We start from the raw sequence: 126,286 nt of genomic DNA on the forward strand, positions 1-126,286 counted from the left end.
AGTAGAAAACCATTTAAGATCTCTCTCCCCCTCTCCAGGATTAGGTAATTGGCAATGTCAAGGTTCCTTCCCCACTCTGAACTCTAGGGTACAGATGTGGGGACCTGCATGAAAGACCCCCTAAGCTTATTCTTACCAGCTTAGGTTAAAAGCTGCCACCACCAAAGTGTTACACAAAGAACAGGGGAAGTGCCCACTTGGAAACGTCTCCCCCCCAAAATATCCCTCCAAGCACTACACCCCCTTTCCTGGGGTAGGCTTGATAAAAATCCTCACCAATTTGCATAGGTGAACACAGACCCAAACCCTTGGATCTTAAGAATAATGAAAAACCAATCAGGTTCTTAAAAGAGAATTTTAATTAAAGAAAAAGTAAAAGAATCACCTCTGTAAAATTAGGATGGTAAATAGCTTACAGGGTAATCAGATTCAAAACATAGAGAATCCCTCGAGGCTAAACCTTAAGTTACAAAAAGACACAAAAACAGGAATATACATTCCATTCAGCACAACTTATTTTATCAGCCATTTAAACAAAACAGAATCTAACACATATCTAACTAGATTACTTACTAACTCTTTAGTTCTTTTAGTTCTGAATTCTGACCTGCATTCCTGCTCTGGTCCCGGCAAAAGCATCACACAGACAGAGAGAACCCTTTGTTTCCCCCCACTCCAGCTTTGAAAGTATCTTGTCTCCTCATTGGTCATCTTGGTCAGGTGCCAGCGAGGTTATCTTAGCTTCTTAACCCTTTACAGGTGAAAGGGTTTTCCCTCTGGCCAGGAGGGATTTAAAGGTGTTTACCCTTCTCTTTATATTTACGACAGGCAGCATGATCTTTTCAACCACTTCCATCTGCCCCTGCAGCATCTCTCTTTGGGCATGCCTCTGCCTTTCCACTCAACATGGTAGATCAGTCCCACAAACACCAGGCTAAATGATGCAGGTAGCTCCTCAGAGGGCTAGTTACGCTATTCCTGTTCACACACAGCTGACCCTCGCACTGCCATGGCACAGGACTCAAAGTTGGATCAGCATGTCATGGCATCCCCTCCCTCGGGAACCACATCTCCAACTCAGAAAAGCCTGTTCAGCAGCTTCTGAGCATGGCATGGAGAATGCCATTCAGGCACAACGGCAAACTCTCTTGATGCGAAGGAAAGATAGGAAAAATAGTATAATACCAATATGGCTCCATCAGAAGCTTTTTATGACCTGAAAATAAAAAAGGCATCCTACAAAAAGTGGAAATATCAACAGATTGCCAAGGAGGTGTACCAAAGAATAGCACAAGTGTGTAGGGACAATATCAGAAAGGCTAAGAGGCAAAATGAGCTATACCTAGCAAGGGACATGAAAAAACAATAAGGAGCAGTTCTTTAAATACATTGAGCAAGAGAAAGACAAAGGGAAATGTAAGTCCTCTGTTTAGTGGGGAGGGAGAGCTAACAGTTGATGTCATCAAGAAGGCTGAGATGTTTAGTGCCTATCTTGTTTCAGGCTTCAGTCCCAGAGGACTGGAAAAGGGCACACATAGTACCTATCGGTAAAAAGAGGAACAAAGAGGACCGGCAGCTTAACTCTGATACCTGGAAAGACACTGGAACAAATTATTAAACAATTAAATTGTAAGCACCTTGAGGATAATAGGGTTAAAAGGAATATAATGAATTTGTCAAGAATAAATCATGCAAAACCAACCCAATTTCCTTCTTTGACACGGTTACTGGTAAATGTGATAGACCTTGGTTTTAGTAAGGCTTTTGACACAGTCCCACATGATGTTTTCAGAAGAACACTAGGGAAATACAGTCTAGATGAAATTATTAGAAAGTGGCTGCACAACTAGTTGAAAGATGTACTGAGAGTCGTCATCAGTGGTTCACTGTCAAACTCGGTGGGTGTATCTAGTGGGGTTCTGCAGGGGTCAGTCACTGGTCCAGTACTATTGAACATTTTCATTAATGACTTGGATAGTGGAGTAAAGAGTATGCTTATAAAATTTGCAGATGATACCAAACTGGGAGGGCCTGCAAGCACTTTGGAAGACAGACGGGCTTAGAATTCAAAGCAAACTTGACAAACTGGAGAACTTGTCTGAATTCAGCAAAATGAAATTCAGTAAAAACAAGGAAGGAAAGGAGGACTGTTCAGAGAGGAGCCATGAGAATGATTAAAGGATTAGAAAACATACCTTATAGTGATAGACTCAAAGAGTTCAATTTATTTAGCTTAACAAAGACCCTACCCTAACCACAGTCACACAAGGACTCCTGCAAAGTGGGTGAAAAGAGCCAAAAAAAATCAGGAAATACAAAAAGATTGGTCTTAAGACTTAGACTCTAGTGAGGAGAGAGATCTTTCTCATTTGGGCTCAGAGCAGGATAAACAGCAGGAAAAACAGGAAATGTCCTCTTCTCCCTCCCTCAACCCTAAATTTGTCCTTATGTGCAGGAAAATGGCATCCTCTATCCAGATTCATCCTGACAATGCGGCTTTAAATGAGAAGCCTCTGGGCAAATCTCAGCCTGAGAAAGCAATCCCCCCTTCACCCTTCCTTTGAAAGGTAATCAGGGGAAAATGGTAATGCCCTGACAAGGGGAAGTGTATAAATGGGCACAGATTTTATAAGCTGCAAGAACCAACCCTTTTAGAGCAGAGGACCTCACCAATATTAAAGATAGATGCTGCTGTGGCATCACTAGCAAAAGATATGTTAATTATCCAAGGATATGACAGACGAGAAGGTGGAAGCCACCCTCAGTAGGGATTTTGAGGCTTCCATAGCCGTTCTCAGAGTGTCCCTGGTCACTGTCTGCTTTTGATAGAGTAACCATATCCTGGCTTGACCTAAAGGCCCTCGACCAGAGGTTCTCAAACTGTGGTCCGAGAACTCCATTCAGGTGGTCTGTGGATAATTCCCTCTAAGATGTGCGCATGAAAAAATGAAGGGCCACCCACCTAATTAGTGGAGCTGCGCAGGTGTGGTTTCACTAATTAGGTGCCTGGACCATGGAAAAGAAGCACATGTAAGGTGAGGTGGTGGCCTTGGGAGAGAATGGGGGTAGGCGGAAGGTGGAAAAAGGGGTGAGAAGAGGGGGTGGGGGGAATTTTGGATGTGCAGGGCTGCGGCGGCCAGAGAATGAGGCAACTTTCCCCACATCCAGAGCTGCAGCTGCTGGGGAGAGATTACCCTCCTTCCCAACCTCAGCTCTGTGGCAGGGGAGAGACACCCCCCGCTTCTTTCCAGCCCCAGCTCGGGGTCTGCCGCGGCAGGGGAGAGAGGGAGAGACCCCCCCCCCCTCCTTCCCAGCCCCAGCTCGGGGGCTGCCGTGGCAGGGGAGAGAGGGAGAGACCCCGCTCCTTCCCAGCCCCAGCTCAGAGGCTGCTGCAGCGGGGGAGAAAGGGAGAGACCCCCCCCTCCTTCCCAGCCCCAGCTCGGAGGCTGCTGTGGCGGGGGAGAGAGGGAGAGACCCCCCCTCCTTCCCAGCCCCAGCTCGGGGGCTGCCGTGGCAGGGGAGAGAGGGAGAGACCCCGCTCCTTCCCAGCCCCAGCTCAGAGGCTGCTGTGGCGGGGGAGAGAGGGCACATCCATCGCATTAGAAAGGTAAGACTACTGATATTAAAATATGAGTTGTGTGCTTTTATTTGTAGAACAAAAAATGTTTATTATTAATTTTTTTTAAATAGCACTTTTATCCAAAGTGCTTTACAGTAGTTAGTTAACGGTACAAACAACATTTGGAAAGATCATTGAGTGGTCTGCCAAGACTCTCAGCAATTTGCAAGTGGTCCACGAAAAAAAGTTTGAGAAGTGCTGCCCTAGACAACAAGGACCAGCTAGACTTACAGGTATATTCTTAAAAAAACAATCCTGGCAACAGCTTTTGTTGCAGATGCTTCAATGGGCGTGATGCAGTTTTCAGCCAAGACAATGTTATCCAGCTCAGTAGTCAAACACCATGTCTGTTTACATCCCTGAATGGAGGATGGCCACTCCACACAATTTTATGCACCATCAAAAATACATTGGATGAGATAGTGGCAGACCTCCAAAGTGAAGCAGTCCCCTCCCATCTTCATCCAGTGCTTCAAGAAAGGATTAGAAGGTCAACAGCAGAGAAATAATCCTGGTCATCCATTCTCTTCGCAGAAGTACCAAAGGAAGTATAGTAGATATGTCAGAGGAAAACCCTGAACACTCTGCATCTGGCAGCAAAACCAGAGGTGGTAGAAATACCTCTCAGAGCTAAGTATGACAACAAAAGACTGTCACTGGTCCAATCTGAGTCTGGGAAGCAGAATGGCTTCTCTTGACCACAGACACGTGGCTGCAAGAGGTAATGAGCCTTGGCTACTCTTTTGAATGAAGGTTTCCACCCTATACCGTCTTCATCCAATCACCCTTCTCTAGAAATCCTACCAAACACAAGTTTATATTGAAAGAGATCTCACACCTTCTGGCAATAGATTATAGATTCTGAGGCCAGAAGGGACCATTGTGCTCTGACCATTGTCTGTCCTCCAGTATTATACAGGCCATAGAGCTTCCCCAAAATAGTTCCTGGAGTGTATCCTTTAGGGAAAAAAATCTAATCTTGCTTTAAAAATTGTGGAGAATCCACCTCAAACCTTGGTAAATTGTTCCAATGGTTAATTACTGTCATTGTTAAAAATGTGTGAACGGAAACAGTTCCCTAAAAAGAAACATTCTTAGTAGAGCTTGTCAACAATCAGAATTTCCATTCGCTGGGAAATTCCAAGTTATTGAAATTTCCTTTTGTCCCAAATGAAAGTGAAAAGTCAAGATTTCAAAATCTCCCATGAAACCAAATTTCCCCCCAAAATTGGTTTAGAAATATCAAAATGACCATATTGAAGCACTATGGTTAACTTTATCATTTTGACTTTTATATTATAACATTAGTAAAAATGCTAAAATTGAAATGAAGTTCTTCAACTTTATTGAAACAAAGCACTTCAGTGCTATTTTGCTGAAACTTTCAATAAAGTTAATACATGCTTGCAAAACATTTTGTTTTATTCAAATCAGCATTTTCCAATTGAAAACTCTTCTGTTGGAATTTTTTTTGACCAGCTCTACTTCTTTGGTCTATTCTCCCTATTTTTCATCTTGCAGGAGTACTACTCAGGGGATGGTTTGGAGGTGAGTGGCTGGAGCGAGGGGATCAGAGTCATCCTGGACCTCAAATGGTTCGACAAATGAAAGAAGAAAATGAGATTTCAGGTGGAAACGCTAGCCTGAACAAGTAGCATTTCTTTAGCAGGCGCATATGTACACATTCCCATTTGACCACATCACCATCATCTCTTAAGATTTGTGTGTCTGTAGAAAACACTACTATTGAGCCTCTCATTGATGCCACCCCCTCCCCCGAGTCTTCACCACGATGATGATGGTGATTGCAATAGCCAGTCTCAGAGCTCTGACTAAAGTGTCATCCAGAGAACCGTACAAGGTGAGTGCCCTGAGCACAGTGTTCCTTCGCAGTTCTGTTCTCCCTGATATGTCTTCAGTAATAGCCAAGGGGAACTTATTTTTATCTTTGAGCTTTTGGGCTAATCATATATTGTGAGTTTCCACACCGTTTTGGAATTAATCTTCTGGTGGGCAGCAAGAAGGGGCCTGGATTGGCACCATGGCCATGCTGCAAAGCTGAACTGCCTCTGGAAATTGCAGAGAGGAAGGAAGAGCCCTGTTTTATGCTTATAAGAAGCATACAGAATCTTTTTAACGGGGATAAGGCAATACGCCGCATTTATTAAGAGTACAATTTGAGCATTAAAATCAGCATATGCTTCCATTCTCTCTCCCTCGCACACGCACGCACGCACACGCACGCACAGACGCACACCCCCGAAAAGGTTCCACAGCTGAATCTTAGTTACCAGTCCTTAGTGTTGCTTCGTCAATTCCAGTGGCCAGCTGAAACTGCACACGAGGGAGGGGAGCTGGGCCTCTGTCGAACGCGTTTGAAGCTCTGATGTTGATGCAGAACGAACCCAAAGTCCCATGGCAATACACCCTGCTTTTATAGTAATAAGTTCCCATACAAGTCTATGGCACACCGGAGCTGTTAGTCAAGGTTGCTCCCAATCAGGTGGTTACTGGGAGTATCCACAGCTGTTTCTTTTGTCGTTCTTCTGGCTCCCCTCTTTATCTTGTCCTTGGGGCGTATGCCTTTGCTTTAGGGTCATCAATCTGCCATCCGGGTGATTCCTCTTGATTTCTCCACTCCCCTCCCCACCATCCGGCCCATCAGGACTGGTCTCTGTTAGCATGTCATACATCTTCACTCACACACAAAACAGTAAATAATTTCAAAAGCAAGAATTGCAGCCCTAACACTTCTTTCCTTCTAAAAACAATCGATAACACTTAAAGCAAAGAATAAAAGCAAAACAATTTCTTCTTAGTAATTCAAAGTTAACAAAATAAGCAAAATGGAGTACAATTTACTTGAAACAGTTTCTCACCATTAGGCTTTTGGCCTACATTGTCCCCCTTTTGACTCTTTAATATCAATATATTAATTGTTTTAAGGCAATGTAATGCAAAGCAAATTGGGCTTTGTGGTTTTAGTCTGAGGTACATTCTCTTCCGTCCAACAGCACATAAAACACATTATGACAAACATTATTCCAATTAGTACAAAGAAAACAATTATGGGATGAATTATAATATTTAAAACTGATATCCTTGAGGAGGATCAGCCTCTAAAAATGTCATACCAATGGTGCACACATCATTTGTTGAGCTTGTGTGGATACTTTCAGCATTTCAGTTCCTTGGTGCAAAATAGCCAGACTTCATGTTAGTATTTTTGTCTGGGTTGCTGCAGTTAATTGACTAATTTGCTTATTCCCTGCTAGCCTTGGTATAAGGTGGTCCAATTAACCCCCAAAGGGAAATTAAAACTCAAGGAATTATTGGTATCTAATAGATTAATATCCTTATCTTCCTGAACCGGAAAATATTAAGTCATGGTGGGAGTTCGTAATATTGTCACATTGCACATACACTGTTGTAGAGGTGGCCTTTGAGTGTATTTTTCCTGCCACATAATTTTTTCCAATCCAATAATACAAACACAATTTTTCCCATCATAGTATACTTTGGTGGTGCTATTATCCAATTCCTTCCAGAAGCATGTTGTTAAATTTTTGTTTTACACAGAGCAAGGCTCCTCTAAAATCAGCAAGGTGGGGCATACCCACTGTTGGGTAGTCCATTTTTCACACCCATGGTGATCACTGATGTCACCTTTCTCATTTAAATACATTCCTACCAACCATGGGGCCCAAATATGCCTTCCCTGTAGAGTTGGGAGTGCTAGGAAAGACCGTAGTTGTTCAGATACCTGGTAGGGTGAACCCATATAACCTGGATAGTGATGTATCCTGTTAGGGTGTTTGTGTATACATATGATTCCATAGGCTTATACCATTCTGGAACATAAGGGAGGAAAATATTATTTCTATGTCTGCTGAGAAGAGGGGGTTAAGGCAGACATATCCTTGGCTCGAATCCAATCCATCTCTCTTTCTGTTAAAACAATGGCTAACAGCTGTTGCTCAGAACACCATAAGGCTATAGGTGTTTTGTCAGCTATGTCTTGCATAGTGGCATAGTAAGCCCAAAATGTATGATTGATGTGGTTCCTGGAGGGAAAGGTGTGAGAACCAGGTTCACTGGATTCACAAAAAGGATTAAAATCCATGATTAGCTCCATAGGGGTTGTCACCTCAATCACACAGTCACGATCCTCATTGGTTATATTGACCCAGGCTTGCAACGTAATTTGTGTGAAGGGCCCATGCACAGTATTGTTATGCATGGGTATTTCCTGAGCCCTATTCCACTCTCTCCAGTTAAACCACTGTGGCCCCCAATGTGTGTATGTTATCCCTGACCCCGAAAAGCTTATGAAAATAAAATAACATCTTGCCCTTAGCAGGTTTCTGGCTTCTGGACTCCCTTATGATCCAGTAGTGTGCGAGGGAATTTCTATCGGGAGGAATTCACGTGATTATTGGCAGGTATATAATTCTAGTCCATATTCAATACCTGTAATAATTAAACACAAATAAATTAGGAAAACAATGTTATCTGTGACACATGAACCCATTTAAGTTTGCCATCTTTTTCAATATAGTACACTAGTGGGCTAAGACAGTCAACTGTGGAATAGGGACCTGTCCACTTAGAATCCAGCATGTGATCCTTTTTCCCTAGCTTTCAGTACATTACTTGGTCATCAGCTTCCCATAGATCAGAATTGGTGGCTTTTCGCTTGTACAATTTTGTATTCATTTGTTCAATGGCTTGATTCACCCTATACTGTAAGGTAGTTTTGTCTTCTTGCAATTGTTTAAGCCACTGAAAGTAGTCATGCTGGGTTGCTATAGGGTGTTCTTCAGTGAGGCATTCAGGATTAATCATTAACCGCATTGGCTGCCCAAACAGGTACGGCTGGATTTTTGTCCTCAGCCTGTTACTGCTGATTAAGGGCTCGGATTAAGGGCACCTTTTCAGGCCAGTTCTTACCGGTGCGATCCACCATCTTTCGCAGTGCCTTTTTAATAGTGCGATTCATTCTTTCCATCTGTCCTGAGGATTGGGGTCAGTATGTGATATGAAACTTTTGTTTAATTCCTGGAGCATGCATCATCATTGTAAAGATTTCCCCACAAATGCACCCCCATTGGTCTGCATCTATAACCTCAGGGGTCCCATACCTACATACCACGTCTGTATCCTTTCCATCAGCTGCTTTCCACCCATACATCCAATATGGTATCCCTTTCACACAAAAATCACTATCGGCATAGATATACACAGGGGAGCCTTCATACTTTTTTAAAACTTGGTATGTCAGCATGCTGTGCAGACATGTGGTCCTAATGTCCCTGAATAACCTCCTTCTCTAGGTTGATAGCATATTTAACCCATCTTTCCCCTTTAATCACCATTGAACTCCCATCAGTAAACCAAACATATCCTTCCTGGCCTACAGTATCCAATTCCTCAAGAGGGGGTGCTTGCACTAAAGCAATCCTCTGTTCCACAGTGATCTCTGGGCACTTGTGTTTATTTCCTTTTTCAATTAAAGCATGCATCAGCATGTCTGGTTTGGACACTGTTTCAGTAGTGACTCCTCTGTTAACTAGAATGAGTGTCCACTGGGCCATGTGAGTATTAGAGACCTTACTTCCATCAGTTTGCCCAACAAAATATATTTAAGGGGCGTGTGGGTACTTTGAATAGTAATGGGAGCTGTGCCTGTGAGTGATTCAAAGGACTGTACTGCCCGGCAGCTGCTAGGCATTCACGTTCACAAGGATCAAAATTTAATTCTGTGCCTTGTAAATCCTTGATTCGTAGGGTACTGGCACTAGCTTTCCTTCTTTATTATTTTGCAGTAGAGTAGCTGCTAGTGCTACTTCTTTAGCAGCCAGACAGATAACAAATGGCCTTGACTTGTCTGGAAAGTGTAAAGCTGGAGCTCCGGCTGCTTTTTGTTTTAAAGTACTTAGGGTGAAATCCTGTTCCGGCCTCCTATTCCCATTGAGTCTTTTTCTTTAACAGTTTCCATAAAGGAAGTGTAATCTCAGCATACTTGTAAATGTGTGGCTGCAGGAAATTGAATCCACCCAACAAGACTCGTAAGGAGAGTACATCTGTGGGGGCTGGCATTTCTAGCAGTGCCTTTTCACTGGTCTACTTGCCTGCCCTCTGATTACCTGATTACTATACCCAGGTACACTTAGCTGGGCTTGGAGGCTGGAAGTTGATTAAGATGATTATTACAATTATTACTGTGTTCCCCCCCCTCCCCCAGTAACCAATGTTTTCACATACCCTTCTTTTCCTTGGTAATTTTATTTTGTGCTTAAAATTTATGTTCATCATTTTTTTTCCCGAATGCAGTATTCTCTCTCTCTCTCTCTCTCTCTCTCTCTCTCTCTCTTTAAAAAAACACAATACACAACAATGCTAGCAAAAAGACAAACAACATAAAACATAATTTTTGTTGCCACAGTAAATCCATGGTATTCTGAGTTGCTCCTCAGCTGGTACCATTTTTTTCCTGAAGTTCTGAAAGACAAGAAAAACATTTTTTCTACCCACTTGGGGGTGTGTGTGTGTGGCAGTTTATTGCTTAAAAACACTTCTTTCTTTCTTTCTTTCTTTCTTAACACATTTCCTTGCTGATTTGTGCAAAAAACACAGGAATTACCCCCATACTTTCCTGTGTTTTTCTTCTATGGGTAGGCCATGTTTCAATGGCTTCCACCTTTTAAGGGTTTAGGGTGAATTATCCCACTGTGCAGTTATTAAATTTAGGAGGTGATGTACCTCAGCTTTCCTTTTTATACAGCAGACCAGATTTGTAATAGTCTTTCTGCTAGGCTAAGCTTTAAGTTTACAGGTAATAGTTGAGAAGCATTATTACTCTAATGCCTTTTTGTGTGTGTGTGCTCACAGAGTTTTCATATACTTTTATTAAAGTGACAGTGACAATCTGATTACTAAGAGCCACCTTAAGGCTCAGTGTTTCTAACCTTGATTCTTTGTGCACCTTACACCTGCTGTTGCTTCAGAAGGCACTGTCTTTTTACTATTTTTTTTTAAATTTTTACTGCAGCCCTTGGCTGCCCCTTATTATATCCATGACTTTGGTCTTTATTTAAAAACATATTAAACTTTATAAAGCACTTTGGTACCTTAAGGGTTAAATGCTGAATACCAAAGCCAAACAACACTAATTACCTGTGTGTTGCAAAAAGTGTCTGTCAGTTTTGCAACTTTGAATGAAAGATTCAAATGGATTTTTAGTGGCACTATTTAAAAACAAAACCAAACCAATTCATCTTAAACCTGCAAAACAGGGTTTTACAAACCAGGAGTGTTGGTTTAGGTTCTTAAAAATTTACATTTTTTTTAACATCCCTTGCACTGTTTTAATTATTTTACACAGCTGTACATAAATTACATTCCCTCTTATATGTTTGGGGGCAGTTAAATTCCAATACCTCCCCCCCCCATGTTCTTTAGTAAATTTGATTAAATTGTTCATAGTCAAATGATTTAAATCAGATTATTTCTCTGCCTCTAACATTTTTACAACATTCAACTGCTTAATTCCTTTCAGCCTTTACAGAGTTAACTTCTCACTCTCTTACTTAAATCACTTGCTTATCTCCCAAAATGACAGCCCAGATATCACCATTTCAAGTATTGTACCAGGGATTTGAATTCCCCCTGCCTGTACTCACTACTTCCCTTACTCCTTGCCACTATGCCCCTCAGGGCTCCCATCAAGTTTTCCAATCTCTTTATCGGTTGCCTGCCAGCTTGTCTGGGCCTGATCCTGCTTTCCTTGCTGAACCGTCCCTTTTCATGGACACAGGCTTTGTTCCACTACCAATTTAGAAAGGAGCCCCCACACCTCCTAGTCCCTTTTCTTAAACATTTCTTCCCTCAAAATTGTGAAATCACAACAATATCGCTCAAAAAAAATACTACATTGTCCAAACTCCTATATCCTTCAGAGTTTGGTTTAACACAGAAAATACTGCCTAAAACTCTTGTAGCCTTCAGAGTTTATTCCAGTTCAACAGAGAGCAAGAAACTCCAAGTTCTCTGACACAAAATAGTATTTGCCCAAAACTCCTATATCCTTCAGAGTTGGGTCTCACATAGAAAATACTGCCTGAAGTTCCCCTATCCTTCAGAGTTTACTCCGGTGCTCAGGTTAGAGCGAGAATCTCTAAGTTCTTCTCTTCTTTTACTCGGCTCGCTACGACCAAGGGTGTGCACACCAAATTCTATAATGATTGATCAGTTTATTTTATGCAAACCCTTATACTTCTACCACAAGCACGGCATCTCTCCTTGTTCCCCACACTACAATTCTCCACCAAAAATGTTATGCTTATAAGAAGCACGCGGAATCTTTTTCAAGGGGATAAGGCAATACACCGGGTTTATTAAGAGTACAATTTAAGCATTAAAATCAGCATATGCTTCCATTCTTACCCATACCCACACACCCCAAAAGGTTCTGCAGCTGGATCTTATAGTTACCAGTCCTTAGTGTTGCTCGGTCAGTTCCAGTGGCCAGCTGAAACTGCACACGAGGGAGGGAAGCTGGGTCTCTGTCGAACACATTCAAAGCTCCGATGTTGATGCAGAACGAACCCAAAGTCCCATGGCAATACACCCTGCTTTTATAGTAATAAGTTCCCATACAAGTCTATGGCACACCGGAGCTATTAGTCAAGGTTGCTCCCAATCAGGGGGTTACTGGGAGTATTCACAGCTGTTTCTTATGTCATTCCTCTGGCTCCGCTCTTTATCTTGTTCTTGAGGCATATGCCTTTGCTTTAGGGTCATCAATCTGCCATCCGGGTGATTCCTCTCGATTTCTCCGCTCCCCTCCTGACTATCTGGCCCATCAGTACTGGTCTCTGTTAGAACGTCATACATCTTCACTCACACACAAAACAGTAAATAATTTCAAAAGCAAGAATTGTAGCCATAACACTTCTATCCTTCTAAAAACAATCAATAACATGTAAAGCAAAGAATAAAACCAAAATAATTTCTTCTTATTAATTCAAGACTAACAAAATAAGCAAAATGGAGTACAATTTACTAGAGACAATTTCTCCCTATTAGGCTTTTGGCCTACACCTGTGCATCACAGGACTGTGCAAAACACAGCCAGCAGAAAATAAATTGTTGGGTAAAAAATTTTCCATTCTCTTACCACATACATTGTCACTGCGAGCTCAACATGAGACTAGCAATGGGATTTCTCAAAATGATCTCTAATAATAATAAATAATGATAACACTTTGCCCTTACTAGCTCCTAATGAAGTCGGGGAAAGACTTGCATTGACTTCAGTGGGAGTTGAAAAACAGAAGGAAGGATGGGGCCTGAAGGCCTTCCATAATGAAGAAGACGAAGGGACTATGCAAGTTAAGTGTTTGAAGAGGAAGGGAAGGGAGATGATGGGCTTCTTCAAAATGATGGCCCTTCTGTTAAAAATCATTGCTCCTAGATATGCACAGATGCTTGATATACAAGGGGATGAACCAGCAGTTCTCAGGAAATCAAAGTCCATTTTACAGTTAATGAAATAGGTTGCAAATTCTTTTGAAGAAATTATTACACATGATACACAAATAAATCTGATCCTGAATGAGTTCAGAATTATGAAATATTCTGTAGCATTAAGATATTGTCCTTGTATCTAATAATTGTCCCCTCTTAAGCAATGTTTTCAATGAGAATCTTTTAAAAGGTACGTGCCAACAATTCAAACAGAATTCTAAACTATATTGCAAGTAATATAATTCTGAACCCTTAGAGGTTCCATTCTGCAGTTTACAATATCACTGCATTTATACTTGGCTAACTGATAGTCAATAAAAAGTCAGTATTTTTTATTGAATCTGTTGACATTATTTGAGATGAAATGCAGGAAGTAAGTCTGGATTATGAGAAATTTCTTTAAAGAAAACACAAATATCAAACCTCCTGTGAATTGTTGGAGTTGGCAAACTATTCTACAGGAAAATGGTATTTATACCAACAACAGCTATAAGTTTGTGAAAGAAAAATATCATTGTTACTATTTTACTCTAGTATGCTAAAATAATTCTCTTTTTTTAAATCTGAACTCTCCTGATTAATTTGTGTGGAAAGCTTGGTTTCCTAATGACCTCATGAGGTCTATAAATGTAGGACTTCAAATTTCTGATAAAACTACTCAGTAAGTGTGGGTGGGCCACCAGACATTCCTCTGCAGCCAAAACAAAACAAAGAACCTTTCCTACACTGAGAGTCCTTGTTGGTAACTTTAAGTATTGCCAAAACAAAGGATATTGGACTTATCAGAACATAAGAACTGCCATACTGGCTCAGACCAAGGGTCCAGCTAGCCCAGTACCCTGTCTTCTGACAGTGGTCAATTGTGGGTGCTTCAGAGGGAATGAACAAAGCAGGTAATCATCGAATGATCCATCCCCTGTTGTCCACTCCCAGTATCTGGCACGAAGAGGCTAGGAATACTCAGAGGGGTATTGCATCCCTGACCATCTTGGCTAACAGCCATTGCTGGATCTATCCTGCATGAACTTATCTAGTTCTTTTTTGAACCCAGTTATAGTTTTGGCCTTCACAACATCCTCTGGTAATGAATTCCACAGGTTGACTGTGCGTTGTGTGAAGAAATACTTTCTTTTGTTTGTCTTAAACCTGCTGCCTATTAATTTCATTGGGTGACCCCCTGGTTCTTGTGTTTTATGAAGGAGTATATAACACTTCCTTATGCACTTTCTCCAGATCAGTCATGATTTTATAGACCTCTATCATACCCCCTCTTAGCTGTCTCTTTTCCAAGTTGAAAAGTCCCAGTCTTTTTAATCTCTCCTTGTATGGAAGCTATTCTGTACCTTTAATGGTTTTTGTTGTCTCTCTCTGCACCTTTTCCAATTCTAGACTCAGATGATCTGCCTACTGCTTCTGAGATGGCTACTTGGGTACAAACTCAGTAAACGCCAATAACGCCATATACAATGTAGGACCTGATTCCCAGGTCTCCCTAAGTAGATTTTTCAAGATAGGTTCTTTTTGGCAGCCCTCTTTGACCTCAGTCAAACTGCCATGGAAAGATTATAATTCACTTAAGTGGGAATTGGATCACACGTTGAGTCCTTCCATTAGGAACTTGGGATGGGCTGCATAAGGATAATGAGTAAGGCCCCAAGAAAATGGCAGATATCTTTTAGAAATTCACAGCAGTGCCACAGATAAAGTAACAAGTTTCACAGGATATGCATGGAGCAAAAGCTCACTGCAGACTCAGCAGATGGATTTTATAGAGGCAACACCACAGCCATGTGGAATATGAGCAGTCGTGGCCTCACCGGGGAGGTGGAATGGCACAGCTGCTGAGTCCTTCACAAACTGCTGCAAATTTTCCAGCAGCAAGGAGGAGGAAGCAGGCAGCCATGTGCATCTGATCTTGTGCTCAGTGAGCCTCTTAACGTGTGGCAGTATCACGTTGAAGCAGCAGTTTGCGGGGACTCAGCAACCAGTTTTATGTGAGGCAGCACCAGCACTGCTTGGAACTGCTGCTCTGACGTGATGTTGCTGCGCCCTACAAACTGCATCGAGCAGGGGCCCAGCATGCGTGGATGCCAACTTCCATCTCCCTTCTGTTGGAAAAATCACAATATTGGGCTGATTTCTGTGAAATTGTGTTTTTCTCAGGGCCTCAATCACGAGGGCCCTTTGAGGCACACAGTGTTACAGCAAATCTTTAAAAACAGTGCAACTCAATATTTCATTTAAAGAGTAGTTATCTCCATTGCTTAAAAAGCAAATAAAACTATAGAATACAATAATAATGGTCCAAAAAACGAGTAGAGTGTATTACTACAATGTTTGGGACTATGACTGTTAAGAAAATTTTAAAAAAAGTCGCTAACATATTAGTTTTACACTTTAGTGAGTCCAGAGGTGCTTGTATGACAGCAGAGGTTGGGACCACAGAGAAGTCTTATAATTGCGGTACTGCTGTCATGGCTTGCATTCCCTGCATGTGCTCATTTGTAGCACCATGTAAGATCCAGTTCAGGGGCTGTTGAGTTTCTGAGCTGATTGCATTAATCTCTGCATTTCGTACCATTATTCAGATCCCTCCCGCACTTCTGCTTGCTGTCCACACTTTTGTGTTTCAAACAAGTTGGCCTTTCGGGGGATGCACTACTTGGTATTATGGGTAGCATTATGGTGGTAATTATGTAATACTTGGGATTATGATAGTTTATTCAACATATCAGGTAAAGAGGAAGGTTATAAGGGAGTGATGGTTCAGATTTTATCGCACAGATTAATGATTGTGCAGTAATTTAAGCAGGGTGGTATAGTTAAGGCACCAGTCTGGGAATCAGGCAGTCTGGGTTCAGTTTCAGGCTCTGCCATACGTTTCCTTTAAGCTAGTCATATACCTACCTCCTTTTTGTCAAAGGGGGAAAATAATATTTGCTTACATGTCTGACATGAGTGGTTTAAGTTCTTTGTTATCCTCTGAGGAAAGACAAGCTAAATAAGTGCAAAGCAGAAATATTTTATTTTTATTCTCTAGGAACCTTACCATGCCGATAGATACAGTACTGAAACCATTGCAAGCTTTGGAACTTTAAAAGCAGCACTTGAGGTAGGAAATGCATGTTGTTTTTTATTAATCAGTGTTTGGGTCATTTACAAAAGGGAGGCGGGAGATAAAGGCCAAGGTAAAAAGGTCCTGAGAGATGTCCCAGGAAATATTAATGTGAATATATTATAAATTGGAAACTATAATGTGTTGGAATTATTCTTTTATAGCCTAGAATGGAATTTGCTCCTTAATCATCACCTAAGTTAAACTTTGATTATATTTTTTAAAAAGGATAGCCTCATATTGTCCTTTTTCACAAAAAATGGCTTTCCTGCCTGTGGAAAAAATACTTACAAAATTCCAAATGCAGGGTTACCCCAGAAAGCTGCACCCTTATGAAAACAGGGTCTGGAGGCTCCCTTCATAGTGGAACCATTGCTACTGAGCCATGTCAGTGGGGTGGGGAAGAGCTTAGGGGGCATGCAAAGCTACTCACCTCCACGGGGTATGTCTGTGTCCAGGTTTGCAGCGGGCTGGCCCCAGGAGGTGGTGCCAGAGGATACCCTGCTATGTGGATACTCCTGCAGCACTCTGTGTTCTGGAAGGAATAACTCCTCCCTCTCCTGCTGTGGAACAGGACGGCGCTCAGGTTGCGTTCTGCTGCCCAGTATTTGGGCCTTCATGAGGTTTCCAGCATTTCTAATTTGGATATGCCCCCTCTGCCCCCTTCAGGGTTTGATAAGCCTTGATCTGGTTTTCAGCAAGAACTACACATGAAGCTCTCATCACAGTTCTTTGCATGTGAGTTTCTATAATTAGGAGTATTTCATAAGTGCTATAAATGAATCACCATGGTCCGTACAAATATCAGTTACCCCAAATAATACCCTTCTGCGTGTTTGTTACATTGGTAAACTGAGGCACAAAGAGATTGTGATTTGCCCCAGGACATTCAATAAATTAGTGACAGAGGCAAGAGTAAATCCTAAGAGTCCTGAATTCCAGCCCTATGTGCACACATTGGACCACGCTTCTTCCCAGCAAGTGCTTGTTGCATAAATGCTTTTGAAATCTCTTGGCTTAGATCCTAGGCATCTAAACTATTTTCTTTTCAGATTTTATGCATGTTCTGAATGTTACCTTTATAAATATTCCCAAGAAAATTCCTGTTGTGTCTGTTACATAGTGGTACTAGTTCTGTTTTGACATCTTGCTTTTAAAAAATGTTTTTTAAGTATTACAGTTTAGTTCTAGTGATGGAAAAATAGCTGAACAAATAGCAATGATGAGAGCTATGTTCTTCTTATGCACAGATCAGATACAGCCTGGACTGGGACTGTATCCATTTCACTACCCCCATGAAAGTGCCAATACCCTAAAGTGGTTCAGTCTTTGTTTATTCAAGCCATGGCATTTCAATTGAAACTGTAAACCAGACAGACATGCCAAACCCGCAAAAAAACCGCAGAAGTTGGGCTTGTTTTTGTCTTAATTGGCTTGTGAGTTGCTTGTTGTCTAGTTTTTGCCTTGTAGCTTGTTGCTTGTTGTAGCTTATTGCTTCTTTTCTTTTGATCGGCTCCCAGCAAGCAGGGGCGAGGGGGGGGAGAGAGTCAGAGGTGCGCAGCGGGCCTACCACAGTCCCAGACTGCCTGCCGGGGGTATCTAGTCACACAGCGTGTTGGGGTTCTTAGGGATTGGCTTGTTATCACCTTGTTTTGAAATGGGATTCGCTTGATTTTTGGCCTATTGTGAAAGTTGGGGTGCTTATTTACCATGTGAAAGTTGGCAACTGTGAAACCAGAGAGTCATTTGTGGTGATGGCTTCTGTGAGGTGGGCATCTGGCCTGCGGTCACAATCCATTTCTCGCAGGGCACTGACAAGCTGTGAGACGGCAGGTTACTTGGGCAACATAGAGGTGGTTTTGTATTTAATGTGTTCCCACATTTCTTACTAATTTTTGCTCTTTCTGCCAATTTTTGTAAATTTCTGGAAAAGGATGGTGAATTTCCCAGAACAGTTGATTAACGGACTCTGGCCCAATCCAAAAAGACTGTGCAGGAGCCAGGGCAGGTGAGTGAAGGAGCAACTCACTGCTGCATCTGCCATCCCCCCTCCTGCCCACCCCCTCATCCTCATTTCTCTCTGGCTCGGAGTGTTGGGGGCAGGGGAGCAAGTTCAAGGGACTGTGAAGATGGGTTTGCAGCCTCTTGGAGCAGTGCTGTCCTGAAGCTGAGTTGTGGGCAGGTGGAGAAGGAAAGAATAAGCCCACCACTCTTACCTCACCTTACCAGAAGCCTCCCTCACTCCCGGTCCACCACGTCCTCATCCAGCCCAGGGCCACACACAAAAGCACCCCTCGCTCCAGCAGCTTCCTTCATCCTACCAGGCCCAGCCTCCCACCCGAAGTCTACCCTTCTCACACCAGAAACCAACATCACCCAAGTCTTTGCTCTACCCCAACCCCAGGAGCACCAACCCCCCAGCCCACAAACCACCCTAATTCATGTACATTTTTTCAGTTTGTAAGCCATAAAATTGGCTTCTGATCCTCATTCCACAATTATCTTTACTTGCAAAAGAGGGTTGGTTGCGGTGGGTCGTCGAATGGGTTTTCAGCCATGTTGTGGGTCACAGACTTAAAAGGATTGAGAAAAACTTTATCAGCAGGAAAATGTGATGTATTTTTTTGTCCAAACTGACATTTTCTGGGGCAAACTGTTGACTTACTTTTTTTGTTTTGGTTTGTTTAAATATTTCAGTTTGGAGATTAGAAAATTCAAAATAAAGTTTTTGTTTAGAGTTGACATTTCAAAATGAAAACAGATTGTATTTCAATTTAAAATATCACTTTGTTTTAGGGTTTTGGAAGTAAAATTGTATTTTTTCATTTTTGGTTTTAGGATTTGGGGGTTTCCCCTTTCTCTCACCCTTTTTACTTTCTGCCCCCAGCCACCTTTTTTCCTCTGGAAGAAGAGAAGGGGGGAGGTAAAGTGTGAAGTTGGGTCTGTGCAGGGGGGAAGAACACTTTTCATCTTTACTTACTGCTTTTCACCTGGAAAGAGCTGGAAAACAGTAAGAAAGTGGGGAAACCAGAATTTTGAGTCTATAAAATAATGTATTCTTTCTTAAAGTTTTTTAAACTATTTTTTCAATGTTTCTATTTTTTTCATGTAACAGGACCCAGTGATTAATAGCTAAATAATATCTTCACTAATCTTTCAGGCTTTTTAATTTAATAGTTGATATCACTGAAAAACTTGGTAAATTTTCTCTGAAAGAAAGGCTCAAGACTCGAGTAAGATTCTAATTTCTACAAAACTGTAAACCAATATGTACACTTACATTAGAAATCATGCTTATTATGAAGTGTTGAGACTTTTTATTGGTCTTAAAAAGAAACACATACAGTAAAATATTATTTCCAAATATTTACACATGCTAGTGAAATTACAAGGATAATTAATATATACATAGAAACTAATAAGTATGATGAACGGCAATATATAGCCTTAATATATAATTACACACAAAAATATTAGAAGAACATTATTGAGGTTTCAAAGTCAAGCCCTCAAAAGTTAGGAAGTGCCAGAATTAAGGTTGCCTATGCAACCGTAGTTCCCTCCCATTGTGCATATGTGTTAGGACATGGTCTTTAATTACATGATCACATATAATTTTTGCCATAGGACCCCTTTGCACAATATGGACAGTGCTCATTTGATGTGTAGGTGTTCAATATTTTGCATTCTCCTCATTGTTCAATGTGTGGCCCCAGGCCTTATTTACTGCACACTATTCAGACACTACTCGGGAGATAGAATTATTAATTTCCTCACAGGCTTTTGTATGGTGCCCATTGCTGTAGTATCTGAGTGCTTCACAAACATTAATAAAATAATTTTCATAACATCTTGAAAACTTGCAGTTTGCACATGCTCAGTAGAGACTTGCTAGAGATTCGCAGCTAAATTCCCTGAAGAATTCTGTCCAAACTGTTTGTAAATCTGCATTTTTCTCCAAAAAATCATCTCAGGGAAAAAATGTCACTTACTGTAATAATGATATCCAGTGTTGGATATGCTGGAGACTGCCATATTGTGGATCTTTCATGTATTTTAAAGGATATAGATTAGAGAGAAGCAGAGGCAGAGATAGAGTTGATTGAAACTCAGAATTTCTGTTCTGCAGGAAATTCCAACATTTTGAATTTTTGTTCTTGTTTCAAATTGGAATGAAAATTTGAAAATTCAAAAATTCCTGTGAAATTAAATTTCACAAACATTTTGTTTTGGAAATACTGAAATGACCTTATTGAAATGAAACATTCCATTACTATTTAGCTGACAAAAATTTGTCAGTCAATTCATTCCTGCGTTTAATCAAATCCATGTTTTTCAAGTGAAAAATGTCAGAAAATTTCCGGCCAGCTCTGAGCAGAGGGAGTTCAAGAGTTCTCTGAGTAAAACACTTAATCTGGCATTGTCCATTAAATTGATGTAACTGCAATTGTAAATACATTCTACTGAAACCCGAGACAGCTTTTTCCTCAAAAATGTTACACATTGTCTATACTTCAAATACTGAAATATGTTAGCATCGCTTGTATTTAGTTTAAATTCCTATAATAAGGGCAAGCTCTTTCTCTTTTTAATTTTTTTCCTTATTGTTTAATATAATAATCCCTTTGAGATGAAACTGAGATCTGTTTCTTTACCCAAATAAATGCCATCTGTCAGATGTGCACAATGGATTGTTAAACAGTTGCTGGTCATGAGAGTGAAGTCGCTGGCATAGATTTTTATTTTACATATGAAAAGGACATTGCAATGTTCTTGCTGTTCATGCATAGCCAATAGGATATGACTTTTTGACTCGTACATTTCTCAGGCATTTTCTTGTCACACAGGAGCATACAAATTGCTATACAGGAGCAGATCTGTTGTCTAGTTAGTCTGGTATCCTATCTGTGATGTTAGCCAGTACCAGATGCTTCCGAGGAATGTGGGAGAAAAAAAACCTGTAACTGACCATTATGGGAAAACCTGCTCATGGGGAAACTTCTTCTTTAATCGACTCAGTTAGAGGTTGGCTTTATATCCTGAAGGATGAGGGGAGTCCACCCTTTACACATTTTCTTATCCTATTTGGTGTAATTGTGGATGGTCTCATTCATATAGCTGTTTGTTCTTTGCTTGAGTTCTAAACACCCTTGGCCTCTGATACCTTGTGGCAATGGGATCCATGGATTATGCTCCAAGTTAAAACTGATGAAGGAAATATATTTTAATTTTGCTGCCTTTAAATTTCTTCGGTAGTCATCTTGTTCCTGTATTATGAGAGGGTAAATAGGAGTGCCTGACTAACCTACTCTATACCATTTACTACTTTTTGTCCATCTATCATGTCCCCTCTTTCCCATCTCCTCTTTAAACTGCCTTTTCATTCTCTTCTAATATGGAAATATCTTCATGCATTTATTCATTTGTCTCATCTTTGAACTGCTTGTATTGCCGCTTTATCTTTTTTTCATATGGGTGACCAGAAGTGAGCAAAATATTCAAGACGAGGGAGCGTTGTTGATGTATATAATGATGTTACATTAATTTCAGTGTTGTTGTCTTTCTATTTCTATTGCATCCTCATATTCACTGACTTTTGATATTTGAAACTCCTGTTGATGTTATGTGTAAGGTAATCTTACAGACACCATTGCTACACTGATAAAACTGTACTGCAGTTTATTATTGATGACTAAACATATAAACACAGTTCATATAAGGTTGTAACTTCGCAAATTATGGACTATTTACTAGGCCACTGACACATTTACTGTGTGAAGTAAATCTAGTAACTCTGGGCTCTACTGGAAGGGTACACAAATCCCAGGAAGGGTACAAAAACTGAGCACAGCAGTGAAGAAACCAGAAGTGCAAGAGGGCTATGGAGAGGGAACCCTTGTTTGTTCGTTCTTACTTTCATAGGCCAGCTACAACCTGAATCTGAGAAATTAGAAACTAGAACTAGATTGTAGAAGCATTTCACAGTCTTTGATGTATTTATGTAGTGTTTAAAACAAACAAAAATGCAAAAGTCTCGCTCTCCTCTTTGCAGCAAGGGGATGATGTTGGAAACTACTTTTTTTTTTTTTTTTCAGATCAGGCATAGTGGATAAAATGGGTTGAATTAGTTCAGTCCAGAATGGCTATCTCTGCCCAATGGGATGTTAATGGAGCTCATGACAGCTCAGATATCGCTGGTAGTGGAAACCAGTGCTTTGATTGTCTTTTTCACTCACAGAAATATTTCCCTCAAAATTCTTCTTAGAATGAATGATGTCCCCCATTCAGTAAAAAATGATTTGCCAAAATAAGCCCCAAAATAACATTCAGATAAACTAATAATCCTCCTATCTGGCTTGTACAGGACAGTTAACTTTGGCAGTTCCTGATTCTTCAATTTTAATTTACTTTTAACATAGGGTTATTTTTTATTTGAATTATGTATATAATATACAGACGTGACTAATGCATTTTTCTGTTGACTGTATGTTCCACTATAATGTGAAAGCAAAGTGATTAAGAGCAAATCATCAATGTAGTCCTCTTAGAGGTATAGGCTTAGGCCTGGCATCAAAACATGTATCTGGATATTCACCTGGGAGACTTGGGAAATAATTATGTTCACACTGAAGCAGAATGGACATTAGGCTTTAGGTCTGGGTATGATTTTAATTATACAGATCTTTCCATTTTCCTGTTGACTGTCAAAAGTCAAGAGCCACTTTGACTTCAGTAACACCTTTCAGCATACTTTGCCAGGGACACTGTCATTCATTGTAAATACAGGCTGTTCCAGAATTAGAGATGGGCTGACCTGCTTCAGAAAAACGTAGGCCCTTCCAGTCCAAACATGATCTGGAAGAGGCGGCTTCCTATGCCCAGAGAGAGCTGAAAAGTTTATATCTATCTAGAGTATGTGACAAATGCTGTCCCGTCATTACCTGTTTATTATACCAGACTTCAGGTGTGTTGGTGCCTCCATTTTACTAAAACCTGAGACTCAGTTGGACCCCTTGGTCCTTAGGTAGCTCTCCCAGGACAGCTAAAAAGCCACTTTTGAGCTATATGAATTCAGAATAAACAAGCATGCAGTAGAAGTTGCTCTTTCTTTATCTTGTATTGTCCATCTGTAGGCTTCACACGTATGCCAGTCTACTACAGCTTCTTCATATCCCCTCAGAGTATGAGTTACTCTTCTCCACAAACCCACTGAATGCCATATAAGTGTAAGTTACTTCATCACTTACTTTCATTTCCTCCCCATGTATGTGTTGCGTACATGTGGCTAAGTCATGTGTAGCTAGCCTCACTAATTAAATCACCCAGATCTGACCAAGACACTTTCATGGGAATTATACATATTTACACCAAGGTTGAATATAGTACAAAGTGCCCACCCCTCCAATGATCTATAGCCAAACAAATAGCAAGAGTCTCCAGGCTTGAAGGTCGGGTCTCACAAATGTGTACGGCTAGGACAGCTGCATTAGACACTCCTCCGCATTAGGAATGCTCAGAATAGCTTGTTCTAGCAAAAGCTGAATTTTCTTGGACTGCTAGCAGTTGGTAAAAAATGGCAGGATAGTTTAGGAAAATAATTTCCCTCCTCTTTCAAAGAGTCTGTGAATACTTTTCATATGAAATCTGAATGCACGGGCTTTTCCAGTGTGGTGGATTATGTGGGAAGTGCTCATGTCTGTACTGTACGGTCTGTATTTGAGTTAGAGGATAGACTCTTAAGGGCATGGCTACACTTGCAGATGTAAAGTGCTTTGAGTTAAATCCGCCTTCAGAGAGCGCAGTAGGGAAAGCTCTCTAGTCTCTCCACACTGACAGGAACAAACGCGCTGGCGTGGCCACATTTGCGGCACTTGCAGTGGCATTGGGAGCGGTGCATTATGGGCAGCTATCCCACAGAGCGCCTATTTCCATTCTGGCGCTGTGGCTTGTGGGAAGGGGGCGGGAGGTGTGGGGCATTCTGGGTCCAGTCCCAACGCCCCATGATGCATCAGTTCGCATCCCAGCAATCCCTGTGCTTCCGTCCACATTTGGCGCCATCTTTCAAAGTTTTTTGTACTGCGCGCTCTGTCTTCCCTTTTGGTCTGTGGGAATGGAGCCTGAACTGCTGAGGAGTATGCCGATGAGTCTCGCCAGCACATCACGTTTGGCAGTCGAGTTATTCCTTATGATCCAAAGTGACAGTGTGTGCTCCGGTGATTATATCGACTCGAGTAACGCATATGACACGACATGAGTTTGCTTATGGCATTCACAACGCCGCTTTTGGGCTCGGGAAACAAGCACTGAGTGGTGGGATCACATCGTCATGCAAGTCTGGGATGACGAGCAGTGGCTGCAGCACTTTTGGATGAGAAAAGCCCCTTTCATGGGACTGTGTGATGAGCTTGCCCCCCACCCTGTGGTGCAAGGATACCGAGACTGAGAGCTGCCCTGACCGTGGAGAAGTGGGTGGCTATTGCAATCTGGATGCTGGCAATGCCAGACAGCTACTGATCGGTCCCTAACCAGTTTGGAGTGGGGAAGTCAACCGTTGGAATCGTGTTGATGCAAGTTTGCAGGGCTGTTAATCACATCCTGCTCAGAAGAACTGTGACTCCGGGTAACGTGCATGACATTGTGGCTGGCTTGCACAAATGAGTTTCCCTAGCTGCGGAGGGGCGATAGATGGGACACATATTCCAATTCTGGCACCAGCCCACCTAACCTCCGAGTATGTTAATCGGAAGGGCTATTTCTCTTTGGTTCTCCAGGTGCTTGTGGATCACTGTGGGTGTTTCATTGACCTTAACGCAGGCTCGCCCGGAAAGGTGCATGACGCACGCATCTTTTGTAACACTGGCCTGTTCAGGAAGCTGCAAGCCGAGACTTTTTTCCCAGACCAGAAGATCACCATAGGGGAAGTCGAAATGCCCATTGTGATCCTTGGAGACTTCGCTTATCCTTTAATGCTGTGGCTCATGAAACCCTACACAGGGAGCCTTAACAGCAGCAAGGAGCGGTTCAACAACAGGCTGAGCCAGTGCAGAATGACTGTGGAGTGTGCTTTTAGCCATTTAAAGGGTCGCTGGTGCTCTCTGTATGGGAAGCTGGATCTGGCTGATGACAGTATCCCCGTGGTTATATCCGCGTTCTGTACCCTGACTTGCAGTGCCTGTTTCTTTCCTGGGCTAAGGTATCTTTTATTTTATGCAGTAATAAAGAATGTTTTCAAAGCCAAAAAATCCATTTATTGGAAAGAAAATTCATTTATTGAAAAGAAACACAACTTCTTGGGAAACAGAAAGGGCAAGGGAGTGGGATGGAGAACAGTACAATCACAGATTTGCATATGTCTGTTATCATACTGAGCCTTCCTGTCTGGAGTGCTGTGCAATGCGTGCTGCACTTCAGGATGGCTATCCTGCATGGTGATGGGGGTTGAGTGCAGTGGGTAAGGGTTGTAGTTTTCAGGGCTGGATGGTGAAGCTACAGGTGTTGGAGGCAGCTGGTGGTGGTAAGAACCTGAATGTTGGGGAAAGTGGGTTGGAGGTGACAGGGGGGCACAAGGGAAAGAGTTTTGGGACAAGAATTGGAGGGGGGGGATCGGGCACGATAGTGCTCCACTGCATGGCTACAAGCACTTGGATCGAGTCCGCTTGGTTCTCCGTTATGCTTACCAGCCGATCCGTGCTTTGCTGCCGGAGCACCATGCTTTTGTGCTGGCAGTCCTCGTTCTGCTGGTGGATCCTACTTGCACTGTCCCACCACTCCTGCACTTTTTGATTTTCATTACTTGAATGCTGCATTACTTCATGCAACATGTTTTCCTTGCTTCTACGTGGCCTCTTTCTGATTCTTTGGAGTCTTTCGGTCGGTGATAACACGGACGGCTGAGATCTCAAGGTTGCATCTGTAAAGGCAAAATGCAACACTTAACAGAGGCAGCATTGTTCACACCAGACAGAGCAATGATTCTGCCGTACTTAAGGGCAAGCACAGTCTACACAATAGCATAATTTGCCCATCCCAAAGTGAGCGCACATAACTCATGGGAGCCCCAAAATGGTGAGTAAGCACAGGGTCAAGCGTGACTGATTGTTTCACGGGTGTATTATCCTCTGGGTTTCTGTGCCTTGGGGAGAGCCAACAGTGGCAGGGGGCCCCTATACTGAACACTGTCCCCACATTTTCCACAGGAGTTCATCCTGGAAGATATCTCGCTGCTGAGGGTGACCTGGGAAGCAAGGGAGGATCTTCTACTGCAATGCAGCTTCTGCCCTGGCCCATATGCAGCTTGCCTGTGTGCAGCAATGGTCCCCCGCCCCTCGCAGCACAGTGGCGTGGGCAAATTAGCCTAACTGGGACAAGGACCACAGTGGCTCTCCCGAGAAACCTGCGCAAGCTCATTGCCCAAGTTCTGGATGAGGCCTTTGAAGAGATCACTGAGGCCGATTACCGCGATGTGAGAGAGCACATCAATGCCCTACTCTGCATCTAGGCATGCATGCAGCCCTTACCCTCCTCACCCCAAGAGCCCGCACTGAATAGCTTCCTTCCCAAAATAAAAGCCGCTTACTGGGAACCTCCTCTGGTGTTTGTCCTTCCCCAAGCACTGGCAGCCATGACTGGCTACCTTCCTCCTGGCTTGAGAACAGCTCCTGGCTGCATGCATCTAGGGATTCCGGGGTATCTTCCTCCACCTCAGCACCCTCGCTCCCGCCTTGCTGCTCCTCCTCCCGCCTTGTTGAACTGGGCTCTGAAGTGTCCATGGTGGTACACGGAGTGGAGGTGGGGTTGCCTCCAAGTATCGCATCCAGCTCTTTGTAAAAATGGCAGGTCTCAGGGGCAGCACTGGAGCGGGTGTTTGCCTCGCGGGCTTTGCGGCAGGCATTCCGCAGCTCCTTCACTTTAACCCTGCATTGCAGTGCATCCTGGTCATGGCCCCTTTCCATCATGTCCCTTGATATCTGCCCGAAGTATCGTAATTCTTATGGCTGGAGCACAGCTGGGACTGGACAGCTTCCTCCCCCCAAACACTGATGAGGTCCAGCACCTCGCCATTGCTCCATACTGGGGATCGCCTGGCGCTTGGAGGCGTGGTCACCTGGAAAGATTCGCTGAGAGCACTCCACACCTGGCTGAGCAAACAGGAAGGGGATTTTCAAAATTCCCAGAGAATTTAAAGGGCGGGTCTGACGGTTGGTCACCTGAGGGCAGAGCAGTAGAGTTCAAATTGATGACCAGAGTGGCTAGCACAGGCATAGTGGGACACTTCTGGAGGCCGATCAGAGCACACTAACAGACCAGGACATCCACACTGGCGCCATGGCGCTCCAGCGGGGGTGCATCAAACGTTATTCCACTCACCGAGGTGGAGTACCAGGAGCGCTCTAGCTGCGGAGTCAGAGTGCTCTACGTGCCTTGCCAGTGTGGACGGGTAGTGAGCTAGTGCAGCCGGGACTCCTTTAATGTGCTCTAACTCACAAGTGAGTACTGCATCTTCCTGTATCTCTGTACAGTGTTGAGCCCACGATGGGCATTCAGTGCACAATAAATAACTGATGCCTAGTGCGTAGCCAGAAAGGGAAACTGTACAAATCCAAATAGTTCTTCAAGATGCAGTTTCCCAACTGACAATTAATATACACTATAATCTGGATTTTCAACTATGTGTATTTGACTATTGTCAGTAAAAATATGCCTTGCCAGATGGCCAGAAATACCTGCTTTTCAGGAAGGGAGTATTGTCAGATTTCTTTATGGTGAGAGTTAGTACCCCTGCTTAAGATGCCTAGAATGACCTCCTGCCTATCTCTTTCACACTCGTTTCTCTCTCTCTCTGGGCCAAAGTGTGCCTGATCATTTTGTGGGTGCATAAATGTGAGTGAGATCACAAGGAGGCCTCGCCTCATCCTCCTTGCATGGCCTGTATAAGGGCCAAGCATAATTAAAGTCCCTGAGTGAAATCCTGGCCCCACTGAAGTCAGAGTCTATGTCTACACAGCAGCCAGACACCCACAGTTGCCCCATGCCAGCCGATTGGGGCTCCTGGGGCTGGGGCTTCGGGGCTGTTTCACTGCTGTGTAGACATCTGGGCTCAGGCTGGAGCCCGGTTTTAGGACCCTGCGGCATGGGAGGGTGCCCAGGCTTGGGCTGCAGCCCATGCCAAGAAATCTAGCTGCAATGAAACAGCCCCAAGTCCTGCAAGGCTGAGTCAGCTGGCATGGGCAAGCCCTGGGTTTTTCTTTGCTGTGTAAAAATATCCTGAGAATGTTGTCATTGACGTTGATGGAGCCAGGAGTTCACTCTCTGTGTTCTAGGAAGCACGGGGTGGCCCCTCTATTATCCCCCTGTAGTGCCCTCAAGGGAACAGGGAGGAGATCATCTTTTTGCTTCCCTCCTCCATTCCAGTGCATACAGTGAGACCAGCTTGTAGGGGTCTACAGTGTGCTGTTCACCCTGTGTGCGCTGGGGAAGTCTGCTTCCCAGTCCTCCCGCACAGAGCTGGGGCTCTCCCCTCTCCCCAATGCAGGCTGTGTTCTACAGGCACAGCTAAGCTCTCTTCCAGTGATGTTGCCTGAATTCCTTGCAGATCACTGAGCCTGGCTGAGTTTACAAAAACCCACCCACCCGGCAAGCAAGCTTGTGGGTGTTTTTTAAACTGTGATGCATTAGTCAGATTAAAATTTCTGTTAACTCTAGAAATAGTCACAGATATAAAAAGAGAAAAATATGTCTTCCTTTGATTTATCAAGGAGAGGTCAGGAGGCTTTGCTGAAATGTTCAAAAGAATAGGTGCGCTCCTTGAACACTGAAAATTCCTGTTAACTTCATAAGGGGACACAAGGAAAAGAGGATCAGGCCCTCAGTAGTTAGCATTCTGACAAGTGCTTTACAAAAACAACAATAATCAGCAACTATTTTAATACAGTCTGTAAGATCATGCTATGGTGGCCAGTATTTAAACATGTAATGCCACTGCATAAATCAGTCAATTGACATACCAAAAGCCTGCACATTCATATACTGAATGTCATTTCATTCAAGCACAATGTAATCTACGTTGTATCTTGAAAATTAATATTGCCGACTTGTAGACGGTTAGGGCTAGATTCATCAAGGGACGTAGGTGGTGTGATACTCAGCGTCACATAACCCCTAACTTTTAGGTGCCTAGGAAATCACTGGAATTCACAGAGCCTGAGTTTGGTGCTCCAGCTTCTTATACAATGAATCAAGGGAGACAGGAGATAGGTGCCTAAGACTGAGATACTCAAAAGCCAGCTTCCTGCTTAAGACAGCCAATGGGAGATGCCAAGGGCAGAGATGTTTCCCAAGCCCTGGCCCTCTGAGGGAATTTGATGCCTAAATTCAGTCTGGAGGAGGCAACTATTTGTACCAGGGATTCTCAGCTGGGAACCCTCTGTTGGGGCCAGGCACCTAAAGTGTATCTTGTAAGAAGCAGGCAGTAGAGGACTTTCTTTTTAACTTCCAGCCCAATGCTTAGAGTACTCACTGGTTCGGGTCCACCCTCCCCCTGAGCAGGAAGAAGGAATTTGAACAAGAATCTCCCAAGTCTCAGATGAGTGCCCCAGCCACTGAACTATGGGATATTCTGATACCCCCAATCTCTCCTGTTGAAGCTGTTCCACTTTGGATAAATAATTAGTCATTGGGTCAGAGAGAGAACAAGCAGAGAATGACTCTCTGGTCTGGTGGTTAGAGCACTAATCCAGCCTGTAGGAAACTCAGGATCCTGTCCCCCTGCTCCAACGCCTATTTATTCTCTCCCAAAATGGCATTCCATTTTGAATTACCTCTTTTCTTTTCCAAATGTGTTTTGTTTTTTTCCTTTTGTCCCTCACTTTCCTCTTAAATCCCTTCATTAGCTAGATGCTACTGGCTATTGCCCCCAACAAAGCAAAGAAATGTCAACTTTTATCAGGGTTGCTAAGAGAATTGCTGGGACAAGGGGAGTGTAGACACCCCAGAGCCTTTTGTACCATCTCTACATTCCCCTCCCTACTGCTTCCCAATGTCCTGCCTATTTATGCTTCAGTATCACCCCATAAATGCTGTGGTACACACTCTTCACTTTTGCTGAGTGAACCTCTCAATTTTTTTTTTTAAACGTTTCAATTTTCAGCTGTGTTATAATCCTCCTGTGCTACAAGGAAACATGCAATTTAGAAGAAAATCTTTTCACACTCCAAGTCTATATATATACTATTAAAGGAAAGGAAGAGATATTTGATGCTCTAATGTCTAAAAATCCCATATTACAACCATTTCTATATTCAGGAGTAACGAGATTACAAGTCAGCATAGTGAGTATGTATTTGAAGTTTAAGGTTTAGCTGTGAAGGCAGGGGGGAAAATCTGCTCTTTCACTACTGGTTGGACACTTCATGCTCACCAGTGTCCTCTTTTGAGGGCTGATTTCCTTGGAAAATCACTAACAAAGTCCCTGAAAAACTGCCCTCATCTGTCATCACTTTATCACCTGCCTTTCTGTTGGAGACTCTTCCCTCAGCAGAGAAATTAGCTTAGGAAAGCAAAGTTTGAACTGTGAATTCCTGTTATTTCAAAACACCCCATGTGACAGGATATTTCCTTATCATTTAGAGCACAGAGATTTCCCCTGATCCATCAGCCCTTCACAAGTGCTGAGGACCTGCTACCTGGCTCGCTTCAGAAATATCCTCATGATAGAAACTGATTACAGTTCTTCACCTTTTATTTTTGTGGTGGGGAAGAAAATAATCAAACATTTGTGATGACTCTCTCCCTGCTCCTGGTTTTTCTCTCTCTCATTCAGAGTGCCTTTCAGCTGCTTGGTAAGTCTCTGCTCTGTCTGTGCTGTGACTGTGGATGTTGGTGTGAAAGTGCATCTGTTCTCATGCTTTAAGACACACTTTGTGTTGCAGAGTCTGATCATTCTCTATTTGTTATCAGCCTTGATGTACACATTTTAAACTAATGTGGTGGAAATGTTTGCCCCTCTCGCTGTGATCTGTGGAATCCTCTGTCAGGTGAAGGGGAGGATTTACACGCACAGCAGTGATGAGCGGGAGCAGAGCTGGGGGGAGGGGCAGAGACAGAGACTCTTGAAAAGGCTCCTTCTGGGGGAACAGTTAGAAGCAGTTGTGACCCTGTCAGAGTGTGGACTGTATAATATGCCGCTTCCTATTCAGAGGAGCCATGAGTTGCAAGTCATGTACACAGCTCTGCTGCCACTGCTTTGCTACTTCTAAAGCAATAAAACAAGATCTTATTTTGGAGTTCTGGAGACCCCTCTTCTATGCCCTTCTCCATTATCTCGCCCCCCCCCCAAGTTCTGCTGTCTCTACAAGCTCCTCCCTCAGCTGCTTCTTCTGTTCTCCCTCTTGACCATCTGCCCCCCTTCTCCTTTCTCTCTTGGAGCTCTAGCTGCACTCCCTTACCTTTCCCCACAGCACTGAGGGACCAAGGAGGAAATGGATTTCTGATTTCTGGATTTCTGAGAGGTTTGAGCCTAGTATCTTGTAACTTTTAGCCCAGCAGATAGAGTCACAACTTCAAGGCACCTATTTCCTCTGTTCTCTGACCTGTTCTTCACTGAAGAAGCTCCTCTCTCACACCCTATGCATTGGCTGAAATGTTTCCTTTATCATCCTACCGCTAGAGTTGTTCTTTCTATCCCATTCTCTCAGTGGTACAGAAGCAGAGTCCCTTCTTTTCCAGTCTGTGCCAAGCTAAGAATTTGAATGGCTTCAGATAGACCAAGCAGCTACGTGTCTGTCGGAGCCTCTCACCAGCAAAGCACAATTCTGATTTCCACTAACAAGCCGCCACTTTGACTAGATCTGTGACCTCTGTGGGATGTGACACTAAACGCTGTGGGCCTAATTCTGATATCCGTTACACTGGTTTTATACTGGTGTAACTTTACTGAAGTCTGTGGTGTTACTGCTGATTTATACTGGATCAAAAAGGTCAGAATCGGGCTCTAAGTGCCCCAAGTTGCTTATCTGACTTTGTCCAGTGGTAGAATCTAGACTAATCCCTGAATCACACCACAGAGGGGATTCGTGCCTAAATAATGTGTTGTAGGGATATGTGGTGATCTCTTACTTAGCTGGCTGGATATTTTTCAGCAGCTGGATTGGGGGGGTGGAGTTTGGTGCTGTTTTTGTTTTTTTAAACCTATTTCTATAAATATCTGGCAGGTTTATTAGCAGCACAACTCAAAACACATGCACAAAGGGGATGCAGAGGTAACAACAGAGTACCAGAGGTCCTCCAACTTTCAAAAGCTGAGGAACCCTATTTTGTGTAAGCCTCCCACTACTCTGTGAATGATCACAGTTTTGTGTAAATTTGTGGTTAGATGCTGATAGATGTTTGGCTGCATATGTTTGTTCCCCCTGTGTGCTGGCCCAGCCCTGCGCAGACAGCTGGCATGGCAGACCTTGAGCGAACCGCCCAATGACCACACAATCTGTTAAGGGATGAAGGCACCCAGCCAGGTTTATTGTCGACAAAGCACGGTACTAGTATTCTGCAGACTCTACCTGACCACTAATACATGTAAGCCAGTAACAATGGACCAGCTCAGTGAACGGTGTGACTTTCCGTTCCTCGCTAGGCCAGACAAAGATATTCCCTCTGAGATACATCTTTATACCCTGATAAAAACAAGTTAGTTACTGCCCCCTGACATGGCTAGTTATCACCCATCACCTCATACATGTTGGTTCGATCAAAACATCTCTATTGTGTACTGTCATTCTGACCTTATCTTTTAGGAGGGGTCCTTGTGTTCCTGTTATCCTTGGGGAATGTTTTTATACCATCCTTGATACTGGGATGTTTTGGTACCACTTGATATCGGGATGTGTTTGCATGAGTACTCTGTTACTAGCACTCCTTAGGAATGTGTATTTCTGCAATATCTGTTCTTGCCAGATTCTGTGAGCAGGTCCTGCCTCATATCAGGCCTCTGATACAAAGGCTTATGTCTTAGGCTCTCTTCCTATTACAATCTTTAACATTGAAAATCTAGGCAAGTTGCATCCACTCCCTTAACTCCCCTACAAAGTCTTCACTGACCCACTGGCTGCTTGGGCCTGTCCAGTTTGAGAACTACTATAGTACAGCCTTATTTAAATAGTAGATTAAAAAAATTAATCACGATTAATCACACTGTTAAACAATAATAGAATATCATTTATTTAAATATTTTTGGATGTTTTCTACATTTTCAAATATATTGATTTCAATTACAACACAGAATACAAAGTGTACGGTGCTCACTTTATATTTATTTTGATTACAAGTATTTGCACTGTAAAAAAAACAAAAGAAATAGTATTTTTCAGTTCACCTAATACAAGTACTAAAGTGCAATCTCTTTATCATGAAAGTTGAACTTACAAATGTGGAATTATGTACCAAAAAACCTGCATTCAAAAATAAAACAATGTAAAATTTTAGAGCCTGCATGTTCACTCAATCCTACTTTAGCCAGTCGCTCAGACGTACAAGTTTGGTTACAATTTGCAGGAGATAATGCTGCCCACTTCTTGTTTACAATGTCCCCTGAAAGTGAGAACAGGCGTTCACATGGCACTGTTGTAGCCGGCATTGCAAGATATTTACGTGACAGATGTGCTAAAGATTCATATGTCCCTTCATGTTTCAAACACCATTCCAGAGGAATGACTAGTGACTTCAAATAAGGATTCAGGAAAAGAAAAGGGGTGTTTCAATTGTAAACATTGCATATACCAGTTTACAGTACTTTGGGTTGACTGCTAGTACAAAAGCATAATAAAAAAATGTATCACTAGTGATGATACTTATACATTTCCTTGTATTGTCTGCAAGTATAACGAATTGGCAAAAGGCAGCAGTTTGTCTCCAGTGCTCATCAGTTTTATGCGGCTTCCTAATGAGTTGGAAGCCAGAGGACAAGAGAAGGAAACCAAAGAATGGATGAGATAAGTCCAGGTCAGCTTTTTATTGAAACAGCAGGTTATTCATCTCCGGGTTATCCTTCCTCCGAAGAGTATAATTACTTACACCTTGGAGTCTCAACAAAAAATACAATACAATATATTTTGGAGCTAACCTGGCACCCCCCAAAGTATTCGCAACTTATGTAATTAATTTTATTTACAATTATTTTATTCAATAATTACCAATTATTCTGAATGCCTTAAGCCATAAAAAATAATGAGTCTTTCTTACTGCATATCTGAAAGGGCATTTTAAGTACTGTACCAGCTTTGAATTATGTCATTAACCATCAGACTGAACTGTTAAACAGGGCAATACCAATTTTAAAATTCATGTTAAATGGATCACGGGTGACAAACTCTTGAGCTGTGGGCCAGATCTGCCCAGCTGGATGTAGTCTACGGATCTCCATGATAGATTTAGATGTAACGTAAAGCACGGGGTGGGAGAGGAAAGGAGAAGGAAATCTCTAACTGTTATGGTTGTGGAGGAAACCTTGAAAATGCGAACTGACTGTGAACCTATGCATAAGGCCCTTTGTTTTCTGTTTTTACTGCTTTCTACTGAAAATTTCCCAGGTTTTACAAAAGCCGTTATTTGTTATTTTAACCAATCTTCACCCAAATTTTGGAAGTGCTGGAACTCGCTGGACCCAGCTCCCTATCTGGTAACTGCCATCTCTCCTTCTGGAGCAGGGAGCCAGCTCAGAAGTAGAAGAGGGGCAGGAGGCGAGGGTGCCATCTCCTCACACTGTTTCCTCCTCTTTTTCCACCTTCAGGCCCACTCTGGAAGAGTGGTAGCAGCTCAGTTACCTGCATGGCCCAGGTTACCAAGCGGCCATCTCTCCTTCAGGAACAGGTCAGAAGTACACAACAAGTCGAGTGCTGCTGCTGTCAATCTCATGCCCACCACGTACACATGACTGGCTTTCTAGCTAGCTAGTTATCATCATTCAACGCAAATAGAAGTCCTTTAACTACTTTTTGAGCTACAATGGGTTGAAAATGAAAAATTGTATCTATGTTTCAGAATATAAGGGATTTTTTTGAACGTTGAAGAAAAACAGAAGAGTGATATTACCCAGAAAACTGTGAAGTTAACATTTTTTCACCAATTTCCAGCCATTTTTTTTTAAATTGTAAGAAATTCTGGAACAATAGTTCAGGAGGTGTTAATGACAGTACTCTGTGGTGATAGTTAAAACGCTATCTTAGTTAAAACACTGTTAGCTATTTCATTCCGTGTGAAAGCATGTGGGAAAGGAGGGTGTGGGGATCACAGATCTGCACAATTTACTTGAGTGATATATCATTTGGGCACCATGAGTGGCTGATATTTGGCAGGTACAACCACTCCCATTAAAGAAGGAAGCCCAGGGACCTTAGCATAGATTGTCAGAGCATCAGACTCCCCCCCCACCCCTGAGGGGGGATTTGATAGCTGCTTTCAACTACCTGAAAGGGGGTTCCAAAGAGGATGGATCTAGACTGTTCTCAGTGGTAGCTGATGACAGAACAAGGAGTAATGGTCTCAAGTTGCAGTGGGGGAGGTTTAGGTTGGATATTAGGAAAAACTTTTTCACTAGGAGGGTGGTGAAACACTGGAATGCGTTACCTAGGGAGGTGGTGGAATCTCCTTCCTTAGATATTTTTAAGGTCAGGCTTGAGAAAGCCCTGGCTGGGATGATTTAGTTGGGGATTGGTCCTGCTTTGAGCAGGGCTTTGGACTAGATGACCTCCTGAGGTCCCTTCCAACCCTGATATTCTATGATTCTAAGGGGAAGCCAGGGCCAAGGAGTCCATGAGTACTTTCAAACCCCACTGAATGGGAGCAATCTCAGGGAGCCCAGAGATTGCGCACAATCATATTTTGAAGAGCTGCACAATCTATGGTGCATGGTGAATTGCTTTTAATGACTCCTGTGGTCACAGCTTTTTTTTTTTTTTTCTTTTTTTTCCTGCCCTTCCAGTTTGACTGCTGATTTAGGTCTCAGGGTCTGACTCTCCACTGCCTTCCACCTTTTATATTGTTATTTACACATAGGCAAAATGTTTAAAATCAGAATTAGTAGCATTTTGCGCACACGTTGAATAGGGGAAATGATTACTTAAGGAGCAGGGCAGTAGAGAATCATTCCTAGTTTAACTGAACAGTAGATAGGTCTTAACCCAAAGTCAAGCATCAAAAGGCCCTTGCTTGAGTCAAAAAACCTTTACGTCTACCTAAAATCATCCCCATGCAATATTATTGTTGTGGTTTTTTTTGTTTTACAGATACCAAACTGTTTTTAATATATAATGAAGACCACAAGCGCTGTGTACAAGTTCTGAGTTCTAGTTCAGTTACAACTGCGAATTGCAACCAGGACAATGAGTCTCAAAAATTCAGGTGGGTCTCTGATCACCAGCTGATGAGCGTAGCACTGAAGTTATGCTTAGGAGTGCCGTCAAAGAAAGACTGGGTTCCAATCACTTTGTATCCGTGTGATAAGGCAAGTGAACTCCAAAAATGGGAATGCAGAAATGAGACCCTTTTTGCAATCCAAGGTGAAGATTTATTTTTCAACTATGGCAACAAACAGGAAAAGAATATTATGCTCTACAAGGGATCAGGACTATGGAGTAAGTGGAAGATCTATGGAACCACAGATGATTTGTGCTCCCGATTCTATGAAGGTAATGTTCTGAAAATTAATCTCTTCATTCTGAACTAATTTCTTAGTGTACTTATTAGAGCATTTTGATGCCTATTAATTTTCTTAGTCTTGTAACTGTTCAGTGAGCAGAACTCCCAATGAAATCAACTGGAGTTTTGAGATGGGTCATTTATTACAGAATAGGGCTCTATTGGTGAACTCACGTTCTAAAAAGCAATTCTGCCAAATAGTAGCACTAATTACACAAGACAAGAATATAACTTTACAAATATAGTATTTAATGCTGCTGTTGTTTGTACGTGTGTAGGAGCGTGTACAGAAACTCTGAGAATGCAAACTCAATCACTGTTATGTAGGCATTCCCTCTTTGGGAATAAATATAGACATATACTGTGTTTATCTTGGAGTTTGTGTAACTGTTCATCTGTTTAGCTACCGGACACTGAAAATTACTGGCTCATTACTTGAGGCAGTTCCCAGAGCGGACATTTGTGGAATATGTAAATAAACTGGCTATTTTAATGAATTTAATTGTACAATGTTTTGTTGATATAAATATATAAAATAATTGTGGCTGCTTCTTTAGGATTTTTTTTAACACATGAATGATTATGGGTCAGACTCTGATCAATTTCAGATGAACACACAGGAAGGAGGCATGTAAGATTAGCTGCCCTTTCACAGTTTGTCCCAGGGCTGGCTAATCACAGTAGCACTCCCTAGCCCAGGGGCAGAATTAAAGCCCAAGGGAGCATGTTGCTTGAAAGCAGGCAGGAAGGAGCTGGGGTCATGGCCCCACCATCCCTGTGCACTTGACCATTGGTATCTCAAGTGTATACCAGGATGCTCTGGGACAGATTATACTTCCTGAGAAACAGTCTCTCCCAGTACTCCCCCATGGATAATGCTGCTCTGTACCTCCCCCAACACAGGGCTGCGTGCAAATCACACACCCACCAGCCCTATGTTGTTCATTTAGTTTAGTAAGCCAAATCCTGCAGTCCTTACCAGGCAAAACTCCTTTAGAAATGAATGGGAATTTTATCTAAGGATAACAGAATTTGGGCCATTGTTATGTATAGGCCCTTCCAATTTATCATTACATGTATTCTCCCCAACTACTGTAGTCAATAACTGAATTGGTTCATAGAACAAATGTACTTTGTGTTACAGAAGTACAGTAATGATATTCTTAACCGGTAGTAATACCTCAGCCCTACTGAGTTTTTGTATACTTATTAATACTGTACTCTGAAATTTTAAGATAGGAATTCTTGGTTAATTCTGTTCAATGAAAATTTTTAGTTTTTTACTGACACTGAGAACTCGTTGAACTGAATTTCATCATAGAAAAGGAGACAGGAAGTTTGAGAATAAGGAAATAGAATGTGGTATTATTGGCAACGCATTGCTTGCACGGATTACATCCTGTGGCACGATGTTCTGTCTACCATATTATAACCACAAACTTGGGCAGACATAGGTTCCATATTTCATATTTTTTTTATTATTCGATCTCCTTAGGTATGTTTACCTTGCTAGGAAATGCCAATGGAGCACCCTGCGTATTCCCATTCAAGTTTGATAGAAAATGGTATGCTGAGTGTACAGATGCTGGCAGGTCAGATGGCTGGCTCTGGTGTGGGACAACTGACAACTTTGATGCAGACAAAAAATATGGATTTTGTCCGCTGAAATGTAAGTTTTGTATGTTTTTTAAGACTTTCTGACATCGCATATTATTTAGCAAACTAATAGTGCCGATGTGTCCCTCATTTTCATCTCTTTACTGTACAATAAAAAATTTGAATTTTGTACGTTTTTCACGGCCTTGATGTTCTTTCTAGGGAAGCTTATTAAATACTACATATATGTAGCTAGGACCCAGTTGTAAAAAGTACAGCCTCCAACTGCACCCATGCAAAATTATGAAAGCATGTATTTGAGCCTGTAGTTATCAGATTTGCTCATGTAATAGGGCAATTAAAAACAGATCCTGTACTCAAGCATGCAAAAAGTGGGTGAAATTCTGTGGCCTGTGTTGTGCAGGAGGTCAGACTAGATGATCATAATGGTCCCTTCTGACCTAAATATCTATGAATCTATGAAAAAGGTATCTGCATAATTTTGTGCAGTAGAACTAGAAGCTAGGGTGTTGTCTTGTTGAAAATGTGACCCTATGTTGTAGACAAAGATGCAATTTAAACATAAAATGGTGCACACAGTTTTGAAGAAAACTTCTATTCAGTGTATTATACTGAAGTCTATTACTACTCAAATACAATAATATGTCAGATTGCCTGGTGTTTTGTGATCCTGTAAGGAAAAAGCCAACTGCAATGTATAGTCACAGTTAAAATAAGGAAGCTTCACTCTAAATTTCCTGACTTTAGTGCAAGTTAAAAACCTTAGTTTTTTATTTAAAATAAAAAGTACAAGATAAAATGTATTTATTTAATCATCGCAATGCACTTACATTGAATGACTGTCTTTTTTTAAAAAAAGGCTGAAGCTTCTTCAAACATTTAAAGAGCTCACCTCTGTGCTGAGAAAATTTCTCATTTTTATTACCTCAAATGTTAATTGGTAATTGTTTCAAAAGAGTCGCTGAAAAGAGGAGTTGAAAAGGAAATGCCCTTTCATTTTTAACTATGATAAAAACAAGTAATGAATAAGTGAGTACATTTTAAAAAAATAATTCCAAATTGCCAAGCTAGATTTCAGAAGTGGATCATTTGGAGAGATAACCAAGTGAGGAACATTATATCTTCTATAGATTTCTATAGGATGATTCAAAAACCCTTTAGAGGGATGATATGCTTTACAGGATTCTGGAGGAATTTCCATAGATCCCTATTTAGTTGTTATTGAACACTACGGATTTCAAACTTGGTAATTTCTACAGGACTTGTCCAAAAGGTCCCAAGTCTTTAGAAGGCCTTTATAAACTTGAGAGACCCTGAAAGATCACTAGGTACAAGCTACTCCCACTCGTGAAATCAGCTAGATTTACGGAGCCCTTGCTCCTCTGGCCTGCCTTCTTTCCACTGTGAGGGTGCTCTTCCTTTTTTGGCCCAGTGCTGAGGGCCCTTTTTCCTTGTTGTGTTCTATCAGTATCACGTCAGCTGACTGTAGCCAGAGCCAAGAGAAACACCACTTTGTGGTGCTGGGAAAACTGTGGGCTGTGTTTATTCTGCCTTGATGACAGAATACAACTAGAATCATTTCAGACAGGTTAGGATGTAGGGGTTTAGAACGAAAGCCTCATCTCAGCCTCATTTGTAGCATCATGACAGTGTTACCATAATAAAGCTAAGACTCTTTGAGAAAACCACAGCAGTTATAGGTAACCATGCCTTCATTCTTTAAAGCACACAGTGCCAATTCTTGTCTGCCTTGCATAATTTCCTCACGTTGCCTTTCAGAAGAAATAATATTTGAAATTCTTTCTTTCCTCCATGTCAGTAGCAGCTCTCTTAAATTCAGTACCAATAACATTGCAAACGTTAATCCCATAAAGACGTCACACTAAACAGGACTCACTTTATGTGTTAATTGCCTAGGACAGGGGTGGGCAAACTTTTTGGCCCGAGGGCCACATCGGGTTTGCGAAACAGTATGGAGGGCTGCGTAGGGAAGGCTGTGCCTCTGCAAACAGCCTGGCCCCCATCCCCTATCCGCCCCTTCCCACTTCCCATCCCCCTCAGAACCCCCAACCCATCCAACCCCCCCCCCCGGCTCCTTGTCCCCTGACCGCCTCCTCCCAGGACCCCTGCCCCTAACTGCCCACCCAGGACCCCACCCCCTATCCAACCCTCCCTTCTCCCTGTCCCCTGACTGCTCTGACCCCTATCCACACCCCCGTCCCCTGACAGGCCCCCCGACCCATCCAACCCCTTACCCCACTCCTTGTCCCCTGACCGCCCCCTCCCGGGACCCCCATCCCTAACTGCCCCCCCAGGACCCCACCCCAATCCAACCCCCCCTGCTCCCTGTCCCCCCCCAAGGGACCCCCAGACCCCTTGGGACCCCACCCCCCATCCAACACCCCCCCCGCTCCCTGTTTCCTGACTGCCCCCGCCCCAAACTTCCGACCCATCCAACCGCCCCCTGACTCCCCCCCAGGACCTCCTGCCCCTTATCTAACCCCCCACCCCCGCCCCCTTACCATGCTGCTCAGAGCAGCAGGACAGGCTTATTGGAAAGCCTGAGAGGTGGGCGGCAGAAGCCATGTGGCTGAAGGGAGGAGGGACAGTGTGGGAGGGGCCGGGGTCTAGTCTCCCTGTCTGGGAGCTCAGGGTCCAGGCAGGACGGTCCTGCGGGCCGTAGTTTGCCCACCTCTGGTCTAGGATGCTCTAAATAAAACAGATGAGGCAGCATCTTGAAATTGTTAAAACGGTATTTGGTTCTTTGACATAATTCGCGAAAATTCATTCAGATGATTGTTTTTGCAAAGAACTGCATTATGTTGATTGCCTTCATGTTTGCTTCCTGGTTCTTCAGTACTAGAATTAAATACGATGTTTATTTGTGTGGTACATTTTAATTAAAGACAGGCCTGAGCTGCAGAATTCATATTCAGATCCAGTTTTGAACTCACCATGTTATTGCATAGTGTTTGCATCTAGGATTTACATCTGAGCCTATTTCAATCCTATGGGTGGGAATGCTCTGGCCTAACAACTTTTTTGAACTGTATTAACTCCTTTGTAACAAAACAATTGATTTGATTTTTTTTCATCCAAAATAGGCTTTCTTGCAAGTCTTGACAGATTTTTTCTAAAATGCCCCAAAGCCATAGTGGACTGTAAATTGATGTTCTTGGGTATCAAAAAAGGTGGTATTCATGGCAGGCTTAGTTATATCTAAAAGCTAAAGAATAATAGTATCACAACAGAGCTTTTTAATCATGGGACAATGTACTCAAATAAGAAAGGGCTATTACTCTGTATTAAACTGCCCTGAGCAGCTATATAAATTGAATGTATTCAGTGCAAGCAACTAAACTATTACGTTTTTTCCATGTAAATTTAGTGCTCATAAAAAAGATGCTGGCTTGACAGCAATGGAGACGACAACTTTGTTCACAGAACAGGCGGGAACGAGGCAAGCTTGTTGCTATTTGTGTGTGTGTGTGAGAGAGAGAGAGAGAGAGAGACAGACATTTTACAGATAAATAAGACACAATCCCTGCCCCAAGGAACTTACAATTGAGGTTAGATGAGACATTATGTGGGAGAGCCAGAGAGCACCTCAGGCAATGGGGCTTGGGAAGGAGTCTTGTTATATAGTGTAAGGTCATGAGTGGAGCTGGCTGAACAATTAACCATAAGCAATTAATTCTGTGAAATTGGATATCTCTGGATCCACTCACAAATTGTCTGTGAAATACCTACCACTATTACAGAATTTTTCACTGTTGGCAGTTGTTCAGCTGTTTACTGCAAACAGATGTTTAGCCTATGGATTGCTCATGAACAGTTCATTGCAAGTGTATTTGTGATTTGAAACTTGTGCTGTATAACTGGCCACTCAAGTCATATCCTATTGTTTCTTTTCATTCATGTGGATGACCTAACATTTATAAACAGTCAGAGGGACCTGATAAATTTATCTGAGTCTTGGATTCTGTCAGCGAGAGGAAGGGGAAGAGCACTTCAACGGAAGAGAGCTAGGAGATAAGCAGAAGGCAGATTTTGGGACACTTCAGACATTTTTTTGTTTTCTTTTCTACCTGAGACAGCACTGTGTTTAGCCACATATGTGGAGTCCATATATAAAAATAGCTGGGTTCCTTCCTGACTATGGGAGAGATATAGATATAAGCCAAATTTATTGGCTGTGTAGCAGAATTGTCTCTCGATTTCCTCTTGTAATGATGCTGCCCATGGTGTGACTCTATTAAGCATGCTAACAAAAGTGTCAGTTGTCGAGCTTGTTTTGAGAGTGGTAGCATCTGTATACTGGGAAGTGGACTGAGACCACTGGCTTCCTCTCCGTAGACCACTGAGCTGCTGGTAGATGGTAAAAATGTTACTACTATTACTGATACGGGCTGGAGTTGAACTTGCAATCTTGTGGTGACAGTTTGTGCTATTGATAAGTCCTCCAGGAAAAGTAGAGAGGACACGCTTCCTGTACTCTCTAAATGCAGTCTTTGGTTTCCCATGACACTGTTCCTGCTCAGAGCAGAAACAAAGAAAGTAGCTACACAGAGCAGCAGAAAGTTTGTGACCTGATTTCTGTACATATTTTCTGTTCCTAATAAAGGGTTTATCTTGAGACTGGTCTGCTCATCGCTAAGATGCAACGAAATGTTAACATCCCTTGATGTTATATCTACTATATAATTGTGGGGTGCTTGTTCTGACCTGTAAAAGTTCATGTTGCATTAGCTTCCATCAGAGCTCTAACTATAACAATAAATATTTGTGCTCACTAATAACTTTTGGAAACAGGGTCTTTAGGGCTGAAATTTTCCATGCTTGGTCTCTGCCCAAAGGTTTTTTTTTTTTTTTTTTTTTTAAATTGAGTATTTTTGAGGATAAGGAAAATGTGACCTTATGACTTTTTTGGTAATATATCTCTGAGGCCCTCAAAGACAAGTACTGCATGGACTTGCTCTGGAGGAAATGGCCAGGTTTCAGTGAATTAGAGGTGTTTGAAAATTGCCCGCTGAATGTATGCAGCAGAGTTGTGTTTGTTTATTAAGTGGCACCTTAAGAAAAATGTGTTGTACACGCATGTGTAATTAAATTAGGTTAAACATTAAATCTGCATCATTCCCAGAAATCGTAATCTTCCCCTTCTTTCTGAAGTTCTGGTACTCTGGGTAGCTCCAATTCTAAAAGATTGCTGAGAAGGCTTTTGAGATTCAGTCCTGTGGAGGCTGGAAACCTTGTAATTGAGTTGTTCTAAGGATATATCTACAATTGGGAGGTGTCACTGTAGCCTGTTCAGGTTTAACTAGATAAAATCTAGCTTGAGTAACAATGGCATTGAAGCCTGGGCAGCTTCCCTCAGTCCCAGGGTTCAGAACTGAAGTTTTGGTTCTGTGACGCTCCTAAGCTCTGCAAGACAAGAGCTTTTGGAAGATTTTAACCATAAAAAAAAAATTCCTTTGATTTTCAAATGCATTTTCTTTCCTATCCCCCTGTAGTAATTGTCTTGTAGAAAAGTAGCTGCCAACAGGCCAGAGCATATTAATGCACCTAAATTTTTTTAAAAACACTTCTTATCGGGTCAAACATATTTTTTGGAAAAAAATAAGTAGTAACATCCGGTATGATTTAATTTTCTCCCTGTTACCTCAAGTCAATACTCGCTGTGCCCCAGTTCAGGGTGCTTCTTTAAAAAGAACATATTATACTAAAAAGATTATTCTTTCCTGTATTCATAAAACATCTTGGACACGGTCTTGTTTTAGATACTGATATTAAAATTTGTCAATTTCCAGGAAAATGTATATTGCAACATATATTTTTGTTTCTAGTGTGTCAGGCTAATTTGAAATGAAGCATTTTGTATTATCTGCAGGCTACCAGCTCCAATTCAGGAAAAAGTGGAACTGGCTACTGACCTACTGACACTTAACATATACTCTCCTTTGTCTTGAGTGTTGTTTATTGTAATACTTTTCTCTGATTCGCACACTAAAGTTTTCTGAGCTCTTCTGAGATAGGAAAAGGAAAAGACCCCTTTCTCTCAACTGTTTCACAGCTTACAAATGGAGAGCCTCTGATTTATGCTGCAGGAATTTCAGCTCTTTTCCCATGATCAGCAAACATACAAGTTTCAACTCTTTGAGGAAGAATTTTAGCACAGTCTAAGGCTCATATTTTATTACTGAAAAGAAGATTCAGAGTGAGAAAATTAGAAGAAGTTAGGTGATGTAGGCCATTAGGCTCTGTTCTGTCTCGTCATCCAGAGGCTTTGTCTTGACTTGGAAAAGTGGTTGAGTTGATTCTCACTTTGCTAACCCGTTCTGGTTAAGCCCTACCTAAGCCCAACCTTTTCCCTCATGTAGATGCAAGCTAACTCCTCAGCATGTTTTTAGCTGGTCATGTTCAAGCCTAGACAGGGGCTTTACACTGCCTGAGTAATTGGCTAAGAGTCTGGCCTATTATATGTAATGAGTAGTTCAGTCAATTCTACTGTCCTGGCTTAGCTATGGACTATATATATTAATACACCTGTGATCCTCAGATCATTTTAGATCTGCCCAGTACTACAACAGTGGTGTTTGTACACTTAGTCTCCATAATTTATTCGATGTTTCATTTGGGTCACTCATAGAAACCAACAATAACATACCTATCTTATCTCTACAGTTAAAGGCATTGACACACTGTGGTATACAGATCCATTGACAGGAGTCTACTACCAGATAAACTCCCAATCAGCCCTAATGTGGCACCAGGCAAGGAAAAGCTGTCAGCAACAGAATGCAGAATTATTAAGTATCACAGAGTTGCATGAGCAAACATACCTGGCAGGTAGACTAATAAAATTATTACTACTGCAAATGCAGCAGTTTTTTTTTATTCTGTACTTTTAACTATTACACTTATATCGCACATTATATCTTTAAAGTACTTTATGCATGTTAATTCATCCTCATCATACTGTGAGGTAAGTAAGAAAATATTCTGAGCATGGTACAATAGCCAGATGACAAACTTGCCTGGGCTGTAAGTGTCTTCCATTTTTTAAGCTTAGAAAAAGGATTATTTTTTCTAATAACTGTATCTAATAATATTTATAGCATATTTTCCGTTAAGTTTTTATTTTTGAGTTAAAAATCCTGTCGAACACAGAAATCATGGCATAGGTAGGACCTCCATGGTTTCCTGACACATTAAGTTCTTGATTTATTGAACCTCGTCAGATTTCTTTTAGATTACCAGAATATGAACAAAAACAACAGGGAATCCGGTGGCACTTTAAAGACTAACAGATTTATTTGGGCATAAGCTTATGTTGATAAAAAACCCACTTCTTCAGATGCATGGAGTGAAAATTACAGAAGCAGGCATTATTATACTGACACATGAAGAGAAGGGAGTTACCTCACAAGTGGAGAACCAGTGATGACAGGGCCAATTCGATCAGGGTGGATGTAGTCCACTTCCAATAATTGATGAGGTGTCAGTTCCAGGAGAGGCAAAGCTGCTTTTGAAGTGAGCCAGCCACTACCAGTCCCTGTTCAAGCCCAAATGTTTTTTATCCACAAAAGCTTATGTCCAAATAAATCTTTTAGTCTTTAAGGTGCCACCGGACTCCCTGTTGTGGTCGTGGATGCAGACTAACATGGCTACCCCCTCTTAGTTGAGAATATGAATAGTCTTGCATCGTACCATCTAGCACAGGGGTTCTCAAACTTAATTGCTCTGCAACCCTCTTCTGACAACAAAAATGACTACCCAACCCCAGGAGGAGGGAACAAAGCCTGAGCCCACCCAAACCCTGCTGCCCTGGGTCGGGGGGCCAAAGTCGAAGTCCAAGGGCTTCAGCCCAGGGTTGGGGGCTTGTAACCTGAGCTTCAGCCCTAGGCTGTGGAGCTCGGGCATTGGCTTCAGCCTCAGGCCCCAGCAAGTCTAATGCCAACCCTGGCAACCCCATTAGAACAGGGTCGCTACCCATTTTGGGGTCCCGACCCACAGTTTGAGAACTGCTGATCTAGCACATATTTAAATTGCATGATTGAGAGCATCAAAGGCATTTTGTTCTAGATATTCTATCACCATGATCCTATACTGTTAGTAAAGCAGAAATAAGTGACCCATATCAGTGCAATGTTTTTTCTGAGACCAATGAAGCCCTATGCTAAAATTTGACATTCAGTAATCAGTCAAGTAACCTTCCAAAGCCTCAGAGTAAGAGGTAAACTATAGAATAATAGGCTCTAAACTTGCTAATGCTTACACATGTGAGTAGTCCCATTGACTTCAATGGGACTACTTGTACTGGAAGTTACTTATGTGTATAAGTGTTTCCAGGATTGTGACCATAATCTGGAAATTGATTATGGTGATACTGACTTGATTAGTAGCAGGAAAATGTTTGTAGACTTGAAAGCAGGTGAAACAGAAGAAGGTGCAAGTCTAACTAAAAGAAAAAGACACAGGGATTATTTTTAATGTCTCTTGATAAAATATGAATAGTATTTTTGCATGCTACAATATCTTGTACATTTTAAGCTCTTTAAATATTTATAGTAATTTATTACTGTTTTTCAATGATGCAGGTTGTGCAAGTGGATGAGTTAATATTTGGTGGTGGAATATTCACTTTTGCATTTCTGACCTATTGTGATTTAAACCATGCAACCCTAATGGAATATTAACATAAATTTTGCATTTTATAGTGTCAAGAGTAAAGTGGTTAGTCTTATCTTCTTGTGCATGTGTTTCTAGTAGGCACACTTAAAAAGGTCATTCAGTTTTAGATGCATTACTCATTCTCGCAAAATTCCCGGTACTTAAAATTGGGCATACTGCTGGAACCAGTAATACCTTTACTACTAAAATGAACTGTAAGTGTCTCCACTGCTTAAACTTCCCATACTGCCAAATAATTTGAAATAAAACTCACTTAATCTGTACAAATTCTGAGTACTCATGCTTTGTGCAGGGTGCTAAGTGATGAATGAGAGTGGATGGTGTTCAAGTCCTCAAGAGACAGGGTGGCTTGAAGCTGCAACAGAGCCCCTCTGCAGCCACTACCCAGTAGACTGGAATAGCATCTGCCATTGTTTTGCACCCCCATGGTGATCTTTTCTGTCTTTCTCTTGGTTATCTAGGATTAACTAGGACTTTGAGTTCTTCTCTCTGGTTTGGTCTTAACAGTTTGAATTTCAACAGTGGATGGCAATGGAGTGGTGGTAGCCCTTTCAGATACTTAAACTGGGTTCCAGGTAAGTATAAATAGGTCTGGTAATCAATTTTAGAGGCAAAATTTTGCTCTTAGATCAATGTAGTGGATTTCAGCTCCAGTATTCTACTCTTCCTATGTACATGGAACTTGTTTAACTTGTGTTAAAAGGAGATGAATGAGGACATACAACAGAACTCATCTCGTGTTTCTCAAGAACAGAATTCTGCACTTAATAATTCAAAAATAAAAACCAGAAATCATAGCTTCTAAACCCAGAAAAATGTTTGAAAGCTCTATGGTATTTATATTTTGTTCACATTGCATCTAAATTTCCCATATGTCATATCTTATTTCTTGCCTTAGATATAATTAGCAAACTGCTGGTTCTTCATAGAAAACTTTGAACTGTGTTCTTGTTAGAGATGATGTTACTTGTACATTTGCCCTTCTTTTTAAAATATTTGGGACATTTCCATGACCATAGGACTTTCTTTTTTAAGCATAAATATGTTCCAGTGCAGTTAAATACACGAATCAATAGGATATGAATCACTTTATTTTAAGCAGCACAAAAATATTAAGTTCACTGGGTGAAATTCTATAGCATGTGTTATGCAGGAGGTCAGATATGTACAATAGTGGAGAAAGGAATAAATACTACCAGCCGGTGCAAGAACCTCCCTGCTAGTTATATCTAGTACAGGGGCTACACAGGGTGCAATGTACTGAGTGCACCACAGAAAGAATCTACATGCCAGCCCCACATAGGTTGGTGGAAGGCTTTCATTGCTTGAGATGGAGGTGTACCAGCGAAGGGGACTGCTCAGGGTCGTAAGACTTACATCCACTATATGTGTTTGTAGGATCAGTAGCAGCCTGGCCAAAATAAAATAAAATTACATAATGAAAAAAACTCAGACTTATGTGGTAAGATGCCAACACATGGAGCTAGCCTGTGCCATTCACAGGAATATGCAGGGTAAGAACCAGTTTTCAGCTGAATTTTCTCATTTATTAAATCAACTTGCTGATTTTTATTTTATTTTTTATTTCTGATAATGACACCCACATCCTAGGGGAATGTGCATCATATAAATGAAAATACTACTAATAAAGTAATTACTGTGATAATAAAATAGCAGCAATAACATAAAACAATTTCAGTTGAGCATTCTCGCACATTAAAAAGTATTGCTTTGCTGTGATATATGAATTATATTCGTATCTACTTGTGTAGATCCTATACCTTTGGTGTTCAAAGGCTGAAGAGAAAAACAGGATTAGTGTAATAATATTAAAGCGGATTCAGGAAAACTTCTAATTTACTGTAGTGATTTAATCATTATACAGTAGTTTACTACTTTTCTCCTATAGGGTCCCCCCCGCCCCCTCCCCTTCCTGGAAGTTCCTTGTCAGCTTCTAGCACAAATATCCTGTTATTGTCATTTGTTTGGACAAGCTGGCAAGCAACTTTTCAGATTGTCATCAGTTTTTGCAGTCAGCTAATTAATTACCTACCAAGTCTTTAATGTGAAAGTCAAACCATGGACTTGGCCAGTCCACTGCATCTCATTGAACTGGTCCTTTTCCTGGGCCTGGTAGACTGCCTCTTGTGCTCCAGAGTCTATGCATTCTTCTTTTGAAAAGGAAAAAAACAAGCGCCTAACCCTTGCAGTTGTAAAGAAAATCTTCAGAATCTAAACTGGTTAATAATTGGAGTGTGTAGACACCCTGGAAGAATAGCTCTGAGAGGTGTGAACAACCCCATTCATCTCAATCAACTGTTTACTCTGAATTCTAATTATTATCTAAATGTCTGCATTGCTAATTATTTCATTGCTGATCAAAGCAGACGAGAAAAAGTTGTTGGCATGATGGGGAAATGATTCCACATGTGTGTTTTTTAGTCTGACCCCTGCGGATTCATGTTGGTAAAACAGTATGGGAATGAAATGACAAAAAATTACACAGTAAGGGCCACAAAAATGTTTTCTTTAGATAGTGATGTGCTTATATGAAAGTTCTCTGGTTTTGTATCTATTTCTCATCAAAGGAAGTCCTGCCCCAGAGCCTGGGAAAATCTGTGCAGCTTTGAATCCTGGAAAAGGTGCTAAATGGGAAAACCGGGAATGTGATCAGAAACTTGGCTACATTTGTAAAAGAGGAAATGCCACTTTAGAGTCTTTCATTATTCCTTCAGGTAGGCTGGTTGATAAAATAAATCAATAATGGCAATTATTTTAAATGTGATGTAATTAGAGTCTGAAAAGATGAGGAAAGAGTAAGAGTGGCCTCAGGACTCTGCAGCTGACGGTGTAAAGGAAGATCTCACCTTTGAGTGAGTGGGATTCCACCCCTCCTCCCACGGCAGTCCTGTCCCACCCACTCCCCACAGAATTTGCCTTCTCCTTTGGCCTAAATCCCTGGACTAGCAGAAAGTGGCTGAGTTCCCTTTTCCAAGTGCAAACAGAAGGGCCCCTCTGTGCACCGTTCCTGGGGGAATGATGTGGCCCAGAGATGTCGTTGTCAGTACCTGAAACAGGTTAAAGTATTTATTTTGAAAAAGGACAAAATGGAATTGTCTAAAACCTCACATTTTCATTTGCTGAAGAGAATCTGTTGCTACTTGTTATCACATTTGATACCTTGTAAAATAAAACTAAATACACTTAAAATGCTACAGCAACACAACTGCCGTGCCTGCAGCTGCACCTCGGTAGTGCAAAAATACTATCTATGCCTATGAGAGGGGGTTCTATCATCACTGTAATTAATCCACCTCCCCAAGAGGCGGTAGCTAGGTTGACGCTGTACACTGGGGCTAGGTCAGCCTAGCTATGTGTCTCAGGGGTATGGATTTTTCAAACCCCTTTGAGACGTGGCTATGTCAATGTAGGTTCCCAGTGTAGACCAGCCCTAACTTGCCAAGGCATTTTGGTATCAGGTGGCAATGGAATTTTTTAGAGAGAGTATTTTAAGAAGTATTTGTTTCTTAGAAAGAAGCATGCATATAGATCTAGAACCAGTTGAATGTATGTAGTGAAAACACAAGGCAGCACTGGGCAGGAAAATACCACTTAGCTTTAAAATCTCTCTTTGTGCCATCTCCATATTTTGTCACTGTTTCTGTTCCCCCCAGTATCCCCCCTCTCTTTCCAGAAAAATGCCTAGATGTCTCCTTAAATCCATATGGTTTTGTTTTCAGTGGCCTTTACTGCTAACCTTTTGACCAAAATGGTCTGCCTGAATTTCCAAACGTTTAATAGGTTCCAGTCCTGCAATCTACATATACAAAACAATATGCCTGCATACGCAGGGGCGGTAGGTTTGTAGAATTTTTGGTGGTGTCCAGAACAGGTCCGGGTCCAGGTCCTGCCCACCCCCAACACCTGCCTAAGGCTCTGGGAGGGAGTTTGGGTGTGAGAGGGGGTTTGGGATGCAGGCTCTAGGAGGAAGTTGGAATGCAGGCTCTGGGACGGTGCTTGGGTGCTAGGTGCAGGCTCTGTGCTGGGGCAGGGGGTTTGGGTGCAGGCTCTGGGAAGGAGTTTGGGTGCAGGAGGGGTACGGGCTCTGGGAGAGAGTTTGGGTGCTGGATGTGGGCTCTGGTCTGGGACGGGGTTGGGGTGCAGGAGTGGGTGTGGGGCATGGGGCATGTGCCTCCTCCCTGCCTCCCTCCGCAGGTGCAACAGCTGCCTCAGCCTGCCCCCAACTCCGCTCCCTTGTAGCCAGCAGTGGCTGGCAAGGGAGTGCAGTGCGGAGCTGCAGGGGCAGGCAGGGACGTTCGGGGGAGGCGTGCGGGGGCAGCAGGCGAGGCCGGGGGACGCTCCGGGGGAGGTGCGTGGGGGCGGCAGGCAGGGCTGGGGGAGGTGTGCAGGGGAGAGACTGGGCCCCTGGGCCCTGAATTTGCTGGAGCCCGTGCACCACCGGCCCATATAACTTGCTGCCCCTGTGCCTACGAACAACAGACATCAGGCCCTCAGCTTCCAAATCTTTTGACGATCTAACCTTTTTTTTTTAGTCCCTCTCCCACTTCGCCAATGTGTGGTCAGTGTATATTTGTATAGAACACTGAACAATTCTTTAATGCTGGCTTTAATTAAATTATGCCTTCTAAAAGGCTCCATCCCTAAGGTTATATCTACACTACAAGCATGGTGGCAGCACAACTGCAGCTAGGCCACTGTAGTGTAGACACTACAGCAACAAAAGGGTTTCCCCCTCATTATAGTATGTCCACCCCCTCGGAGGAGGTAGCTTGGTTGACAGAAGAATTCTTCTGTTGACTTAATGGTGTCTACACTGGGGTTTAGGTCGGCGTAACGACATCTCTCAGGGATGTCTCTTGAGCCTTGAGAAATGTAGCGAGGTTGATAAAGTATTTGGTGCAGACAAGGCCTAAAGCACTTAAGAATGTACTTAAATTACATGGAAATTAGTGGGACTTAAACACATGTTTAAAGTTGCTTTCCTGCAACTATTGCTTTCCTGACTTAGTGTTACTATCACTCCACTGCCTAGTTTAACTTGTATTCTTTTTTTTAATAATGGTGACATATCTGCTAGTGATCAGTCTTGAGAAAACAAAGAACTTCTGAAAGTATAATACTAACTGATCATCAGAAATAAACTGCCCATGAAATACTGACTCGCACTGCATCTATTTTCCTGGTGAAGGAGCTGCCACTTCATTTCTTATGCTTCAGATTTAGCATCACCGTCTCAGCGTAGCAGTAATGTGGAGGAGTAAAAGAAGGGAGACAAAAGTTCCTGACCACAAAGGAATCCCTGAGTAAATGCGATGACAGCAGCAATATGGTGCTGGCAGAGATGCACACAGTAAAGCAATTTACTAAATGTCCATTGGGAGTAAGAATCATGGAAGGAAGCAGGGTGTGATCTTCCAAAGCACTGTGTATCCTCAACTCCTTTTGATGTAAAGGGTAGTTGGTGGCACTCGGTGCCTTCCAGGACCCGGTCCCCCGAGAAGGAAGGAAAAAAGTGGCCTAGGTCCCAGTCCAACGGTGCACTTAAGCACATATTTGACATTAAGCTTGTTGGTTAAAGTCAGTGCTAGAGATTATGAGTTGCATCTAGCCAAGCTGTGTATATGGGTTATGGGAGAGCAGAGTGCTCATTACATGACAGTCTATAACTAAGTGCTATCCAAATGATAGTACTGCAAACTGCCCAAACTATTTGTAGTACCTGTGTAGCCCTTTACTTTTGTAGAGGAAGAGGATTTTCATGAACTCAAGGAATATGCTGGTCTAATGCTGCAAAAATCTGTTTTTCCACTAGAGGACCACAGCAATCTACAACAATAAATAAATAAATAAAAATTGGTGTGGCAAAGTCTGAGGGCTTCAAAGCATTTGGGATGACAGACTTTGCATCCTGACACTGATACGTGGATCAGCAGGAGACTATTAATTCCATGTTTATGTAATTTTCCTCTCCCTTTTTTTGTACTGTTCTGAAATCTTTCATTGTCATTTTTCCTTCAGAGACTAATGTGCCTATTAAATGCCCTGCTCAGTGGATGGCATATGCAGGTCATTGTTACATAATTCAAAGAGACACCAAAATATGGAAAGATGCCTTAACTTCGTGTAGAAAGGAGGATGGTGATCTGGCTAGTATCCACAATGTTGAAGAGTACAGCTTTATTGTCTCGCAGCTTGGGTACAGTGAGTATTTCTACAGGGCCCTGCCAATATGTATATTGAAAAATGAACAATCTTCTAGTAATGCCCCAAGTACACTAGGTGCACTTCAGAAGTTCCAAAAGCTTGAAAGAATCAACTTGTACCGGAGAGATTCCTTATCTTTAAAAGGGGGAAATCTAACAAAACCAGTAGAATCTTTCAGAACGGTAGAACTTTCCATATGTGTCTGTTGCTGTGTTGCCGAAGAATGACGGCACTGCACCTTATGTGGGGTGGGGAGGACATTGTCTGGCTTGCTGGGGGAGAGGGAATAGCGCTTTAGGGGTGGGAAAGAGGCTCAGAGGCTGCTGCAAAACGGGAGGGGTCAGCGTGGTGACGCTGACTCATCCCCCAGCAACCCGAAGGCCTGGGGAGTTGAAAAGGGACTAGCCCAGTGGGAGAAGCCCCTTTTCCCTGCACCAAGGAGAGCACCACCCACCCTTCCTCCCCTTGTAGGTGGCAAAATACCAGGTTTGGTCGGGACTTACTGTGGGTGCCTGTGTGCAATATCCTTTCATGGGCGCTGGGAAGAAATTTTTCTCTCACCACCAGTTTGGCCTAGGTGGAGTGGGGTTTTGTTCGCCTTCCCCAAAGCGGGTTCAGGGAGGGCTTTGTTATGGTGAGCAGTGATGAGAGTTGCAACTGATTATGTAAGTTTGTGTTGGGGTGTCCAGTGCAGGTAATCCATAGGGAAGGGATACAGTGACCCATAGGTGATGGGCATAAGAGGCCATGGGAGGCTAAGCCTCCCCAGACAGCTGGCCTGTCGCCTCTGGAGTGCGCCGTCACTGAAAGGGTGCCCTGGCTGGGGCCCCACTGGCGCTCCGCCCCAAGGCCCTGCCTTCCCTCCGCCTCTTCCCATCCCTGCTCTGCCCACAGGGAGGCCTCTGGGAGGGGGCGAAGAGGCACGAACGGTGGGTTGGGAGGGCTTGGGGTTAGGGGGCTGAGCGGGGCCACAGGTGGAGTGTGGGCACGACTTTGGGGGAAGGAGGCTGAGCAGCAGTGGGCCTCAAGGCAGGGCCACGGTCCGGGCGCACCCAGCCCCCTCAGATGGAGGAGTCATGCACCACCCATGCAATGACCAGATAAATGGTTTGGTAAAGGACTTAGGTGTTGGTTATAGGAGCAAAAGGCGGGGTGGTGTTCAGGGCTCCTATGACTGGCACAGCAGGGAGCCAACTCCCTTTCCATATAGCCCACCTTAACCCTCCTTTGAGACGGGGGTGATGGTAAGGTCCCAGCTGGGGCACTTGGATGCAAAAAAGTTCAGATTCTGTTCTCATTTATTTGCAAGGTGTAATTCAGGGAAACTGTGAAGTCAGTAGGGGTATTCCAGATTTAGGCTGGTGTTAGTGAGAGCAGAATTTTTGTCCCAAAATTTTGCTTTTACCTGTTGTTTAAAGGAAGAGAATGTGTTTCAGAAATTTATCCTGTACAAAAATGGGTGAAAAGTTGTTTAAGTTAAATCTCCGAATGTTGGAAGCAAAATATAAAAGTATAATTATTATAGATAACAAAATTTTAGTTCAGAAGCTGTGACAAAGTGTTTGCAGTGTGTAGTTGTTAACTACATCAGACTCAACATCTTATTCCCCAGTCCCTTCCTGCCCTCTTCCCTCCACCCAGAGTTGATGCAAATAACTGCCATCTTTGTAGAGACTGAGATCTTTACTATCAATGTATAGGAGTAGGTGAGAGGAAGCAATGTCTGTTGATTAATGTGGACAGGACTGGAAGTCAGAAGATCTGGGGTCTGCTACCAGATCTGCCATGTGTTCACTGTGCATCTTGGGGAAAGTTATTTAATTTTTGTCTGCCTCCATTTTCTCATTTGTAATATAGGGATGTTTTATCGATCTGTCTATGCATGGCACTCCAAATGCACCTGTCACAATAGTATTTCGACAACTACCATGGGATTCTAAGCAGAATCATTTGTTTTTGGTTCATGAATAGATGTTTGATTTTTCTCCTCTCACTCCTGGGCGATGTTCTTCTGAAATGTGACAGGTGTTCAGTCTTCTTTTTAAGAGTGTGTGTGTGTGTGTGTGTGTGTCTTCCCTCCTGCTGGGGAATTAGATCTTCTCAAGGAAGTATGACTTGCATTTAGATCTAAAGGAAGATAGAAAAGAGGCTCATTTTCATCTTGATGGGGACAAAATTGATATATTCCTGACAAACATTTAGATTTAGTTAAATAAGCATTTTCCAACAGAAAACTGTTCCACTGGAAAATTTTAGCCTGGGATCAAAAATCTATGCTGCCCTCTGTTACTACCTTAATAGTTTTTTCTTTTGGCAGTAATGTCACTAGGGGTATGTCTACACTAGCAAGTTTCTGCGCAACAAGTTATACCACTTCTATTAAAGCGCTGGAATTAAACCGCTGTTGCGTGTCCACACTGTGCTTCTTGTGACAGTGGAGTGCATCTACATTAGCAGCTCTTGCAAAGGCAAAGAGAGAAGTGCACTGTGGTATCTATCCCACTGTGCAAGGGGCTGCAGGGTGTTTTGGGAAAGTGTTTGTGCCTCATGGGGCAGGCACAAAGTCACATGATGCAGGTTTCCCAATCCTATTGTTCCATGGGCATCCTACTACATTGCCGCTTTTCAATTGAAGGCGGGGGGGCAGACTGTGTGACTTGGAGTGACTTTGTGTGTGTATGGAGTTGGGGAGAGATGGTGTGTTTTGGGGGACAGAGAGTGTGTCAGCATGATGTCTTGTAAGTTCAGACAGTGGCAGGAAGCACCCAGTCCAAAGGCAGGGGGAGGGGGAAACTCAGACATCAGCCCCTGCCTCCGTCCCCAGCTCTTTGCACAGCAATCTCTCTCTCTCTCTCTCTCTCTCTCACACACACACCTGCCTCTGTGTTCAACAGCACAAGCATTCCACATGAATGGTTTGTTTTGTGTCCCAGAGCAGATTAGCACAGCATGCAAGGGCTATCAGAAATGGAGCTTGGAAAGGGGAGGAGCACATGTCTCCAGGGCAGCCGAGTTCAAAACAGTGAGCAGAGCAACCACTTGAGGGATTATGGGACACTTCCGGAGACCAATTAATTGCTTTCTGTGCTGTAATGTGTTTACACTGCCAATTCAGCGCTGGAGCCTGTGCGCTTTAAGGCTTATGACTCTCATCGAGGTGGTTTTTTTGTCTCTACGAGAGTCATGAGCCTTAAAGCACAGTCTATGTATATGACAGGTCACAACAAGTGGATACAACAGACGGGGAGCACAAGGTAACAGTGAGAAATTTATGATTCGCGTACTAAGCAGTGATCACACAGCACATCAGACATCTAACCATGGTCATGTATTTTGTAGGCATCATAGTTGAGTTGAGTTATAGGAGAGATCTGAAGGAGAATAATGTGGTGGCTTTGTGGATTTTTATAGCTACTCCCCACACATAAACGGGAGCATGGGGAAAAGTATTAAGGTGTTTGTGGGAAAAATGGACTGATAGGTGACAGACTGGCATGATTGTTGGAGTGAAGACGGGTCAATGGCTCTATACCACACAAGAGACGATAGATAGGGTCTGGATAAGATGTAAATGACTTAAGAAATGAAGACAAATAGTTTTGCTTGGTGTGGAGGCATGTGAAGAGGGGGAAATCTAAGAAGCTCCTACTGCACATTTTAGTTGGGAGAGGAATAAAGTATTCTCAAGAACAGGAACGACCTGCAGTATGTTGGGAAACGTGACAAGTATTTAGATTGTCAACATTACAAGATAATGTATAATTTTTTTTTAAACAATGAGAATGAGGACAATTCTGCTTTGCTCATTGTTTGTACTGAAGAGTAGCAACATAAGGAAAGTACGTACCTTGTTTTAAAAAGGGCCATTTTTAGAAATTCATGAAAGGCTATTTAGGTCACAGCAATTTACAAGAAATCTGAACCTGGAAAGCTGAGCTAAAAATAATTAGGAGTCCGGTGGCACCTTAAAGACTAACAGATTTATTTGAGCATAAACTTTTATGGATTAAATAAATCTGTTCGTCTTTAAGGTGCCATCGGAGTCCTCGTTGTTTTTGTGGATACAGACTAACATGGCTACCCCCGATACTAAAAATAATTGTTTTAATAATAATACAGTTTAGATAAATTAGCATTTTGGAGGAAATCTGAGACCCAGCTGTTGTAGTCAGGTTATCTCCCCACTTTGGGGGATGACCCTTCCTGATAACAAAAGTAGACATGTGAGGAACAGCCAGCATGGTTTCTAAAGCAGAGACTTACTTCCAGAAGCTGTTTCTTAACCTTCCTGACTGTAAGCGGGGGAATAGTCCTGCTATTGTGGGGAACTTTCCTGGCTTCTGCACTACCTCGGTGAAGTGGGCTAGCGAAAGGATCCGAGTCCTCGCTCCCACTTCCTTTACCCAGTGGCCTCCCCGCCCTTGAGGACTCCCCTTCCACTCTCCTGTCTGGCAGAGTCCTCGTAACCCCAACAAGGCTGGGCCCAGGATTCCTGGGGGGGCTCGACCCCCAACCCTGTTGTGGTCACCTAGGACAGGGGGTAGGGTGTCCCCACTCTGGGGTACTCTCTCTGCCCTGGGCACTTCTCTGACCCACTGACCATTACATACAAATTAAAGCAAATGCTTTATTTAATCAACAATTAATTTTAAAAAGAATAAGGAAACATGGGAAAGGTTAAAGGAAACACATCACCCCGCTCTGTGGCAGGGAACATCACAAACAGTGTCTCTGGAATGTCAGGGCAGTTCACAGTCTGTTCCTTGTAAGTCCCAGGCCTCCTTCTCAGGCCCTGGCTGTGCTGCAGGGATGCTGTGGGTTGGACACTTGCTCTGGTGGTGGCCAGACGCTCTCAGGCTCTAAGTGGTAGGACCCTTCTTCCCAGTGTCGCCCCCGCCCTGTCGGGGTTACGATCCAAGCCTGGCCTGCAGAGCCCCTTGGCTGAGGCGTCTCCCTGTGCTGGGCCCGCTGCCCAGGGTCCCCCTCCCTCTCCCCAGCTGCTCACCGCACCCAGCTCCAGACTGCTCCAGCCCCAGCTGCACCACTCTGTCTCTGCACTGCTGCTCTGCCTCCAGCTCCCTGGGCTGCTTCTTTGGCCCCTCCGGCTCTGGTTGCTGCAGCTCTGCTCCCAGGACAGGTCTGCTCTGAAGGCTGCTTCTGTGACTCTGCTCCCAGCACTGACCTGCTTCCTGGGCTGTTTTTCTGCCCCCTCTGGCTCTGGTTGCTGCAGCTCTGTTCCCAGGGCAAGTCTGCTCTCTCTGGGCTGTGCCTCTGGCTTTGGGGCTGCAGCTCTGCTCCCAGGACAGCGTCTGCTCTCTCTGGGCTGCTTTTCTGGTCCCTCTGGATCTGGCACAGCTCTGCCCCCGAGTTTAGCTTGGGCCCCTGCTTTCTCCTTAGCTTAGCCCCACTCTGTCTGACCCAGGCAAATCCAGCTCACACGGAGGATGGGATCTCCCTGTCCTCCTGACTCCCTGATTAGTCCACTGGCCCTGTCATTCAGGCTGACCTGGAGCATTGACCTCTCCCCATTGTTCCTGGGGGCTGTCAGTCTCAGGGTCCTGATTCCCCATCGACCCTTCCCCCTTTTTAGTACTGGGAGCTAGCAACTAAAACACCCCCACTGAATGTTAGTAAGGGGGCAACAGCCCCCTTACATGGGCATAAATTCCTCACTCCAGAATGGAACTGAAAGTTCATACTGTATAGAATGATTATTAGCAAATCTCCTAATTTGATTTTTAGAGCCAGCGGATGAGCTGTGGATTGGACTGAATGATCGTAAAGTTCAGATGTATTTTGAATGGAGTGATGGGACTCCTGTGACATACACCAAGTGGCTACGTGGCGAACCAACCCATGCGAACAACAGGCAAGAAGATTGTGTTGTCATGAAAGGACAGGTAGAGTAATCCAGTTATCTGTTTCATGTCAGCTTGTTTTTCTTTTGATCCATTTTTCTGTCCAAGAGCATGGGAATTGGGGGTAATATTATATGAACTAACTTTTGTTGTTCCAAAGGTTTTTAGAGTTACTTTTAGAGGAATCTAGTCAGTGTTTAAATGTGCTATGAAGTTGTTTTCATTAGTTTCATAATAAATGGGCAAGACAGGCCATACAATGACTTTTCGCAAAGGTTAACTCCTTGTGTTGCTATGGTATTCTGAATCCACTACTCTGAAGGTCTCCTGTGAATTTGGGCTTCAGAAGAATACACCTACCTATTCCATGAGACACATGAACATGTGTGACTGTGGCTTCCAGGAGAATGGGGGTGTGGGGGTGGGGAATTAGTTTAAGACTTGGGAATTTTTCTGCTTTGACTGGGCAGAGGCTGTATAACTTAACAAATTGCACAGATTTATGAACTTCACTAAGAAAAGGAGTACTTGTGGCACCTTAGAGACTAACCAGTTTATTTGATATTAAGGAGAAATCCTGTTAATAAAAGAGCCCAGATTTTCTGGAAAAAACATTTGGATCCCAGACCTTGGGTTTATGTGGGCTAGATATTTTGCATGAATTTATTATAAATTCTCTGTTGGGTGTGCCCTGTTCATTATATATGCAAGAAAAGGGATTATTCAGTGTATTAAGACAAACTGTTGCAGAGAAATCATGTAACTACTATTGTCAGGCTGCTTTGATTAGGGCTACTTGTTAGCACTACTCCCAGAAAAATGAGGTACAGTGACAAATATGATAGGCAAATAGAAGGAGCTTAGATAAAAGAGATAGTCATGCAGGGCACAGCTATATGACACCAGCAAAAAAAATTTTTTTTGCCAGATCTGTGATGGTGTGAAATACTTGTACTTACCACCCACTGCAGGTTCACCTATTTATCAAGGCAAAAATAGTTTTCAATAGCAAAACCTGCTTTTCATTTAGCAAAATATCTCACCATTGGTGAGGGAGCTAAAGGTGAAAGAGGAGAAATAAATATACAATACAAATCATCTTTTCAGCTGTCCTGAAAGCCACACAAGGCTTATATATGGCAGACCACTTAGGCCTAGAGCTAAAGAAATATGAAGGAAACCTCAGCGCTTGCTTCTAGTCTTGACAGGTTTTGAGCTAGAGGATCTTAATACTGGAATACATTTATACATTTAAAAATCTCTTAGGTCATTTTTTGTAGGTTTTTAAGTCTGTCTCTGGGGAAACAAACAAGTGAAATTTTGTATGTATTTTCATATATGCTTTCGACAGCATTGTCAAAGGAATACTATACTTTTTTTTTTAACCTCTCACGCCAGTCTACATCCTGAAAACAGATACAGTTTAGTGAGACAAACACATTTCATGGCAGAGATCCAACATTTCAATAGGAGCATACCTAAGCACTGTCATCCTGGCAGCAGTATGATCACCTCTGTTGCTTAGGGAATTAATATTTCGACATTTGCTTATGAAGCCCCTAAATTTAAAAAGGCTATGATGGTAAAACCCAACTCTAAAGTTCATAAATTAGCAAAAAGGATTTTGTTTATTCAATTTATATTTGGTCAACACTATCACTGATAGATGTTTCTAAATGAGACTGTGGTGTGTAGTGGGTGTGTGTGTAAATATGTATGCAGTGGGTACATCTCATCCAAAGTATTTAACACAAATGAAATAAATATATATAGAATATCATTTGAATGACTACTTTTATTTCTTACTTGTCATATTATATGTATATACACTCACCAAAAAAGGACCATGTTAAAAAGGGTTGGTCATGTAATTACTTACATTAAATTCAGTAGTCAAAACCGGCTACCCAAGATTCATTTACTCATACTGTAGATGGAATAACTTAAAATAAATCACAGATCTAAGTTTTCCCCTTTCATAACGCTACAAAAATAAATATCCATGAACGTTGTTAATATTAAAGAACTAATGAAAATTTTTTTTGAAAGAGTATAAGGCCCACTTGATGGATAAGTTTCTCTCCTTATGCCATTTTCAGGATGGATACTGGGCAGATCATGCTTGTGAAAAGAAACTTGCATACATCTGTAAAAGGAAACCTTTGGCAGAAGCTAGTGGGGAAGAGGAGATCATTGATCCAGGCTGTCAAAGAGTAAGTGCAAAATTAGTTGTGTGAATTGAATAAGCATGGAACAATCGAGACATTAAATACCAAACCAGATTACTGTGAGGATAAGGGTGGACAGCCAAAAATTGGTCTGTGTTGGCTTTACTGGTGCATGTGGCCTCCACAGTCTTCATAATGTGTAGGACATATGGCATACGTGGAAGAGTAAATAGATCTAGCTTCCAGCTGCCCTTTAGCCCATGCTTCACAATTCTGTTTTAAGTACCCCAAACCTATAGTTCCTGAAGAAGATTATCACTTTCCTGCCCTGGAATCAAGTTCTCCTTGCAGGATTATTGAGGTGAAGTAATGCTACCCTGAGGCTGGGGAGAAGGCGTGAACACAGGCATATCAGAAGCATTTTTAAAAACTCATTTTATGTGACATTTTGTTTCATGAAACACTATGTTATAAAGGGATGTTGTTCCTAGTTAATAATAGATATAAAAGATTTATCAACAATTTTGTGGAGCCTACACGTGACTCAGAGATTAAAGTATCTGGCTTTTTTATAGTCAAAGTAGCTTTATGAGTCTACCATTTTTCATTAATGTGTATCTTATAGTTGATACTTTTATATATGTGTATTATACATTTAACATCCAAGTCCTTCTGGGTCTTGTGTGCTACTGAAGACCCACAATGCTTTTGCATTGAACTAGATCCAAATTTCTGATAGAATATTCCACTTTGCTTCTCCAGTCTGTACATATAACTGAGGCAGTTTTACTGTTGGATAAGCAGACAAAGAAAAGATAACCCGAAGCTCTGCACTGGCTCAGTTTTTATTTATTTATTTTTTTAAATGTCCTTTAGGAAAGAGATATCGCTACAGGAAAACTGAGTCAGCACCTCACTGCTGAATAAACACTTCCATGTTCTACTTATTTCAAGGAAATATTTTGCTAACTTATTTTCTATCTCCGCTTGTTGTTCACATTATGACCCCTTCATTCTTATTGTTTGTTAGTTGCCCCATGGTCTAACAGTAACTTTGTGTTCTAAAAACAGAGACTAGAAATGAGTTTTACATCACACTTTGCCAACAAGCTTGTGTGATTGCCTCATATTTATTTTGACAGGGATGGAAAAGACATGGCTTTCATTGTTACATGATTGCAAGTACGTTTGCATCATTTTATGAAGCAAATCAAACGTGTGGAAGGAACCAGGCTTACCTAGCTACTGTTGAAAACAGGTATGGTAAAGGCCGCTGTTCTGGCGGCTTACAGAACCTTAGGAGTCTCAAAATCCTAAAATAGTCTAGATCATCAGAATAAAATTCCCAATGTTGAGCAAAGTCAGAGACGGGCTTGAGGCAGAAAATTAGAATGGGATATTGAACCTCTCAAAACCTGTGTGTAGGTGGGTGGGTGCCCAAATCCAAGGGTGTGGATCAGCACACTGTAGAGATGGGTGACTGCCATGAAATTTGAATTCACCATTATATTGGCCCTGGAGAGCAAATTAATTGCTCATTTACATCTGTGCAAACCTATTCCTGTCAGTGAGGTTGCCACAGGTGTGAGTGACTGGAAATTAGTAAACAATTCTGTTGCTGATGTGCACACACAAAAATAGAACTACATTTGCTCTGTCTGAGTCGTGTTGGCTCTGCAGAGCTTACAAGACTAAAAAGCTGAAAAAACCCTATTTTTGTTGCCAAATGAATAGCTAGGGCCCTGAATCCCACACAGGAAGCAGATCTTCTGAGTGAGAAGGGGCTATTTTTATCTAGTTACTTCTTCTGGAGTAGAGCTGCTCTTTTAAAAAAAGTCATATGAGCATTTTCTGGCTATGGCCGAAAGGACAGGAGACATTTGATATGGTTTTAATTAGGCCACAACTTTATTGTTAGATGTTTGTGGCTACCTGGCAGATAAGTGTATAGGGCAGGTAACTCCATGTTCATTCAGGAATTATCCAGGGGGCTCCCCCTCTTTTTCCATCCAGGTCACCCAGCCAATTCATTGCCAGGACCTTACCATCCACCCCCTGCCTTGTAGAAGGATTAAGGTGGGCTATAAGAAATGGGGGTTGGCTCCCTGCCATACCAGACATAGGAGCCCCAACAACCCTTTCCCCCTTCCCATTTCATTCCTTTAATGAACACCTCATTTTTAAGCCCTTTTCCAAACCATTTATCTGGTCACTCTATACTTTCTGCCACAAGGCGGTGCCAGCAATTAGCTTGGCTGCTTTCCCCCCAAACCCAGTTGGGTTCCCAGACATCTCCTAATACCCCCTTTTATATCGGCCAGAACAAATCTGCAGCAAAGCCTGGTAGGGGAACGCCACCCTCCCTGAATAATTCTGGAGCCCCAGGTTGTGAAATTGCCAAGCTTCTTATGACCCCAAGGAATTTGGCCATCACCCTGTTCACGTCCTCCTTGCCTTGTCCACCTAGATGGTGTTCCATGACTCTCTGCCAGACCCTGTGTTAATGCATGTCCAACCATACATTTTTTATATTCTCCTGGAGAAACTGAAGGATCAGCCTCAAGTCCCTTTTTGGGCATCAATTCAAACCATTTCCACATCCCAAATAGTGGCATCCAAGGCGTGCCACTGTTATATCGGTGACCGCTGATGGGTCCCCACAGCGTTCAGCAGTGGCATCAGCTGGTCCAATAACATGCTCCTCCTCCTATGCCAACTCAGGCTCGCCCCGTCACTGGGATCCAGTTGCGAACTCTCAGGGCTACTAGGATGTCTGCTTATGCATATAGAAAACAATCCTGTGTCCATCTGGAATGAAATTACAACACATTAATATTGACTCACCACCTGAGGTCGCACACATGTTTTGTACGCTTCCGAATGCCAGTGCTCAATTGTCCAAATTGCCTCTTCCCCCATACACAGCTGTATTGCTGCTGTTGTGGCCCTGATTCTGGATGAGTGGGAACCAAATTCCATGGGGCAGAACCAGGCTTACTGGCTTCCCAGACAATAACAGATTCTCCCCAGCCTCCTTGATCAGAAGTTGACTGTTGCAAGTTTAATACACTGGCAGGGACAAGCAGGGATATGTCACACGGTTCCAAGTTCCCTCCTGCAGAGCCCATACAGAACCCAGGAACTAGCTCGCTGATCCCGAAAGCACCAAAAGTTGCTATCGAGAATGCTTCTCTGAACAAGACTGCCTAGAGCCGTGAGAATGTTAACTGTGGCAGAACGATGGGACTTCTCCCGGGCCATTGGAATGTGACCACTGCACCAGAAACCTTTGAGTTAAAACCGCTACATGGATATGGATAACCATTTAGTCCACTGACGAACGTAACAGCTGGGAGGCTATTCAAGATTGTTGAGGACACTGGTTGACAGGTTGCCAGCGACACCATGTACCGCAGCACCTGCTCCTCTGTAATGGGCCATTTGTTGACTGGCTTCCCCACCCCTGTAATTGCAGGAATTCATTAAAACTTGTCTCATAGCTCTGCCATATGAGTGCAGCCAGCTAATCTCCACACTACTCTGATAACCATCCTACCCCAAGGTTCCATAGCGTTAGCAGCATCCACTCAGGTTCCTGGCTGGCTCCTGGTGCCAGCTCCCGCAACCGGAGCATCTGAAAATAAGGCAGAGTGTCTCCTATGTGAGTATCAACCCCAGAAATGGTGATAATGTAATCAGTATTCTCCTGGAGCATATTTGAGGACCATCAATTCAACCCATTCCCCCCGGGGGAAAAACCTGCAAGGGCTATACAGGCCGTTGCGTGAATGGCCCTGCCACGCTGCCCTCAATTCGTTCCTCTGGAGTCATTTTCTTTACAACATAGCCGATCCACGCCCATTACTTCAAAAAACATTTTTTTGTTTGTTTGATATCAAATTGCTCCTAGTCTCCATAAAGAGGATCCTAAAACATGAGCAAACTAACCACATGTAGAGTTCATTTCTATCTGAAAGTCATAGAATCATAGAATATCAGGGTTCGAAGGGACCTCAGGAGGTCATCTAGTCCAACCCTCTGCTCAAAGGAGGACCCAATCCCCAACTAAATCATCACAGCCAGGGCTTTGTCAAGCCTGACCTTAAAAACCTCAAAGGAAGGAGATTTCACCACCTCCCCAGGTAACGCATTCCAGTGCTTCACTACCCTCCTAGCGAAAAAGTTTTTCCTAATATCCAACCTAAAACTCCCACAGCAACTTGAGACCATTACTCCTTGTTCTGTCATCTGCTACCACTGAGAACAGTCTAGATCCATCCTCTTTGGAACCCCCTTTCAGGATGTTGAAAGCAGCTATCAAATCCCCCCTCATTCTTCTCTTCTGCAGACTAAAGAATCCCAGTTCCCTCAGCCTCTCCTCATTCATCCAGCCCATACTTCTTTAACTTGCTGGCAAGAATACTGTGAGAGACTGTATCAAAAGCTTTGCTAAAGTCAAGGAATAACACGTCCACTGTTTTCCCCTCATCCACAGAGCCAGAATCATAGAAGGCATTAGATTAGTCAGGCATGACTTGCCCTTGGTGAATCCATGCTGACTGTTCTTGATCACTTTCCTGTCCTCTAAGTGTTTCAGAATTGATTCCTTGAGGACCTGCTCCATGATTTTTCCAGGGACTGAGGTGAGGCTGACTGGCCTGTAGTTCCCCAGAACCTCATTCTTCCCTTTTTTAAAGATGGACACTACATTAGCCTTTTTCCAGTCTTCCAGGACCTCCCCCAATTGCCATGAGTTTTCAAAGATAATGGCCAAATGTCTCTGCAATCACATCTGCCAACTCCTTTAGCACTCTCGGATGCAGCGCATCCGGCCCCATGGACTTGTGCTTGTCCAGCTTTTCTGTCCTTCACGTTCAACCAAATACAATGTATTTTACATGAGGAGATAATGCACAATATCCAGTATTACATGTTGGAGGAACGCAGAGGGGGAGTCAGAACTTACTTATATTTGGTCTGCGGGTCCTTTAGAATTTCTCATATTTGTTTCTGTAGTGTCTTAGTAGATCTGTATGCAAATTCTACGTGGCATAGATTGTATTTTCCTAGATATGTGTACAAGTGCATAGCACATTTCTGGTACAACTGTAATACAAATAATTAACAGCAAATTCATCTGGTCTTGGAATTAATAACAATAACAAATATGCAAACTTTTTTTAGATGTTTTGATTTTGCGAGACTCTCATCTCTATTGTATTTCCAATGAGCCTTCTATGTATTGCTGACTTTTATTTCTACATCTTCCCAGCCCCATAAGCACACATTGTTTATGTGAGGTTATTAGTTGGCAGATTTGATTTTCATGATTCTCAGTTGAAGTAGTGAATTTTAGTTTTGGTCAATACCACCCTAGACTGCATACTTTTGTTTACTTCTTCTGTAGTATGGCAAACCCTTAATTTGGAGTAGATACTTGTGGTTATTTTAACACCAAACTGCTGTCTTTCATATAGCACCAAATATTTAAAATATAGAACTACTGTAAATTCTCTAGAATTAAGATTATATTCCAAGATCACACCAGGTGCCTTTCTTCCCCTTCACTTATTCACATTACTTCAGTCCTCCGGCATATAATTTTGTTTACTCTACAGAAGGAAAGGGGTGAGAGACATTACAAATTCAAAATATGCCAAATATGTCCTTTGTGAATGATTCCACTTTATTCAGCTCTGCTGTACAAATAAATATGCCTAAACCACTCATTTAATATCTCTTATACTATAAACGATAATGACATGCAATGTACAAATATTGGTTTAACACCAATTTGACTATTGTCTTCTTTTCATACAGATATGAACAAGCTTTTCTAACTAGTCTGACAGGGCTGAGGCCTGAAAAATATTTTTGGATCGGTCTTTCAAATATACAAGAAAAGGGGACTTTCAAGTGGACCAATGATGAAGCAGTCTTATTCACACACTGGAATTCAGAAATGCCAGGTATATATAGCACTACAACGTTGGTTGGGGGGAGTACAGGGCCCACACTGCAATACTCAGTGTTTAGACTATATATATATGTATTTGTAATTCCCTTAACAATTCATTCTGTATCCTCTGCTGGATTGTACATTGGCTGGCAGTTTTCAGATGCTTCTTTGGTGAAGGGTATCATCGTCAGGAATTTTGGTTTGCTACTTTGGTGTGAATGGTGTAAGTGATCTGCACACCTGCATTATGTTTGCCTGCTGATTAGTGTTGACATGTGATTGTAGACAAGCTTGGAAAAGGCTCAAATTGAAATCAGGGTTCTGATTTGCCATTGTAATGGGAAGGACTGAGTTAGTGTTGGGGCTGAGGTGACATGGAATACGTAGTGTGTGGTGGCTTAGAGAGAATGCAAGATAGGAAATAGGGAGTAGGGTGTCTTGTGATGTACTTGACCCCATCATAATAAGTATGTTACCAGAGGGAATATGGCTAAACAGTTATATAGTTAGTTTGGGGTAACCTAGCACTGAATGAGTGGGGCCAAAAAAATAGAATTGAAAATTAGCCTTGTGAATATTAGCTAAGATATCCTAAGTGTTCATCCTAAAAACCTGTTTTTTAATTTGAAAATATCATGCCATTCTGCTAACAAGCTGTCCCTAGGACATCTTGTTCTGTTAAACCCCAGATTTGTTTAGATCACTTTGTTTTCTGAGGATATTTCAATGGATTCAATTCCATCTGAGTGGTTGTAATTCACCCCTTTGCAGAAGGCCAGCCCAATGGCTTGTGCAGCCCTTAAGTTCTGAAAGTAGGGTTTAAGTAGGACTTAGGGTGCTGCTAGACACAATGCTGACCGTTTGCTATGCCCATAGTGAACAAAATTCTGCATTACTTAACATAAGACCCTGTGGTTAGCCTTTATGTTCAAATGCTTTTGATGCATATTGGCTTTGGTAAATCATACAAGGTATGTGTAAAAGAACTATGGGCCAAATAGATACAGACACTGCAGTCATCAAAAGGGACCAAAACCGGGATCAGTTAAAACTGAGAACAAAGCACCAAAACCATAGGCCTCTACCACTTGAGTTCAGAGGAAAACTGTAGTTGTTAGAGAATAGAAGGTTATGAAGCTGCTTGGGCCAGCCACTAAAAGGTAACAGGATGATATGTACTGACGAAGTATACTAGACATGTATGTACCTCAAATTCACTGAATGACCTTTGTGAGTTGAAAATTATCCATTTGAACATGTGCAGAAATATAACTCGTTTATATTAGGCCAGAACTCAAAGTTCATGACGTTCGAGGTGATACACCGTTTGGCTTTCACTTCTTTTTATATGTATAAAGGACGAAAGTCAGGCTGTGTTGCCATGAGGACTGGACTTGCCGGGGGATTATGGGATGTTGTGAAATGTGAGGAAAAGGCAAAATTTCTCTGCAAACAGTGGGCTGAGGGAGTTACACGTCCACCTATTCCAACAACGACTCCTGCCCCCACATGCCCGGAAGGATGGGATTCAAACAATCGTATTAGTTTCTGCTTCAAAGTAAGTACAGCAAATAATTCTGCATTAATATAGACTCTGTACATGTTTGAAACATAGAAATGCAAAGAACTTAAACAATAATGACTTCCACGCAGACTAGACGTCTACATTTTCTCTCCATCCTGATAGGATCTCTGAGAGTTTTGTAAATAGGATTTACAAGATATAGGTAGGGGTCACCTCACCCATCACTGAAATGCAGACACCGTGACACCAGTAGATATTTAATAATACACAACAATAGGCAAGAGAGGCTCGCAGCTGCTCCCCTCACTTCTCACCTCTGGTGTTCAAACCCGACTTTTCTTCTCCCACATCTCTAAGTCTTATTAAATTTTAGACTGTTTTTTCCTCATTGTTTGTATTATAGTAGAGGTTGGTCTCACCAGTGCCCTCTGCTAGCTGTGGCTCAAATGTCTGCATGTCAGATTCTGTGTACAAGGCATTCTGTAATCTGTATAACACATTTTAAATTTTATACCGTCTGCTTTTTGATTTGTTAGATTGACATCAAATCCATAGGGGAAATAGCTCATGTTTTTGATTCTATGATGCATACAGTATTTTAAAATATACTCTCATTAGCCTTTTTCAAGAGAACAAAAGAAAACATGGTTGGAATCTCAAGATTTTTGTAGAGCTGTAGGAGGAGATCTGGCCACCATTAATGGTAAAGAAGAACAATATGTTATTTGGCGTTCTGTAGTGTGAGTATCTATCTACATTATGGTTATTTTTTCACTTTATCCATTAAATGAGAAAAAAATGCCTTTTGATCCTTCCTGCAATAGCTGGTTTCAGCTAAATATTCATACTTTTGTACAATATTTGTCATCCAATTTAAAATATTTTAGAATTGTAATATTTACAATTAGTTAGGGATTCCAAAAGTGTAATGAATTAATGAATTGGTGTACTTTTGTCTGCATATTATTTGGGGATTTATAAAATTGCCACAGAGGTAATTTGGTACAACATATGAAAATTTATGAAGAAGGAGGAAAATGTTCACATAAAACTGGTCAAGATTTTTATTGTTCCCTAGCTCTAACTAACCAGGTAGCTGAAACAATTTCAAAAAGTTTTGCTCCTGTGCAGTGAATGTGAGTGCAATTACTTGGTCTGTATTAAGGGAACTCGTAACATAGGGTAATACATTATCAATGTGATCAAATGTATTTTTTAAGTAAAGCAGCGTGCACATCACAAAACAGGGTTTTCTACTAATAGCTTCTGGAAACAATCCCCTTGTATTCCAAAACACCTAAATCAAGTATTATTGGCCAAATTTTCAAAGAGGCCTTAAATTATGCTTGTAAATTTTGTATGTGCAGGTTAGAGCTCTGGACCTGATTCAAAGGCCATTGAAGTCAAAGTCTTATCATTGATGTCAGCAGGCTTTAGAATACTTTGTGAATGCAGATAGGATAGTTACTCAGTTTTCTACTTTACTGCATGTGGAAATGCAAGCTGTGTGTGCAACTTCCAGAGGCAATTTTAGAGACCATCTTAACTTTCCATTATTGAGACACTGTTTTACCACCGTTATTTTCATTGATGATCACTATGTATAATATACTGAGCAATAAACAACTTTGAGGTTTTCAATAATTTTACATGCATAAAAATACTGCATTTTTACCTGATTAAAATAAAAAGTTCCCCTTTTCTGCTTCTGTTCTGTTGTTGGCCTTATTGGGCAGGACAGTTTGTATGCAATTTGATTCCTTTGAAATAAATAAATAGCAATAAAATCCCAAGCATATATTTACATTATAAATGCTGATATACAAACTGCATATCTTCTGGTATATGGGAATACAAGTATATTTGATGTATGTACTCCTGTGCTTAAGGAGGGAGATGTTGTTTTGGGTGCCTCACCCCATCCCCATCTTCATTAAAGGAAAAACCAACAGAGTGTGGGCAGCTGCGAGCTAAGTCCATGCCTGGGATATGTGGATTTTATTGTAGTCTTGATCTGATTCATTATGTGACTGTCAAAGATCCTGAATGGATGGGTTGGCTCCATCCATTCAGGACCTTTGACCGTCACACAAGTGCTCCAGTCAATAAGGTTAAAGTACTTTATTGATTCGGCCCCTCCCCAACTTGGGGGAAAAAAGGCCAGAACAACAAAAAAACAAACAGTCAAAAACTCCCCAGTGGGGAAGTTGTCAACATTTACAGTTTGACTAGATAAATTTCAGACAATGAGGCCATTTTTTGTAATGGTATTTAGCTGCCTAAAGATGCAGGTAGGGACCTAATACGATTTTCAAAAGTGCATAACTTTTATTGCAAGTCTAACTCATTTAGACACTTCTGAAAATCCCACTAGACACCTATGTGCATCATTAAACGCCTAAAAACCTTTGTTAATCTGCCCAAATACCTACTGGCCAGCCCTAGCCCCACTTTGTTCTTGACTCTTTGTTCTCCTCTTTATACCATTTGTACAATTTCTTGCTGCAGCGAAGTCACAGTAAAATCACACCTGAAGTTAAACCGGTGAGACTTTATCATGTAGATAAGTCTTCACACTCATTGTTTCAATCAGAATGTTTCATTGGGCCAGTATATGGTAACTCAGCATTTGGGACCTCTCCTATTCAGAAATGTGACTTGGTATTTCAGTGCTATCTACCAGTCCACAGATGATCCTAGCAGTTGTAAATAGTTAATTTTAAATGATCAAGTGACAGATTCTCAATATTCAGGTACTTTTCCAACAGATTTTAGGAGTAATTTTCACAGAAAGTTTATGAAACTTCTTGATGTGATTTACATTTTTGAATCTTATTTCATATAAAAATGTTTCTCTTGTTTCTCTTTAATCTGTCTATATATCTTGTGTTTTAGGAAAAATGGATACTATCATCAGAAATTCTGGATAGGTTTATACTATTTGAATCCTGATGATGGATTTGCTTGGAGTGATGGGTCTCCAGTGAGTGATTTAGTTATTCTCCAATTGTCCGCCCCCCCCCCGACTCTGTAATTCTCATGCTTTTTAAAATAATTTTATTCCTGATCATATTCCTGAACCCCTATTAAGCTGTCATGTGCAAGGCTGATAAATAGCTATCCTATAGCCAGATTTTGTGTACAAGACACTATTTTTTTTGGCAAAATGTGTTTAAAATAAAAAATGAAGAATAAAAGTGACTAATATGACCATAAGGATAGTCTGTGTACACAGAGGTATAGTCACAGAAGAGAAATTGCTCTGACTTCCCTACAGGAAGGAGATTTTTTTAATGTCTGTTTTTTGCCTGTCCATTTTTGGTGATGAAGGCTTGGTGAAATTGGTGTAATTGTAAAATATAATAATGGTAGTTTAAAATATTGTCTGTAACACCTAGAGCCATGGATTGCTGCCCCTTTACCCTTCTGTTTTGTAAAAATTAAAAGGAATAAAACATAAGAGGAAATAGCTTACGTCTTGTAAATTTACCCTTTTCCAGAGCTAATTTAGTACCTGATCCTGCAGAGTGCTGCACTTGATAGGTCATATTACTTGTATTCCAGTGTAACTCTGTTGAAGCCAAGGTGTAAAACTGAAGTAACTGTAGTGAATTTGGTTTTGTGTGTGTTTATTTTCCAGTAGAACTGATTAAAAAAAAATAAAAAGGAAATTCAACAGAACATTTTTCATTTGGAAAATATGATTTTGTTGAAATTTAAATATTTTGTGGGAATATGTTGATTTCAATGCAATTTTAGCTGGAAAAAATGTTGAAAAGAATCTGAAGAAGAGCTCTGGGTAAGCTCTAAAGCTTCTCTCTCTCACCAACAGAAGTTGGGCCAATAAAAGATATCACCTCACCCACCTTGTTTCTCTAAAAAGAATAATTTAGATTCTTTGTTTTGTTTCAATAAGGTAAAATGTTTTGTTTCAATTTTGTTTCAGTTCATTTTGTTTTGACTTTTATATTGCATTAAATATTAATGCTGTTATATTTTATTTAATATATTATCATAATATTTCAACATCATAAAAACAAAAAGTTTTGCCTTATCAAAACAAAATATTTTGATGTTCTCAAAATGTTTTGATGTTTCTGAATAATTGTGTTTTTTTTTTGGAATTTCCATTCTGCGAGAAATTTAGAAATTTTGACTTTTCATCCCAGTTCAGAATGTGAACAAATTTTGAAATGTCAGAATTTCCCACAGAATAGAAAATCCATTTTTCTGACCAGCTTTATCTTCCATCTTGACACTGGAAATCCAACTTGGGTCTCTCTGGTTTTCCTGCTGCAACGAAGAATATCTCTTTCTATGAAGAAAATAGTAATACAATTATATTTCCACTATAGATGATATATACAAACTGGGCCTATGGAGAACCCAATAATTATCAAGGAATGGAACTTTGTGGAGAACTCAGTGGAGATTCCAGCATGTTATGGAATGACAGGCACTGTGACTATGTATATGACTGGATCTGTGAAATAAAGAAAGGTATAATTACTTCCACCTTTAAATAAGAACAATAAACAAAACACAAGAAATGCATTTTTTGTCTAATTAAAAAAAAATAGTTTTGACTTCAGAATGTCACACGCAAGAAGTGAAATAAGAACAGTGTGAGGGTATTAATTCATTAGTCTTCATTAAATTTAGAGATATAGAATATCTAAGGGGTGTCCTAGTAGTAAGTCCATGAGTCTTTTTTTCATGCCCTAAGGAAGGGAGTGTGATTCTTGAATTTCATTCATTTTATTCTAACAGGCACAGCTTTAATACTGAATTTCAAATTGAATTCAAATTTTCATTTGGTCATGCTTTTCTCCAACAAATTCCTTTTGGATTAATATTTTCTGAGGTTTGATTTAAGTTTACTGGAAAGTTTCTTTTACCTCAGGTCAATTCAATCATTTTTCTGAGTTTGTAAAATGTGAAAAATTGGTTCTCCTCTGCATCTTCAGATTAGGCCTTTTTTGGCCAGATAACTGAAGCTAGATATTGTAAATTGTGGTTATTTTGCGCATCTCTATTTTGAGATCCAAGATTCTTGAAGCCAAACTGAAGAAAATCAATTCCATAGTTTTAAAGCCACTGTGCGTAAGCAGTAGGATTTTTCTGGCATATGCAGTAGAATTTTTCTATTTCAGCTACTGAACCAAATTCCTTCAAACATGGTTTGATTTTTAGGTCTCAGAAATCTTCAAAACAAATGAATTTGAAGAAAAAAAGGTCAGTAGCTTTAAAGTTATGGCTACAGGTAAACATACCCAGAATTAGGATGACCTTATCAAATGCGTCCTGAATGTGTTGAACTCAAATTTTGGATGGCTGGCAACTTTATTAAGGAATTCTTTTTTCTTATGGTATCAAGGCAAAAGCTCCAAATCAAGGAAACTGCAAGTTCTAGAAGCAGCATACATAACTAATTTTAAGTATTTCAGTGACTGCTTCAGCAGTTGCCTCATCACAGCCTTTTGTTTAGGGAGAGCGTAGAGCGAAGGTCACATTTCAGATGAAAGAGAGCAAAAAGTTAGACCAGAAGGATCCGCTTCTGATGGGTAAAGAAATTTCTGGGAAATTCAATAGGAAATGTCACTAAAAGGTTAGCACTTTTGAGATTCTATTTACTCAGCAAGGAAAATGACTAAAAACAGATGACATAGAGAGACATCAAGTGTAGTAGAAAGTCATTTTCTGTAGTGCCAGCTATCAGGAAAATCCATGATATGAATAACAAAGCTCAGAGAGTACCTGTGGCCTGCCATTTATGCTACTGAGAAATCATCAGGAAAGTGTTAAACTCCACTGCAGTATATTGTGAGAGTTCTTTTTTCAGCTGGTATTATGCATGAACTGAAAAATTTCACAAAAAAATTGAAAAATTGTTTTCATTTTACAGGATTTGAAATGGACCCGTTGTAAAGCATATTTTTCGCAACATTTTTCAAGTGGAAGTTTTATCAAAAACCTTACCTAAATGGTTATCATCTTTCATTTTCTGAAAACCCAGTTTCAGTAAATGAAAAATGTCATAATGGTTTTTGATGATATTTTCTATTTAAAAAAAATCAATTTTTTAAACAAAAACTGAGAGAAAAGGCCATTTTTCAATGAAAAAACTTCATCTGAAAAATGTTAAACCTAGTAATACCTGTTGAGGGTTGTGCCTAGTCTGCATCTTGTCTTCCACTGCACATAATAGTTTGCATACAAAATCAAAACTAAAAGGAGGCGTAGGAGCTTTCGCAGAGCAGGACAAGCATCTGCTGTGCCCCATGCATCTCAAAACAGTTATAATTCAATTCTGACACACATTAAATTGGTAACTTACAGTGTATTTTGTATATATAAAGAATAACTGGAATCTAGTGCTTTGTTGTCTTTAAACTTTACCATATAAACTTGAGTATGGGCTGGAGGAGGGGGAGAGGTTGTGCTACGTGGCTATGAGATGTATTACATGTGGTTTTATTTTATTTTACAGGAGCAAAAGTAAAACCTGAACCAACGGAGCCTCCTAGTCCCAGTGAGTTTTTTTAGTAATGTATTTTAATAATTATAATGAGAATAATATGTATGATAGGGACAATAAATATGGCCTCATTATTTACCTTACAGAATATAAAGTCACAGATGATGGATGGATTATACAAGAAGACAAGCAGTATTATTTCAGCACAGAAAGTGTTCCCATGGAAAAAGGCAGGGAGTTTTGCAAGAAGAATTTTGGAGATCTTGTTGTCATCGAGGGTGACAGTGAAAGAAAGATGCTGTGGAGATATGTGAGCAAACCAGGCCTTGCTTCAGCAATTAGTAATCTAGTACAGTGAACATGGTCACAGAATATTTCTCCTAAGAGCCTGATTCACTACTATGTCATTCCAGTTTTATGCCTGTGAAATGAATGAAGTTACATTGTCATAAAACTGCAATAATGCAGTGGTGAATTAGGCCTTTAATTGGCAAACTAGTCAAGACAGGGACTGTCACTGAACTGTGTTAGCAATTGCTAGTGGATCTTAAACTTTAATTTGAATCAATTTATGGCTATAAATCAGCTTTTTAACAAGAACCAAATTGCTCCGCAAAATAACAATTGCCAGAGTTAGCCACTGCTTCACTTGTCAGTCTCAAAAGAACTGAATAAAGTGGAAGTTTTCACCGAAAAGATGGGCAGGATCTGGCCTGAAATTACTGAGCTGCTAAGTTGCTTGACAACTTCAAAATATTCTGAGGCATGGATCCTGCAGAGCTGGAGACCTTCAATGCAGTACTCCAGATAAAATCGAAGCCTCATGGTCTTGTTGGTTTCAGCTTGTGTGTGTGTGTATGACAGAGAGAGAAATCAAAGTGGAATTGCCAACCAACAGGTCTGTCCCCTATCTCTCAGCATTGTATGACTGGCGAAATCTTGAGAGGAAAGTGAGAATTTGGGGCATAGATTGAGACCCAGGGAAGAGCTTGTTTACCCTGAGTGATTAGGAAATTTGGGGTAAATTCTCCTGTAGCCTATGAGTTGGTCTCCATTTTATAAAATCAGCAATGTGCTTATAAGGTAGACTTCATTAAATAACAATTTTGCTCAACTGACTAAAGAGCAATAGTGAAAAGAGATGAAGGATCTATCTCGAATTTAATCCAAATCATAGGAGAGAGAATGTCCGTCACTAGAAATTTCTCTAGATATTAAATCCAACAACCTAGAAGGGAAACTGAAATAAGTACTCATGTGATGGCTACCCTCTTGGTCAATATATTGGGGATTGAACTGGGTACCTCCAGAGCTAAAAGCATGAGCTGCTACGACTTAAGCTAAAGAGCCAAAACTCTATTGCTGTGGGATGAAACAATTTATATCCTCTGTGGATCAGCACAGAGGGGGACCTGTAACTCACTCTCCAGGCAGTTACACTAAAATATTTTTGATTTATAAAGAGGAAAGTGTTTAAGTTTTATCTTTTTGTTTTAGATCTTGAAAAATGGCAAAGAAGATGCATATTTCATTGGTTTAGAACTGAGTTTGGATAAACAGGTTAGGTAAGTAAACAAGCAACATCAAAGCTAGTAACGTACTGTAGTGAAACAAGTCTTGTACTGGACAAAGCTGTGATTATAGAGAACTTTAGGGTGAAATTGTGGCCGCATCAAAGTCATTGAGACTGTTTTGCCATTGACTTCAGTGAGACCATGATGTCACCCTTAGTGTTTCCATTACTGAGGGTTGTAAAAATTTATTCTGAACTAAATATTGGCATAAAGATCTCAGTTCACAAGCATATTTCATTCAAAATTTTTAGAAAATCCCACATTAATTATTTATTATAGCATTTCTATATGATCAGTCACAATAATGGCTACTTTACATTTTCTGTAGCTGGTGGGGGGTGGGAGCGGGAGAATGGAGTTGAATTTTGCTCTTAGTTATGCCATTGCTCTGAATCTTACAAAGTAAAACCACACTGAGGAATTTAAAAGAATGTTTATCTATTGATACCGGACCAAATTCTGCCCTCATAGAAGACCAACTTCCAATGAAATCAGTGATGTTTTTCCATTGACTCCAGAGGGAGTTGGGTCAGGCTCTTAAACCCTTGCAAATCCATTAATTCCGTAAGAATATTAGAACATTAAACTTTTTTAAAAAAAAAAAGAAGAAAAGTTCAGTAGTTCTGATGGATTTTGAAAAGTTGTACTTTGCCATTTGTTTTAAGATTAGTAGTGCATCCCAAAAGATATTTTAATTGAAGAGACAGCCCTGAGTTTTGAAGTTCTACAAGATATAAATCTTTTTTTAAATTTGACTACCATTAGAACTGGATCAATTCAATTTCAGTTTTCACCCATCTCTAGTTAACTCAAAAGAAAAAATGATTTTTTTTTTAAAAATAGCTGTTACTTAGAAGTAAAAGAAAAAGTGATGCTGGAGATAAAGCCTGGATTGGGGGAAATGGGAGTGTCTGGATTCTGCTGTGCCATGCTGATCCCTAGCTTCCATAGTGGTCCTTTGGCTACATTCAGAATTGTCCTGGGTCCCAGGATTGGGAGGTACAGAGGTGTATTAATACTGCACAAATCAGGGGCAAACTCAGCTGTAACGCAAGGTCTGTGCCTTTGTAGAAACAGTAGGTTTGTTTCTCACTCGTTACTTTTCACAAAGTTCATAGTTATATATAAGTACTTACTACCATATCTTCCTTCCTTGCAGGGGGTCACCATGTATAATGATCCTTTTTGGCCAGCAGTTACCACACCGTGGTGTCTGAAATATTGCAGTCTTTTCCTGTATTAAAATAGGAAATACTTAACATATTCGATGAAGTAAGCTGTAGCTCACGAAAGCTTATGCTCAAATAAATTGTTAGGTTTCAGAGTAACAGCCGTGTTAGTCTGTATTCGTAAAAAGAAAAGGAGTACTTGTGGCACCTTAGAGACTAACCAGTTTATTTGAGCATGAGCTTTCGTGAGCTACAGCTCACTTCATCGGATGCATAGCATATCGTGGAAACTGCAGAAGACATTATATACACACAGAGACCATGAAACAAAACTTCCTCCCACCTCACTCACTGTCTGTAGGCAAGGACTGGCCTTTCTCCCAAGATTTGTGAGCTCTCACAAATCTTGGGAGAAAGGCCAGTCCTTGCCTACAGACAGCCCCCCAACCTGAAGCGAATACTCACCAACAACCACATACCACACAACAGAACCACTAGCCCAGGAACCTATCCTTGCAACAAAGCCCGTTGCCAACTGTGCCCACATATCTATTCAGGGGACACCATCACAGGGCCTAACAACATCAGCCACACTATCAGAGGCTCGTTCACCTGCACATCCACCAATGTGATATATGCCATCATGTGCCAGCAATGCCCCTCTGCCATGTACATTGGTCAAACTGGACAGTCTCTACGTAAAAGAATAAATGGACACAAATCAGATGTCAAGAATTATAACATTCATAAACCAGTCGGAGAACACTTCAATCTCTCTGGTCACACAATCACAGACATGAGGGTCGCTATCTTAAAGCAAAAAAACTTCAAATCCAGACTCCAGCGAGAAACTGCTGAATTGGAATTCATTTGCAAATTGGATACTATTAATTTGGGCTTGAATAGAGACTGGGAGTGGCTAAGTCATTATGCAAGGTAGCCTGTCTCCCCTTGTTTTTTTCCTGCAAACCCCCCCCCAAGACGTTCTGGTTAAACTTGGATTATTGCTGTGCACATTGTAAGATGAGCTGTTGCCAGCAGGAGAATGAGTTTGTGTGTGTGGTTTTTGGAAAAAGGGGGGGTGTGGGGGGGGGTGAGAAAACCTGGATTAGTGCTGGAGGTGACCCACCTTGATTATCATGCGCATTATAAAGAGGGGTTTCAAAGGGGGATGGGCTGTTGCCAGCAGGAGAGTGAGTTTGTATGTGTGTGTGTGTGGGGGGGGGAAGGGTGAGAAAACCTGGATTTGTGCTGGAAATGGCTCTACTTGAGGATCACTTTAGATAAGCTGTTGCCAGCGGGGGAGTGAGGTGGGAGGAAGTTTTGTTTCATGGTCTCTGTGTGTATATAATGTCTTCTGCAGTTTCCACGATATGCTATGCATCCGATGAAGTGAGCTGTAGCTCACGAAAGCTCATGCTCAAATAAACTGGTTAGTCTCTAAGGTCCATCAAATAAATTGGTTAGTCTCTAAGGTGCCACAAGTACTCCTTTTCTTTTAACATATCTTAGGTTTCTTATGATGGTAACTGTTGACTTTTTCATAGAAATCACTGTATGCACCTTATCATGTCTTCGTAGTTGTGTTTTTTCTGTATTATTCATTATATAATTTGAAATCAGTCAGTTGTTTACAGAAAAATAAAACACAAAAGAAAATAGGCAAGGAGCTAGAATATGAACCATAGTCGCCAACACACTTGGACTGCCTTGTGCTGCTCTAGCAATGCAGCTAAGCCATGTTTATAGCTGCTTTGCATCACCAGACCTGTGCCAAAGCAGCTGGAATGTATTAGGAAATATATCCAGATATTTAAAAAGAAAGTTAGTATATCTATAGATACAGAATAAACATAGGGATAATCAAAGTAAAAATATATAAAACGTATTTTCTCTTCTCAGTTAAGTCTTTAGCCTTCTCATAGCATTTAATGTTAATGGAAGTTGGACAAGTAAAGCACTCTGCACTAAGTGGTCGATAGACTTCTTCAACATTTTGCAAAATGATTTTTTGTAACATGGAAGCAAATAAATGTATTCATAAATAGGTTCTGTTTTGTCTGATTTTAAGCTGGATGGATGGAACCCCTGTGAATTTCTTAGCATGGGCAGCACATGAACCCAACTTTGCAAACAATGATGAAAACTGTGTAGTCATGTATAAAAACTTAGGTGAGTAATATGACATTTCTGGATTTAATTTTTTTTTTGTGTGTAGGTCATTAATTTTTCCTTCTGTGGTTTATTTCTTGCTGCTTCTTCTTTTTTTTTTTTTTTAGAGGTATTACAAAAAATTAACTTTCTTCATATTGTGTTTGTATTGTATCCAGCACAATGGGACCTAACAGCGGCCACTGGGCATGGCTGCTATATAAATATATAATAATAATTATTATTGTTGTTATTAACTGAGCTAATGTGGTACTAAGAAATTTATGTTGATGACGTAAATAACAAAATCGTAAAACCTTTCCATTGCCTTTCATCTTAAGGACATAAGAATGTCCGTACTGGGTCAGACCAGTGGTCTGTCTTCTGATAGTGACCTGTGCAGGTGCTTCAGAGGGAATGAACAGAAAAGGGCAATTATCAAAGGATCCAGCCCATGTCATGCTGTCTCAGCTTCTGGCAGTTGATGGTTTAGAGACACCTGGAGCATGAGATTGCATCTCTCACCGTCTTGGCTAAAAGCCATTGATAGACCTATTCTCCATGAATTTACACATTCTTTTTGAACCCAGTTATATAGTTTTGGCTTTCATAACATCCCCTGGCTGACTGTGCATTGTGGTTTTTTTTAAACCTGCTGCCTGTTAGTCCCTTCCATATTCACTTTCTCCACCCCATTCATGATTTTATCATATCCCCCCATCATCATCTCTTTTCTAAAATGAACGGTCCCACTCTTTTTCATCTCTCTTTGTATAGAAACTGTTCCATACCCCTAATCATTTTTGTTGCCCTTCTCTGTACCTTTTCCAATTCTAATATATCTTTTTTGAGATGGGACGACCAGAATTGCACACAGCATTCAAGGTGTAGGAATATTCCTGGATTATGATATTTTCTGTTTTATCATCTCTTTAGCTATCCATCCCTTTCCTAATGCTTTCTAACATTGTTGGCTTTTTTGACTGCCACTGCACATTGAGTAGATGTTTTCAGAGAACTGTCCATAATAACTCCAAGATCTCTTTCTTGAGTAGTAACAGCTAATTTAGACCCCACCATCTTGTATGTGTAGTTGGGATTATTTTTTCCAATGTGCATTATTTTTCACTTATCAACATTGAATTTCATTTGTCATTTTGTTACCCACTCACCCAATTTTGTGAGATTCCTTTGTAACTCTTTGCAGTCTGCTTTGGACTTAACTATCTTGAGTAATTTTGTGTTACCTGCAGACTTTGCTACCTCACTGCTCACTCCTTTTCCCAGATCATTTATGAATAAATTGAACAGCACAAGTCCCAGTACAGATCATTGGGGGAGTCCACTATTTACCTGTTCCCATTGTGAAAACTGACCATTTATTCCTACCTTTTGTTTCCTATCTTTTCGCCAGTTACTGATCCATGAGAGAACCTTCCCTCTTATCCCTTGACCGCTTACTTTGCTTAGAAGCCTTAGGTGTGGGATTTGTCAAAGGCTTTCTGAAAGTCCAAGTACGCTATATGAAGTGGATCACCCTTGTCCACATGCTTATTGACACCTTAAGAGAATTCTAATATATTGGTGAGGCATGATTTCCCTTTACAAAAGCCATGTTTGCTCTTTTCCAACATATCTTGTTCATCTGTGTGTCTGATAATTCTTTACTACAGTTTCAACCAATTTGCTTGATATTCATTCAAGAGTCCTGACAGGTATATAACCTTTTGGTCCTGGTGACTTATTATTTATCAATGCATTCCAATACTTCCTCAATTGACACCTCAATCTGGGACAGTTCCTCTGATTTGCCACCTAAAAAGAATGTTTGGGAATCTGCCTCACATCCCAAAGACCAATGTAAAGAATTCTCTGTAACAGCCTTGATTTCCTTAAGTGCTCTTTTAGCACCTCAGTCATTTATTGGCCCCACTGATTGTTTGGCAGGCTTCCAGCTTCTGAGCAACTTAAAAAAAAAATTGCTGTTCGTTATTGGGTCTTTTGGTAGTTGCTTTTCAGATTTTTTTTTGACTTGCCTAATTACACATTTGCAGAGTGCTTAAGGACAGAGTTTATGCTCCTTTCTATTTTCCTCAGTAGGATTTGACTTCCAATTTTTAAAGGGTGCGCTTTTGCCTCTAACTGCCTCTCTGACTGCTGTTTAGCCACGATGGCATTTTTTTGTTGTTCTCTTTCTGTTTTTTTTGTTTTGTTTTATTGGGATGTACATTTAGTTAGCCCCTCTATTATAGTGGTTTTTAAATAGCTTCCATGCAACTTGCAGGCATTTCATCCTTGACTGTTTCTATTAATTTCCATTTAGTAAGTGTCCTCATTTTTGTGTAGTTTCCCTTTTTCAAGTTAAATGCTTCTATTGTGGGTTTCTTTGGTATCTTCTCCGCTACAAGGATGTTAAATTTAATTACATTATGGTCGCTATTACCAAGTGGTCCAACTATATTCACCTCTTAGACAAGATCCTGTGCTCCACTTAGGACTAAATCAACAATTGTCTCTCCTCTTGTGGGTTCCAGGGCTATTTGCTCCAAGAAGCAATCATTAAAGGTGTGTAGAAATTTTACCTCTGCAGCCCTTCCTGAGGTAACATAGACACAGTCGATATGGGGATAGTTGAAATCCCCCATTGTTACTGGGTTTTCTGGTTTTTTTAGCCTCTCTAATCTCCCTGAACCTTTCACAATCACCATCACCATATTGGTCAGCAGTACATTCCTACTGCTATACACTTACCATTTAAGCATGGAATTTCTATCAATTGAGATTCTACAGTACAGTTTGATTCATTTAAGATTTTCACTATATTTGACCTTATGCTTTCTTTCATGTATACTGCCACTTTCCCACCACAGTGAGCCTTCTCTGTCATTGCTATATATTTTGTACCCTGCTCTTACCATGTTCTGTTAATTATCCTCATTCCACCAAGTTTCTGTGATGCATATTATATCAATGTCCTCATTTAATATCAGGTTTCAGAGTAACAGCCGTGTTAGTCTGTATTCGCAAAAAGAAAAGGAGTACTTGTGGCACCTTAGAGACTAACCAATTTATTTGAGCATAAGCTTTTGTGAGCTACAGCTCATTTCATCGGATGCATACTGTGGAAAATACACAAGATGTTTTTATACACACAAAGCATGAAAAAATACCTCCCCCCACCCCACTCTCCTGCTGGTAATAGCTTATCTAAAGTGATCACTCTCCTTACAATGTGTATGATAATCAAGTTGGGCCATTTCCAGCACAAATCCAGGCCCCCCCTCCCCCCATACACACACACAAACCCACTCTCCTGTTGGTAATAGCTTATCTAAAGTGACCACTCTCTTTACAATGTGTATGATAATCAAGGTGGGCCATTTCCAGCGCAAGGTAACCTATTTCCCCTTGTTTTTTCCTCCCCCCCCCCCCCCCCCCCGACATTCTTGTTAAACCCTGGATTTGTGCTGGAAATGGCCCACCTTGATTATCATACACATTGTAAGGAGAGTGGTCACTTTAGATAAGCTATTACCAGCAGGAGAGTGGGGTGGGGGGAGGTATTTTTTCATAGTCTGTGTGTATAAAAACATCTTCTGTATTTTCCACAGTATGCATCCGATGAAGTGAGCTGTAGCTCACAAAAGCTTATGCTCAAATAAATTGGTTAGTCTCTAAGGTGCCACAAGTACTCCTTTTCTTTTTATTTACTATTAGGCACTCAAGTTCACCCATCTTAATGTTTAGACTTCTAACATTTGCATACAAGCACTTATAATATTTGTCAGTATTTAGTTGTCTGTCTTCATATGATGTAATTGAATGGGACTCTTTTTCATCTGACTGTTTCTTTTCATTTCCTAAGTATTTTATCAACTTCTGTCCTAGCCTCTATATTTCGATATAGTGTGTCCCCTTTAATAAATACTCCCAAGATCTGTGTCTATCCAAACTATGTGCTCCTCTGCACCTGTTGGCTTCCCCCCAGCCTATGCTATAAAAAAAGACAAACTTTTCAATTTTATATGCCAACTATCTGGTTCCGTTTTGGCTTAGGTGGTGCTCATCCTTCCTGTGTAGGCGCCTCCTTTCCCAAAAGCTTCCTCAGTTTTGTATAATCACTTACACATATGCAAAATGGGTTTTAAATGCCACCAGACACAATGGTGGCAGTGTACACTAATTTGGCACAGATGTAAAATACTACACAAATTGTGAGGCACTGACTCTTACTGTTAATATCCTTCAAATAATAGCACTGTAACTAATGTAACTGTATTGAAATAATTTTTCATGCAACAGACATGGGGTGGGATATATTCAGTGTAGCTGTAGCCATGTCGGTCCCACGATATTAGAGAGACAAAGTGGATGAGGTAATATCTTTTATCGGACCAACTTCCGTTCTTTGAATGGTCCCTTAGAATATGTGCTAACCACTTACGTTAAATAATCAGATCCATCTTGCAGTTAGCTGTAACGCTCAGAGTACCTTTCCAGACCTGAAGAAGAGTTCTGTGTGGCTCAAAAGCTGGTCTCTCTCACTAACAGAAGTTGGTCCAATAAAAGATATTACCTTACCCACCTTGTCTCTCATGGGATGGGTATTCATGACAAATGTGAGTCTCACCCAGTTATGTATTTATCTCATATTCAGGATTATGGAATGATATAAACTGTGGTTATCCAAATCCTTATATATGTGAAAGGCACAACAGTTCCATTAATGCAACACTTTCTCCTACAACATCTTCACCGCCAGGAGGATGTCCGGAAACTTGGCTTTTGTTTCAAAATAAGGTACAGTAACAAATCCACAATGTGTTTGTATTTTAGACAGAGGAATTATGCATTTTTATATTTATTATTATGATACAGTATTGGAGAAAGAGGGCTGGATTTTCACAAAGAGAGGCCTTAGGTCTGCATACGTTATTCATTAATTCATTATTCATTGCATGCAAAGGGGATTATGGCACGCTTGACACGTTCATTTGTGATGAAATTGTATGCAAGCAACTTTCTTTACAAAAATATGCACCATTTAATGAAAAACAGGGTCTGATTTTTTTCAGTTATTGGTTAGTGGAGCTATTCTGGTAATTAATAAAACCATATTTAAATCCTTTAGGAAATAAATCAGGGGATATAAGCAGTGTAAGTTGCTGTAAGTCTTACGTACCTTTCACATGGGAATGATCCTGGTAGAATTTAATGTGTATATTTAACTGAATGTCCACTTTTTTCTGATTGATGCTTTTTTTGGAGATTTATTAGATAACTGAAAGTGAGTGTCAGCATCAGCCCTGAGCAGAGCATATGAAGAAGCCCCTCAGAGTGTATTAGAGAAACTGTTCTGAACAGTTCAACAAATTTTGTTCAACAAATAACTTCTCTTCAGAATCCCTGCTCCCATTCCTCCAGGGGCTTAATTCATTCTGCAAGAGACTATGAATGTAGATGTTGTGTATGACTTTTAATACATTGGATTTTTTGTTTGTTTTTGTTTGTTCTTTTGCTAAGGTGGTGCTATATTACCTCTCCACGCTGATCCAGTGTGGCTTTACACATGTTATGCTAACCCAGTTTTCTATGTCAATGTTAGGACATTCAGCAGAGATAGAACTGGAATTTCAGGACCAGATTCTGATCTCAATCGCAGAGGTGTAAATCCAGTCTCAGTGGTGTTTCTTTGGATTTACACTGGTGTAACTGAAATCTGAATCTGGCCCTTAGTGTTCAGAATCGTGAATGAACGCCACCAGCATCAGGAACTTGTGAAAGCAAAGTCATTAGTGGTGTTGCCACAGCTGTATCCTAACAACTGCAAAGTCCAATCTCTCTAATAAAGATTTCATAAGCCTGATAGGAAGAATCTCCTATTCTGGTCCTAAAAGCACTACTGCATTCAAATTCATGTGGCAAGTGTCAATATACTTCCTATCTATTAAGTAAACTACCTGATAATTACTATCTCTAATTAGATGAATATATGAAGTTGGGAGCTTTCTCTGATGAGACCCAGAATCATACTTTTAATTCACACAAGTAGTCTTCACAACTTCTATAACATTAATTTCCAAAGTGAATTCAATACAGATTTCTTCCTATCAAGTATCAAAATGGAATCTGTAGGAATACTGACAACGGAGAGCAGAGAAGTCACATGTCCAGTATTGAAATCTGTTAGGCAGCCTTGTGGCCATCAGTATTTAAATTCACCAAATTCTACGTGTTGGTCATCTAATCTTTAGCCAGTACCACTTTTTGGCACAAGTCGTCTTCATATCTCAGTGCTTAGGGGAAGATAGAAGATACATATACTACCTTATTTTGGATGTCCATGTTTCAAGGATGATCCTGCTTCCCTTGCTGGAAGCATACTGGTGTGAAAATCCCATCGTAACAGATCTGTGGAACTTAGTATGGTGAAGAATAGGAAAACTTATGTATGTTTACTTGAAAATGTCCATCCTGAAAATAATAAGATTCACAGATCCAGTCCACCCCGGAGACAGAGTTGGAAATTCACAAACAAAGTTTCAGGTTTGCTTCTTTAGGGAAAATTACCTCCATGTTCCACAATAGGAGAAAGTATGCTTTTTCTTCCAAGTATAGTTAACACAATCAGTAACATATGAACGCAAAATGGAATTACCCTGACCCTGGAAGTTGTATCAGTTGGACGGAACTTCAAGAAACAGACTTCGGGGGGGGGGAGAAGAAAACCTGGATTTGTGCTGGAAATGGCCCACCTTGATTATCATACACATTGTAAGGAGAGTGATCACTTTAGATAAGCTATTACCAACCGGAGAGTGGTTTTGTTGGGCGGGGGGGGGGGGGGGGGGGGAGAGAAAACCTGGATTTGTGCTGGAAATGGCCCACCTTGATTATCATACACATTATAAGGAGAAAAGGAGTACTTGTGGCACCTTAGAGACTAACTAATTTATTTGAGCATGAGCTTTCATGAGCATCGGATGCATACTGTGGAAACTGCAGAAGACATTATATACACAGAGACCATGAAACAATACCTCCTCCCACCCCACTCTCCTGCTGGTAATAGCTTATCTAAAGTGATCATCAAGTTGGGCCATTTCCAGCACAAATCCAGGTTTTCTCACCCTCCGCCTCCCCCCCCCCCCAAACTCACTCTCCTGCTGGTAATAGCCCATCCAAAGTGACCACTCTCTTTACAATGTGTATGAGTGATCACTTTAGATAAGCTATTACCAGCAGGAGAGTGGGGTGGGGGGGGAGAGAAAACCTTTTGTAATGATAAACACCCATTATTTCATGGTCTGTGTGTATAAAAACATCTTCTGTATTTTCCACAGTATGCATCCGATGAAGTGAGCTGTAGCTCATGAAAGCTTATGCTCAAATAAACTGGTTAGTCTCTAAGGTGCCACAAGTACTCCTTTTCTTTTTGCGAATACAGACTAACATGGCTGTTACTCTAAAAGAAACAGAATATTTCTCTGCTGCCAGTGACTGACAGGTCTAGCTCTGTCCCCAAGTTCCAAGCAGGCTGAAGTACACATTGTAGCAGATCTGTTGACATTATTACTTGAAAAAAGAATGTTTCAGGTCAACACAGATACGTTTTTCTGTTCCACAATGTACTACCAGCACTTGTTATGCAAATTTCAGCCTCACAGACTACCGGACATTTCTTTTAAAAAATGTATTTATTTGCATTTTATCACAAAAATCACTGCTTTGCTTTGTGATTCAACCTATGCTTTGTATGGTTAAAGACACACACACAAGCTGGTTTCAATCATTGTATAGCTCACCAAATATAGGCAGCTGGCCTATAAAAGCAGCCAGCTTCTGCTTGTTGTTTAAGCTGATTTCAAATCAAATCTGGTTAATACATTTTCTTTAACAACATACTTTTTTGGCATCCATATTTTTACTTTTCACTTTATAATCAACTGCATCACCTCAGAAACCTCATTCTAAATGGGTTTTTTTCATAAACTTTTTGTAGAACACAGTTTAGCATTCCTATGGTGATGCAAAGCTTTCACCTTCCTACTTGAACATGGCAGTCATGTTAATTCAAAAAGAATGGCTTCCTATCTGCAGGGAATATTGCAGCAAGTAAAATATTTACATGATTTATTCTTATTTCAGTGTTACAAAATGTTTGGCTCAAATGAAGATGAGCGGCTGTCGTGGCATGCTGCACGAACAGCTTGTATGAATTTAGGCGGAAATCTAGTTACCATCCCAAATGAACAAGTGCAAGGTACTGTACCAGATATCATTCAATTAATGTAAAGAATTATAAATGCAAGTTTAAAGTGTAAATCTTCAGCAGCAGTAATATATTGTACTATTTTTTGTCGGTCACTAATTACATATAGAATTAAGAAAAATTTTAGTTACGTGAGAGAAATGTATATTTGAAAGCATATACTGTAGATATGAGTGCTGCTATATATTTTTTAGTAGTAACAAAAAGCTGCTAGGACCAAGGTACCATTCTATCTGGTTGGGGGACTGATTTGATTACTGTGTTTGAGATTTGTTATATGCAATTATTGTTATTTATCTGACAACTTTTAAAGATTGTCACCTGTAAATTTAATCAGTTGAGAATTTTCCTCCAAGTCCCCCTCCCCTTCTGACTTTTTTGCTTCATAATGACTGTACTGTTGCCAGCTTCCCAATCCATTGTGCCAGAAAAGTAACACCGGGACTGTGTGAAGCTTCTAACAGCAAAGCATTTTTACAGCTGAAGTGACCCAAAACTGATATGAACTCTCCTGCTGCTGAGGACAAGTCCATCTCAAACTGCTTCAACTCCTAGTGTTGCTCCACTGGAAATAAGTTACTTTGCACTTCTTTTGGGGGAGCTACAGGGTGGGACAGCACATGCAGAAAACAAAAAGAAAGTGAAGCAGGAAAATGTGACACAGTCAGAGAAAGGGAAAGAGTTGTAAATGGATTAAAACACATAAGAAAATGTGAGAAATGCCCACACCAGAGGCACTAGAATCCAGGTGGTGCCTCCCTCCCTCCCCTGCCATGTGGCTCTGGGGCAAAATTGCAGAGAGCAGCCAGCCAGAGATGGGAAGCAGCTAAAGCAGGAACCTCTGGACATTCCAGTCAGAACTGCAGAATGTTCTGTGACTTTCTCTGCCCTGTGCTGATTGGCTAATTGCTCCAACCATCCGTCTCCCTCTTCACACTTCACTCTATACCTGCCCTGTCCCCCTCCCCCTCTTCCCTTCCCTCTCCTTTTCATTTAGCTGCCCCCCCCCCAACAACAACTTCCCCCGATCTTCCTGTACCATCGGATGCCTCTTGTTTTATACTTAGATTGTTTAAACTTTTTGGGAGAGGGATTGTCTTTTTGTTCTGTGTTTGTACAGCGCCTAGCACGGAGGAGTCGTGGTCCATGATGGCGGCTCCGAGGCACTACAATAATACAAATAATAAAGAACAACAACAAAGATAGGAAAAATGACTTTGAAAGACAGCTACTGCACCAAAGCAATAGATATGAAATTAAAAGAGCACAAATGGACAGACAGAGCCATAGTGAGAGAAGTAAATGGGGTTATATTCTGATATGTTCACAGTTACGTTACTGTAAAATCAGAGTAATTCCATTACCTTCATACTAATGTATGATTTTCCATGGTGGAGAAAATCAGACTCCCAGTGCGGAAAAAATTAAGGATCAAATATGACTGATCAAAATGTGGTTGAATTCCCTCCAAGGGAAACGTTCCTGTTGTGACCACATTGTACAGATTCCTGAAAGGTTGCTTATGCACAAGGGTTGAATTCTAGGTAAGAAACATACGAACAGTAGAACTGGTGGGACAAACCAATATTATTACTGGCAACAGAAGTGTGCAAGGAAGGGTTGATTTCCCATTGCACTTCCCAGCAGGACAACAGTACTAAGGTTTGGCACGCAAACCTACAGGTTTTATTCCTGGCAGGATAAGGCACAGGTGATGTTCATATTAAGAAAATTTTGGAGGACAACCAGCTGGGAGAACAGAGAAACAAAAATGGCTATTAATTCAATGAGAAGAGTAAGCTCCTGGCTGAAACTCTAAAAGCTGGTTAAGGTTAGCTTTGTGATAATCACCTGTTCCTGACCAGACAAAAGAACAGAGCTGTGGCTTGTGTACGCTACAACTTTAAGTCTGTGACAAGTTAGTGAGATGGTTGGCTCTAAATTTGGTTTATGTCTGCACAAAATATGATTGATGCTGTGTTTGTAACTTTGGCAGTCAGCCATGTTTCAGTCTTGCCAGGGGAGGATTTTGGGCCATGGTTGTCTTCCAATAACCAGAACACTATTATTTTGCTGAGTGGATGACAGCCATTTATCTGTGTAACCAGTTTGGTTGGTCCTCTTCCTTTCCAGCTCTCTGTGCAGTAGGACAACGCAAAATACCTTGCTGCTCATGCTACTCATGCCGCTGTTTGTGCATATCCCCTCTGCATTCTGTCACTGGCTGAGGCAGTTTGGGGTACCTACCTAGATTTTTCCAGAATGGAGAAATACAAATGTGGGTAGGCAACGTGGCAGGTGCAGATGCACGAGCGTGGTTGGCACATAGTTGTGTTTTACACAAAAGAGCATTTACATTTAACTCAACCATATTGTAATCAGCCTAGGTGGAAGTATCAGCAACTGGTATAAAAACATGAAGGAACTTGTAATGTGAATGGGTCCCAGTGGTCCCCCAAGCAAACAAGGGGCAGGGGAGTGAGGGCAGTCAGGGCAGCATATATTTCAAACACAAGATTCTTGTTGACCCTAAAGCAAATTTTTTTGATCATTTCCAGAGATGTGATTTCTAGCTTCAGTGCCAGCCGCAGCATCTCTTAAGTAAACCTTAGCAACAAAGATTGATGCGCATATATCACACCTGTTCTTCATAAACTCTGCTGGCTTCCCATTTGCTTCAGAGCAGATTTCAAAGTCCTGGTCATAGGCTATAGGGCACTTGATGGAATAAGACCTAGGAACCTCAGACGGGCAGCTTTACTAATCTGCTGTTGAGACTATTACTGTACTTGGAGAGTCAGACATACATCCAGTGGTGAGCTGGAGCCAGTTTGCTGGAACCAGTTGTTAAATTTAGAAGCCCTTTTAGAACCGGTTGTCCCACGCTAAAAGGGCTTCTAAATTTAACAACCAGCCAAAAGTGGTGCCTTAGGCACCGACTCCGTGGCTGGAGCACCCACGGGGAAAATTTGGTGGGTGCCTCCTCCCCTGAACGCGCCGCCCCGCTCTCCTTCTCCGCCCCCCCAGCTTTGCGCTCAGGCCCAGGGAGGCGGAGGCGGAGCGGAGGTGAGCTGGGGCGGGGGGGGGGGGGCACGAGGAGGGCTGCCCACGCTGCAGCAGGGGGGCGCAGGGGAACCGCTCTCTGCCCCAGCTCTCCTCCGCTTCCCTGGGCCTGCTCGTAAAGCCACTGCTTGCTTCTCAGCCCTCCCAAGCTTCCTGCGCGAACAGCTGATTCGCGGGAAGCTGGGTGGGTGGGGTGGAGAAGCCGAGCGGGGCGGCACGTTCAGGGGAGGAGGCAGAGGTGGAGCGGAGGTGAGCTGGAGCTGGGCGTGGGGTGGGGTAGGGAGCTGCCTGTGGGTGCTCAGCCCCGGAGCACCTACCGAGTCGGTGCCTAAGGCACCACTTTTGATGTGATCAGTGCAGGGAGCGGCTGCTACCCCGCCCTTAGGAGCCACAGGGACCTGCCAGATGCTTCCTGGGAGCTGCCCCAGGTAAGCACCACCGGGACTCCCCACCTCGCCCTCCGGCAGGTCCCTCTGGCTCTTAGGGGCGGGGTGGGCACCCACTATGGTGGCCCACGAGACACTCCTGCCCGGTTCTGGGGGCAGTCAGGGGACAGGGGAGGGGGATGGATGGGGCAGAGGTCCCGGCGGGGGTGTCAAGGAACACGGGGGTTGTATGGGGCAGGAGTCCCGGGGGGCGGGGGTGGGCCACAACCCCCTCGTGGTGTGAGGAGGGAACTGGTTATTAATATTTTGGCAGCTCATCACTGCATACATCTGTGATAACTTGTACAAATACAAAAATTGTACGTCTGATTCCTTGCTCACCAAACTAACAACTTACCCTCCCCAAAGTGCCTTTCCAATTTTGTCCAAAATAAAAATCTTCCCATCTTGTTCTTTTTAGTTGTTTTTCTGTTTCTTTTAACTTAACGTTGAAATAATATCCATTTCTTTCACTTTCTCCACGAGACAGTCATCTAAATTTGCAAACTGTCAGATTAGAAGATTTATAAGATTCAGTACTACAAGAATTTTTTGGACCATGGCTGACCCAGTTCTGGTCACATTAGCAACTTCTCCGATGAGAAAAAGCTGTGTTCTACTACCCTTCGTGTAAAATGTTTTTCTTCTTACTTTCAGCCTTTCTCACCTTCCATTTAAAGGATTCTGTGGTTGATGCTTGGATTGGATTAAATGATATAAACCATGAACTCAAGTACCTTTGGACAGATGGAAGTGGAGTCTACTTTACAAATTGGGGCAAAGGTTTCCCATCTGGACAACTGGCATTATATTCATATGATAGCCAGGTGAACATCAATTACAAATTGTTAAATAACTGTACCATAGTTACTGCTCAGTTTATTTCTGACATAGCAAAGACATGTACTGAGGCTAGAGCTGTGATACCGCAGAATTCAGGTCTTTCACAAGTGCAAAATGCGTTTAAATCTTTGACCAAATATATTTAGCAGAAGCCTTGCTCTATTGTTTATGGTGCTTGTCATAAGTTTTTACACTGATGATTGGCTCAGCTTAAAAAAAACACATTATCACAGCTGTACAGTAGGAATCCAAATAAAGGAGCAGCAAGTGAAGTAAGAGCAATCTATTACAGGACATCCAGTAAGAGCTGCACAAATAGGGTGTGTTGTGAAGGATTTCCAGCAGGATTAAGCTGCTGAGCTAGTTTAATAAAGGGCCTGGACTGCTATGTCGCAAGGAGGAGTCACCCCTGGTTGAACCAAGTTTCAGGAAAGAAGAGCAGCTTTAACTTGTGCACATCTCCATGGCACCCCTGCCTTGTGGTGTTTGCTATGGGGATAAAAACTGAATTAGTGCATCGCTTTTATCATTCTGACAGTGGTCCTCCCTACCTGGCATTCTCCCTTTTGGGGCTTTGGGCTCCTAAGGGAGTACAGGTTGCAGGGCCACTTGCACAACAACATCTTCTCTCTCTCCTCCAGACGGGCAGAGATGCCGCTGCTGTGGGGGAGAGGCATGTGTTACCCCAGCTTCTGTAAATAACCATTTGACTTTTCAGAAAAAATCGCTTCCTATATTTTCTCAGCATTCTAGAAAAAGACATATTCCATCCATCAAGTTCATCTCTCTGCTAATGCAAGATTATTTCATACTGTGTGGTGGAGTTACAGTAAGTCACTCCTTGGATAAGGAGTTGATCCGCCAAGGACTGCAGTAGGGGCAGGATCAGGCTTTAAAGTTGTAACGCAATTTCAATATAACCTTGATTTTGGCACCTTATGCACCTCTCCAACTTCCTGAAAACAGCACCTTGCTATCAGAAATTCTCATGTGTTTTCCTGAACAGATGGAGAAGTGTTGGAGAAATTCTTAAGTTTATCAGACAAGGCATTTTTAAAATATGTCACTATGGAGGAAAAATATTTTTTCTTTTCTGAAAAGTGTACTGTTTTTATAAAGTCCTGTCCTAAGAGTGGCAAGGTCTGTAAGGTTTCATTAGTTCTCAATGAGAAATAGTTCATATACAAAACCACGTGGTGGGGGAGTCTCAGAAGATTGTTTGCTTGGGGTAAGCATCAGAATGTGAACGTTTCTCTGACACAGCTACAGAGTGCAAAAAATGCCATGCTCAACTTTTCAAAAATGTTTGCAGACGTAAAACATTTTTATGAAACACTGTGTGTTTGTTATAGGCTTACAGAAGCTCTGTGGATTTGGAAGTCAGGGGAATGGAAATGCCATCTCAAGTCAGGCATCTCACTCTCATCAGTGGACGTTCTTGAAAATTTGGGCCTAAGTTAGGGTTACCAACTTTCGAATTGCACAAAACTGAACACCCTTGCCCTGCCCGTCCCGGAGGCCCCGCCCCCCAGTCACTCCATTCCCCCCCTCGTCGCTTGCTCTCCCCCACCCTCACTCACTTTCACTGGGCTGGGGCAGGCGGTTGGGGTACAGGAGGGGGGTGAGGGCTCCGACTAGGGGTGCGGGCTCTGGGGTAAGGCCAGTAAATGAGGGGTTCAGGGTGCAGAACAGGGCTCTGGGCTGGGGCAGGGGATTGGGGTGTGGGAGGGGGTGCAGGATGCAGGGTCTGGAAGTGACTTAGGGTGTGGGAAGGGGCTTTCAGGGCTGGGGAAGGGGGTTTGGGATGCGGGCTCTGGGTGGTGCTTACCTCAGGTGGCTCCCAGGAAGCAGCGGCATAACCCTCCAGCTCCTAGGCAGAGGGGCCAGGGGGCTCTGCGCACTGTCCATGCCCACAGGTGCTGCCCCCGCAGCTCCCATAAGCCATAGTTCCTGGTCAATGGGAGCTGCGGATCTGGCGCTCAAGGTGGGGGCAGTGTATGGAGCCCCCGTGGCCGCCCCTGCGCCTAGGAACCGGACATGCTAGCTGCTTCTGGGAGCTGCATGGAGCCAGGGCAGGCAGGCAGCCTGCCTTACCCCTGCTGCGCTGCCAACCGGACAGTTAACGGCTGGTCAGCAATGCCAACCGGAGCCACCAGCATCCCTTTTCGACTGGGCATTCTGTTCGAAAACCGGACACCTGGCAACCCTAACCTAAGTGTTTCTAGTTTGGCAGTCAATATTTTGCACAGCTGCAACTATGAATTTGAAAGAGGGAGAAAAAAATTCAGAAAAGTGCACTGCTCCTTGCCTGTCCAGGATTTCTTTGGAATAGACTGCGATACCCATGTAGAGGGATCAAGCCACTTTTTCCTTCCATGACCAACTTCACCCAAGACCTCCCTCTGAACTTTCCTGTGGCTTTGATGCCCTCCATATTATACAAAATGGGGATCGGAAGAGAATAGAATTTCTGCTCTTCCCCTTCTCGTAGCCCCCCACAATTGTTTCACCAGATTGACCAGGGAAAAACCACAGGAAAGTTAAGAAGTAAGGGCAATACGAGGGGAACAAAAGCACACAGAGGTCACCAGCATAATGCCAGCATTACTGAATCTTAAAATGACGCAGGAATGAAATTTATTTATATTCATGTCTACAGATGTGAAAGGGGGAGGAGGTTTTCTCACTTGCTTCTGATTTATTTATTAACTGATTTGTGTATCCTTTTTCCCCCTAGGCTGACTGCGTCTTTATGAAAAATAGTCCTGTTAAGGAGGCAGGGAAATGGGTTGATGAAAGCTGTGGCAACAACAAAGGCTATGTTTGCCAAATTAACAAAGGTGCATTTTTCAGAAATCTCGTGCAAGATTTTTTGATTTGCTTGAGGACTAAATGCTGGATTTCCACTTGCATTATGTCACCACTATCCTTCACTTCGGTGGCTACGGTTAGAAAAAAGTACTGTTTAAAAATATGAGCATCAAAATCTTGGTCTACACACTACACCAGCTTTTAAGGGCTTTTCTACATAGAGAAGTTCAACTCTGATCTGTTCAAAAAGCCAATTTAATTAAACCAGTGCAGACCCCTGTATATGATCACTGCCTATATCCACCCATAAATTTACCAACACAAGGTAAACCAATATAAGCCAGATGTAAATTGATTTAAAAGTGTTCACGTACAAGGTTGCACCAGGTTAGCTAAATCAGTTTAAAATCACATCTTTTATTAAACCAAAAACTTGTGGAACTTTATGTGTATACCAAACCTAGACCAATGTAAATTAAACTGATGCAACTCCTGTGTGGACAAGCTCTTACTCCCTGGATATAGTCAGGGTCATAGTTTTCTTAGCCTTTTGTTACTTCACTTCAGCTCTGCTGAACTAGCACAGTAGTGAGAGCATAATTTGGATTCTATGCTAGCCGTTGTGCCATCATCAACATTGTTAGATGCTGTCAAGGACAGTGTAATCTCTGCCCTCATTTTACACCTGTGAATCCTCACTTTCTTTGGTGGGTTTGCAGAGCTTTAACCAAGACCAGAAGTCAGGAGATAGAGGGGTCTCTTTTATCCATGCCTTGCAATCACATGCAGATCCAGCCACAACGTGGCCCTAACTAATTTTTAAAAACCCCAACGACTTTACGTTCCCTTTTTTTCTTCTCCCTATAGACTCCAAGTTGTACCATTCATCAACAGCAGTCCCCACAAACTTTATCCGTTATGGTAACAGTAGTTATTTGTTCATCCATTCCAAAATGAAATGGGAAGATGCAAGGAGAAAATGCATACATGAGTCCTCTGACCTTGCCAGCATCTTAGATCCCTACAGCCACTCATTCCTATGGCTGCGAATGTTAAAGTATGGGGAGCCTGTATGGATTGGTCTGAACAGCAATCTGGTAAGAACATCTTGCTACTTTTTGTGATAATACAACTCTCACATTCCTTATCTTAATTCATTTTTGATCGCATTAGATTACATACTGCCCTACTTGTACATAGTATCATTGTTTAAAGGCAGGGAATGTGCTTAACCTTTAATCATTTAATAATTAAGCAATATTAATCAGGTTAAATCACACATTCTCTGGTCTTATTCTTTCTGGCATTATGCTCTATGTTTTAACAGGCAAGTTTTTTCTTCAGGTCATCTCACTATGGCTTTCTTCATATGAACACACTGTCATGATTCCCTTGGAAAAATATCCTAACTTCTTTAGGTGTGCGGTGAAAATGATTTATTTTTATCCAAATAAAATAACCCCTGAATTTCTCTAAATAACCCCTGAATTTATTTTAAACTAACGCTATTATTAATCTCAGGACTTCTGTGCGGCTGAGATGCTGAACAGCTGGTGGGCTATCCAATTTAATTTATATATATTGTGTTCCTCATTCTGGTATCTGGGCCCTTTACAAAGATTAAAATGAATGACTTTTGCAAACGGTTGGCACAGTCCCTAATTCTGCTTTCTGCACCCATTGACCGCACAAATTAAAGAAACACCAGAGTGAACAATGTCATGTACAACTTCTTCAAAACAAAACTTGGTCACGAGCTAACTGGAGGATGGAGTGATGGTGGATTAATTTGCGAACTTCATATGCCACAGCATAATAAAAAATTTGAGCCATCTACTTTTGTTCTGTACTTTTGAATGACAACCTCTGACAAAGGACGATGGACAGACTGTAAATATCTATCCACTGGCAAGGGACTGAGTCTTGGTATTTTTCTGTTTCATATCATGCCAGAGATGACAAAGGTTAGGACAGCGAAAGAATTATTCTCACAAAACTGACTGCAAAGCAATTATTGATATCTGATTCATTGTTTCTATTAATTTATTTTGCTTTTAGACTGATGGACATTATGAATGGATTGATAACTGGAGGTTGAAGTATACTAAGTGGGCCAAAGGAGAGCCGAAACAGAAAATAGGCTGTGTTTATTTGGACCTTGAAGGAACCTGGAAGACAGCATCCTGTGATGAAAACTACTACTCTATCTGTAAATGGTCAGATGGTAAGCAATTGAATGTAACAACGGTAATAATGATGATTACTTATTTATATTGCATTGTGCTAGAGACTGTACAGATATATAGTAAATGACTGTTCCCTTTGATATTCAGTAACTAACAAATAACTGGAGAAAGTCAAGTCAAAGGGACTGAGTTTTGGAACTGAGTTGGGGGAAAATGGTGAGTGGGCACCAGGCCAGCGGGAATGGAAGCCAGTGGTGATTCCTGTTTGCTTAGCTACTAAAAAAAGTTCACTGAGAACAATCATAGCTCATAAATCCAAACCCATCAACCGAGTTCATTAGTGTAAAACCAAAGTAGTTAGTAAAGCAGTACATTATTCTGCATTTCCAGCTGTGTGCATAGGGATTGCCTTGTAAAACGGGGAAAACTAATAGGAAGTAATTCCTTTCAAATAGTGAATGTCAAGTTGCTGATGACCACAGTAAATTGTATGCTGCTTGAGTTAGAGACCATGTCTTCTTGGTCTTACAGCACACTGAGGGTATTGTGAATGTTTAACAGACAGTAGCATAGAACGGTAGAAGAACGCATTGCAGAGGCAGCACAGAGACAGCCTGAAATATTAGCAGTGGCAGAAGCAATACAGAAAAGGAGAACTTGTGGCACCTTAGAGACTAACCAATTTATTTGAGCATAAGCTTTCGTGAGCTACAGCTCACTTCATCGGATGCATACTGTGGAAAATACAGAAGATGTTCTTATACATACAAACCATGAAAAAATGGGTGTTTACCACTACAAAAGGTTTTCTCTCCCCCCAAACCCACTCTCCTGCTGGTAATAGCTTATCTAAAGTGATCACTCTCCTTACAATGTGTATGATAATCAAGGTGGGCCATTTCCAGCACAAATCCAGGGTTTAACAAGAACGTCTGAGGAAGGGGGGGGGGGTTGTAGGAAAAAACAAGGGGAAATAGGTTACCTTGCATAATGACTTAGCCACTCCCAGTCTCTATTCAAGCCTAAGTTAATTGTATCCAATTATAACATTCATAAACCAGTCGGAGAACACTTCAATTTCTCTGGTCACACGATTACAGACATGAAAGTTGCGATATTACATCAGAAAAACTTCAAAACCAGACTCCAGCGAGAGACTGTTGAATTGGAATTCATTTGCAAATTGGATACAATTAACTTAGGCTTGAATAGAGACTGGGAGTGGCTAAGTCATTATGCAAGGTAATCTATTTCCCCGATGAGCTGTAGCTCACGAAAGCTTATGCTCAAATAAATTGGTTAGTCTCACAAGTACTCCTTTTCTTTTTGCGAATACAGACTAACACGGCTGTTACTCAGAAGCAATACAGAAACTGAAAGAAGTTTGAACAGAAAAACACAGGCTTTCTACCTCTTGAGTTATACAAGTATCTTCATTAGCTGTCAACTGTATTAGCATGTGTTAGTCTAGCCACTGACCAGAAAATGAGAGAAACGTTTGAATAAGTCAGATATATCCAACAGAGGGCAGTGGTGTACACAAACTACATGTAAAAATTAGGGCTCTCGATTAATCGGAGTTAACTCACGCAATTACCTCAAAAAATGAATTGTGATTAAAAAAATTAATCGCAGATTTAATCACACTGTTAAACAATAGAATACCAATTGAAATGTATTAAATATTTTGGATGTTTTTCTACTTTTTTATATATATTGTATTCTGTGTTGTAATTGAAATCAAAGTGTATATTATTTTTATTACAAATATTTGCACTGTAAAATGATAAAATAAATAGTATTTTTCAGTTCACCTCATACAGGTACTGTAGTACAATTTCTTTGTCGTGAAAGTGCAACTTACAAATATAGATTTTTTTTTTTGTACATAACTGCACTCAAAACAAAACAGTGTAAAACTTCAGAGCCTACAAGTCCAGTCAGTCCTACTTCTTGTTCAGCCAATCATTAAGACAAACAAGTTTGTTTACATTTAGAGGAGATAATGCTGCCCTCTTCTTATTTACAATGTCACCAGAAAGTGAGAACAGGCATTTGTATGGCAATTTTGTAGCTGGCATTGCAAGGTATTTATGTGCCAGATATGCTAAACATTTGTATACCCCTTCATGCTTCGGCTACCATTCCAGAGGACATGGTTTCATCCTGATGATGCTTGTTAAAAAAATAATGCACTAATTAAATTTGTGACTGAACTCCTTGGAGGAGAATTGTATGTCCCCTGCTCTGTTTTACCCACACTGGGATATGTTTCATGTTATACCAGTCTCGGATAATGACCCTGCACATGTGATTCATTTTAAAAACACTTTCTCTTCAGATTTCACAAAACGCAAGGAAGGTACCAATGTGAGATTTCTAAGGATAACTACAGCAGAGGTTCTCAACCTTTTTCTTTCTGAGCCCCCCACAACATGTTATAAAAACTCCATGGCCCACCTGTGCCACAATAACTGATTTTCTGTATATAAAAGCCAGGGCCGGCATTAGGGGGTAGCAAGCAGAGCAATTGCCTGGGGCCCCATGCGTCAGGGCCCCCCACAAAGCTACATTGCTCAGGCTTCAGCTTCAGCCCCAGGTGGCAGGACTCAGGGACCTGGGCTTCAGCCCCATGTGGTGGGGCTTCGGCTTTCTGCCTTGGGCCCCAGAGAGTCTAATGCTGGCCCTGCTCGAGGCCACCTAAGGGGCCCTGGACCCCTTGATTGAGAACCAATGAGCTACAGCATTCGACCCAAGGTTTAAGAATCTGAAGTGCTTTCCAAAATGGGAGAGGGACGAGGTGTGGAGCATGCTTTCGGAAGTCTTAAAGAGCAACACTCTAATGTGGAAACTATAGAACCCGAACCACCAAAAAAGAAAATCAGCCTTCTGCTGGTGGCATCTGACTCATATAATGAAAATGAATGTGAGTTGGTCCGTCCTGCTTTGGACTGTTATCGAGCAGAACCCATCATCAGCATGGCCGCATGTCCCCTGGAATGGTGGTTGAAGCATGAATGGACAAATGAATCTTTCGTGCATCTGGCACGTAAATATCTTGCAATGCTGGCTACAACAGTGCCATGAGAATGCCTGTTCTCATTTATCTCCTGCAAATGTAAAAAAACTTGTTTGTTTGAGCGATTGGCTGAACAAGATGTAGGACTGAGTGGATTTTCAGGCTCTAAAATTTTACTTTGTTTTATTTTTGAATGCAGCTTTTTTGTCCATATTTTGACATTTGTAAGTTCAACTTTCATGATAAAGAGATTGCACTGCAGTACTTGTATTAGGTGAATTGAAAAATACTATTTCTTTTGGGTTTTTTACAGTGGAAATACTTGTAATCAAAACTAAATATAAAGTGAGCATTGTACACTATGTTGTAATTGAAATCAATGTATTCAAAAATGTAGAAAACATCCAAAATATTTAAATAAATGGTATTCTATTATTGTTTAACAGTGCGATTAATCGCGATTAATTTTTTAATCGCTTGACGGCCCTAGTAAAAATAGAACTCTAGTTAAGAGAATTATTCACAAGATGTACAGAACATTAGATAAAAGCAAGAAAAAAGAGTCTGATAGTTTAGCAAGACACAAGACAGAAGCTGAATGTTAAGTCTCTTCCAGTGTTTACTTGAGGGAAGGAGCTTTGGTTCATTACTGAAAGTCTGGTTAGTATAAAACACACAGTAACATCATCTGCTGGAGTCTGGGACTTATTAATTTTTGAGTTATCCGAAGAAAAATAACTATTTTTCCTGTAAAATAATCTTCTGTTTCCTCATATCTTGTGGGCAAAAGAGTGTAGGCATTTAATATTGAAGTCATTTGACTTATTTTCAGTGTTATAGAGTAGTGCATTTTAAATATGGAATAATTGAATGCTCATTAAACACACTTTCCACAAGTTGAAGATCATCTTCCTTTGGCTAGATTAAGAACAACTAGTGTATTTTTAAATAGTTACGTTTTAATTGTGCAGTGTTGTTGTAGCCATGTCAGTCTCAGGATATTAGCGAGACAAGGTGGGTGAGGTAGTATTTTATTGGACCAACTTCTGTTGGTCTCAAAAGCTTATTTCTCTCACCAACAGAAGTTGGTCCAATAAAAGCTATTGCCTCACCCACCTGGTCTCTCTAATGTTTTAATTAGTTATTTTTTAATGGAAGTGACAAGCTAAACCCATCTGCAATACATCCCCTATTAAAGGTGAACAAAAACATTTTATTTAAAAAGATTCTAAAATCTATTCACAACCCTGTTCATCATCACAATGCAAAAGCATTATACTTTTGAACAAAATATTTGAAAATCCCCTTCCATTTTATTTACCTGCCAAACCTGGAAGGATTTTGTGTTTTCATCTTCGTAAATTAATAGCATTACAACTGCCTGAAAAGATAGTTTTCTCTCATGGCTCGATGATGATTGAAATGATAATAGCTATTGCCAGGGAAAACAGGAAAATCCTGAATTCAGGTCTTAGTAGATGAGTAAAATAAGAACAGATTTTCTTGACCCAGAATACTTGGTTTTAAAATATAAATGCATTCCTGATATTTAGGCTACATAATATATATTCTCCTATTTGTGTGAGATTTTAAACATTTTCTATTTACTGCAGTTTTTAAGTTAATCATTTTGGCCCTGCACTGTGCTGTCTTCATCTGCTCCTGAAACTCAGCCACTGATGTCAAATGAGCTGCTCTCTTGGTTCAAGAGTAGTATTGGTTTATGGCCTGATCTTACCAAATTTAGGCTCTAATTCAGCAAAGCACTTAACATGGGACTTAAACATGTTCTTAAGCCTGTTTAAGTGTTTGCTCAATAGGGATGGACTTATGAATGTGCCTAAAGATAAGCATGTGCTTAAGGGCTTCGCTGAATTAGGTGCTTAGATCATAAAATGCAACTGTAACACTAGTCATTCTCCAGTCTGAGATTTTTCCACTATGGTATAATAACAAGGAATACAGATTTTCAAAGATTATATTATGATTAAACAGCTGTTATGAGAGTTTCCTGGTGTCAAATTAGTATGTGCTAGTCATGGTAAAAGTGTGTGTGAGAGAAACCTGTTCATTAAAATGTTTTATTAATAACAAACTATGTCCCTTTTTTTAAACAGTTAAAGCCCCCACGGATCCTCCCCAGCTCCCCGGAAAGTGCCCGGAGACAGAACACAGATCATGGATCCCTTTCCGTGGTCACTGCTACTTCATTGAGTCTTCATCTACGAGAAACTGGGCCCAGGCCTCCTTAGAATGTCTTCGATTAGGTGAGTGTCCTTTCAAATTAGAGGTAAAATGCACACAAATCACACATCTATTTTTTTTAATACAGCACTATGAATGAATGTATCAGTGGCTATGAAAGTGCTAAGTATTAGCATAATTTAAAGACAAATTCCTTGTCTGCATTAATAATAAAATCTTTGTTTTTTTCAAATCTCATTTTACATCATTTATACTGTGGGCCTGATTTGCCACTAAAATACGTCAGTTATATGCCGATTGAATGAATAGAATTACAGAATCCTGACTGGGATAATGCACTGGGAAATTGAGACTCTTGTTTACCTTTTGTAATTTAGTTGTCTGGGGAAGTGAATCTTTATGTACAGTCAGTTTCAATGTCTGATTCTCATGTACTAGTTAAAACAGCTGTTGTATTTGAATTTCTAAAATTAAATTAATTCTTTGTTTTTGTTTTGTGGGTTTTTTAATCCTAGCATCCTGCTTATATCATGATTTGTACAATTTTTTTTTATTAAAACAAGTTTTTGCAAAAACTACTTCCTAGTGTCCCTTCGAAAACAGAAATACCCCCCAAATGCACAACTCTGGTTGTAGCATATTTTTATGGTTATGACAGGTGTCACCAGGCGGCCTACTTACACACAGTCTTCCAAGTTCTTTTTCTTAACATGAGAGCAAACGTTAAATCTTGGGACAACATACTGTATGTTGTTAGTTTGGTTATGCACTGTGACAAAGTTCCTCCTCTGCCTTGGTGGGTGCTGCACTTTCTGGTGGATTTGCTCGCCTCAGAGGTTCACAGCAGTCCTCAGTTTGGCTCCTTTTGTTAGTAGCACAAACCTGCTGTTTGCTCTGCTAACCTCATCACTGGCCAGCATGGGGAAAAGGAGGAGAACAATCCCCGCAGTCTCTGCTGGCCCACCTAATGGGTCAGGGGACAGGCCAGAGACCTTCCCCTCTGGTGGGGCCCACAGTCCAGGTCAACTCCTCTTATATCAAATAGGGAGTTGGAGGGTGGGGGCAATCCGGGCCTGCCCTCTACTCCAGGTTCCATCCCAGGGCCCGGTGGACTGCAGCTGTCTAGAAGTGTCTCCAGTAACAGCTGCGTGACAGCTACAACTCCCTGGGCTACTTCCCCATGGCCTCATCCCAACATCTTCTTTATCCTCACCACAGGACCTTCCTCCTGGTGTCTGATAATGCTTGTACTTCTCATTCCTCCAGCAGTGCGCCTACTCGCTCTTTCTCAGCTTCTTGCGTGTCTCTTGCTCCCAGCTCCTCACATGCACCTCACTAACTGAAGTGAGCTCCTTTTTAAAACCAGGTGCTCTGATTAGCCTGCCTGTCCTAATTGATTCTGGTAGCTTCTTAATTGGTTCCAAGTGTCCTAATTAGCCTGCCTTAATTGGTTCCAGCAACTTCCTGATTGTTTTGGAACAGCCCATTCTCTTACTCAGGGAAGAGGGACCTGCTTAATCTGGGGCTAATATATCTATCTACTATCACTCTCCTGTAGCCATCTGCGCTGACCCTGTCACAGCACGTTTCTGTCTAGAAGGAGCTGTGCAGACAGCAGGAAAAATTGTTCTCTGCCTTGATCTCTGACTGGAGTCAGTTCTTGATGCAGAGTTGCTACTTGGGAACTAGGCATTGGTGTTGGGCTGAAATTCCTGAAAGAAGGGATTTCCTGCCTGTTGTTTGTCCATCTATGTTCAAGAACTGGTCTACGTATAAATTAAACAATTACAATAGAATATACCCAGACTCCACATCACTGATTTCCCCCCTCCCCTCTTCTGGGAAGCCAACCTGCAAGGCTACAGACACTTGCTGCTGCTTGGTAGAGGGCTGTCAAAAGTACAAAAATGTATAGCCCCAAAATGATATAGATTTAATCATTTGTGTGATACACCTAAACTTTTCAAAGTCCGTTTCCTTTTCTGCATTTGTGAAAGTGTTTCCTGAGACTGCCTATAATAATTACTGCAGTATAGAAGACTAAAGATTCATGTGTTTTTATATTTGGGATAAAAAATTCACACTGTCACGCCTCACCCACTGGGCTTCCTATATTTATAATCACTCACCGCCCAATTGGTATCCTGTTAATTCCCCACAAATAGTGGGATTTGTCCTCAATTATAATTGCACCTATGTGAGGGCAGAATTGGGCCCTAAATCAGTAGTAGTACTAAGTGCCTTTATTTTCTGTGATTATATATTACTTCACCTTATTTCTACAATTATATTTTACCTGAGATAAACTTCTCCAAGAATGAGAGCGAAATCAAAAATAGTTAATTGGGGCACCATCACATCATGTCACATACTATCCACAGCCATTACTACACAGGTGATTCCTTGGTCCCAGCCACAAACTAAAAGAGAAAATGCACTTTATCAACCTTTAAAACATGCCAATCCTTACATCATTATGCTGCTGATTATCTTCCCTGGAATACTGTTGAACACAATGCCAGAATTCCTTGGCCCTGTCAGTACAACATGGAGAGTTAATAGCTGTAATGTAATGACTAGAGTTACAGGTAGATAATTAACAGGATACTAACTGGGTAGCGAGTGGCCAAAGATATGGAGCACAGAGGAGTGGGGAGGAACAATGCTGTATCCCCAAATATAAAGATATATGAATTTAACAAAGGCTGTGACACAGATGAGTTATATAGAGGTTTAGAAAACAATAAAATTATAAATGTGCTAGTTGTATCATATACAGGATGAAGTGTGTATTGTTTTGAGGCTACAGAATTGATATGCATATTCTAATATTTGACTGCAAAAATGATAAACTTCGTAAATCTCTTGGGCAAAATTAATCCAAACAATGTCACAAAATTTATCCAAGCAATGTCAGTCTCACAACCTAGTGCAAACTTTACTGGGAATTTCTAGTCAAATCGTTTTTGTGAACTCACAGCACAAGTTTTTCCAGATACTAGAAAATGGTGCAGGTTTTTAATCTATTTTAAAACCATGTATCTAACACCTGAAAGCACCTGACTCCCACAAAAGAAACACTAAGAATTACTGAGCAGCCATTCTATTGCCAGCTGCTATGAGTTTGAGACATATGTACGTAGCAATGCATGTATTCCAAAATCTTCAGATTTTGGCAATCTTAATCCTTCTATTATTGGCTTTCCACTCTTTTGTGTCTGTGCTGCAGTGCTTTTCTTTTACTGTCCCTAATTTCCAGTGCAAGGCCAAAGGAATATTCATTCTAAATCCACGCCACAGATGATTCATGTGCACTTACAAATTTCATATAATCTGTAGAAACAACCAGGATCTTTTAAAAAATAAATATTTTATACTCTCACAGGTGTAATGAGACTGAGAGGATAGTTGATTTAAAACTGTCACAACACTTGAAAAGACCAGAAAAGGCACTCTCAACAGGGGGAAATGTATTTCATTGTAAACTCATCTCCATAATGATTGTTTCCTGGTGTTTTGTAGGTGCCTCTTTGGTTTCGGTAGAAGATTTGGCTGAAGCCAACTTTCTGGCACACAACATAGAGCCACTTGAAGAAAAATCATCAACTTTTTGGACAGGAATGTACAGAAATGTGGATGGTAATTTTTTTTCCTGTAATACGTATTTCCAAATGAATATTTGTCATAAAGATACACTAAGTGTCAAATATTTCACATTACACTTTGGTGTAAGACATAAACAGATAAAGCAGGAAAGAAGATATTTTATATATTTTACCTACTGTTGTAGGAATGAAGATCATAGGTATGACCAGTCACTTGATTGTAATAAAGTGGGTTGGAGGGCAAAGTCACTGTAACTGGTAAGCTATAAATGAAGAAATAAGTATCAAGAGTCCTTTCTCGAACAAGGGGTCAGGGTGGGGGAGGCTCTGGACAGAACCAGGAACTGACAGAGTGAACATACGGCTCTTTGGACTGTGTGAGAGTTGAGCACTGGTGAAAGTAGGTTGCCTTAGTTGTTCAACTAATATAAAAATAATCCATTAAATGAATGTACGGCTAAATGTTGGCCTCTTACTTTATCTTTAAATTAAAAGGTAGCTCAATCTAATCCCCACACAGAGTCAAAACTCCAGTTTAACTTTGGCAGTCGAAGACCAGAAGCAGATCCATCAGGACGGCTCCTACCTTTTTTACTCCAGAAAGTCTAAAACATGATTCTCGTGGCCAACTGGGGTGACGATGCATCTGGTTCAAGCAGCTAGTGACCCTCAGAGCACAAATGCAGCATCTTGGGGCCAGAGTTACTGAATCGGAGTAGCATTAAGAGATTAAATTATTTATAGAGATAACAGGCTTACCTACAACTGGCTGTCTTGATCTTCCAGTTGAGGGAGTTGGTCTCATGATAGGTGGAAACCAACCTCACTGGAGCAACAAACTCTTTTGCTTGTGACCTATTTTCCAAAGAAGGTATAGGAGGCCTATCATTCCTTAGATGCTAAAGAGGTTACCCCTGGAAGGCAGAAGGGGTTACAATCATTAGACATGGCTGTAGTGACTGAATCTTCTCTCATTAGAAACATTGATACTCTAGCTGAGTGTGTGAGGATTGTCTGGGTATTTGCCTAACAGACTCAAAGATGGCGAATTTCAGGAGGCATCTAGACAGACCCTCTTCTGAGTGCTACATTGGACCCCATAGTCATGGTAGACGTTGGTACCAGTGATCAAGAGCAGTGGATACTACAAATCCTGGAAGCTAAATTTAGAGGACTAGGAAAAGGCCTAAATTGAGGACCTTTGAGGGGCTTTCTCTGAAATACTTGCAGTTCCGTGTGCAGGGCCAGCTTGATAGGAGAAATGTTAGAGTCTCACTGTCTCACTGTGCAGGTGAGGAGATGTTTAAATGTATTAGACACTGGAGAACACTCTGAGGAAGGGAAAGCCTATATAGAATGGATAGGCTCCACCTGCCGCAAAGCAGAATACTGGACTGCTGGCGCAGAAAACGGATGAGGTTTTGGGGGGATTATTTTAAGAGGGAAGTAGGGGGCATCTGAAATCTGAGGAGCACTCAACTCAGACAAAGATATCTTCTAGGGATGTCTGTAACTGAAAAGCATTTCTTTATCCAGCAAAGGATAGGGCAAGAAATACAGCCTAATTGGCGGAGGGAAAGAATGAGCTCATAGAGATAAGTTCCAGAAAAGTAACAGGCATCAGACTAAGGAGCTAAGGAAAAAAACGGATACCCTGAGAAAAATTAAAAAACGATGTAAGAGGCATAAATGCAAAAATAGAAGATCAACATAGAGTTCTTGGCAATGGAAGACATATAACTAGACCTGGGTAAGAGCCAGATTTTCCGTTGTGTGGGAAATTTGGCAATTTTGAATTTTTTTTTCTTTTCCTAAACTGAATGAAAACAAAAAAAAGTAGACATTTCCTGTGAAACAAAATGCCCCCTCTCCAATGTTTGAGGTTGATCAGTATGTTTTGTTCTGTTTTTGACTGTTCTTAGCCTTCATATATAAAAATGAATTTCATTTTGAAAAGTCACTATGAGGAGGAAGATCAGAGTGTAGTAAAAAGGAATAATAGGTTGTAAACTGGTCAGTCATGAAAAAAAAGGTTTAGAGAAGTAATTGCTTGACATCTTAAGTGACTGATTGCATCTTAAAGCACTTCATTCTAGAGCACAAAGAAGGAGGCTATTCTTGCTTTACGCTTAAGAAACACACAGGAGCTGATTCAAGAACTAACTATACTAAATAGTGACTATAATTAAGTTTATCATATTCAGGGAAATAAATGTACCAAAATCTAGCACAGTGACGCCAAGCGGGGGATTTCAAAGAAATGAGGAAGCTGGTTATAAAACCTTCAGTTCAAAAGTTAGGAAATCTGTAGACTCAGCATGAAAGTTATTTAAACACTATTTAAGGGCAATGAAAGAGGCATATCTGTAATGAAAAGGAAACAGCAAGGCAAACAAACAAGAAGTCCCAGTATGGCTAAATAACAAAGTTTAAGAGGTTTATTCAAGTAAACAGATAATCTGTCAGAAAATGGAAATTCAGGCCTGCTGAAGCCAATAGAAGGGAACATAAACTATGGCAAGTAAAATGAAAAATGGAAATTAGAAAGGTTATGTGGGATTTTGATGAGTAAATAATCATAAAATAAATAACTTGTAAATCACAGAAGATAAGGACATTTCAGAGAAGCTAAATGATTTCTTTCCATCAGTCATCACCACAATAAGAATAACTAAACAAAATAATAAAACAGAGGATGTTACGAGGGATACCTTCCCTGAGTCTGCTTTTCTCAAGTAATCTATGAAAGTCGTGACAGGTTGAGGCTTTGAGATCTTCACACCTCTCTAATGGACATACCTCTTTTGGGGGGGCATTTTTCAAAAAGTATAGAAATGTGAAATTCTCTGAAGTGCCCTTGAATTTTTTATTCTGGTTGTCAAAAAGTGAATGACTATTAAACAACAGCTTAATGTTCAGTGTATTTCTAATTAACACTAGGACAGTGGTTGTGGCTAGACAACACTGCAGTGGATTTTGTCAACTGGAATGTCGGAGAACCCTCAAGTCAACAAAATGAGCACTGTGTTGAAATGTATGCAAACTCTGGGTACTGGAATAATATTTATTGTTCTTCCTACAAAGGATATGTTTGTAAAAAACCAAAAAGTAAGTGATGAGTTTAATGTATTGTGTTTATGGATTTGTTTAGCTAGTAATGTTTATAGTATGCATGCTCTTAATAGATATGTGCTGCGTAGGGTACATTTGTGATAGATATCCTTTGTGGTTTTATACACAATACAGAATTCACACATATACAGTATGAAAGGAAAGGGTCACGCTGTCGAAAAGTAGGTGCATTCAAAAAATGGACAGCCAAGCTCTGTTTCCGAAAATGCATGCCTGCAAATCAGGAAATTTCTCCTTATACTTGCAGAATTGCCCGTAGAGTTACAATAATTGTGTGTGTGCAATTGCATGGGCGCTGTTAGGGTTGCATTTTTTGCGCACAGAATTTGATCCATTCCTGAAAATTTTGTTCTCATGAAAAAATGCTTATATCTTAACCTAAAGCTATTAGGTATGTGTTTCTCTCTCATACACACACGCGTGCGCGCATTCAACACTCTTTGCTGCTGCTTATATCAAATGAATATTCATTAGTTTCACTTCTTAGAATTGCAATATTCTTTCCTGAAGCATGTTAGGGGAAGATGAGTGAACTGGAAAAGGAAAAATTGATCACGGAAAAGCAAATAGCATTGGGCTAAGCGTACAAAATTTAGAAAGTCCTTGAAATAATGGAATGTGCAAACTCAGGAACAAATCAGAAGCAAGCCTGTCTTGTGGGCTCGAGTACATATACTCCAGTACCGCGGTGTCACTGGTAGTGTTTAGAAAGCTCTGTGCTTTACCATTTCCACCTCTTGGGTGTCAATATTTATTTTCTTCATCCTACTTTGTGAAGATGGTGCCCGTTGCCCTATTAAGAATGGCTGCACAAATTAAAGTAACATGAGTACTACCTGGAAAATTCACCCATTATTTAAATGGAATCTTTTTTTTGAGAAGCCAGACTCTTGAATTAACTTATTTTGTATCATTTCTGTACATCTCCAAGTGACCTGATTTTGTTATGAAGCAGAAATACCATGAACAATGTTATCTTTGCTGTCCTTCTGATGCAGGTCAACCAGGAAGCAATGGACATTTCATAAGCAATGCCTATTTTTGCAACATTTCCTGCTCAATTCAATTTTTCAAGCAGACAAATTCAGCTGAATCATTAGAGATTTGCCGTGACCAATCCTACCTCCCAAAGGTGCAAAAGGAGCCGAGAATGTGGCGAGAGCATTTCTCCCACATTGCATTGTAACTGCAAGTTTCTTGTGAACATGCACCAACTGTTGCAAAATGCATTCCGTATTTGAAATGTGCCTAGTTCCTCTATACGAAATGAGGGAAATCCCATTATTCTTTTATAGAAAGCTGCTCCTGAGTACACAATCATCTGACTTTCTCCTGACTGCTGATGAAAGGTGTTTTTTATATTATACAAACAGCCTTGCAAAATTGTCACAAAAATGTAACAGACCATCCACAAAATCTACTCACCTGTACTTCAGTGTGATGATTAACAATAGAAAAACAAATGATATTTTATTTACCTATCAAAAATAAATAATAACCTTAGGTGGGTGAATAAGTGGAATTTTGCAAGGCTGTGATAATTCTCCATTTTACAGTACAGAGAATTAATATAAACTGTCAGCATGTTAAATTTAAGCCTGCTTTTTCTTGAAGAGGCTGTACAACATAGATCTATAACTGCAGTCTTCCTGTAACTGAATATTTTCCATTGCACATGTTTACATAATTTCTACCCAGATTATTGAAAACCCTGGAAATATTTCCATTCTGTATATGCAGTTGAACTTTATTTGATAAATAAGCAAAAAATATTGGGGTGTTAAAACTAATACAAAGATGTCACATAGGACCCAATCCTGCAAACATTTACTGCCAGGCCTAGTCCTTACTGTGACTTCTTTAGAATAGTAATCGCTGTGCCCAGTTGTAATCATATGCAGGATTAGGCTTATAGGCCACATTCCTACAAGCTGCTCTGTGAAGTGAACTGCTGCGTATGCAGCACTCCATGGACTTCACTGTAGCTCTGCACTGGTGCAGGGGTCTGTCAGTGTGGAGCTCACAGCAGAATCGTTTCAGCTTCATTGAGTGGTTTGTAACTACATTAGATTCATTTATCACATGTTGCTACTGATAAAAATATTGTATTTATTCAATACCAGAAAGTCCATGGCCCTGTTTAGGCAAAAAATTGTCATTTTTACAGTATATACTAGTATGTGTTAATGTACAATTTTCAGTATATAATAAAGACTTTTAAAGATCCTGAGTAACTGTTTTTCTTCTGTTTTAAAGCTGTTGATGTGCAATCAACTGAGAAGCCCCCAGACAAGAAAGGTAGGGTTACTTTCTTTCAAATAAATGAAGAAAAAGCCCAAATAAAAGCATTAGTATATATTATACCAGATTGTCATATTTTATATTATAATGTCACATATATTTTTAGATGTTAAATGGCCATCAAATGCATTTCCTCGATAATAAAACATCCATAATACTCCATTTATGTCCAAATGCAGAACTCTTCCCTAAAGTTGGATTGAAATGTTGTGTTAAGCTTTATTCATATGCTTTCTGATTTTGCCTTCTGCATTGTCAGTCACTAATTATCCGGAGATGGTAAAGCATTCATGCATAAGAATAAACTACTATTTCTAAGTACAGGATTGTGTTCTATAATCAGATGCCAAGTACGTGATTTCTAGTTAACTGCTTTGCATTCGTTTACAGCAGTGAAAAAGGAGGAGAAGATTCCTGAACCTAGTCACAGCAAAACTGGGATTGTAATTATTGTGGTGATCCTTATCCTAGCAGGAGTTGGCCTTGCAGGCTATTTCTTCTACAGGAAAAGAAAGAACCACATGTCAACAAATGACAGCTTTGAGAACAACCTGTATTTTAATACTGACGCAGTTCCTGGAACTAGTGACACAAAGGATCTTGTGGCCAACATTGAGCGAAATGAACATGCTACTCTCTAGTCTGATAAATTAAAGATGGGCCTTGTTTTAATAAAATTATGCAACTGGGTTACCTGAAGGTTTAGGACAAAGCTATTTTCTCCTGTGCAAACCCTGTAGCAGTCACTTTTTCAGTGTCTGCATATTTTTTTTACGTACTAGCAGCAGCAATTACTTCATTTCATAATCATTCTATAGTTGTATAAGATTCCAGAACTACTTTAACAAGAGCATTTCTTATGAAAAATATAGCGCTGACTAATTATGAAATGGAACAAATGGATACACTTAAAAGAATGAAAATGAAACACAAGCCACTGTGAATAAGCCTTCAAAGCATTTGTTTCTTCACCATGCCTGCATCACCCTCATGAGTGTCGGGCTTCACATCAATGCAGTCTCTCCAAACTGCTCAGCAAGCACTTGTCTCATTCTGTTAATAATGCACATATTCCTGGAAACCTCACTACAAGGGTTTGGCACTGGGTAGCTGATGGCACTGTATTTGAATACATCCCATTTAAAAAAATGCTCTATATGGCATAATTTCAGTTCCTGTAATCTCAGACAATATACAGAGCCAAATACGCAGTTCCCCTCCATCTCACATCCACTCAGGGGCTACCCATAATCGGAGTGCAGGCCTCTGGAGTCCAAGCAATGTGACTGGCAGACACTACCAGCACCTCTTACTGGCCACAGAAGGGGTTTGTCTGGGTAGCATGATGATGAGACCTTGGCAACACCTTTCTGCGTACCAGCATAGGTGTCATTGGTTGGAGGATACTGGCTATGCATATTCTAAAGATGCATTAGCAATGGACAACTCTCATGATGCTCCTCTTGAAACACTGCCACTTAGATACTCTTTCTCCATAATACAGCGTAGCCTTGTAAGAGAGATCTTGGCCTATACAATGCAATAATTTTGCTAATGCACCTGTCATCCCTATTGCTCTAGCAGATCAGCTGTTTCTTTCTATAATGTTTTAAGAGTGAAATATTTCAGAAACTTTAGCTTCCCAAACAGTCATTTTATAATCTGATTTTTGTATATCTTGTAAAATGTAAATCATGTGTGCATTACATTTTTTTTCCTCACACAGATATGAATGTGTGAAAGGAAAATTTAAATGTTTCCTTCATTTATGCATTCAACTTTAGTTCTGTGAAATAAACAATAACAGACTGTGACTTTTTAATAGTTTTGCATTTTTAGAGTACGTAACTCACTATTCACATTGAAACCAGTAGGAAAAATAAAGAGTTATTCTCTAACTAATACTGACCTGGAGCAATACCAGCTTGTGTTGTGATCAAGTAATATTAGTGCGCAAGGCAACAGTAAATAAGAGGCAACATCCAGCCACCAAAGCAGAAAAAGAAAATGGATATGCCAACAATTTTTGTTTATCTTGCGTGCATATTTCATTGTGGCCTACTGGGTGGCTCCCTGAGACCTTTGGTGTTGTGTCCAGTCCTCAAATTGTCATATTTCTAACAATCTTATTGCTTATTTCACCTTTCCATAGTTCTTCCCTCTTTCAGAACAAGAGAGCTCTTAGAAGTTGCAGAAAGGCCCTTTTCCAAGTAGTGTCAGGAGTCCTACAGGGAAGGAGACCTGAAGAGAGAAACCTGTACTCTAAGAAGTTAATTTGGAGTGAGCATTTTACTAGAGAAACATAGGCCTCTCCTGCTAGAGCCTGATTCAAAGCCACCTGATGTCAATGAGGGTCTTTTCCACTGACTTCAATGAACTTTGGATCAGACTCATGGAGAGCAAGTCTACCATGGAAAAGGTGGTACCAGCCAGAAGAGATTTGAAAGGGATAATAGGAGCAGGAAAAGAAACAAGGCCATCTTTATTTTTATTGTAGTAACATCCAGAGGCCCCCATCAAAATCTGGGACTCATTGTACTACCTGCTGTACTGCAACAAAGGTAGACAAGATCTCTGTCTGATTTGAACCAAGCCACAAAAAATGAAAGTGTCAATAAGAGAGAAGGAAGGAGAAGAGGATAAGGAGGGAATTAGCTTCTGTTTCTGAGCGCTCTGAACGTAATCCCCACATAGAGTGAATTAGAATATACATGGAGTTGACAAAAGGAGGGATACGTTTAGCAAGATTTGTATCCAGAAAAAATGGTTACATGCTCCTAACCACCAGTGAAATTCACCCCATGCAGAGGGCCTGCAGAAGGTCTATGAGCATTTGTGTCCCATCTGAGCCCTCAAGATAGTGCTTTTATCTGAAGTGCTGATGAAAAAGGCATGTTTGGCTATAGTTACTACCGTAGTATCAGGTTTGGGTCTAACAATACTGATTGTATCATGCCACTATATAAATCAGTGGTACATGTTGATGTAGAATATTGTGTTCTGTTCTGGTCACCTCATCTCTAAAATGATATAGCAAAAATAGAGGAGGTTCAGTGAAAAATAATGTAAATCACTCCATTTGAAGACAGATTGAAAACTCTGGATTGTTCTCCCTAGAGAGAGGATGAATGAGAGAGGTCATGGTAAAGATACACAAGATGATAAACTTTGAAGAGAAGGCATATCAGGATCTTCTGTTCACACAATCACTATACCAGGACAAGGGGGCATTCAATGAAACAGCAAATTTAAACAGGAATACTTTTTCACACAACACCAGTGTCACAAGATATGATCAAGGCTGAGATTAGCAGGATTCCAAAAGGGCTGGATATTTATAAAGACAAAAATATCCATATTCCATCATTATAATAGTATGTAAAAAGACGAGCTTTGGGAAGGCTATAAACCAGTGGTGGGCAACCTGTGGCCACTTGTATGAGCCAGCCAGCAAGAAAGGGGGAGTAGGCAAATAAGGCCAGAACAAAGACTTGCTGCAGTGAGGGGAGAGCAGCTTGTCTTTGCAAGTTAGAAAGACAACCTTTAGCCTGCCCTGAAGGACTACAGCCAAAGGATTGATTTGGGATGTAAGCACACAGCCAGCAAAGGGAGATCAAGCACAGACAGTGCACGGTAAAGAAAAAAATAAAAAATTTCCCTGTGGAAGAGAAGACTGCGGGGAGGGTGTGAAGTTCTAAAGGAGAGAAATGAAATGGCAACCTTTGTGAGCAATATTAGTGAATTTGATGAAAACCAAAAATCATGGGTGGTACCTCAAACGTTTTGAGCAATGTGTAGCTTGAAATTCTGTTCTCGACAGACGACTTTCAACCGTGCTAACAGTGATGGGTCCAAAGGCATGTGTACTGCTCCACGACGTATGGACTCCAACTGTGCCTGGAGCTCCCACATATGCAGCAGTTACTGCAGCAATGCAGGGACATTTTTCTCCTACCCCATTGATGACAGCAGACCAATATCACTGCCCTGAGAGACATCAGGGAAGTGGAGAGTCAGTAGCACAGTTCATTGCTGCTCTAAGGAAGTTACCAGAACATTGAGCAATGCCCTGCGTGACTAATGAGTCTCTGAATTACACAGTGACCAGATCTGGAAAAAGTTACTGCTGTATCAATTCTTTCATTCAAGAAGACTTTGAGGTAGCTATTGCCATGGAAACTGCAGAGAATAAATGGACACAAATCTGACATCAAGAATTATAACATTCAAAAACCAGTAGAACACTTCAACCTGCCTGGACACTCAATAACAGACTTAAAAGTGGCAATTCTTCAACAAAAACACCTTCAGAAACAGACTCCAATGTGAAACTGCAGAACTGGAATTAATTTGCAAACTGGATACCATCAAATTAGGTCTGAATAAAGACTGGGAGTGAATGGGTCACTACAAAAACTAATTTCCCCCTGCTGATATTCACACCTTCTTGTTAACTGTTTGAAATGGGCCACCTTGATTACACTGGCCTTATTAGCTCTACAAAAGTGATTTCCACTCCTTCGTGTTAGCTGTTGAGAATAGCCCACTTCCACCTTAATTGAATGGGCTCATTAGCACTGACCCCCCACTTGGTAAGGCAACTCCCGTCTTTTCATATGCTGTGTATTTATACCTCTCTACTGTATTTTCCACTCCATGCAAGTGGGTTTTAGCCCACGTAAGCTTATGCCCAAATAAATTTGTTAGCCTCTAAGGTGCCTCAAGGACTCCTCGTTTTTGCTAATACAGGCTAACACGGCTACCCTTCTGAAACCTGGAATTCAGTGTGACATAAGAAGCTCACCTCCTGAATCAGTGAGACAGAGGACCATGGGAATGTAAGGAATTTCTATGTGGCTGTTGTGCACAAACTATGCATGCTGAGAAGGATTACTTGACAGGCCAAGTCATTTGCAGGAAGTGCCAGAAGAAAGGACACATCACTGTGACTTGTCATACAGCTTGTCATAAAAATAAAGGGAAAGGTAACCACTTTTCTGTATACAGTGCTATAAAATCCCTCCTGGCCAGAGGCAAAATCCTTTCACCTGTAAAGGGTTAAGAAGCTAAGGTAACCCTGCTAGCACCTGACCCAAAATGGCCAATGAGGGGACAAGATTCTTTCAAATCTGGAGAGGGGGGGGGAACAAAGGGTTTGGTCTGTCTGTGTGATGCACTTGCTGGGAACAGATCAGGAATGCAAGCCTTACAACTCCTGTAAAGTTAGTAAGTAATCTAGCTAGAAAATGCGTTAGAGTTTCTTTTGTTTAATGGTTTGTAAAATAAGCTGTGCTGGAGGGAATGTATATTCCTGTTTTTGTGTCTTTTTGTAACTTAAGGTTTTGCCTAGAGGGATTCTCTGTGTTTTGAATCTGATTACCCTGTAAGGTATTTACCATCCTGATTTTACAGAGGTGATTCTTTTACCTTTTCTTTAATTAAAATTCTTCTTTTAAGAATCTGATTGATTTTTTCCTTGTTCTTAAGATCCAAGGGTTTGGGTCTATGTTAACCTGTACCAATTGGTGAGGATTATTATCAAGCCTTCCCCAGGAAAGGGGTGTAAGGCTTGGGGGGGGGGGGATATTTTGGGGAAAGACGTCTCCAAGTGGTCTCTTTCCCTGTTCTTTGTTTAAAATGCTTGGTGGTGGCAGCATGCTGTTCAAGGCCAAGGCAAAGTTTGTACCTTGGAGAAGTTTTTAACCTAAGCTGGTAAGAATAAGATGGGGGTCTTTCATGCAGGTCCCCACATCTGTACCCTAGAGTTCAGAGTGGGGAAGGAACCTTGACACAGCTCAACAACCAGTAACACAGGGTAACTATAAATCCAAGAAGACGCCTATGAAGACTGAACCTAAGAAAGGATGGAAGTTGGGAATCTATAATGCAGAGAGAGATGAGTTCTAGTGACACTGATCAAGACCTAGAACTGCATATGTTAGAAGCTGGAGTCATACATGGCATCTGGCTTACAGCCTTGATCGAGGGAGTTCCTACAAGAATGGAGACTGATGTTGGAGCAGCTGTCCCACTGATTTCTGCATCTCCTATCACCAGACTTTGTCATAAGTTCCCCTGGAAGAAAATTCCACAGTTATGAAGACTTATATTGCAGGAAAGTTCATCTTAATGGACAATCAGTCATTTTACCCCTACATGTGATTGAAGGAAAGTATCCACCATTATTTGGCAGAACTTGGCTTGAGAAGCATTTGGACTGAGGTGATCACAAAAACACTTCAAAACCTTTAAGAAATACTGGACATACTCTCCAAAGCTTTTGAAAAAGAGCTTGGACAGATAAGCAACATGTCAGTGAAGATCACTGTTAAATCTGACAGGCAGCCAAAAGTTTGCAAGTTGTGCCTTATCCTCTGAAGCCTCAGGTGGAAGCTGATTTGGACAATTCGTGAAAATTGGAGTCTTGTCACTGATTTCACACTGGGAATGGGCTACACCCATCATGCCAGTGATCAAGAAGGATAGCTCTGTCCAAATTTGTGGAGATTTCTAAGTGATGCTGACTCCGGTTTTATGTGCAGACCAGTATCCACCATCTCATGTTGAGGATTTGTTTGCTAGTCTTAATGGAGAGTCAAGGTGAGTAAGATAATGTATTTTATTGCACCAACAGACAGGCCAATAAAAGATATTACCTCACTCACCTTTTCTCTTTAATATCCTGGGACCAACATGGCTACAACAACACTATGAACAACTCTTAGTGGAAGATAGTGTTTCTTTAAATTGGATGTGCTCAGTGCATGCCTACAAATGAAGATTGACCTGGCCTCTTGTACGTATCTCACAATTAACACACAAAAAAGGCTTATTTTGCTACAACATGTTGCCTTTTGGTATCACTCTGAGCACCTGCCCTGTTGCAGAGAGCCATGGATGAGATCCTGAATGGAATTAACACCATTCATTTGGATGACATCCTTGTTACAGGAAAGCATCAAGAGGATCATCTTCAACATTTGAATGCTGTCTTGCAAAGTTTTGAAGACCATGGGCTAGGAGTATGTCAAGACAAATGTGAATTCTTCTTTGAGTGCTTGCTCATATCCATTCCCATGTAGGCATGTGTGCCACATGCATAGTCACATGAGTTATCTGTGAATTAAGGTTGTATCATATGGGAAATGTGGGTGATCATTTCAAAATCACTTCAGTCTCTTGTCCTGGAAACTCTTCATGAAGATCATTGTAAAGATGAAGGCCCTAGCCCGGAGACACATCTGGTGGCCAGGGATCCATGAAGACATTGAGAGGAAGGCAAAGTGCTGTACCATGTCCCCAAATTCAGCATGACCCTGGTCCGGCTTCTGACTCTTGGTTATGGCCTCAGGCTCTTTGCACACACATTCATTAGAAGGTTATATAGGATGTATATAGTGGGGCTACTCAAGGAGAACACGGGTTTAAAAAGCCTGCTTCTAAGCGACCAGAGGAGCTAGCAAACAGGAACAGCTAACAGGGGAGTTTTGCGAGGGATTTCTCCAGGTGAATGACGAGTGACTATGTGACTCTTGGGGTGAGTTTGTTGTCTGTAGTGTGTGTGTTTGTGTTGGTTGTATGCTTGGTGCTTGACTGAAGTACATAGTGTGATCTGTTTGTTTGGAGGACTATGTGCTGAGCCTAGCAGCCTGCGAGGCAAGGGTGACAGCTTCTTAATGAGGCTTTGATCCCCAAGCCCTTTAGCATCCATCAGCCAAGGGGTGGGGCTACCCAGGGAGAACAGGAGTTTAAAAAGCCCACTCCTAAGTGAGCAGAGGAGCTAGCAAACAGGAGCAGCTAACAGCGAGTTTAGAAGGGGAGTGAGGAGGGGGGCTAGATACACTTCATTAATATTCTTTAAATTTAAGGCAATAAACACCCCCTAATAAAAACAAACAACAATAAAGAAAGAGCTGCAGGAGTAAAAAGATAATGCAGATGTAGGCAGAAGTCTAGCAACAGAGTGGGGGCTATCCAGTTCATTGCACTGAATGCAGCATGTATGATTACCTGCCTTATGGATTTGTGTGCATTTGGTGCAAGGAGCTTCTGGCCCTCAGAGACTGTGTATGGGCTTTGGAGATGAGTGGCTGAACTGGAGGAGCTAAGGGAGACAGAGAGGTCCCTAGATAAGATGTTCAGGGACACTGTAGAATGGTCCCACCCCTGGTCTGACAGCCTCTGTGCTGTTGAGGTGTCTCAGGGAAGGAGAACATCCAAATGGAGCAGAGGGAAACAATCCCATAGTTGGGACCCTCCTTCCAGAGGATGCCATGGTATCCTCTCTCACTGAGGATACCTCCCTGTGGGAGGGAACTCCAGTTATTAGGAAGAGACAGATAATAGTAATGGGGGATTTTATCATTAGAAACATAGCTGGGTTTGCGATGACCGGGAGAAGTGCATGGTGACTTGCCTGCCTGATGCGAAGGTTGCAGATCTCTCAAAACATCTGGACAGACTTACGTGTAATGCTGGGAAAGAGCTGGTAGTCGTGGTACATGTAGCCATTGATGACAAAGGAAGGATAAGAGGGAGGTCTTGGAGGCCAAGTTTAGGCTGCTATGTAAGAGATTAAAGTCCAGGACATCATGGTAGCATTCTCTGAAATACTTCCAGTTTTACACGCAGGGCCAGTCGACAGGCAGAACTGCAGGTGCTCAGTGCATGGATGAGATGATGGTGTATGGAGGGGGGGTTTAGACTTACTGTATTAGGAACAGGGAAACTTTTGGGAAAGGGGGAGCCTATACAGGAAGGATGGGCTACACCTAAACCAAAATGGAGCCAGATTGCTGGCACTTAAAATGTAAAAGGTCATAGAGCAGTTTTTAAACTAGGGACGGGAAAGCCAACAGGTGCAGAGGAGCACATAGTTTGGACAGAGATATCCCTTAAGGGAAAATCTATTAATGGAGATTCTCTATGTCCTACTAAGGAGGAGAGGATGGAAGATGATAAAATATGTGTAGGAAGTGATGAGAAACAGTTAAATGAAAAAGAGTTCCGTTCAATTACATCATGTAATGGGAGATAAAATATTGTCACTTTTTAGCTAAGTGCATATATACATTAAAAGATACAGTGTAAAAAGTGAAATCCCTTGAAGTTGCATGGAAGCTTTTTAAAGATAACAAAATAGAGGCTCAATTTAAATGTATACCCAAAATTAAAAAACATTGTAAAAGGAACAAAAAAAATGTCGCCATGGCTAAATCGCAAAGTAAAAGAAGCAGTGAGAGGCAAGAAGGCATTCTTTTAAAAGTGGAAGTTAAACCCTATTGAGGAAAATAGACAGGAACATAAACTCTGGCAAAGTTTAAAAATGTAATTAGGCCAAAAAAGAATTTAAAGAACAGCTAACCAAAGACTCAAAAACGAATAGCAAAAAATTGTTTTAAGTAAATCAGAAGCAGGAAGCTTGCTAAACATCCAGTGGGGTCACTAGATGATTGAGATGCTAAAGGAGTACTCAAGGATGATAAGGCCATTGCAGAGAAACTAAATGAATTCTTTGCATGGGTCTTCACCAGTGAAGATGTGAGGAAGATTCCCCGATTTAAGCCATTCTTTTTAGGTGACAAATCTGAGGAACTGTCTCAGATGGAGTAAAGACAACCCAGGAAATTATAGACCAGTCAGCTTAATTTTGGTACCTGAAAAGATAATGGAGCAAATAATTAAACAATCAATTTGTAAGCACCTAGAAGAAAATAAGGTGATAATTAACAGTCAACACGGATTTGTCAAAATGAAATCATGTCAAACCAACCTAATATTCTTCTTTGGTAAGGTAACATGCCTTGTAGTTAGGGGGAAGCAGTAGATGTGGTATATCTCAGCTTTAAATCTTTTGATACTGTCTTACATGACCACTTCTTAAACAAACTAGAGAAATATAGCCTAGGCCAGTGGTGGGCAGCCTGTGGGGCGCACGCAGCCCATCAGGGTAATCCGCTGGCGGGCCGTTAGACAGTTTGTTTACATTTGCATGGTTGCCCACACCTCCCAGTGGCCGTGGTTCACCCAAGTGGTGCAGGTACGGCAGATTGGGGTTAATTGAGCCCAGGGGAGTTCTTTAATCCACTTTTAACTAGGGCTAGGAGCAGTTGTGCCACAAGGACTTTATGTGGAAAACTGTCCACTAGAACCTGGTCTGAGATCACTGACTGAGATCATTTCCTCTAGGCCACAAAACATCAGTCAAGTGATGATACACAGCTGTATCTATGTTTAATGCATTGCCACATTCTTGCAAATTTGTATTTAATCTTCATTTCCTCTTTTTCTGCAAATGTGTCCAGATTTTAAGGGAAGGTGGTGCATCTGAGTACTATGAAAGTAAAGATTTCCTGTCCCCTAGGCAGATGCTGCTGATAGAACATGCTGAATCATTGCTATGCCCAGTAACCCTCTTCCCAGGTCCAGGTTTTAGGGCCCCACTTCACTCAATGGAAGGTAGATTTAGGCTCTGCCACTGCTACCTCCCTGAAGTGCTGCTGCTGGAGACCTGTGCTGCTGGGGTTTGTGCTTAGGGTTGCCAACTTTCTATTTGCAGAAAACCAAACTCCCTTGGCCCCCCCGCCCCACCCCTTTTCCGAGGTCACACCTCCTGCTCACTCCATCCCCCTCCCTCTGTCGCTTGCTCTCCCCCACCCTCGCTCACTCACTCATTTTCAGCGGGCTGGGGCAGGAGGTTGGGATGTCGGTGGGGGGGGGGGAGGGCTCCGGGTATGGGCTCTGGGATGGGGCTGGAGGTGAGGGGTTTGGGGTGCCGGAGAAGGCTCTGGGCTGAGGCAGAGGGTTGGAGTGTGTGGGGGGGGGTGAGGGCTCCAGCTGGGGGTGCGGGTTCTGGGGTGAGGCTTGGGTTTGGGGTGCAGGAGGGGAATCTGGGCTGGGGCAGGGGGTTGGGGTGCAGGAGGAGGTGGGGTTGCGGGCTCCTGGCAGCGCTTACCTCAGGTGGCTCCCAGGAAGCTGCCGGCATCTCCCTCCGCCTCCTAAGCAGAGGCGTGACCACGTGGCTCTCCTTGCTGCCCGCACCTGCAGTCACCACCCCCTCAGCTCCCATTGGCTGTGGTTCCTGACCTGTGGGAGCAGCTGAGCTGGCACTGGGGGTGGGGACAGTGCGCAGAGCTCCTGTGGCTGTCCCTCCAACTAGGAGCCAGAGGGAGATGCTGGCAGCTTCCCGGAAGTCACTCGTAGCTGGGTAGGGAGCCTGCCTGTGCTGCCGACTAGCATAACTATCAGCATAACTTAACGACCCAGTCAGCAGTGCTGACTGGAACCGCCAGGGTTCCTTTTCGACCAAGCATTCCAGTCAAAAACTGGACACCTGGCAACCCTGTGGTGGCAAAATCAAGTATAGGCCCTGAGGTGAAAGACCCCCTAATATTTCTATTTATTTGTTATTAGCATCTCTCTACAGATCCTTGGTGCCTTTTAATATTAGCAACTACTTCTCCAAAAACTAATCAATCTTCAGAACAGGGTTCACTTTCTCATCCCCCACTGTATTAATGTGCATTCTGTTACTATAAACCCCCTCTCTTGGCTTCTGTTCTGTTGGGGCTGTCTGGGACACTTGACATCCTGTGCACCAGGCATGAGAATGGGAGTGATGGCAGAGGTTCTACTTTCGTACAACTCTCCAATTTCCTCCCACTGTCATCACCCAGTTGCTTCTTGTGCAACTTCTGCTGGCTCTGCCCCTTGTAGAAGAAACAGAAAAACACCTGACTAAGGAGATAGTGATTGTACTAGAAAAAGAGGGCCTTAATCAGGGGCCTCCAAAATAACCCAAATTACAATATCATATATATTACACACAAAAGTTATGCTAAAGGAACATTACAATTGCAAAGCTGAGCATTGTTCGCCCTTATTTTGAGTGCCTGGGGCATATACATTATGATACAATCTTTAATTACATGTATACATACTACTTTTTCCAGCCACTCATAGCCTCTTCCATCCACTGACTCCCAGTCTCCTGTTCCCTGCCCACCCCCATTTCCCTGCCCAGCCAGTCCCAGGCTCCCCTCCTCTCAGTCCCCAGTCACCTTGTCCAGCCCATCCATATTCCCATCCACCTCCAGCTTCCAGTCCAAGCTTCTCTTCCCCCACACCTGCCAGCCTCCAGCCCCATCTATCAACCCCCCCGCCTCGGCTCCTTATCCCATTCTATTCCCTGGTCCCTCCTCAGGGCGTGAGTCATGTCAGAATGCTCCAGAACACCATTCCAGCATTGCCGGAAGGGGCATTTCTTTACGACCAGCACTATTGCTTATGAATGAGAGTTCTTGAAGTACCAGAAATGCACTGCCCCTCCCTGATCCGGCTCTTCTCTCCTCTGCATTTGTCAGGTGGCTTGCTCCTCCCGGCTTCCTGGGACAGGAGAGAGAACACTGAGAGCACAGGACTGAAAGGCTCCCTGTTCTCAGTTCTGGTGCCCAGTACCACCACAGGCTGCAACCATAGATGCCGACTCTGTGGGTGCTCTGGGGCTGGAGCATCCGCTGGGAAAAATTAGTGGGTGCTCTGCACCCACCGGCAGCCAAGCTCCCCTCTCTGCCCCTTCTCACCTCCACTCCACCTCCGCCTCCTCCCCTGAGTGTGCCACATCCCCGCTCTTCTGCCTACCTCCCAGCGTTGCCGCCACCAAACAGCTGTTTGGCAGTGTAGCAAGCTCCGGGAGGGAGGGGGTAGGAGCAGGAACGTGGCACACTCAGGGGGGGAGGTGGGGAAGAGACGGGGCCAGGGTGAGGATTTGGGAAGGAGTTGGAATGGGGTAGGGAGGGGGTGGAGTTGGGGTGGGGACTTTCGGGAAGGGGTTGGAATGAGAGGGGGGCCAGGGACAGAGTGGGGTCGAGCACCCACCGGCGCGAGCAGACGTTGGCGCCTATGCGTGCAGCAGCCAGGAACAGCAATTTCAGGGAAAGTCCTGCTTGGTACCTGTAGTCTCAGGATAGAGCATGTTTACTGTAGGCAGAATCTTCTTGAACCTTTGCAGTTAAATTCTTCCAAGTCTCTACTGAGCATGTGTGAACTGAGATTTTTCAAAGACTTATCACTTTCAAGTTCCTTCTCCAAAGCCTGGAGGCACTTGAGCTTTTCAAAGAGTAGGTCGCAGGAATTTTTTTAATATGACTAAACAATATATTTACCTAACCTTGTTCTAAGAAATGGCTGAACCCTTTTGTTGGAAACTTTCAAACAAAGAAGCAAATAACAGACACCCAGCACAGAACTTTTCAAACCAAATGGTTAGAGTATGGCAAAGTTATAAGCAAGTGAAAATAGGGTCTTATTAATAGAAAGTGTCAGGCATCCTCAGTAATAGCTTGTAACCCCACCTGTACTTATTATATATATTATATATTATTATATATTTTAAAGGGAGCAAGTGTTTAGAAAAGTGAGCCACTCTTCTAAAAACTGAGGTTGGTGCATATGGCATTGCTTTAACTCTCCTAATGGAAATTTTTGTTTGGGAATTGCCTCTAATTTTCAAAAATAGGAAAATAAACTTTCTTTCTTTCTTCATAACTTTACCTTAGAGTGAAAATTCCTAATCAAAATGTATTTAGCTGAAAAACTCAGCTAGACAAGGACAGGTCATGTCCCTCGGTCACTGTTCAAAGATAAAGCTCAAAGGAAGGGCATGTACAGCTTTTAGAACTCTGTAGTCTCTCACCTGAAGAGTCTGAATTGCAAGCACCTGCTCCCAGCAGCCCAATAATGTAAAACTACCTTTACCGTGACCTATATAGGGCCTACCATCTTTTCATAACATTAAAGCCCCCCAACTCCTGAAGATTCCTCAGGCAATGCCACTTTGTTGGAGCTCTACGGTTTTTCTATGAGGCAGTGATCTAGCTGCCCTCTAGAACATAAGAACAGCCATACTGGGTCAGACCAAAGGTCCATCTAGCCCAGTATCCTGTCTTCCGACAGTGGCCAATGCCAGGTACCCCAGAGGGAATGAACAGAACTGGTAATCATCAAGTGATCCATCCCCTATCACCTATACCTATTCCCAGGCTCTGGGAAACAGGCTAGG

At 41.6% G+C, this 126,286-nt stretch overlaps 1 protein-coding gene and 1 long non-coding RNA gene across 2 annotated transcripts; one reads left to right on the forward strand and one right to left on the reverse strand.

The window, feature by feature from the left end:
• Positions 1–25,930: 25,930 nt before the first annotated feature.
• Positions 25,931–43,103, reverse strand: LOC122464745. Its single transcript, XR_006289064.1, has 3 exons — positions 43,093–43,103; positions 41,992–41,996; positions 25,931–26,107 (listed from the first exon to the last, which is right to left on the reverse strand). It is a non-coding gene; the product is annotated as an uncharacterized LOC122464745 (long non-coding RNA).
• On the forward strand, positions 30,105–117,188 carry LOC102933096 (macrophage mannose receptor 1). Its single transcript, XM_007058456.4, has 30 exons — positions 30,105–31,099; positions 36,536–36,937; positions 38,443–38,616; positions 45,249–45,413; positions 47,720–47,833; positions 49,847–49,993; positions 53,298–53,480; positions 59,226–59,383; positions 61,441–61,554; positions 62,652–62,767; positions 67,330–67,478; positions 68,827–69,026; positions 69,612–69,733; positions 71,889–71,976; positions 73,349–73,493; positions 75,484–75,525; positions 75,618–75,781; positions 76,969–77,036; positions 80,286–80,386; positions 85,023–85,165; positions 88,514–88,628; positions 92,783–92,952; positions 95,706–95,808; positions 96,647–96,876; positions 97,838–98,003; positions 103,102–103,251; positions 106,712–106,828; positions 109,735–109,902; positions 112,183–112,224; positions 112,618–117,188. The coding sequence occupies exons 1-30, from the start codon at positions 31,039–31,041 to the stop codon at positions 112,866–112,868; spliced, it is 4,368 nt and encodes a 1,455-aa protein (XP_007058518.2). The 5' UTR covers positions 30,105–31,038; the 3' UTR covers positions 112,869–117,188.
• The last annotated feature ends 9,098 nt before the right edge of the window (positions 117,189–126,286 follow it).

This window comes from Chelonia mydas, chromosome 2 (genome assembly GCF_015237465.2).
Source record: "Chelonia mydas isolate rCheMyd1 chromosome 2, rCheMyd1.pri.v2, whole genome shotgun sequence".
Classification (NCBI taxonomy): domain Eukaryota; kingdom Metazoa; phylum Chordata; order Testudines; family Cheloniidae; genus Chelonia; species Chelonia mydas.

Bases quoted from the DNA above. Each gene is read 5' to 3' on its own strand.
- LOC102933096 (XM_007058456.4), top strand. From the start codon at position 31,039: ATGACTCTCTCCCTGCTCCTGGTTTTTCTCTCTCTCATTCAGAGTGCC. The intron at 49,994-53,297 runs GTAGGCTGGTTG...TTTTTCCTTCAG, and splicing joins GTCTTTCATTATTCCTTCAG to AGACTAATGTGCCTATTAAA. The intron at 109,903-112,182 runs GTAAGTGATGAG...TCTGTTTTAAAG, and splicing joins TGTTTGTAAAAAACCAAAAA to CTGTTGATGTGCAATCAACT.